The sequence below is a fragment of the Rhopalosiphum maidis genome, chromosome 3, assembly GCF_003676215.2.
Source record: "Rhopalosiphum maidis isolate BTI-1 chromosome 3, ASM367621v3, whole genome shotgun sequence".
NCBI lineage: Eukaryota > Metazoa > Arthropoda > Insecta > Hemiptera > Aphididae > Rhopalosiphum > Rhopalosiphum maidis.
Window position 1 is genome coordinate 46652281 of NC_040879.1, and position 101808 is coordinate 46754088.

At 26.0% G+C, this 101808-nt stretch overlaps 5 protein-coding genes and 1 pseudogene across 14 annotated transcripts; 5 read left to right on the forward strand and 1 right to left on the reverse strand.

The window, feature by feature from the left end:
• Window positions 1-269: 269 nt before the first annotated feature.
• Window positions 270-11539, forward strand: LOC113556122 (E3 ubiquitin-protein ligase COP1-like). 2 transcript variants are annotated; one of them, XM_026960887.2, is made up of 11 exons: window positions 372-1108; window positions 2454-2569; window positions 6488-6651; window positions 6718-6886; window positions 6988-7093; window positions 7317-7497; window positions 7566-7712; window positions 10528-10719; window positions 10802-10951; window positions 11135-11211; window positions 11292-11539. In XM_026960887.2, the coding sequence occupies exons 1-11, from the start codon at window positions 998-1000 to the stop codon at window positions 11442-11444; spliced, it is 1566 nt and encodes a 521-aa protein (XP_026816688.1). In that variant the 5' UTR covers window positions 372-997; the 3' UTR covers window positions 11445-11539. The 2 variants fall into 2 exon arrangements, with proteins under 2 accessions (XP_026816687.1, XP_026816688.1); XM_026960886.2 differs by lacking the exons at window positions 6488-6651; window positions 6718-6886; window positions 6988-7093; ... (4 more) ...; window positions 11135-11211; window positions 11292-11539 and adding an exon at window positions 4034-6333 and having other exon boundaries at window positions 270-1108.
• A 1536-nt stretch (window positions 11540-13075) lies between these two features.
• LOC113556737 lies at window positions 13076-20541 on the forward strand. The gene is made up of 3 exons (XM_026961863.1): window positions 13076-13513; window positions 16876-18258; window positions 19595-20541. The coding sequence occupies exons 2-3, from the start codon at window positions 17002-17004 to the stop codon at window positions 20429-20431; spliced, it is 2094 nt and encodes a 697-aa protein (XP_026817664.1). The 5' UTR covers window positions 13076-13513; window positions 16876-17001; the 3' UTR covers window positions 20432-20541.
• Window positions 20542-22398: 1857 nt separating this feature from the next.
• On the reverse strand, window positions 22399-24631 carry LOC113559243. The gene is made up of 4 exons (XM_026964900.2): window positions 24042-24631; window positions 23880-23979; window positions 22702-22834; window positions 22399-22635 (listed from the first exon to the last, which is right to left on the reverse strand). Exons 1-4 carry the CDS (start codon window positions 24063-24065, stop codon window positions 22503-22505), a joined length of 390 nt encoding a protein of 129 aa, XP_026820701.1. The 5' UTR covers window positions 24066-24631; the 3' UTR covers window positions 22399-22502.
• A 96-nt stretch (window positions 24632-24727) lies between these two features.
• LOC113559242 (CCR4-NOT transcription complex subunit 1-like) lies at window positions 24728-42100 on the forward strand. Its single transcript, XM_026964898.1, has 42 exons — window positions 24728-25323; window positions 27403-27618; window positions 27689-27863; window positions 27930-28034; window positions 28318-28478; window positions 28541-28840; window positions 28907-29092; window positions 29163-29290; window positions 29676-29916; window positions 30073-30183; window positions 30256-30414; window positions 30499-30614; window positions 30918-31183; window positions 31252-31467; window positions 31527-31705; window positions 31778-31902; window positions 31969-32161; window positions 33546-33764; window positions 33838-33981; window positions 34053-34232; window positions 34298-34525; window positions 34845-34979; window positions 35056-35212; window positions 35521-35777; window positions 36069-36209; window positions 36264-36419; window positions 36485-36625; window positions 36718-36933; window positions 37010-37207; window positions 37888-38039; window positions 38102-38377; window positions 38453-38558; window positions 39009-39137; window positions 39201-39437; window positions 39512-39658; window positions 39719-39853; window positions 39961-40200; window positions 40278-40433; window positions 40498-40750; window positions 41013-41145; window positions 41432-41566; window positions 41683-42100. Exons 1-42 carry the CDS (start codon window positions 25222-25224, stop codon window positions 41765-41767), a joined length of 7335 nt encoding a protein of 2444 aa, XP_026820699.1. The 5' UTR covers window positions 24728-25221; the 3' UTR covers window positions 41768-42100.
• Window positions 42101-67161: 25061 nt separating this feature from the next.
• On the forward strand, window positions 67162-94749 carry LOC113556039 (vanin-like protein 1). Of its 9 annotated transcripts, none has more exons than XM_026960743.2 (8): window positions 67162-67241; window positions 72292-72469; window positions 87490-87660; window positions 88287-88430; window positions 88540-88709; window positions 88798-89012; window positions 90282-90600; window positions 93237-94749. In XM_026960743.2, exons 2-8 carry the CDS (start codon window positions 72314-72316, stop codon window positions 93802-93804), a joined length of 1743 nt encoding a protein of 580 aa, XP_026816544.1. In that variant the 5' UTR covers window positions 67162-67241; window positions 72292-72313; the 3' UTR covers window positions 93805-94749. The 9 variants fall into 9 exon arrangements, with proteins under 9 accessions (XP_026816544.1, XP_026816545.1, XP_026816543.1 ...); XM_026960744.1 differs by lacking the exon at window positions 67162-67241 and adding an exon at window positions 68845-68863; XM_026960742.2 differs by lacking the exon at window positions 67162-67241 and adding an exon at window positions 69112-69443.
• A 1879-nt stretch (window positions 94750-96628) lies between these two features.
• Window positions 96629-99912, forward strand: LOC113555668 (annotated as a pseudogene).
• The last annotated feature ends 1896 nt before the right edge of the window (window positions 99913-101808 follow it).

Here is a 101808-nt window from a genome sequence, read left to right on the forward strand (position 1 = left end):
TTATTATTGTAAAGCAGTGCCTATTTAAGGCATTACGTTTTCGTCGTCGGGTCGCGGCCCGGTCGTCGGCCACGGTCGGTAACCGTCGCGATGCACTCGGGGCGGAGCTGAGGCTTACGGGGCTATCGACGAAAGGCTTACGGCTGACTACTATTCAAATAATAATAATAATAATAATAATATTACACCCGTCGTCGTGCCTCGTCTCGGCACGCCGTCGAAGGTCGCGCCAGATCGCCGCGGTGCCCACGACCTCAGGTACCATGCCCGTGATCTGTGAACGATCGCTTGCAGCAGCAGCAGCTCTATAGGGTATTGATATTGTTGTGAAACATCGCCGCCACTAAAACGTTGTTATCACCGACGTCGACGTCGCTGTGGTAGTTATCACGGTTATCACCATAGGTACCCGATACGGTTGGAAGATCTACGGTTATCACGATCGTCGATTTTTTTTTCACTCTCACTCGCTCGCTCTCTTTCTAACCCGTTTAGTGCACGAGCCGGACCACGGGCTCTTTTTGTACTTTTACTCGCCGCGCCGACTACGAAGTACGAAGAAATACGAAAATATTTCTGTGAAATCGTAACGTCCCCTCACGTGGGCCGCCACACAGGACGTGTCGTTGCGGACTTCCGACGGATAACGGTTTCCCTATCAACATAGGGGCTGAGCTAGAGCAGCCGAGTGGAAAGGGACAGAGATAGTGCCCTAGCGAATCGCTATCTCCGTCCGCGGCGGTTATCTTCGTTCCGTCGGCCGTTGATAGGTTTTTTATTATTATTTCGCCTATCTTGTCGTCGTCACGTTCTACACCGTTTCGACGTTCGCCGACAATCACTCGTTCCGCCGCCGCAGTTCTCTTGGACACGATCACCGACGTATCTAACTCGCTCACCGTTGCACGACCCATCCAGCTCCATTCCGGTTCCGTTCCAGCAGCATCCGGCCCATCCGAATGCGCTGTTCGAGTCTTCCAGCGACGTATTAACAACCATGTACTTACGTGCATCCGCGTCGCTCTCACGTATCACCGCCATCGCCAACCGTAGTTCGCCGGCGGTTGTCAGACGTAGAGATTACAGCGACAACGTCGACAGTGCAAAGGTGAGGTTTACTGATGGGTGTTCGAATTTAACCAATAGTCCTGTAATGTCTGTGTCGATGCCTAAGCCCCTACCGTGTTTCAATTGTCTGGTACACATCTTCATGTAGTAAGCACTAAGCGATCCTCGTCCCATTTATATTGTCAAACGTAGGAAGCAATGGACTAGCAGATTCAATGTTTTTTTCGGATACATTTTCCATTTTAAATATCTTTTTATATCTTAAAGATTGAATCCACAGGCGCAAATAAAGTGAGGCTTGGGGGGCCTAGCCCCCCCTAGAATTACTATAGCCCCCCAAAAAACTAATGATTTAATTATATAATACGTTCGAAATCCGGTCCAGCCTCCCCCCCCAAATTTCAAATACTATTTGCTCCAATGATTGAATTTAAATTACGATTTTTGTTTTTTACATTATATACCTATATGCATTGATACTTATTGACTATCGCGACTACCTAACCAAATAACTGTTCGGTATTAGACGAAAAACAACGGAATGTTTTTTAGTTGAAGATGAGACTGCGTCTACACTTGTACAAGCAATTAAAGACAATGTAAACCTAAGTACAACTATTTATTCTAATTGTTGACGTAGTTATAAAACAGATGAACCACATATGCTGGTTTTAATCAATTAACCGTCGGCCACACTTACAATTTTGTCGATCCCCAAACTAGTGCTCACTCACATAATTTCAAAAGGTTGTGCAGATTTTTTAAATAGTGCAACAAAAGAAGTACAGTTTGTCAACATATATACAGTTATTTGGTTGAATTCATGTGGTGTCAGAAACACGATAATCCATGTATAGGCATTTTAAATTGCATGGCTAAACATTTTCCTCCTCGAGTTGATTATTTTTATTCCTAGTTTTTATAATTGTTTTAATAACTTAATTAATTTCTTGACATTATGCGTAAAGAAAGGTAGTCGCAATATATATCTGTCTAACGCTTTAATGTTTTCAATATCAGTAGATAAATTTAAAAATGTATATCACTAAATTTATAAAGTACTCGGGTAAATGACCTTAACTAGGATTTTTTCCATCATATTTTATGAACAGTGGTAAGTGCTAATAACAATACAATAAAACATCTCACCAATATTATATCTTCAATTCTATTTAATTTTTTTTTTAATCTTCTATGATAAATGGTGTTAAACCCATATAGTTACATAAATATTGATAAAAGTCTTTTGACTTACTGATACATATAAATGTTGTCTTTCTAGTCAACAGGTGCTTATAAAGGAAAAAATATAATCTCGTTACCATTGAAGGTGTTTATTTTTCATTGAATTAACAAAAAATAATTTTAGTTGTTTAATTTTGCAGAGAGGACTTGTCGTTGGTGTTTACATTGACAATTCTGGAAATAACGTGAAACTTACACCAGCAGCTGAACAGATAAATCAAGAAAGTAATGGCACAATTTTAAAAGCATTAAAAATGTAAGTACCTATATGATGTTAAATTTATTTTAATAGTTTTAAGAGCGGTGAAAGTATTTTTTAATGTTTTAATCTATATTTTTCTGCAATTTATTTAACCATCCAAAATAAATTATGTTATTTTATTTTTAATATTTTTAAGTTACGATTTATATTAACATTATTTCATTATGCTACATTATTCCATCTAAATACATATCATTAGTTTTTAATTACACTATAAAATTAGTTATAATTATAGGTCAATTATAATTAAATTACCATTATACCAAACTTCTTATTTATCATTCTCATACCTACCTATAAATTGTAAAAAGTCAAAATAATAGTAAAACAAATTGTATACCTTAATAATCAATTCAGTAGTATAACTAGGAATTTACAATGTTCTTGTCAATATTATAAGTCAGTGGGCCTTGAATTTAACAAGCATGCTAATATGTTTTTTTTAAGCATTACAAAATATATAAAATATAATTAAATATATTTAATTTTAGTAACTCATTTTTAAAATTAAATTTATCTTTGAATCAATAAAATATTGACAAAATAACACTACTAAGCACCTACTGTCAATTTAAATACCTCAGCTCACAGAAATATAACTTGTATTTTATTTTTGATAACTTCATTAAAAATATATGTATATAAATCAGAATTATAGTTAATACTTTTTGTTTTTATTGTTTATCAAATGTCAATTTTATTTAAAAGTACTAAATTGAATGTATTTGTGTTCATATTCAAAATTTGTTAAAAATAAATAAACCTTAGTACTTATCTATTATTAATTATAGTTAAAGAAGTATTTTATCCCTTCTTAATACTGAATACAATTGAATATACTTATTATAAAATAAGTAATACAATTCAATCAGGATTAAATTATTATTTTAACTTCCTATATTTCTATATTTATGTAAGTATGTTACATATAGAAAAATAATTTAGGTACCTTATACGTACTTAGATTATTATTTTAACTGATAAATTTATATATTTATTTAGCAATTTGTTTTAAGTTTGCTCCTCGTAAACTGAAATGATAAGAGATGATTATGTACTTATTAATGTGTCATAAGTATTAGGCATGAATAATAAATCATATTATTTTTATTGCGGCTTTAAGGATATCCTAACCTTCCAGATAAGCTTTTTCTCCAAAAAAATATATTTTACAAATACTTCATTACTTTTCACTTTTGATTTGCTTTTTTTAGTTAATTTTTTTTTATATCGCTGAAGCCATATTTACAGATTCTTATTAAATACAAATTTGGTAGGTATTTTTCTTTCTTATTTTCTTTTATATATTTTTTATTAGTATTAAAAAATTGCTATTTTTAGCATTATATTAGTTTATTTTTTAAAGTAGTTTACAGTTAATTTCTCTTTAAGATTTTGAATTTATGCCTGTATGATATATTAATATTTAATAAAACATATTATTTCTTATTGTTTCAGTTTGCGACATACTAAAATGTATTAAAATAAAAATTAAAAACCATGTCTGAAATGACGGAGGAAGAGAACTCCGGATCACGTGCAATCAAACGTCAACATTTGGATTCCACTGACACTTCATTATCAAACTCTTCATCTGATTATTCTTGTCCTGTATGCTATGATATTATCCATGAAGCACATATCACAAAGTGTGGGCATTCATTTTGCTATAGTTGTGTTTCTAGAAGTCTAGAAACAAATTCTTCTTGTCCAAAATGTGGAAACTTATTATCAGGAGGCATTTGTGATATATTTCCAAATCTAGCACTTGATAAATTGGTAACCAAGTACAAACTAGTAAACCCTGGACGTAAATTAGAAAACTCTAGTAAACTAGGTTTAATTGCTGGATTACGAGGATTTGTCAATGCTGAATCTAAAAAATTAACCTTGTCTGACGTTGATGCAATGTTGGAACTTTTAACTCGACGTAAGCGTAAACTTGAAGCTGAGTCGGCTTTGGCTCAAAATCGGTTACTTTTTGAATTCCTTGAAAGGTTATTATGTGATAAAGAATCACAAATGCGCCGGATTGGAAGACAAGTAGAGTTAGTGAAAAAAGATGTAGCTTTTGTAAAAAAAATTTTAAAAGAATGGGAAGCCAAGAAACCAGTAGCTTCTGATATAGAACATAATAATATCAATGAAAAATTTGATAACACTCCTCCAATAAATAGTGTAAATAATTGTATCCCTGGTAATATTCAACGTAGACGTATGTGTTCCCATTTTGATGATTTTGTTGATTGTTATTTTTCATTAAGAGCAAAAGAATTAGTATTTGGTAATAGACACTCATCAGAAGAAGATGGAAATATTAAAGAAAAAGATCATGAAAAGGGATTGGACGAGTTTCGAGAAAATCTAGTGAAATTTTCTAAGTTTAATGCCCTTAGACCTATAGCTACCCTGAATTATGGCACTGATATATTCAATAACTCAACTATAGTGTCAAGTATTGAATTTGATAAAGATGATGAATATTTTGCAATAGCTGGTGTAACAAAACGCATTAAAGTATTTGAATATGATTGTGTATTACGTGACAGTGTTGATATTCATTATCCTTGTGTAGAAATGATATCTGCCTCTAAGATATCTTGTATTAGTTGGAATTCTTACAGAAAAAACACTGTTGCCAGTAGTGATTATGAAGGGGCTGTATGTGTGTGGGATGCAGGTACAGGTCAACGTACAAGGATATTTCGAGAACATGAAAAACGATGTTGGAGTGTTGATTTCAATAAAGCTGATGCTGGACTAATGGCTTCTGGATCAGATGATGCACGTGTTAAACTTTGGACACTTAATCAAGAACGGTCCGTTGCATGTCTTGAAGCAAAAGCCAATGTATGTTGTGTCAAATTCAATCCAATTGGTGCTTCTTACCTTGCATTTGGCTCTGCTGATCATTGCGTTCATTATTATGATTTACGACATGCAAAACGTGCTTTAGCTATATTTAAAGGCCACAAAAAAGCCGTGTCATATGTCAAGTTCTTAAATGGAAAGGAAATGGTTTCTGCATCAACTGATAGTCAGTTAAAATTATGGAATGTCAATGAAGCCCACGAAGGATGTGTTCGTTCTTTTGTTGGTCATGTGAACGAAAAAAATTTTGTTGGCTTAGCCACCGATGGTGATTACATAGCTTGTGGGTCTGAAAATAATTCACTTTATATTTACTATAAAGGATTACAAAGAAAATTATTTACATTTAAATTTGAAGCAAATAATGCAATTTTGAGTGCATCTGAAGAGGAAAAAGATAGACGGAGGGATGATGACGTTAATGAATTTGTTTCGGCTGTCTGCTGGCGTCAAACATCCAACATACTCATGGCTGCTAATAGTCAAGGAATAATTAAAGTTCTTGAACTTAAATAATTTTATGAATCATTTCATTATCACCATAAAATTGTACATTTTTAAATTAGTTAATGTTATTATTTATTTGTATGTAAACTTGTCTATTTATCTCATTTGTATGCAATATATTTTGGAATAGTGTGATATTATGTGTTTTATTATAAGAACACCATTGACAAAGTGTATAATTAAATATTATTATGTTGTATTGATAAATTTAGAAATACCAATATTAAGTATCCGTGAATTTGTGTGCTTCCATAAGCAGAATGTCCAATGTCCTATATAGTATTTATAATAGATAAATTTATATTTTTATTATTATTATTATCATTATTATTATTATTATTATTATTATTACTATTAGTTAATTATAAATGTGTTGAAAATATTTTATGTAGATGAACAGTTTAATGTGAATGCAAATTTACTAGAAATATATTTATATAATTATATATGATTATAGTGTTTCCTTATTTTTATTCCATTTTGAAACAATTTAGTCAAGTAATATAGTAATTTAGTAATATTATATTTTTCTAGAGGAAAAAAGTTTATGGAAAAAGGAAAATCTCGGTTATTTTTTAATACTAATCCTAAATATGGAACAATTGCTGTGGTTGGAATCGGTAAAGAAGAATTAGATGATAAAGAGTATTGTGATGGCATTGATGCTAAAAAAGAAAATATACGCATCGCAACAGCTAGTAATATAATGACATGATTTATTTGTTAGTTTTAATTTCGTGTTTACTGAATAAATTGTATTCTAGATGGTTGTCGCAGTCTTATAGATTGTGGTATCCAAGATATATTTGTATCTTCTATGGGTGATTCAGAAAGTGCTGCTGAAGGTTCTACCCTAGGAACTTGGAAATTCCAAGAATATAAAAACAAAAAAGACTTAATTCCAAAAATATCATTATTTGAAGATGCTCATAGGTTTGTATATTAATGATATAGGGAAATAAATACCATATTTTATTTTTATGCAACTAAATTTCAGTGAAAACTTATATCGGCCTTTTTTTTTAATGTTATAGTAGTGACGGGTGGAATCAGGGAATAATTAAATCCAATGCTCAAAATTGGTCAAGGAAGCTTACTGAATCTGCTCCTAATCATATGACTCCAATTATGTTCTCTAAAGTAATGTATTAACTTGATTATTAATTATATTAATAGTTTTCTACAATCGTATATGATTTATAATTGCTATAAGACGTCAAGTGTAAAACAAATGTCTATATAATTATTCTCATCCAGTAATTTGTTTTGTATAAAAATTTGATATTTATTTTTAATTTTTAAAACTTTATTTTATTTACTTGATGGTTATTTGGTTTGAAAAAAATGAAATATATTTTTTTAGGAAGTTCAAGAAGTACTTGGAAAACATGGTGTTAATGTAATAGTTCGAGACAAATGTTGGGCCGAAGAAAAAAAAATGGGAGGCCTGTTAAATGTGGCTAAAGGCAGTATACAACCTTTATCATTTTTGGAAATCAATTATTCAGGTGGACCCGTTAATGACAGACCTATAGTTTTAGTTGGTAAGCTAATATAAATACTGAAGTCGTGCAAAACAAAAAGTAATACACATTACTCTTATGTTTAACAGGAAAAGGAGTGACTTTTGATAGTGGAGGTATTTCAATCAAACCATCAGCAAGTATGGGTGAAATGCGAGCCGATATGATGGGTGCTGCAAATGTAGTAGCTGCCATCTCTGCAATAGCAGAGCTAAAACTTCCAGTTAATGTTATTGGTAAATAAAAAATATATAAGTATTAATTTATTAAAGCCAAATTAATTTTACATAGTCTGTTAATGTAAATTATTATGTTAGTTTTTAATGTTAAAATTTTTTAATCAATATCCTATCTCTAGTTATGACACTTCAAATGCTGAATTAGGCTTTAATAACTTTAACGTTTTTCACACAATTTGAGCACAATGACTAGTAGGTTCATGTAATTAGTGGTGACTATGTTAGTTTTAAATGGTATTGTATTAAAATAAAATTTGCACCAGTAAACAGTAAAATATGGGACAACTTTCATGTGCTTATATTCAAATATTTATAATTCGTATACCTATTTTCTATGGATTACTTTTGTCTACCATACCACCACCCACCTAAATTAGTTATTGCATCTTCAATATTTGTATGTACTAAGTTATTGGTGTCATTGCATGTAATACAAATGGAAATGTTACAATGTGAAAACATAAAAATTATTCATTAAAAATATATTCAAGTTAATAATGTTGATAAGGTTTATGTACTCCTCACCATAAATGTCAAATCATAATATATTTTAGGAGTATGTTATATTCCAATGTCTAGTATATTAACTCATACACAGAGTACATAAATACATTAGAAATATTGACATTAATATAATATCTGAGGACTAAACCAGACACTGAATTCTTTAACAATGACTTTTGGCTTGAATACAATGGTATTTAATTTAAAAAGGCCAATATGATATGTAACAATTTTTTTTGCTTAATTTATATTAAATGATTGATTCTATGAAATAATTTTATTCTACTTTTTATTTAATGTTTACTACAGACAAATATTTGATTGTTAATTCTATTAATCATAATGACAATTTAATACCTATTGATTGTTATAACCCAGATAAATTTGAATATTAAATAAAAAAATATTCATAATTGATTTTATCTACATTTCAATTTTAAACATACTAACTATGATGTCTTCAATAAATATCTAAACAATATTAATAATATTATGTATAAATTTAATTTAAAAAAAAATAATAAGTTCCTTAAACTTTATAAATTAACTAATAAACTAAATTATTATAGATCTAGTTATGAATTATTATCAAAATAATATTATACTTAATTTCTGAACAAGAATCAATAAACCTATAAATAAACCCAAAGACTTTTGGAAATTGTCTAAAGATAAATTACAATATAATATTTTACCAAATAACACGCATTTAAATAGCCATTGCTTTGACAATTTAGATACATTTACAAACAAATGTAGGTCTGTTTCTACTTCTATTTGTTTCTTGAGATCAGTTAATTTTATTACCACCTGTTAAACCAGTCACTGATGATATAGTTGATTTATCCTCCTGTTACTTATCAATATCAATAGTGTTTGAATGCATTTCTCAATTGAAACCCAATATAATGAGTGGATTATATTCAGTTCCATCTATACATATTTATAAATTTAGATGCACCTTACCAGGCCAATATATTTTTTATTTTCATTATTCTTATTTTTGGGCAATTTTCATTTGTGCTATACATTTTTCACACAATTTAATTATTGAAATCTGATAACAAAGATGATATTCAAAACTATCAATCCACCTTTAAATGAATTGTTTTATTAAAGTTATTTCAAAAACTTTTTAAACTTAAAATAATGTCTTTTCTTAATCAAACACTTATTAATATTCAGGTTTTTATAAAACTATATCATCAATTACAAACTTTTCAATTTTTAAACTGATTTGTTATGAATGAAAAGCAAGTAGATATCGAGTATACAGATCTAAAGAAAGTTTAATGTTTATAACACGTTAATCACAATATTGTAATTGGAATCTAACACATTTGGGAGTAACTGTTTGAATGTTATTATAGTTTAATTCATATTCCATGAGAAGTAAACAAGTGGAAACTAATAATCCCATATCTAGTTTAATCAAACTTTTTTTTTAAGTTTATCTGATATATAGTCATCTAAACTTATTGTTAATACGAAATGGACATTTTTAGCTTTTAGAAAACAGTTAACAATATAGAAAATAAAGAATTGTAAATAAATATAAAATAATAGGTAATTTACCATGTTTAAACCGGTGTATATATAAAAAAAAAAAGTATAAATAAAAGTTTACATTTTAATATTTATAAGTTAAGAATATAATTAGACTATACATTTATAATAGAAGGTCATGCAGGCATCTACGCTTGAGACAGTGGTATAAGTGGTGGGTTTTTTAATTTCTAAAATTTTGCACTGCTGGCAAAGTTAATGTGGTTGAAAAAATTGATTGTTGATTTTTTATGTACTATGATATTGTGGGTAGCTGGAAGTTATTATGAAATGCGGATTACAATAAATAAACTTTATAATACACATTAATTTGTTGTCCTTAAACATGAAGTCCTTGAAAATTTTATCATATTGCACAAATCAAAAAATACATTATCGATTTATTCATATGATGGGTTATAAAATAGGAAGGGTTGACACTTCATGTATTTATTAAAGAACTAGACCTTCAATTGTCAAAAGCTTTGATTTCTTTTTTGATCTACCAAAGAAGTTAAAATATTCTTAGTTTTGATTTTATATTATTATTGTATAAAGCACTAAAGTATTAGCTATACATTTATTACATAATTATTAAATAATATTTTTCTCATCTATTCTTCTGTTGTGTTTTCCCACATGTTTTGATGACTTGTAAAATATTTATTTGTTTTTTTAATTACTATACTTTTTGCTCATTTGGAGCGTTATCACTTATTGTTAATTTTATTATATAGTCATTATTTTATTATTCACACTTTAGGTTTGACTCCATTATGTGAAAATATGCCTAGCAGTAGTGCAGTAAAGCCTGGAGATGTTATTGTTGCCATGAACGGTAAATCTATACAAGTAGACAACACAGACGCTGAAGGTAGACTAATACTTGCAGATGCTCTATGTTATGCAGCTACATTTAAGCCAAAGATCACTATAGATCTTGCTACTTTAACAGGTAAATAAATAAAATTATTTAAAATTACATTTAGAGAATAATTATATTACAATAAGTACGAAGAAAATGTGGTGTTAAATAGGTGCTATGATGGTGGCCATCGGGGGAGCTGCTACAGGAGTATTTAGTTCCTCTGACATACCATGGGCTGCCGTGCAGTCAGCTGGCTACTACACAGGTGACAGAATGTGGCGATTTCCTTTGTGGAATTATTATTCTTCATTGTTAAAAGGTACTTACCACACAAATAAATTAAGTTAAGTTAAATTAAAATAACTAAAAAAAGTACTCTAATAGATACAATGTAACTGTTAGTTGATTGTATTTAGAAATCATCATACAACTAATAAGTTAGCTTATAATAATAAGCTTTATAATATGTTGACTATGTGTTTATTTATTATTGTCTCCACAGGTTATTCTGGTTTTGATTTAGACAATATTGGGAAAGGAAAAGGTGGTGGTGCCTGTACAGCTGCAGCATTTTTAAAGGTATATTTGTATATATACAAAAATTTTAATGTATCTAATAAAATAAGACCATATCTTTATGTATAATGTATATATTACAGGAATTTGCTCCTCCAGGCGATTGGATTCACATGGATATCGCTGGAGTAATGAAATCAGATGGAACTGATGGATTGTACATATCCAGTGGCATGTCTGGCAAACCTACAAGAGCATTAGTACAGTTCATTTCAAATTTGGCTGAAAAAAATTAACTTTGTACCATATGTATTGCTTAAGTTATTGCTATGAATATTGTAGTCCTTAGTTATTTTTTCTAATAAAATGAATTATTAAATTTCCTATTTAATTGTTATTTATTATGTATATAAATGTAACATAGTTTACATTAAACAAACAACCTATACTGATATAAATAATAAAAATAAGTTTTTACTATTAACTGTCTGAAAGTATTGAATGATAAAAATATTTATTTTATTGATTGTTTCTGAATAATTAAACTTTTGATTAACGTCAAATAGTAGAGCAACTAATGTATATAATATTCTACATAAGCTAAATTCAATTTTAATCAAGGTTTTTATCCCTATTTTACAGTACATTATAAAAATTATTTTATAATTAATAATAAAATGAATCAACCTTTAAAAGTTATGGAAGTTCATAAACTTCCGCATGGAACTGTACATGAGCTTATATATGATATCGTGTAATGGATTACTTATATTTTAATATAATATAAATAATTACACAAAAATTATTTGATTGAACTATTATATTTCAATGTAAGGTTTTCAACAAGTTAATAATAAAGAAAGTATAAAAATACGATGAACTTAATTCCACAAATAATTGCCATAACCATCTAAATTTTTGACAAAATTGGATAATCATACACAAAATAAAGTTTATTCATCAAACATTTTTTTTTTGTTGTTGTCGACTTAAAAACCATTAATTGTATCTAGATACTTGAAATTTTCATGACATTTTTATATTGACATTTTGCTATACATGGTATAATTTTTTAATTGTTCAACTTTCAGTTATTTATAAATATTTGATATTTTCAATATATTAAAAATTAATGAAATGTTTATGACTAAGTTTTGATACAAATTTCTCATAAACGGTTACTGGATGCAATAAATCTAAAAAAATATATCTAAGCACAATTTTTTTATACATATTTTAAAGTTCAAATTTTTATAAAATTAGGTATTAAAACAAAAAATAACAATTTTGTATTTTATTTTGCTATAATTCAAAAATATTTTTAAACGAGGATTCTTACTTATGTTAATTATATTATACTCAATAAACACAATATTACAATGACATTTTCAAAATATTTAAATTTATCTTTTTTATACTAGGTATTAATAATAATTTGTATATCCAAAACGACCCGAACCTCTATTCACAATTCACATTTTACACTATTTTACGGTAAGTCGGTATTGATTAATTTGACTCAAAAATATTGTGTTAAAAAGCGTTTCTATGTTGTATTTTTCGTAATAAATAACCATAAGTTATAAATTAAAATTCAATTCTTAAGTCGGAAGTCGAAGAGTTCTAGCATGTATAGGCTTCCAATAAATATTTGTTCTAAGCTTAGAAAATTATATATTCTATTATAAAAATCCATCGGAACAGATGAAATTTAGTAGTGAACACTAACTAACTACCTATATTATAGTGGCATTAATGGATTGTGGAACAAACTACATTTTTTTGAAAAAATAAGCATGTAATCGGACAAATTGATTTTGGAACAAAAAAGAGCGATCCTAAATTATTTAGTGATAAGGATAGATAATATATGATTATAAATTAAATAATAATGTTATCTATTTTCCACGGTACTTACTACTTACATACTTACTAGCTACTACTTATACAAACGGTTTTTAATTTTGATTTTTCAATTTGATTATTGTTTCTATAATTATTAGCTAAGTATCTGAAATTAGTCGGATGTCGATATAATACATTATTACATGAAAAGGTTGAATTGCCTTAATAATAAAATGTACCGATGTTACCTATAATAAAGCCAATAGCCAATAGATATGTCAAGTGCGAAAAATGCAAGACGACTGCACGAATGAAAGTTAACCAACTTCATATTATTTTTCAATTTTCTGTTTTATTATTTCTGTATTATAATCTGTAATGATACTTTTAAGTCATATAATTAACCTAATAAAGTAGTTACTTAACAATAAATAATATTCAAGTAATATGATAACTTCATCGACAAGGACTACCTACAAGACTTCATTAAGACCTAAAATACAATTTGCACATCACAAAGGTAATTATTAATTATTTAATAAAACACAACTTCAAATTCTATTGAAGTATAAATTAATGTATAGTGAATTTATTAATTTGGTATTCGGAAAAAAAAGCCCCGTACCAACTAAATACATTATTCGTTATTTTATTATGATTTACATAATTAAATATGATTATTACATTTATCTATGTAACGCTTTTTTAACATACCTAAAAGTATAGCTGCAGTCTCTACTTAACATAGTCATTAACATGCTATTTGTCATTTGTACTTACATAATTTAAAAAATGTTAAAGGATAAAAAATTAAAATAATTAAAAAATATAAAATAATTGTCATTTGTTTATAATTTAAATAATTTTTTAATTTTATAATACAATTAATAAACAATTATTTTAAATTTTTTTAAATTATGTGGATACAAATGACAATATTATCGACAATGTTAAATGTAAATTGCAGCAATGTAGCTATATACTTATATATATATCCTAAACAATTGTTATATAGATAAATACAAAGACTAATAATTATATTTAACTATGTAAATCATTATAAAATAACAAATAATAATGTATTTAGCTGGGCTTTTTTTTCCTAGCTTCATTAATTTATATATATAATAACATTAACACGTAAAATGTATTTGGAAGGCAAAATTAAAATTATTATAGACCTAAATGCCATGATGAATATATATGTAACTGAATGTTCACAATTGTTGAGTGCTGAAAATCACCTAGTAAATGTTGACATACACCTACTAAATTGGTGCATGTTGAAAAATTAAAATAATATAGACATGTACTAGTGGATGTTGACATTTACATTAGGATTTTGGTCAATGTTGACAATTGACATAAACAACACGGTTTTGGTTAATGTTGATATAGGTTACGTACTCGCACATAACATTATAGTATAGTACTATAGACTATAGACTATAAACAATAATATAAAATAGAAATTATATGTTTAGTTATAAATATTAACAATTACTTTTATTAATTATGATTATTATTATTTAATAATATTATACCTGTATTATTAATTTAAATTATGATTATTTTGCCATACAAAAATTATTATTTTAAAACAACTGCGAAAATTATTCTACTTATTGCAACATGACAAACTGTCCTGACATTTTAAACTGCATAAAATGTCAACATTTCTACAACCACACTTTTTTGTGGTGCACTTTGTTTTGCAATTACATCTTGTATAGGTAGGTACTAGAATTTTAGATAAGATCAGATTAATGGCGACATTAACCAGTGACTGTCAGCACTCACCAATTGCGGACATTCGCATTAACATATACGTTAAAAATAAAGATATTTCTATCTTGTACTTATTGTTAAAAATTGAAATAAATCATTTTAAAACCTTAGGTTTGAGTAAAATAGCCATTTATAAAAATTATGCATAATTAATTATTCAATGCATACATTGCTTAATAAAAGTATTATCTTCTCAAGTAAGATATATTATTGAATTTTAATATTGAATTATTGGTAAGTACTGGAAAATATATTATAAATAAATAACTCTTATGTGTTATATGATTATAAAAATAAAACCTATAGCAAGTCAATAAGTAAATTAGTTTAAGAAAAAATTGTAAGTTAGGTACATATTTTATTCAAATATTTTAATAGTAGGATTTAGGATGGTTTTGTCACTGTATTTTTCTGAATATTTTGTTGAATAAATAAAAAGATTGACAAGTAAGTAACGTTACTCTATTGTATAATGGTTGTATTGAGTGAGTCACTGTAATAAATGTGTTAAATTTAAATTCTATGATATACAATGTATACGAAAACATTGCATTTATTTTATTAATAATATTAAATAATTATTTTTATTAACTTTTGACTCAATATCAACTTAACGAAAACAGTGTGAATAGATTCATCATTGTGTAATGTAAAGTAAAATTCATAATATACAGTTTAATATCTCCAGAAACAATGTTTTTTAATTATAACAAAATAATAAACATCATTAAGTAACGTTAAACTCTATTGTATTTTTAGTTGTATTGAATGAGTCACTGTAATAAATGATGTTAAATTTAAATTCTATGATATAAATTTATACGAAAATATTGCATTTATTTTATTAATAATATCAAATAATTATTTATTAACTTTTGACTCAAATATCAAAACAAAAGTTTTGTGGATTACACTCAATTTCTTTTTCATTTCTATTCATCAATCTTATGGATGAATTTTATAACTATACTTTATTTTTAAAGTTTTACCGGAATAAAAGTTTTTTTTATCGATACTTAAAATAATAAAAACAAAAATTTTTATACTAAAACTAAATAAATAGCTCAAAAACTTTCAAATATTTTGAAAATCATACCATGTACACTTGGTGAAAATTTCAAATTTCTATGGTTATTCATTTTTAAATTATTACAGAATAACCAAATCAATTTTGTCAAAAATTATAGTATTCTATTTTTCTCAGTTATTAAGAAAAATATTGGAATATTTTAATCGTGATCTCCCAAAAGACCAACTAGATCCAATACTATTAGATATCTCTCCTAAAGTTGGGATTAATTTTTTTCAGCAGTTATACTGCCCAAATGATGATGACAGACACATAAAAAAACAAAACAAAGTTGAGTATAGTAATAAAATAACTGTTAAAAATAATTCAAATTGATTTTTAATTATATATTTTTGTATACCTATAATCTTTAATATGTATATGTAAACAAAATGCATTATTTTAAAATAATTCATAGAATTTAGTTATTGAAAAATTTTAATACCAAATTATATTGATTTTGTCTTGGTTATGTCTACCCATTAAATTACTTAATTAATTTGTGTTTTTTACATTATTTAGATTTTTAGATTTATTCACATAATATAATTGAATGTTAAGTTTAACATATAAAATAACTTGTTTTTACAAATCTACTTCTGAATACTCTTCTTTTAAGTTAAAGATTAGGTTAGCGATAAATGAACCATGATAATTTTTTTCATTAATAATAATGATAATGCTCTGCAAAATTACAAAAATACATAATTACTCTTTTTAATTAATAATACCTGAAATATCTAGAAAAAATTTAAAAAAAAATAACAAAAACAAAACTTAATTCAAGGTTATGGGTCATGTTAATGTATTAATATATAAGTTGAAGACTCCAAAATTATATTTTAGATATATAATGGCTATTCTCTTTAGAAATTAAAGAAAAAAATATGTACTCAATAGTTCATAAACTTAACTATTATGTATTTAAGTGTTATAAATTGCTTGTGATCTCAATTTAAATGTTTGACTGGCATTTTATTTTATTATTATACATTCTAAATTATTATTATACTTGTGTTTTTTAGGAAGACCAATGGTTAAATGCAGATCCAAATATACTGAGATTCATTTTACTTTATAATCAGGAATGGATTAAATTGAAGAATTGAATACTACACCTTAGGCCAGTACAAATAATATTTAATACTAAAATGGAACAAAATGCTATGGAGATAGTTAATGATAATGCATCAGATGAAAAAGCTGATGTTGAAATGGAACATCTAAATGACAAAGATAAACAAGAAAAACAAGAGTCACGTGTCAGTTTAAATGAATTAATAGAAAGTTGTAGTACTAAAAATGAACCACAAGAAATTAATGAAGATAATGACTTTGATAAAAGTAATACTAATATAATATTAGACAAAAAATTAAAAAACTTAAATGAATTTGTAAGCTGTGAGGATGTAATACAATTACAACAGTTAAAAAGTGGCCCATCATATGAAGATACAAGTGAAACTACAATTATACCAGAATTGAATAATTTTTTCGATCAAGAATTAGAACCTGAACAATATTTTAAATTAATATCCAAACAAACAGAGAATTTTGATTTAAGCTATGACGAAAACAATATAAATTTACCTAGCTTTTCTGATTCACATTGTACAGACAGTTTTTCTTGTTCACTTTATTCAAATAACATATCTAGTCCATCTAGTCCATCTTGTATTTCTTATATGTCTTCTTTGCCTGGAACCTCGAATGAACATTCAGAATATAGTTTAACTAAAGAAGATCTTTTATTTAGTTATTTTGAAAAAATTTCTCATGATAATCTTGATCCAATGTCAGAATCTAATGAAGTAATTGAAACAAAAGATGTTGACAATTATACTAACGATACATTAGAAAAAAAAAAATTAACAGAATTCGATCTTCTTCAATTTGTATTAGAAAATGTAAAATTAGAAGATAATAATGAAGTTCAAAAGAATTCTGAATGTTTTGTAGAAGACAGAATAATTATTAATCCAGATATAATGTACAATATTGAACTTAAATTACATCTTAAAAAAATGCAACTCTTAACAGAACAAATTTCAAAAACACCTGATGATTTAACGGTGTTAAATAAATGTAAGGAATTAATTTCAATCCCTAAAATGCAACACAAGCTACAAATAATTACTGAAGAATCTAAACCATTTCCTGAAGATATTTCTGAATCAAATTGTTCTAATATTCAACACAAGGACTGGAATAAAATAATAGTCAGCCAAGCAGCAGTGCTTACTGATGTTGGATTTGATTTTACTTCAAAAGATATTTTATATCTTCTAAGAGATGAATCAATCAATTACATAAAAAGATTAGCTGGTATTATGAAAAAAAATGTTGATGTTCAATCAAAAAGCTCTTCTCCAAGCAGTATTGATCCAATTCTGAATAGTCTTAAAGAGGTAATTTAATATATTATTTAATTAGACTTTACTAAGTTACAGATTTTTAATTCCTAAATCAATATTTATTTAATTAATAATTATCTATGATTTACAATTAATTTATCATAATTATTCTATTATTCCTTTAAGCTGCTTTATTTGTTGTTATTTAATTATTTTACTAAAACTATTTTAAAAATAACTACTTGTTTAAATTTTTACTATTATAGAAAATTATAGTCTTCATTCTATAATATTATTAGACTGAAGGCTAATAAATATATATAAATATATATAGTGAAAACTCTCTATAACAAATTTGAAGGGACCAGAAATTTCTTTCGTTAAAGATAGTTTTTGTAATATAGATAGGGTATAAAAAGTATAATAGGCTATAAATCAAACAAATCATTTTAATGTAATATTTATGTTGTATAGAGTTTTTTGTTGTAACAAGTTTTGGTTTAAAGAGTTTTCACGGTGTATATTTAATGTTATAATTTAAAATATAAAATAATGATTTTTTTATCTATAATGAAATGTTCTTTTTAAAAATCAATTAGTTCGAATTCAAGTTTCAAACATTAAAATGAATATGAACTAATTAAATTTATAGTTTTTTGTTTTTGGATGAATTAATTAATACTTAATAAATATAGTAATTTTTTTTTTGTATATTGTTACAATAGAATGGTTTAAATATATAGTATTTGTTTTTAAAAATGTAATTGTATTGTCAAAAACAAAATTTAAAATAGGTAGACACTTATTGAATATGCATTTTGTACAAGTATATAAATGCATATTTCAATTATTAAACACTAAATGATAAATGACAACATTTTCTTATTAAGAATACTAAATATAATTTTAAAGAAATACTTAACTATATACAAGTATTCATGTAATATATAACTATAGTCAACAATTTAAAACTCGATTCTTAAGCATATCGTTTTTTTTTAAATTTGTACTATTTGTAGTTCGAACTACAAATTAATAAAAGTATGTAAATAACACTCGCCATTTTGTTTTTCTATACCTTGTAAATAAATGTATGAAATAAAAATTTTCTTCTATAATATTTAATTAAAATATAAGTTCCTATTAATATAACTATGTTTTTTTGAAATTTTTCTTGTCAAAAAACAAACTAAAAACGTTTATAAAAAAAAAAATAATAATTTAAAAGATAATTACTTGAAAATTAATGTGATAATATCCAGCTCACACAAAATAAACACATTTTTTCAAATCGCTGATTTTTATAAATAATTATATATTCTTCAATAATAGCTAACTGTTTGATTTGAAATATTAGATTACTAATTTTTAAATTTTTGATTTGTTTCAGATAGGTGTGAAAGGTGGTGTGGAGGAATTGATCAAACATTATAAAAATAATGATGTATTTGATAGGCGTAATAAGTTATTAAAGGAATGTGAACACTTTCGATCAACTATTGATCAGTTTGTTAAACATTCATTATTAACCACTACAATTAAAAATAAAAATGACACTCAAGAATTTATTGTTGAAGAACAATCAACAAGTAAAACAAATGTTACAAAGATGAATATAGAAGAAAAAGCATCCACAAGTATTGAAATTAATCATTCTCAATCTAGCAATATTGATAACATAAATACAGCTCTAGGAAAATCTGAATGTATTAAAACTAATATAGATGATGTTTATAATAGAAAGATGTACTATACAAAATGTTCAAACACTGATGTACAAATTAACGATCTCTTAAAATGTTCACATATGATAACTATACCTTCAAACTGCAAATCTAATTCATTTACGAGTAAAAAATCATTTTTAAGCACTAATAATGTATGTAAACAGAATGAAAAAAGTACTAATTTTCTAAAAAATAAAAAACTTTTTGATATGCTCAAGTCGGATAATATTTTTGATGCCACTGAAAACAAAATAAATATTGATAAAGTAAAAATCCAATCTACCTCGACCTCTAATACAGTTACTCCTAATTCTGTTAAATCTATTGGATTAGATCATGCATCTTTCCAAAAAGTTGTTGAAGAATTTAATAAAAATTTCGATCATGAATCTATTTATGGAAACTGTTCATCAACGCAAAATAAACCTGTCTATAATGATGCAGATACCGACAATGCAATGAACGAAGAAAACTATGCAGACTATCCCAATCGAGAATGAGAATAATAAATTACAATTATAAATCAAATGCCAAAGAAATGTATTTATAAGGGATATTTTCTACAACAAATGTACTTAATATAAAAATGTTGTATTCAAAAGAACTAATTTTATATTGTTAAGATTAAAATTAATCAATTATATAATTTAAAATTCAGAACATTATCTGTGTTTATATCATATTTAACGAGTTACTATTATTTTTATATTGGAATATTTTACATTTTTACACACGCATTACTTGCTTAAAAAATATAATATAGTAGATTCTTCTTATTTCTATCTTTTTTTTTTTTATCTTGAACTATACTGAAATCGATAATTTTTCATTTTCTGTAACACACAATTATAACTTTTATGACGGTAAGAATAAAAAAATCATACAAAAAAAAAAAAAATAGTTAAATTATGTATTTTTAATTTTTAAAAAAACTCGAAATCTTGAGTTATTTTATATCTTGATTCTTGAACCTTAAACTTCTTTTTATTTCCCTCGAGAGTTGACATATTAACAAGAGCAATGTTTTGCAAAATACCTACTGCAGATACATAAATAGTATTTTTATAAATCTATGATACCAACCCACAAACACAAATAATGTTCTTATTTTTAATTTTGATAATATAATTTCAACTCTAATATTAATTATATTTTATATTTTTATTTATGTTTGTAATTGTAAGGCAAAAATAACTCTTGTGAGTGTGGTAATGGCAGCTACCTTTCAAAAATTGTAATATTGTTTTAAAAAAATTGGAAAATAGTGAAATACATAAAATGTATTATTGTAATAAAGATACTTTTGAAAAATTTCAATTCACTGTATATATTTAGTATTACCATTTAATTAGTTTTTAACTAAGATTAACTAAGAAAAGATATAAAGTTCTTTTAATTACTAGATAAAATAATTATAAAAATATGATATAATTATAATCACAATACAAGTATAATTTTTATTATTTATTTACTTTTTTGGGGTAACACGTTTATTTATGTTTGATGTGGAAAATCATAATTTGCATTTTATTTCTATTTAAAATAGTAAAATGTAATATATTTTTATACATAATTTCAAAGTTTCATCCAATTTATTTGATTTAAGAATTCATTAGTTAATATTATTTTAATTAAACAAATTAATTTAACCTATATTCTATATTATATTATTTTTTATTTAACCCTAGTGACCACTAGGGTTTACAAGCTTCTTTTTCTACTTATTATTTACATTTTCATATTTTTTATCTTGGTACATATCATATTACTCATATTAGTATATTATTTCATGTGTAATAAATGTGAATTTTACTGATTCATATATGAAAATACTGCCTTTAAGAAATAGAGCAATAGAACACTTGGCTAAAGTGGCTAGCAAGTAAATTTTTTAATGACATTAGTTAATTTACTTAAATTTTCGATATCTATTGTTATTTTATATTTATTATTCAATTTTATTCAAATCATTTTGAGAATATTAGAATATTTTATTTATACCATATTTATTAATAGTAATAATACCTTTAACTAATGAAGTAATAACATATTACTAAACCTTGGTTAATCAAAACAATTTAAAAATTGTCTATATCAACACATACTTTTTTTTAAATCATAACTTAATATTATAAATATTAAATATCAATAAATTGAGATTTTGTAATGAACCTTTTTCATGAAAATGATTAATATAGTGTAGTAAGCAATAAAACTAGGAAAATTCCTACAAGTTATTTAAGGTCTTCAAAATTAAATTGAGTTACCATCGGTGTTTTTATACAATCAAAGAAAAAACTTGTTTTTTTAAGTATTTAGATAATATTAATTCGACAAAATGACTTACTCAAAATAATCAATAATTACATACATGCAATACAAAAATAGATAAAAAATTTATTTTTATTTTTACATAAATGTAGGTCGGATATTATGTATATGAGTTACATAAAATAAATATCAAAAATACTGTTCACAATAACTGAATTTTAATCAATAATAATGCGAAATGGTATAATTAATTGTTTTATTTACAAAAATGTTATATTAACGAAAACATGTATCTTCATTTTATGTAGTTGTTGAACTTGTTTCTGATTCTTCTTTTTCTTCATTAACAGCTACATTTACTTGAGTCAAAGACGCTGGTACTGCTTTCGCTTTTGCTGTTTTATTGTTTTCTAGCCAAGCTATAAATGTAGCTCTATAAAATATATTACAGTTTATTAAAATGTTTATTAGTGTGATATAATTATATATATATACTTACTTGCAGTGCTTATAGGTGCAACTAACACTACAATATTCATTGTCCCACTCCGCATGTTGAATAGCTATATTATAGCAACCTTCTGCTATGCACATATCTTGTGTTTTAAGTTCAGGAGTTGTAGTACTGACTCCTATAAAAATAAAAAAAATAAATATATATAAGAATGTATAAAATTAATAAATACTATTTTTGTAAATGATAAAGAATATTTTTTTTGCTTATAATATGTTGTATAACTAATAGATAACAGTAATATGCTGTTATTTATTATGCACAAAACTTAAAAATGGAACGACCGATTGGGCTCATTTTTTTAAAAAAACTATTTTTAATATGAAATAAATAATAAAACAGAAAGAAAAATTGAAAAAGTCTGGAGAATAGAAAAATTAAAGTGCTTTTATTAGTAGAATTTTTGTATGAAATTGTGATCAATATATTTGCTGAAATTTGCAAATTTGATAACAATATTTTGAATCACTCTCAAAACGTTTTCCGGGTCAGCTAGTATGACATATTAATATATGTTATAAATTATTGAAATAATATAATAAATGTTTCTATAAAATTAAATCAACCTATCATAAAAATAAAATAATTTATTATCAAAAAAATATATTATCAAGAAGTATACTTAGGATATAATGAATTGTCTCCACTGACTCCAATCTAAATTGTTTTTCATAAGCAATAATATATTATTAAATTTAAATGTAGGATATTAATAACTAACACTCCACACTTACTGTGCAGTGTAGTGAGACCCATTTATCCTCCTTCCTTTTAAATTTATTTTTTATATTAATTGTTTGATTATATATTAAGTATACTCAAAAATGAAGAAAAATTATAGTATGTATCTATTTAACCCGAAACGATTGATTTGTCTATTGATTATTTAAATAAATTCAAATTGATTTTACAGCTTTAGTATATAAAATAATTCTAAAAGAAAATAACTAAAAAATAATGTTTTAACATTTTTAATAAAATACAATGTATAATAAATAACTTAATTGAATTAAAATGCAATCATTTTTACTAAGATAAAATATATAATTGATTTTAAGTAAATAGAAAATTATAAGAAAATATTTAAATTACTAAGGTAGCATAAAAATGATCTTGTACAGTCGTACCTATGTAACACATTTTTTATTAATTCAAACTATTACCCGTATTTACTGTTGTTGATTTACTCGTACTCGCATTGAATGCATCATCGTTTTCTTTGACATCGATGATGATTGTAGATTTACCAGCGAGTTTTTTTTGCTAAATTAAAAAATAAACAATTATGAATAACTCAAGTCTAGTGATACTAGATGAAACCTTACCTCCGCATTCACTTTGGAGGACATGGCGCGTCTAGTACTAGTGAACACAAGTAAACTACAGAATGAATATGTGTCGTTGCCCGGTGCTAGAGAATAAATTATAAAAGACTTAACGTCGAGGGTATGATTTGAAAGTAATAACTAACAGACGAACAGGCAATGATTACTTATAGAGATATGAAAAGTGATTTGATGTATACGATTTATTTTTTAGACATTACGTTGTTCGCAATACTTAGGTTTGCGTACAAGCTAAAAGGGTAGTAATGGAACAACTCAATGATGGCATTTGGTGCCCTGAATAATTAATAGTACCAGTAAGTAAATACTAAATATTAAAAAAGTTCTCGCGGGTCGCGATAAATCGATAATGCAACGCGGGACTTTAATCGTTATCACTTATCACAAATACGGACATGTTTTCAGACACATATACAAGGCGTATGTATTTTACTTTGTGGAGTAAGCAAACAGCTAATAAATTGACATTTATATATTATCTATGGAGTAAACAGTATCCATTTTTATTATTGTCGCCAACGCCGGTAGGACGCTAAGCTGGAGGTGCGCATGTCATGGACCGCGGTCGTTGTCTCGTCGACGGGGACGTTACCAGATAAGAAGAACGCCAAGCAGCTCTCCGCCGACCTACCGATCTCACACTCGCTCGTCGTCATTTTAGTCTGAGCATTCTCCCCGCCAAACAATACTGTTACTGTTTAAGAAAAATATACATTGATAACGGCATAACATTATATAATAATATATTATTACAAACGGCTGTAATGTTGTTACATACGAGTGCCTCGTATGATGTATAATATTATTATAATGTTTTATGTGCGTGAAATGTGAATTGTTTTTCTGAAACATAATTGTATCGTACACTTTTCGGGCAGGCGCAATGCGCACATCTACTCCTCCATCAACGCCGCGCCGCTGTCTCTCAGTCTCGTCGATCGACGCTTGAATTATACCATCCGTCACCGACGCCATATCGATATGTAAAACTCGCCGGTCGATTGGTCATTTGATCTTCATTCGCCATCGTATTTTCCGATCCCGTAGCGCATTTACGAGCGAAGTGCTCCCGTGCACCAGACAGTTGACACTGCGATCACCATTCCGTCGACAAAGAAAGCTTTAGAACATAAGCTTTCGGGTCGGTATTCATGGAATTATGAACCTGGATTCATTGTCATACGCGTTGGCCCAAATTAGTTATCTCGTCAGTAATTTGTCGAAGAAAAACTACAAGCCGAGCGTACAAGAAATATCTGACGTGAGTATAAAGCATGCCGCCGACTGTGTAGAGGGGTACCCACACAGTAACACGCCATTTTCTTCTAAAATTCTCGTTGGTCATGTTCGTACTTCTCGCAGTACGTATTCCATTCCACACAAACATTCACTCGAATGTAACTACTGATAGGTTAGATTTTTACCCGAATTTTCGTTTTCCACATTTTAATCTCTATTTTTCGATGTCGGCCATATTAATAATATCATTTCTCGTAAAAATCGTAATTTATGTATCGACATTTGAAATTACCTAAACAGTTTTAGTTTTATATATATGTTTTTATTTTAAATTAATAAAAATAATATAATATAATAACATAATATAATATAATAACATAATATAATAATAATAATAATATATTATGTTAAAATTTTTTAACTTAGATTATTGATGGATTTATAAATGTGTTGTCATCCAAATTTTACTTGGAAAATATATTAGTCAAGTATCGATAACTCTAATCTCAAGGGAAATATAAATAAATTTGAGTTTTATACATCAAATATAACTGAAAAACAATTCAAAGAACATGAAAAAAATTTGAGTCATGTGTTATTTTGTTATTGCTGTTTAAATGTTTTTAAGCTTTATAAAGCGTATACTGCTGGATAATATTAATTTAACGTATTTATGATTTTTTACGTATACAATGTACATTTCAATTAAGTAATATCTTTGTACTTCAACTATATTTTATATAGCAAATTAATATTGCACCTATATTTTTTTATGCTTAACACTAGGAACATAATTATTTATTACATTTTTTAATATTACTTGACAACTAGAGCATAATTAAATAATTTAATAGATAAAAAAAAATATTTATTATAAGATTTTTGTACAAGATATTACTTGTAAATTATCTACCAATTACATTTATTAATAAAGAAAATATATGCCAATACATATTCTATGATGAGCTATACTGTAATTAATTATTTTTCTTATTTACCTAAATTAGAAGAAAACAAGATACCTTAGCTTATAAATATAATTGTCTTTATGGCTAAATATATACCTTTGCAATTATACTCTTGGAAAATAAATATTAATAGATTTATTATTTTATGTTAGCTCTTTTAAAGTTGAACTTTTTTTTTCCTATCTTAAGTTATATAACTTAATAGGTATATAACATTTATTTCATTATTCAGTTAGTATGTTTGTTAGTTAAAACCTTTTTATGCTCACATTCTTATTAATAAATTGAGTTAATTTTTTTACCAGTAAATAAATGAGAATTTAATACTTTTTCAATGCCATCATAAAAATAAACTAATTCAGAACATTTTTAAAAGCATGGTATTGGTTCTTGATACTTTTAACTCTTTTATTGCTCCAAAATTAAGCGATCGCCTAACATTGATAGTCTTGAATCTAAAATCTCAATATGTCACGTATAGATAAATCTAGTTTATGATCTATTTATGAAGAAAGAGTAAATATTTCTTATAATACCTATTTTAAATTGAGCTTATTAAATATTAATCATTTTAGTATGTTTTCTGTCATTGCTTATTGTCTATGTAGTTTTAAATGTGTACCTATCTTATAAACATTATTAACTAATTAAATAAGTTAAATTATTAAAAAGGCTCATAGCATATATATATTAATAATATTACAATGATCACACACCAAAATATTAAATAAAAGCATTACATTTTTCAATATTTCTGTTAATGTACAAATATAAAATGTTAATTGTTAAGTGTAAAAAATGTATTATTATTACATACTTTTATTAGATATTTTTTTAAGGCTTATAAAGGATTTTTGAGTAACAAAGCAAGAAAAACAAGTACCAAATGGTTTTCAGTATGCTAAAAACCACGTATAGTATTTTATTTTGTGATTTATATTTTAATATAATTATGTTTCCCTTTAGTACATTTAAATAATTAAAAATAATTAAATTGTTTGATTTAATTTATATGTATATCCAAATTATAAATTTCATTTTATTTTAATTATAATGATAAAATGACAATGAATACTGTAGATGGTTTTTTTGTATTATGTATTATTTATATTTTATTGATTTATACTTTAAAGGTCATTCAATTGCAAGGATTTGAAGCTGATCGACATCTATTGCGTTGCCTGTTTTCCCATATCGATTTAAAGGACACCGAAGGACCAAGAAATACATCTCATAAGGATTACTATCAAGCTCAATTACTAGCACACCAGTGTACTACTCTCTTGAACAAACCTTCACTAACTTCAATATTGTGTTTTGCCCTTGATAATCCACTTTTTTCTCAAAAAGTATTTATACTATTGTTCTTTTAATATTTTTTAATAATTTGATAACTATTTAATTTTTTTTAATTAATAGGCACAAAAACCATCAATACAGCAATTTACACAGTTGAGTAGAATACTGCATTTAAGTCCTGTTCAAGAAGTTGTGTTTGGGCTTGTTTGCTTAGAGTCAACAAATTACTCTACTTACGCTTTACAATTTGTTAAACAGAAGTTACCACTTCTTATTAAAAATTATATCAATTCAGGTACACAAATAAGATTTATTAATTTATATAAACAATATTTAATAAAAAATTTATTTTAATTTATAGATACTAATTCTAATCAAGTCGTTGAAGGTGGTTTGCATGATTCTAGTCCTGAAGTTCTTCATCTGATTTTGAGCCACGTATTTAATGCTGATGATCAACTATTTGGTGTGTAAATAAATATTTAAAATGTGTTTATTTAAATTTATTATTTTTATTATTTGGCTATTTTATTCTACTAAATTAAAAATTACATTTGAAGTTCTATAAAAAAAAAATTAAGATTACAACGCTATTTTTAAAGGTCGAATAAAGATAATTAAACAACTAGATTATTTTTTTTTATAATAAAACTACTGTATTATCAATATCGTTTTTTTAAAAAAATAACAATATATTAAAATAAAATAAAAACAAATTTTAATCGATAACTATATTTTTTTTCTATCAGGGATAAGTAAAGAAGTAAAAAAAGTTTTACTACTGAATCTACGTCGTGATTTTCCACTTGAGGTTGCTCCAGTATTATTAGCACCGTTAATATATTCAGATAAGCCAGACCACCCAATGGATAAAATCAATTCAGATACATCTACTATTCCTAAAATAATGGTAATAACTGTTTTTTATTATTATTTTTTAGGACATTTAATGTAAATTTGTTGGTTTACTAGGAAACTCCATCATTACCCAATTTAATAATGGAAATGGGCTATTCTGTTTGTTCATCATTGGAAGAATGCCGGAGAAATTTATTATCTGTAACTAATGGATGTATTCCGTCAATAACTTTTGGTCCTGAATCTATTGCTAAAGTAATATCAATGATGATTCGTACACATACCGGGCTAGATTCTCAATTACCCTTACCTTATTGGATAGAAGATGATACTGACCACGATATAGACAAAAACATATCTTCAAATTCCATTACATGGAATATTGAAGTGTTTGTTAACACAATCAAAGAATTAGTAATGTTTATTATATTATAATTTCAATAATAAATTATTTTTGTAACATTATTTATTTTATTTTAGAATCCATCATTGTCTTGGATGGACTTAATAAAAGAGCTTGATCATGAACATTTTTATGTTAAGGATAGACAAGGTTTAGTCCTTCTGTTTTTAGCTTTAAGAATTGGTTTAAATTCTCCAGGATACCATATTGAAAACTTTCCTATAAATATGATTTATCGACGCTGGAAAAATTCTGATGCACAGGTTAATTTTTCTTCTGTTAAAATTTACTTTTATGTGCGTTTATAAAACTGATTCATACTTTGTTTTTTAGATGTCTCTTATTCAACATATATTACGAAGTTCTGATGTGTTTTGTTTTGCTGATTATCCTTATAGATCAGTATCTATAGATTCTTTAAAAACCATTCCAGATGCAGATAACAAGGACATCAACACTTGGTATAGTCTTAATATATAATTTAAAATAAATTAACTAATACATGCTTGAAAAAATGTCAGTTAGTTAAAATGTTGTATGATGTTCTTATATGAGTGCACAAGATTTAGCGAAAAATATAAATTGTATTATTTATAAGCTGGTTGATTCCTGTTATTATTTTTCTTGAATTTGGAATTCCAATCTGCTGTAGAACAACTTGTTTGCCATTTGTAATAAAATGTTTGTCTATTGAACATTTAAAAATATATTCATCATTTATAGGTTTTATAGGTTTTAGTTTGATGATGAAATAGTTCAAAAATAATTTTTATAATTTACCAATTATTGTATCTTAAAATAATTTTTAACCTATATTATAATTTTTCTTTACTTATCTTTTTTTAGGCGTTCAATTGAACTTGTTGACTTATTGCTCTATTTAGCTGAACGAGGTCTTTATTATGAAGTACAAGAATGTTTGAAGTTTCCTGCTCAAAAATGTCCTGATATCTTAGCACTTGCCTTGATAGAATCGAATGGCCCATTGAATATTATTAGACATGAAATAATTAGTAGTCTGATGCCAATATTTTTAGGAAATCACAGTAATTCAGCTATAATTTTACATCATGCATGGAATCATCAGGTATTTATCATAGTAAAATGTAATTATTAATTTTAAAACTAGTATTCGGGTTATTTTTTTTTATATATTAATTAAAATTTTTAAAATACAATGAATACAAAAATAAATAATTGTTGTAATTTGTATTAAACTAACATTGGTGTATACTTTTTTCAGAATGTTGGACTCAAACATACTTTGGCACAGGCAATGAGTGACTGGTATATGCGAAGTGATTATGATAATGTTAAACTATCTCGGATATTAGATATTGCTCAAGATTTAAAAGTAAGAAAAATTGTTTATTTTTTATGAGATTTAGCTAATTTTATTTATTTTTTATTGATTTATAAATTTCAGGCATTGTCGTTGTTGTTGAGTGTTCAGCAATTTCCATTTATTATAGATTTAGCCTGTTTGGCATCTCGACGAGAATATTTAAAATTGGATAAATGGCTGACTGATAAAATTCATGAACAAGGGGAAGGATTTGTATCAGCTTGTGTTAAATTTGTACAGGTGTGTTTTTCATAGTATACTATAATTATTGTATATTCAATAATTAAGTAATTAAAAACATTTAACCAATTTTATCATTACTAGAAACGTTATCCTCAACTATGTGGATCATCAGCTAAAGAAGAAAATACATCAAAATATACTCCTTTGTCATCAGAAACTCTACTTATAATTTTAAATTGCTTACATAACATAACTGGGTAAGTTAAAACTACACTCTTTAGATTCTTACAATCAAATTTAATTTAATTATAAATAATATTTCATATGTATATAAATTAATTGCAAATTGGAAAGATTCTTAGAGTTTTATTTAAATTGAAGTTTATAAGCTTAAATATATAGATTTATTCTATGTTTTATAAAAATATTATTATTTTGACTAGAAATGAAGTACAAAATATATATCTTAGTTTATATAACTTATTTAATTTAATTTTTGAGATTGTAATTATCTTATTTCTTAACTATTTGCTTGAACTAACACATTGTTTAAATTACAGAACAGTTTCACAAGAACTTACAGAAACAATTATTCAAATGGTTACAAATTATACCAATATTTACATGCCAAAAACACCATCAATTCGTGTAAACCCTGCTGCTCCACCCACTCCTATTTTTCGTCCTACACATCAAAGACCAATTGGTCAAATAGAAGGCCCAGCTCTTCAAGTTATGGTTGACCAGCTTACTGGGCTTGCCACTAGTTTGGCTAGCCTTGGACTGAATCCTACTACTCAAAATACTTCTACATTTACATTACCTGGTTATTATATATTATTTTTTAATTACAAATTTTACATTATTTTAAAACATTTTGTTATTAATATTCAGGGTCTTTGGGGCAATTGGTTCAAACGCCTGGGTCACCTTCTCGAAGTCTCGTTAGTAATGTATCTGGTCTAGGAGGTTTTTCCATTATGACACCTTCAACTATAAATGCTCCGGGTCCAAATATATCAAGTCAATTATCTGGTTCATCCAATATGTTGAGCCGTTTACCACAACAACAAGTTTTGCCATCAGTGATTGGCAAATCTAATCACATAAGTATTAAATATTTAATTAATTTTAATAATAACCATTTTATATATCAATTTTATTTTTAGTTGATAACAGTTTATTTATGGATGGTAATATGCCAGTTTCCGTTCCCAAAGATATTGAGGATGAAGCAAATAGTTATTTTCAGCGTATTTACAACTTGGCACCTCATAACTCGTTATCTATAGATGAAGTACTTGAAACTCTTAAAAGATTCCAAGAATCACCTGTTAAACGTGAAAGGGTTAGTATTCTTCCATTTAATACTGTGTATATTTTATTTTAAAATATAAATTGAAAACTTTTAAAATTATAGGAAGTATTTTGTTGCATGCTTCGAAATTTATTTGAAGAGTACAGATTTTTTCCGGCGTATCCTGAAAAAGAGCTCATTACAACAGCTCATCTATTTGGTGGTATTATCGAACACAATCTTGTTTCGTAAGTTATTAGAAATTTTTCTTTTTAATTTAAAAAATACACTAATTATATATATATTTTTTAAAGAAATTATAAAGCTTTGGGACTTGCACTTCGTTTCATTTTGGATGCTCTTAAGAAAAGCCCCAATTCCAAAATGTATAATTTTGGGATAACTGCGTTGGACCGTTTTAAGAATCGTTTAAAAGATTATCATCAATATTGTTCTCATATAACAGCAATTCCTCATTTTCATCAATTCCCTCAACATCTTATTGAAGTATGTTAAAATATAATTTAATAATATATTATAATAAAGTACATGTATTTATAAATAATAAGTAATAATCAAATATTTATAAAAAATTTTAATAGTAATTTTTTTTAATGGTTATTAAATATAAATAATTACAATAAATGTTTATTAATTCTTATAAAGACCTGAGATAAAAAAAAATCAATATATAATATGTATTGATATATAATATAATATAATATCCTAAATATTGATTAATATTATCTTTAAATATCATATTGTAATTTAATAATCTTAAAAATAAATTTAATTATACATAACATTTTTTGGATTTATTTCTAATATCAAATAATGAATGTTAAATTAGTTTATTATTATTATTATTTTGATTGAAAGAAATAATGACTTAATATTTTATTAATTATGAGAAAATGTATTCTTTTTAAGTTTTAAAACAAATTTCAATTTTTGATTTTATTAACCTTTGATATATTGTTGTTGTCATGTAAAAATTATCCTAGTAATAAATAAATCAACTAAAAACAATTTATAATTTAAATACTTAAATTAAATTAATAAATATTTTTTTAAGTTTAAAAAAAATAGGTTTAATAATTTTATAAATATCTTACCAACTATTTAGAAATTAAAATATTAAATTTATTTAGGTTTCTACCCATAAGTATATATGAGATTACTAAATTATTTTAAAACTATATTTAGAAGTAAAGTTTACTATTCAAAGTATCTATTGAAACTTAGAATTTGTTCTGAGTAAGTTTTCTTAACTTCATATTTATGTGAATATTTAAAAAAGAAGATATATACAATATTTAATACTTAAAATAATTTATGTATACAATAAAGGTGAAAATAATTGATTCAATCATAGCTTACAAGAATGTTGAAAATTATATTATCTAAAAATATAATAAAAATTATTAGTTTTTAAAAACTAGTTTATTAAACATTACATTTTTTAAATTTAAATTACCTTATCAATGTAATCATAGTACTACTTTACCTCTCTATTTTGATATTTGTGTAAAAATGCTTTAATATTAATACATTTTTCCTCAAAAATATGTTCAATAGATATAACTAAAATTGCTATAAAATTAATACCTTTAATAGTTGTTCTACATATGCAACCTATAGTCAATATCATCTATTATAACATATTTAGTAAAATGATACTCATTTAAAAATTCTTAAAAGTTCTCTATATTTACACGTGATAATTATAGCTTATATGATATTATATTATATTTCAGTTAAAATGTTTATAACAATATTTTTTTTAACTGGCCCTTTGCTTACCATTACATGTGATACTTATTGTAGTTGTAAAAAAAATAACTTATATGTTACATTTAGGAAATAATACATATATATTTTTTTATTGTAGTTTGTGGAGTATGGAAAAACTTCACTAGAGCCACCAGCCACTTCTCGAATCCCAGATTTAGTCGGAATTAGTAACAATACAATTCCACCAGGAACATTTATACCAAGCTTACATAATATATTTAAAGCTCAAAGTATTACTACTACTACTACGACTACTACTCCTATGACATGTACATCATCTAAACTTGTAACCACAAACTCTCTTTTAACATCTAGAGTAAGCTTACATAAAAATGTTTCACATAATACTGTTTTATTAAAAATTATTTTATTTTCTACTATATTTGCAGCCTTCAATTGCAAATACTACAAACATTGATACTTTATTAGTTGCAACTGAAAAAGATGATAAATTAATTGTACCACCAGAAAATCTACAAGACAAGATAGCTTTCATTTTTAATAATTTAAGCCAAATTAATCTCCAAACTAAGGTATAATTAAAGCTTCATGCATAATAAAACTATATAATATAATATGATGAATAATAATATTTGTATTACAGTGCGACGAAATTAGAGAAATCATCAACAATGATTATTTACAGTGGCTTTCTCAATATTTAGTCATGAAACGAGTTAGCATTGAGTTTAACTTCCATTCACTATACTCCAATTTCCTAGACTGTTTGAATAATGACAAATTAAATTATTTGATTAATTTGGAAACATTTAGAAATATCAGAGTTAGTATTTATAACATTATGTGTTCATAAATAATTTGTAATTTAATTTATTTTTTATGTTTTAGATATTATTAAAAAGTGACAAAGGAATGGACAATTTTTCTGATAGATCGTTATTAAAAAATTTAGGCCACTGGCTTGGTATGATAACTTTAGCTAAGAATAAACCTCTTATACTTGATGATATTGATCTTAAAATGCTATTGGTGGAGGCTTACAACAAAGGACATCAAGAATTACTTTTTACAGTACCATTTATTGCTAAAGTCCTTGAGTCTTGTGCTAAAAGTAGGGTATGTATCAAATGATGAACTTATTAATTATTATTTTTGTTTTTTAAATTTGAAAAAAAAATTTTCTCTATTAAATTTGATTTTTATAATATTATCATAATATATTATATGTTTAATATTCTTACTTGTGACGACTTATTGTATAAAAATCATCAAATCAGTTAATAAAAAAAAATGTTAAATTAAACTTTAGTGTATTTATCTTTATTATTTTTTCCAAATTTATTCAATAAATCAATTAGATTTCAATATTCCTTCCAATGTTTTATGACTCATTTCATAGTTTTAAACAAATTTTTTAAATAATGTTATTATATAGGTATTTAAACCAAGAAATCCATGGACAATGTCTCTAATGAATTGTTTAGCTGAACTTCATCAAGAGCCCGAATTGAAATTAACTTTAAAGTTTGAAGTTGAAGTATTATGTAAAGCGTTAAACATTGATATACAAGTAATTTCAATTTCAATAATTTAACATAATATTAAATGTTTGTTGAAATAAATTTAATTATTAATTTATATTTCAGGATTTAAAACCAGGATATGTACTTAAAAATCCTGAAATAGCGAAAAATTTAATACCACAGCTCTCCGATGAAGAAAATTCTAAACCACAAATTCATTGTGTTCTAGATCTACCTAAACCAGTAACAACTTCTCAGCAGCATACTTCTATTTATCAAAGTAATTATATTTTTATAAAGAAATTAATCTATGATCATTGAAAAATTAGTAGTTAAATATGATAAATGCATATATTTTAATTTGATAATAAACTTTGGTTTCTTTAGTTAATATTAAGTACAATTGTATATGTAAACAAGTTAAATCAAGTTATATACATATATTTTTAGCTCTCTTAATAAATTCATATATTCATATATTTTTATATTGTCTAACTTAAAGCATCGGGTTTCTAATTTTTATATTTATATTTTTATTGTTTTCAAACAAATTTTTAAATTGAACAATTTGATTTTTTTTTTTTTTAGCAATTTCTTCTCAACAACATAATATGATCTCAACAATTTCATCAATGAATTCTAATAGTCGGTTTAATGATGAACTAGTTGGTCATGTAGTATCAGCAGGTGGTGTTACGTCTATGTCGTCAAATGGATGTATTGGTATAAGTGGTATGACAGAAATGTCTCCTACTTTACCCTCATTCGAGCCTAAATACAATTATGTGACTTTCAATGCAGCAAATTCAGCACAAATAATGTCAATGATAGTCATAAATTCTCAAGTAAGTATTTTCTTCAAAAGTGTATATAAAACATTTATATCATATTATAATAATGATATTTTAGATTGTGCTTTGTTTTTGACATATTTCTATATGTGCTTAAAATGTTATTATTCTTAAAATATCTTAATTTTCTTGTCAACTTCTTGAAACTTCTTTTCTTGTTACTATTACATTCAATATTTTAAAAATACTTATTGAACATACTGCTCATTCCCATACAATTTTTATAGTAATTAGTTCAGTTATTACAAGTGGTGAAACTTTTTGTTTATAAATTGCATTGTTTAGATTCCATTATTTGTTAATCATCCAGCATTAAAGAACTATGTACAAGCTGTTATTGAACGTTCAATTCAAGATTGGTTAAATCCTGTTGTGGATAGATCAGTAAAAGTAGCAGCTACTACAACAGAAAATATTGTCAAAAAAGTATGTTCTTTTATTAATGTTATAACAAATAACTTAATATAAAATAATTTTTAGGATTTTGGTATGGACCCAGATGAATCTCATTTGCGAAAAGCAGCCCATTGTATGGTTAGAAATTTAACTTCTGGCTTAGCAATGATAACATGCAGAGAACAAGTTGTTCAATTATTAACATCCAACTTAAAACAACATTTTTTAAGTGTTTTAATGGTATGCTTAACAATAATGATTTAAACAATTTCAAATTTTTTAACTTTTTTTTATACCAAATTTAGACGCCTACCCCAAATCAAAAAGAAATGATTGATCAGGCTTGTACAATGTGTGCAAATGATAATTTGGAATTAGCTTGTGCATTTGTACAGAAAACTGCTACTGAAAAAGCAGTTATCGAAATTGATAAATATTTGAAAACTGTAAGTACTATTTATATTAATTTAAATTTAAGATAACTTATATTTTTAAAAGTAATAATAATTTAAATTTTTTATTTTTGTTAATTATATAGGAATTTGAAAGACGTAATGTATCGAGAATGGAAGGACGTCGTTATTGTGATCCAATGGTTATGAGCGGTCAAGCTGAATATCTTCCTGACTCTCTGCGTAACAAAATAGGATTGCCATTACCTCAAATGATTGGAATTTATGAAGAATTCGCTAGAAACATCCCTGGATTCTTACCGCTTGACAGAGAAGCCGTATCGTTATTTATGCCAAAAACTGTAACTTTTTTTTATTAAATTTACAGTTTTAAATCGATTGTATAATTTTAACATATTATGGTTTTGTTTTAATTAGACAATCCAACTTGACGAAATGACAGTTTTATATGAAAAAATTATAAATGATATTGAAGTGCTTCTACAATTATACATGAGCAATCAAAGACTGATGAGTAATACAACTCAACCAGCAAATCTTCATAGTGTATTAGAAGCTATGATTTCTTTAAGAAGGTCTCGTGATATTGTTAATGCAACAAATATTATCCACAAAGTAAAGTATAAAAATTACACATAGTATAAATATATTGTATAGTGAATTTTTGATTTATTAATACTATTTTTTTAAATTAAGTTAACAAAAATATTGAATATTTTAAAGTTATAAATTGGTTTTTTACACAACAATTATTAAATTTAGTTTCTGCCAAAATGTATAAATATAAATACATTTAATGAATCATTTCTTATTTAACAATTATTTTCTAAATATGAAGAATTTAATAAGTTGATTTTTTATTGCAACTCATAAATATTTGAATTCTAGTAAATAAATAAATCATTTTTGTAAGACTTAAAATTGTTTTGTAACTTAAATTTATTATTATGGTTGGTATTCTTTAATGATCTTTTTTGTATTGTAGTTAGGTAAGAAAAACTTCATTAATTTAGATTCTGGGTAAAATGTGGTAGATACTAAAAATCAAGTTTTTTTTAATAAAACTATAGTATATTATATGATTAATTAATACTAGAAGTTCAAAAATAATAATATTCTTAATTCATTTTTTTTTTTTTTTTTTTATTGTAAAATACTAGTTGAATCAGTATTGAAGTATTGAAAATCTGGCCCAGATATGAGATAGCAATTTTTTTTATATTGACTGAAACTCTTTATTTAACCTATAGTGTAACATTCTTAAAATTAATAGAACCTAATGTATTTTTTATTAGATTGTTGAAAGTTTCCTCGAAGGACTTTGTCCACCTGCTAACCAAGATTTGGATATGAGTATTAGATTCCGTGATGTGCATCTTAACATAATTAGAGCTTTCCAAGATCCACGTGCTTACAATATGCAATGGACTAATAAAATACTAACCAAGTATTTTAATTTAAAATATTAAAGTTTATGAATTTATTATAATTTGTTTATTTGTTTTTTAGGGCCGTTGTAGAGTCTAGAGAAGAAATACGTTTTAATATTGAAGCTATTGATATATTTATTCGTGCCGGAATGTTGAACATTGGCATATATGATATGCATTTAGCTATGTCAATGGATAATGGTACCAATTATGTATCCATAGTTTATGTAAAACAGTTTTTGCAGCATTATTTAATAGATAATAGATCTAATTCACCAATTAATGAAAGTCATTTTCAAGCCACAATTGAAGCATTAAATACTATTGTACTTAGTGGACGTCCTATTCCAGATGGGTATATTTTGATATTTTGTTATTTTGTTTTATTTCCGATTTGAAATTGTTTCTGAGTTTTAAATTTATCTTATAGTTTAACCGTTCTTTTGGAAATGATAAGACCATCACAGACAGATAATAGTCTTGTAAATCAATTGGTAGGCAGTACATCTACTAATACATCACATAGCTTATTACAAGTGAGTTTTTAATGACAAATAAAAATAAGATAAAATAATGAATTTAATAAGTATTTCTTCGTAGTCTATTACTAAAAGATTATTTAAGTTACCTAATATTTGAAATATATGCATTAAAATAATTGAACAGTAAATGTATTTATTCAAAACTCTTAAATTTGCTTTTGCTTTTACTAATTTATTATTAATACTTTTTGAAATAATTGTTTTCTCTAAATAAAAGTTGTTCAAGCAAAACATCATACAGTGGAAATTTTTTTAGTATCAATCTTATTTGATTTAAGTAAATTTAATAAATACTAATAATAGTAATAATATTTTTAACCAAGTCAAATCAACTAATATTTGATATTTTCCAAGTGATTTTTTGTGTTTTATAGTTTTTTAATTTTATATTTTATCAAACCTAATTGTTATTTTGAAGAATTAACATTATTAATTAATTTTTAGGGTAGAGACTATGATGATCCTCCAGGTTTGTTAGAAAAAACTGAATTTTTGTTGAAAGAATGGTTGACTATTTATAATACAGCTCCTAATAGAGATCCTAGCAAAACATTTAGCAGTTACATTCAACAAGTTTGTTAACTTTTAAAAATTATTTATTTAATATTTATTAATAATATTTTATAATTTTTGCAGATGAATGTTCAAGGAATTTTGAAATCTGATGACATTATAACTCGTTTTTTCCGCCTCAGTACCCAAATGATGGTAGAATTATGTTATAGACAAATACCTGATCAAACACAATCTCCTTCTACTATACGAGCTAAACTTTTTCATACTATTGATGCTTATGTTAAACTCATAGTGTTATTAATTAAACATTCGGGTGATGCAAATGCTGTTACTACAAAAACCAATCTTTTGAACAAGGTATAATAATTGTTTATGTATAAATGACATGATTATTATTTTATTTTTATTTTACTAATTAAAATAATTTACAGGTCCTAGGAATTGTGGTAGGTGTTTTACTTCAAGATCATGATGTTCAAGCAACAGATTTTCATCAATTACCATATCATAGAATTTTGATAACACTATTTCTTGACTTGAATGCTCCTGATCCGGTACTTGAATCAATCAACTATCCAGTAAGTTTAAAGATATGCTTAGAAAAATATTAAGTTAATAATAATTATGTTTATTACTAGATACTTGCTGTTTTTTGCCATACTTTTCATCTTCTCCGCCCAAGAAAAGTTCCAGGTTTCACATATGCATGGCTGGAGCTTATATCTCATCGTATATTTATTGGTCGCCTTTTAGGATTAAATTCTCAACAAAAAGTAAATTTAAATAAAAATAACAAAAAAATAAAATTAAAATTGAATAACTGTTTTATTTTTGTATATTGCTATACATATTATATGTAAGACTTATATTGTTATACTAGCGTTCATACGAACAAACATCAACTAATGATCTTCAAGGGTGGAATTTCTATGCTCAACTATTAGTTGACTTATTTAAATATTTGGCACCATTCTTACGTAATGCTGAACTTGCCAAACCTGTTCATTTGCTGTACAAAGGAACATTGAGAGTGCTTCTAATATTGCTACACGACTTTCCAGAATTCTTGTGCGAGTATCATTATGGTTTTTGTGATGTAATACCTCCTAATTGCATTCAAGTAGGTTACAATATATTAAATATTATAGAAGTTAATAACATATTATTAAATAACAATATATTTTTTCTTTTTTATAGATGAGAAATTTAATATTATCCGCTTTTCCGCGTAACATGCGTCTTCCAGACCCATTTACACCAAATTTGAAAGTTGATGTTCTTCAAGAAATATCTGTAGCGCCAAAAATTAGCCCAGACTTCCAGAGTTTTATTCAGCCTATTAGTTTTAAAAAAGTAATTGAATAAAAAAAAAAATGAAATTATCAATTTTTAATTAAAATATTTAATTTTTATTTAGGATTTAGATTTATATTTGAAAACTCGATCACCAGTGACATTTTTGTCTGAAATCCGAACTACTATGCAACAAAGTTGTTGTGAACCAGGCATGCGCTATGATCTATCACTTTTAAATGCCATTGTTTTGTATGTTGGAACTCAAGCCATACAGCAAATACGCAGCAAAGGCTTGGTACCAAATACTTCTACAATTACTCATTCCGCTCACATGGATATATTTCAAAATTTATCTGTTGATCTCGATACAGAAGGTTAATTTACTTTGATCACATATCTATTAATAAGCCCAGAGATGATAACAATTACTTATTTTAAAAGAATTTATTTGAAGCCTCAATAATAAAAAATTAATTAAGAAATATCTTGTTTGTCAAAACCCACACATTAAAAATTATTTTAAAAACATAAAGTTGTAAAGATTTTCAAAATGTTTTCTGAATTTAAAACGATAAACTAACATCTAAATCTGAACTTTAAATATCACACTAAAGTAATTTAAATAATTTTTTTTAGGTCGTTACTTGTTTTTGAATGCAATTGCTAATCAATTGCGTTACCCAAATAGCCATACACATTATTTTAGCTGTACTCTTCTATACCTATTTGCTGAAGCAAATAGTGAAGTCATTCAAGAACAAATAACAAGGTTAGTTATAGTATTCTATAGTTGTATAATATTTTTAGTACACATCATTTTATTGTATTCAACTAATTAGTTGAAAAATTCAATCCATTAGTTTTTTTTAATAACTATTTTATTAGTTTTATATGTATAATTAGAAATATGTTCTCTTCAAACATTATTTTTTTTGGAAATAGTTTGTATTTATCATATGTTTTATATTTATAAAGCCAAAAACTAATTTTATGAACATTTTGTATTATTAACTGTCAATAATATTTTATGATATTCTTTTAAAATCTACTTCTAGAGTTCTTTTGGAGAGATTAATCGTGAACCGGCCACATCCATGGGGTTTATTAATAACATTCATTGAATTGATTAAAAATCCAGCTTATAAGTTTTGGACTCATGAATTTGTACACTGTGCGCCTGAAATTGAGAAGTAAGCTATTACTTAATAATAAAAAAAAATCATGATAATTTATCTCGATTTCTTAAATACTTTTTTTTATTAAAATGTATCATAATATCATTAATACCTCTTATTTGATTTTTTAGACTTTTTGAGTCTGTGGCCCGTTCATGTATGGTTCCTAAACAACCTACTACTTCAATGGACGATGAAAACTTACCAAACATATGAACAGAAATCTTACATATACTGCAAAATATTTAGTATAAGTTAACTCTTAGTTTTATAAGATAATGTTGAACTAAAATTGAGATCTTTCAGTGTTTACAAAAAAGTAACAAAATTTTAGTGTGTGGTCCATAAATATATTTAATTTAATTATTGTTTATACATAATATATATTTATTGGCACTGATTCGGTTTCCTAATTTTAAGGTTTATATTAAGTGATTACTGATTACCAATAATATACTACTTTTATTGAGATAAAATATAATTATTGTGACAACTGATTAGTACAATAATAATTATACATTATTATAAGAAAGTAATAAGAACAAATATTAAACCCATTTCTTGTATAATTTTCTTCAGATAAATATTAGTTAACTACTTTAATGTTTACTAATATTTCTTGCATTTCTAAATTAATTTATTATCATTTTATCATAGTTTTTACATGTTTGTATTTAACTGGCTTTAATATATTATAATTTTAATAATGGAAATTATTAATATTTAATACAGAATGATATTCATTTAGTTTTATTTGGCTTTAAATTTTTCTATAATTGTTTTTAAATCATTTTTTTTATAACAACAATAAATATTACTCAAATACACACAAACTAAACATATAAATATTAACTAGTTAAATTATGGGTAATATTTGTTTTTAAATCACTTAGGTGAATTTTATTATTTGTGTTCTCAAAATAAAATTACCATATTAATTATTTTTTTTTTTTACTATTAGTGTTAAATACATTTATTTCATAGTTAAATATCATTTATTAGATTATTTTTTTTTTAGATTTTATATTTATTCATTATTGTGACATGTTAATTAAAAATAGATATATTAAATTCAATGATCATGCAGCATGTTCATTGATTTAAATTTATTTGTAGAACAATTTTACTATTAATATTATAATTGATGTGTATAATAAAAAAATAATAATTATAACATTTGTTGGTTTATATGATCTTCTAAGCTTTAAAATTATTGAAACATATTAATTTTATAATAGGATCCTAAATGGCTGACAAAATTGCACCTATTAATTATGTGCTTTAACTTATTTGATATAAGCACAATTTTTTTTTTTTTTAATTTAATTTAAATGAAATCTGTATTTTGATTTAATTTTTAAATATTGATTATTTATTTAATGGGGGCTTCTTTTAGAAAATTAAATGTTCAATCAAAAATTAATTTTGATAATGGCTGAGCTAAAATATTTTTACAAAAATATAATTTGAATTTTCTAGTTAATGTGTGTAATTTTATCATACTTTAAATTGGTTCAAATTAATAACTTTTATACTTCTTTTAAGAACATAATACTAATTTTAATAACCATTAAATGTAATGGTATGTGAATATGTATGGCAAGTGGGAATACACAAAAGTCCAGATACCAGTTTAGCAATCAACGACAGTATGTTACCACGTGTGTTAGTAAAATAGTGTTTATGAATTATGAAATATTCCATAGAAAAGTCATCCTTCCAATCTTTTAACTTCCATAATATAATTTTGAAAAAAGATAATGTTTTTATTTAGCTTTTAATTTATATCAATTGTTTATAATTAAACGACAAGATAAAATCCAGTAATATGTGTGGTAAAAATAAACTAGAAAATATTAACCATTAAATAATGAATACAATGTAAAAATTGTGACAGTTGGTAATATATAAATATTATATGCAAAAATAAAATTATCATATTACGTTTTTAGAAATTCATTACCTGCAAATTAAGTTGGTATATAGGTATTTTGTAGATCAATTATTAGATCAAACAACTTTCAGTAATTAGCTCACTACCCACTTAAATCACATATTGGGCAAGAGATAATTACTCAATAAAATATCATCAATAACGTATTGATATTATAAAAATATAGGCAAGTAAACATAATGTTTAATTCGACTGGTTTTATTACATAGGTAACTATAGTCTATAATTTTCGTAAATACAATAATATGGTAATGCGTACTTCAGTCTACAATTTATATCATGATAAAAATATGATAAATAAATTGCAATATTAATACAACTGTTCGCTTATAATATCCGAGGCGAATAGTTTTGTATCACCAATAGGTATTTGCTTCATACATCGAAATAGATAACAATTGTTATCCATCTCGATGGCTTCATACCTCGTGAACTATTGGGATTTTGATAATTTTTGTTTTCCAAAAGAATTTTATTCAGGTCTTAGGTATTAGAGTTATCGATTTTTATCTGGCTAAATAATGTTAGAAAAAACCATTTCACAATACTCGACAATTTATTTATTTAAAATAGTTATTTTTAATGCAATGTGCCAATGTCCATTGCGAGACTTGATAAAATCTGCATCTTTCAAATAAAAAAATAATTATCTCAATTCGACTTGATATTTCACGAAGAGTGAACTGTTTTCCCGTGAGGGCTATTATAGACCTATAGTAGTTGTACTAAAACCGCGTCTTGGTGGCTAACACCCTAAAATGGGTGCAAATGGAAATAATACAGAATAGGTTTATTAACAATGATTAAAATGATAGTTAATTATATTTTGAAGTTTTGATACCTAAATTCAAATCGCCGTAAAATGACAACCGTGTGACATTTTGGATAGACAACTAAAAGTGCACCATGGCCTTGGGTTGTTCTAACGGAATCTCAAATCAATAATATAAATATTATATACATATATTTATTTTTCATTAAAGTGATTGCAAACGGTCAGTTATTTTAATCAAAATAATTGAATAAATTATAATATAATAATATACATAAATATTGTATATCCTAAAGAATAACGTTTTTGATATAATAACAAAATAATGAATATCGTTATTCATAGTTTAAATATGTAATTTCGTCCAAATTAAACTTATACCTAATATGAAAAATAAAAAAATAATTTAATTTAATTCTATTACATTTCAAGTCTTAGCCATAAAAATTGCATATTTTATAAATTTTCAACTGCAAAACAATTTGCAAATTTTCAAGATTTTGACAATTTTTTTCAAAACTTAAACTTCATATGCGTAAGATAAAAAATTGTGCCTGTGTATTTTAAATATATTTACATATCTATTATAATAACTTATGTGGGGCTAGTATTAATATATATTCAAGCTTTTAAACTGAGTGAACAAATTTCTATCAACACTTTTTGAAATAAAACTACAAAAGTTTAAAACTTTCTATTGATTAAACTCAAAATATATTAAAAATTAAAAAAAAAATAATCATATTATAAACATTTTATAAAAATTTCAAGTATCTACAGTTATCCGTTTTTGAGTTACATAAAAAAAACTAGATTTGCATAAAATAGCTGTTTTATCTGAACTTTTTTTTTCCTGGTTATTTAAAAAAAATATATTGTCTACACTTCTAAAATTAAAACCACCTTCAAAACTTAAAATTGTTTATAGATACAAAAATAATGCACATTATAGAAAATTCAAATAATTCAATACACTCATCGCCCTGCTCAGAACCTAAATAAAAAATATAAAATATCTTTAAATTGTACAAAAAGGGCCAAAATGTTTATATTATATTATCTAGTAAATACTAAAAAAAATATGTAATTAAAATTTCAAGTTTCTTCAGTTATTTGTTTTTTTCGTAATACAACAAAACTGATTCTGCATAAATATTCCGATTTATCCGTATTTTTTTCTCGGGTGAGGTTTTTTTTTGATTTCTTTAAAATTTAAATTATATTAAATTATCTACCAGAAACAACTCAAAGTCCAAGATCGAAGAATTTTTTTCTATTTGTAGGTATACCGACAGAAAAAAATGTTTAAAAAAATACAAATGGTTGGTGTCTAAAATAAAAATTACTGTTTGCACAATAACGCCTATAATAAAATCGTCACAGATTTCTAAGAGCGTCTATTAATCACTTAGGGGATTAACTATATACCTAATACTTACATTTATTATGGTTTATTATAACTCACCATCAAAATGTTTGACTGTTAATAATGGGAACCGTTAAGTATGATAGTTACCTATACTTAAATTCGATGCATATGTCGCAATATAAATAAAAAAACATGCAATATGTGTTTATATTCTTACCAAGCTCTAATAATTATCCTATAAAAATAACTAGCAGATATTTCACAACTATTATAAATTTATAGATAGAATTTTTTTTCCATAGATAAAATTGCGTACCTACCTATGTTGTGCGCTTAAAAGCATCAAGTAAATTATCAATAATATATAGTGTTCATAATAATAGTTTCTAATGGGATGACTGGATGAACTGATCGACCATCGGTGCAGTTCGTCGGAATTGTGATTCAAGGCTATAAAAATATAATATCTGGAAACATAAGGTCGCCGGTAAGCTTTTATTAATTATACTAATAATAGCATAGATTTAACATAATTTAATACTCTTTGTTTAATATCATGCATACCTACGCAACTTTTTGTTGACGCTATTTTTTTTTTTTTATTATTACACAATAGGTATACGCAATCGTAGCGATTGGATAGTCAAATAGTGGAGATGTAATGGAATGAAAATAATTAGAGAGTAGAGCTAGCTAATAAAGGGATAACTTCCTCGAAAAAATGTGCTATTTGTTATCGAAAAATTGTTTAATGACCACAACAACTTTTAACAGTAGTCAATTGTTCGGGCTGTTCGGAGGTACAATTTACTTTTTTAGTATTTCTTAAAGAAGTCTCAAAATTATAAATGTAAATTGTAGATAATTTCTGAAAACGTGCCTGTACGACGAAAAATATTATTGATTGCATTCACTCACGCTAGTATCCGAAATTAATGACTGTATTGCAATTGGATGTTGGAATAGACAATAGCGATACTACGTTTGATCAGGTCTTTGATTTAGGCCGGAGACATAATATAGAGTTTCAGAGCAGTTGAAATTACACGATTCAACGGATCGGCCATATTTTTACACGCTTTGTTATTTTGAATATTATTAAAATAATTATTTTACTTAGTATTTAAAATATATGATTTAATATTTTATAAAAAAAGGCTTATTATTTTGAGTTGTGAAAACGCTAATACAGTAGGTATGTTTAGTCAGTTAAAATATAACGAAATATTACAAGATGTCAAACAGTTAAAAAGTGAATCAAAGATTCAAAGTTAAAAGTTTAAAACCAAATGACTACAAATTATTAAAGTATACTATTATATAATCACTGGAATTAATTTTGAAAAATGTATTATACCGGTAACTGAATAAACAAATACTATTAAGTATTATATAATTCAAAGATATTATAAAAAAATTCATGACGTACATTCGAAAACTGGTTACGGTGGTAAAAAAACAATAATTGAACATGAATTGAACGCTGAACGCTGAACGCAAGATGCCAAGATATTAAAACATTACTATTACTTTAGGGAATGTTTAATGATATATTTAAATCTGTGTGAATTACGAGAAATGTAATGTATGTTGAAGAAAATGTAAGACTTGGGAAAAAAGAATTGGTTATTAAACCTACATTTTAGAAGTCATTGTGTCTAATAATTTTAATTAAAAGTTTTATTTTATTCATGTTATAACTTATAACACTTAACTATGATTTTTTTAGTAAAAATAATAATTATTATAAAATGTATTCTACTGAACTACTGAAGGCAAACTTCAACAACTTTATACAAGAAACCAATAGAAATATACAAACAGTCGTTTGTCCAGATTGAAGCAGTGCCAATCACATCTCTGATTTTAAGAAAAGCTGAAGAAAATTTTCAAACATTGAAGGTCAAGGATATGGTAGGTGTAACTGGGTAAGCAACAAAGTTAAACAGATAATGATGCCAATAATTTAGGGCTGCAGGAAAATTATGCATATCTAAATCATAAATAGCGAAAAAAACATTAAAAAATACAAAAAAGTTTTTACTTACCTACACATTATTACCTACAGCACTACAGTGTTTCCCAACCTTTTTTTACTCAACACTCCTTTTTGATTTTAAAAATTTTATACCGCCCCCTCCCATAAATTTTTTTAAAAGATTAATGTTTTATTTTTTAATAAGCTATTTAATTAAAGAAAAAGTATAATTTTAAATTTTAACGCTAGAATTTAGTTAATTTTAAATTTAAATATCTACTAAGTAGGAATACTAGGAATAAAAAAAAAAACTAATATAATAATATAATATTAAAATGAATTATATAATTTAATTTCGAATTTACTAATATAAAATAATAACACAAAAAATACTTATCTGACTGCTCTAAGGTTGACGGTTTCCTGCTAAAGAAATGATATCTGGCTCAATAGATGTCAGCATTAGTGCGATAAGTCCGATAAGACAATAATAACGTCAAGTATCTACCTAGTGCCTAGATTCTATAGTCTGATAAGATAATTATTTTGATATTATTTACGTGTCTATAAATATTATATATATACATAATTCTGTATATTACATTTGGTATTTTAAATTAGTTTTTATTCTACCCAGTTATACATTTCATTGCTATCAGTTATAAACAATAAAAATGCAAATGAAAGATAGGCGCCCCCTTTTGCGCTAGTGTACTACGATGTTCGTTTTACATGTTGATCATATAACAATAATATATAAATGCGAATACTTTCTCTTGAAAAGCAGTAAACATACGCTCAAAGGATAAACTGAAGAATTCGCTGTGCTATTTCTATGTATAGAATATGTATCGAGTGTGTATATGAACTTCAAGTAGATCATTGTAATTTGTTAAATTTAAATTTTACATTAATTCGTATTGATGATATTTTGTTCCATTACTATTATACCTATTCATAATTCAGTTTAAAAACTTAAAAATACAAAGTATGTTTAGCATTTAATGCCTACATATAATCATACCATTGCCCATTGTGGCGTAATATCCTGGCTAATGATGGGAAAAAATCGTTTATCGGGTATTATTCACTATACTAGGTCTACTAGGTTCTAGGTCACTTTGAACAGTTGAATATTAAAAATGCGAAACGCAGACACTGTACGGTTGGGTAAAAATTAATAATTCAAAATATGGATACTTTGTACAGTCGGATACAAATTTTCAAGGCTGGACATTAACGAGTTAAAAGTTAAAATTTTAAGTTAATTAACTCGTTACATTTTTTCAAATTAACTTTTAACTTAATAAGTTACTTTTTTTTTAGATTAACGTGTTAACTTCAAGTTAATTTTATTCAAAAGTATCTAAATTAAGTTAATTTTTGTCAATAGAATAATGCAAGAATAATTCAACATTTTAGGGTCTATTTTAAAAAAACACAGTTTTTGATAGCTAATCGGTACTAAGATGTATCATTTTAAATTTTCCTGATAATTTTCTCGAGCGCAAAGAAAAAATATCTAATTAATAAGATTATGTGTCTGGAATTTATTATTTTTGCAAATTAGAAAATTTTAACTTTAAACTTAGTTAAGTTACATTTTTTAAAAAAGTTAACTTTTAACGAGTTAACGAAAAAAATATGAGTAACTTTTAACTTAATTTAACTTGATTCTTTTTAAATTAACTTAACTTAATGAGTTAAAAAAAAATCGTTAACTTGCCCAGCCTTGCAAATTTTAGAACCAATGTGAGACACTAGGAAACTGTACTATTATATAATCAAGTATTTTAAGTTGTGAAAATTATATATTAACGTTTTATAGTTTTTTCAAATGTCAACTAATAATATTAAATTGGGACCAAAACTCACAAACATAATTTAACATTTAACATTTTTTTTTTATTATGATTCATGACTTATATAATAAAAATTAAAAACATTTTTATTTGAATATTTTATTTATATTAACATTTTAGATTTGTACAGCTGGAGAACAGTTATTTATGTTTCCTCTTAATTGACAAATTGTATATTTGTAATATAATTTGTCACCACTTGTATATATTCTATATATACTTTAAATGTATACTGTGCATGCCTATAAAATGGTTTATATGTATGTAATTTATCAATATAGTATAAAGTGTTCTATTATTGCTAAAAGATTCTTTATCCGTATTTAGGTAGGTAGGTAGGTATATATTATTATCATTTAGCCAAAAATCGCTAAGAAGTGTATAGCTATCTTAGGTTAGGTTAGGTTTTGGGTTTCATCGTTGAATGATATATCGTTTAAATATAATGAATTAATCATTAATCATTAGTGTATCTATACTTCATTCATTTAAACCATTTACCTGTAATTCAAGAATAATTATGACGCGTTAGCCGGCTATTGGTTTCCCCAAATTCTGTTTAAATTATAATATTATACTTGAACAAATTCTAAAGCGCGTCATAATATCCAAAAATATAATCGAATAAAGAATAGGTACTTAATGTGTCTTATGACTTTATACAACAATAGGTATATACAGATTATTATGCATAAAAAGATTAAAAACGAGTCTCATTCGCCTTGACTTTATTCAGTACACATTTATTTAAACCCGTTGGCAAAGTCGGTTCAACGACACGAACCATTATTTATAGGCTAGTAGTGGTCTTTAATGCGTCAATACATTTTGTATGACGTAAGTAAAGAATATATTTTTACCACGATTAACAATTTATATAGATGCCCGATAGGTATATCTGTCACCCAAATGGTGTTAACCTTCATTAATGGTATGACGTATGAACTACATAATATTATCATAAGTATGTATATTAAATAATATATATTATAAATATTATATAAATCATCTAAACATTTAAATAACGAAACGCGTAGGTTAAATATATTATATATAAATCTATTACCATATTTCTGATTAACTCGTCATACGCGTTGATATGTAAACCAAAATAGCTATTTATATGACCATTAAGGCATAATGTATCATTATATATATTTTAGATTCCAACCAAATGGTTTTAGTTGGTAAAGGTACTTTAGGTAGTCAAAAGTTAAATTCTTAGTACTTTTAAAAATAATCGGAAAAAACATGAATTGTTATACGCAATAAATTTTTTTTAAAAAGGTGGTACCGCTCTACTGTACAGCAGGTTATAAGTGGGTTACTGTAATAGAAGGTATTAAATTTGAATTTAATGATTTAATATCATTGTATTATTTGTACTTATACATAAAACAATTCTGATCGAAGATCAGCCTTTTCTATAAGTACTAAGGTCCTAAATAGCAATTAGTAAATATCTATAATTATGTATATTATGGACTTCAGTTCCGTACTTAAAAAAACTATAATAAAAATGTTTTTTGCTAAAAACATTAATTTATAAAATAGGTATATGTTAATCAGGTGTCATAAATTATAAAAATAGTCGTAATATCAATGTACAGAATCACATAACCAGGGTTATAATCCTTATACTCTTAACCAAAAATTCAATGGGCACTAGCATATAATAGCATAATATATAAGCGAGTCCTTAACGAGGTTTTAGAATTCGCTAATTAGGTATTGCAGTAAAAACTCATTTTCACACCAGTCGTCATAATAATTTGTTATTTTGGCCTTTATAATTTTCTAAGTTGTATACCTAGTATTCATAAAGATTTGGCAACAACAGATGTGATGTTAAACAAAGACCTTTTAATGAAAACTATAAATATCGACATAGATATATATGAATTCAAAATCAAGAATACTACACGAAAAATACTTTAAATACTGATGGAAATCTTTCAAAAATGAAATGAATGGCACCAGAAGCTCTATTAAACGGAAATCAGAATGTACACAAACCTGTACGACGTGTAAGTAAAAATTAAGTTTAGAAAAAAATAACCATAGATAAATCGTTTTCTTATATTATAACGCATATTATAATATTATATCTTATACTATAACTACAACGCCAATATAAAAAAAAAAACAATAATAATTATTATCTAATTAATTGTACCTTGTTTGTCACACGTATTTGTCGTATTTATTACGCACCGTTTAATTTATTTTTGTAATCCTGTTTTCGTTTCGTATTTAAATATATGAAAAATGTACTGCGTAAAACTATCGCCATTGTCAACCTTGTTTATTTACATAATTTGTGAATCTTTAACTGCAAAATGTAACTGTAAATTAATGTATGTTATACAATTACAACAGCCGTTTATTCAACTTGTCACGCTATTGCTATCATGAGCAACAAACAATCATTAACCACGAGAAAATGATACCACGTTTCCTAACATATTGCCGAATGGGAAAAGTAAAAAAGGTAGAAAATAGGTAGTTACCCTAGCTGCTGTATAATAGGTTTCGAATGAATCTTGCCATTGAAGTTCAAGTCACTGTAATATAATTAATGTTGAATTTGAATTAATTGATATCTCATTGCAAATTCTGAGCTAAGACGATCTATCAGCTTAATTTTATGATATATTTAAAAAAAAAATTTTTTTTAGTTTATATACAATCTGTAAATTAGTTTTTTACAATAAGAATATGAGCTGGAATATTATTAAGTATGACATGAATGGCATGATAAAACGAGTAATCCAACGGCTACACTTTACATTATGATATATGTATACATATATACATATATTGTTATTAAAGTAATTTATTTTACTATTAAAAAGACGAGTGGTGGGTTGAATTAATTTTTTATAAAAATATTACATTTTAAAATTGCATTGCATGTAATAATATCCGTTAAGCTGTTAAAGATATTATCATTTAAGATATTTAATGGCTAGTAGTTACGGATAATAAAGGATCGGGGGTATTGAAATATGAAATTTACCCACGTGTTTCAAGCTGCTTAATGTTTATGTAAAATATTTCATCGATGCAGGTTGAATTACGTGAAGTAGAAATTGCGAGATCATTACTTAATTCTAATCCTAACTCGGTACACATAAATTCAATAAATTCCGTTCAGTGCGGTTATCGTAAATCCAAATTCAAGTCAGAGTAACGCTCTCCATGTCGCACAAATTTATAGATTGACCCCAGCCGAATAAAATTGTAAAAAAAAAATTAATTTGGTTATAAATGGCTCAAAATATCAAGAAAAATAAACCATGTGTAGGAAATTATGATACAAACAGTTAATGAAAATTTCAAATATCTGTGATAATTCGTTTTGAGTAACTCCGAAGAAACAAAATTTAGTTTAATACTTGTTTGCATAAAAAAATACCGATTTTCTTATTTTTTATTTATTTTTCTATTTATTTTGAAATGTACTTAATATATTTTATTTAAAAAGATTAAAAATACATAGGAACAATTTCGTTTTTTATAAATATATATATTTAAAATTTGAACAAAATTAGATAATTAAATAAAAAATAACGATTTAAATTATTATGTTATAATACGCTATTACAATAATTTAATATTAATAATATTTTTAATAAAGTTCAATGTTTTTGTCAATAATTAATTAAAATTATCATACCTATTATAGCTAATAATAAAAATAATTACTTTATAAGCATTATAAATATATCATAAAATCTTCGTTTATAATTATTTTTTAAATGTAATGATTTATAATTGAATTAAAATTTAACACGTATATTTTAATGAGTTACTTAATAACGAAGTACATTCGGCACCTACTGTATTACAGCAAAGTGGTTATACATATGTTTTTCTTCCTTTTTAAAATTAGCTTTACGTTTTTATTAGTTAGAAATTAATGCATTTTATTAACCACGACTGTTAACACGGTTATGTTTAACCGATTCGTTTAAAAACATTTAATGATTCGTTGGTATTTTATAATATTAGTTAACTATATGTCTATATATATTAATAATTATATATATAACTGTTATCATAGATATATATAGTATCATGTATATATATATATTACTTATATAAGTTCTTTGTCTATCGGCAAATGCTGGATGGTTAATTATACTTAAATTATTTTCAGTTAAAATTATTATGATTACGTCTTGAATAAGTACATCATTTTTATATTTAACACGTATATTAGGTACTCTAAACGTATCGACGTTTGATAACTAATATATCTTTACTACGCAAATTTTTTTGTAATTTTCGGTTCATCCCATACTACTGGTACTAATCTTTTACCGATCCTCTCACCCGCCACGTAATGTTATTGGTTTTATTCGCCGTTCTGAACATTCCATAAGATAAGAAATAATATGCTACGGCGTCAAAAAGCTATTTTTGCCGACTGATATAACGGTAGTAGAACATTTTTGTAACTGACACGTTACAAAAAATAGTTTAATAAATCCGTATTATGTTCGTTATCCGAATCGGCATAGAAATTGATATTCGAACAACTCAATTACAATATTTAGTGATCGAACTACGGAGTGATAAACATCGTTTATTTTTTTCGCCTATTCGTTATTTTATCGTCGGTAAGCGTTAGTATACTGTTTAACGTCTCTATGTTACTGGTATAAAATTAGATCTAGTAATAATAGATGGTATTTTTAAAATGTCAAAAATGAAAATTATCTATATTTTCAAAATGTTTGAGAAAAAAAAAATAAGGTTTTACTTATAAATATTGCTTATTTTCACCAAATGTTTTTAATAGCATTTTCTATAATACATCGTATAATTTTCAAAATATTTTTACTCTTGTCATCAGGGCTATATGTATGTCCTCCATACTTCACGACAAGAGATGGGCTTGTCGGTGACCACCGATTTGGTCACCGCGTATTGCAATGAACAAGACCAAATCATTATAATTAATATTAAAATCGCGGATGACTCTCTGTATCATTTCCATGTTTCTGCAGGTTTTGCTGTCGATAAAATAGATCGTTATTCGTTGTAATATCCTTAGTTAAATGTTCAACTTTAATTAAACATTGACTCCAACATGAACAACTTTCTGCAAAACATATGAAACACAATAAGTATAATATTATGACACTATACACTGTACTCTATATACACAATACACTTACGATAATCGTGGTACTGTGGTAGATTCCAATGTTTAATTTTGATTTTGATAAAACAGTTATCTATGCGAATATAAATGTAATATATAAATACGTATTTTATCTATATACCTAATTAATTGCACGCGTCCGTTTAATCTGATCTATTCTCACGTGTGTAGAACAACCAATTAACCGATGAAAAAGATGATGATAATTACTATTTACTTAAAAATACTTTAATGATAAAACAATAGATTTAACACTTTTACGTTACATTAGAAAAGAAACAAAAGCAAACTGATTCAGGGTTTAATGTAATAATGGAGTAGAAAATAAACAACTTATGATTATTAAATATGACTGTAATAACGCAAAAATAAAACAAATAAAATTAAATGGATATAAGTAGTAGTTTTGGTGTATAAATTGGTGGTAATGTGCACTTTAACGTGAGCGTGTATAGTAAATCTAAAGTAACAAATACAAAGGCTGACCGTCCGTTTTCGCTCTAAATCATTTTTCAAATCCAATAACATTACAATAACTTTTTCAAGTACACTGGACTTCTACTCTATTGGTACCCGCGACTACTATCAATGATAGTACTCGTGATTACAAAAGTCAGATTTTCGGGAATATTAACTTCTATATTTTTTATTGTTTTTTTTAAAAAATTTAAGATATTTTTAAGTATTCATTTTGACCGAGATACATATAGAAATTTATGGTAGAAATTCAACAATGCTATTAACTTTATGAGCGGTACCTACTTTACTTTTTTTTAAGATTGAACATTATAAGATTATTTAGTTTTGAATATGTGACTTACTGACTTATACGTATATATGTTAATATTTTAAGCCATAAATTTTATACGTGTACAAATTCAACCACTAGAAGTCTTGTAGCTTTATGTCCTCTAGTATAATTTTTTTTGTAAATAAATAATATTTTATTTAATACATCGATTTAGAAAAAAAAATATTATAATTTTAACTTAATGCATTAATAATATTTATAAATAAAATATTATATTATTAAAAATTTTAAAATCTAAAACAGCAAGTGGACTGTGTGGTGTCAATGTGTGGCTAAATTATCTACGATTTATTTTTATAAGGGTAGAGCATTGAGCGAGTTTGTGTGTAGACGTGTAGTACTGTTATTTTTAAAAATTATAAATTAAAAATTAAAACAATAAAATACTCGAGGAACTATCTAAGATCCAAAATAATATATATGTAAAATTAGCACCTGCAGTAGGTCAAAAACTGTGGATTAGCATATCTTACGTTATTTAAATTCATTTATAGATATAACTCGACTAATAATATCTGCCCACTACATCAATTATAATTTTTCTACCTACAGTTTCAGTTATCTATAAAATTGACTTAATATTTTTTTTCAGTATACAAACCTCAAATACATGTTGACTCTTATATATGAGCTTATATATTGTATTAAATATTACTAAATTGTATGTTTATGTAGAATACTACTATTGAGACATAAATTACGAAATGTACTACAATACTGAAAATTATATCAAATCATAATAATTAATAAGACGTATTTTATTATCTGTCACATCCCTAAATATATGTAAAAGAATAAAAGTATTCGTGGGCCGAAAAAAATTCACGCGCGAACCCCTTATAGCAACTTATGGAGGTCGAAACTATAAACCCTCCCAAAATCTCAAGGAATCTATTGATAAAACTTCTATTGAAAACGGTTCAGTAGTTTTTAAGTCTACAGCGGACAAAGAAAGAAATATTTAATACATATTTTTTAGGCACAAGTATACATATACATATTTACATTATATTTACATTTCTGATCAAATTCCTTAAAAACACGAAAAACTGGAAATTAATTCTATAAAAACTTGAAGCTTATAGATGGCCGAATATTTGTATTAGAATTTCATATATTTCATATATAGTCATATAGACATGATATTACTTTCAATAAATACATTTTTGATTGATACTGAATTTTATTCTGTCATTATTTTACCAAAATATCTGACCAACGAAAATAATTACTTAATGCAGATTTTAAACGATTCAATTTCTATTTATAGTTAAAGGTAGTTTAAAAATAAATAATTGAAAAGATTTTACATTTTAATCAAATACTATTAAAAGTAACTTGCAGTTATTTCAATTTTATATACGCATTGCTGAACAGTTGTTACCGCGTGAAATTAAAATTTGTTTTTGAATAATTATTGAAAAAATTAATTTATGAAATTTGATGATAAAAAAAAATATCAAAATAAACAAGGACCATGAAAGTTTTTTTAAGTAAGCCATGTATTTTGTTTATCAAAAATAAAAATTATGCGTAGTTAGAGTGAATATCTTAGTAATCGTAAAGTGAAAATATATATATAGGTAAAAAGCGCCCAGACCAACATAATATTATATTACGCGATTCGGGCGCTGCCCAAACTCGATCATTTCCAAGACTCAGTACTAAAGATTTGAAACGCATCCACACAAACACTTTTATAGTCTTATAATAACAAACTAATAAATAATAAATTATTTACATCTCACGCAAACACACTTATAACACACTTAAAACGTCAAATTGCCTATACATGACCCCTTACAAGTCAGAATTCACCATGAGACTGGTTTTTCAGGTTTTTGTTTATACTTTAGTTCAAAACAACGTTTTGTTAGCATTTAAATATTCCGTTTATAAGATATAAGTACATTTTTTTTTAAATTTAAAAAATATTCATGTTTTGGCCATATTTTATAGGAAAAACTTTTTTCGATAAATTCTAGATCATCTTATGTGTATCTAATATCGGAATAGATTTTCAAAACAAAATTTAAGTCTAATTTATATATTATGCCTGTTTAATAATAAATTAATAATCTAATAAAAAAAAATAGTTCATTATTAATAATAATAATCTATTATTGTACAAAATATAACATTTTCCGCATTCCGTACGAATGTTTCTCAACTAAGCAAATAAAAATACGATCACAGTTACGGTGGTCCGAAAGTGATGATGCTTCCGATTTCCGAAGGTCGAGTAGTATACAGGTAGTATACCTATTATCTGCCTAGATACGTTTCACTCGAATTTTAGACAACGTTGACCAGTGCGTCCGCACTATAATATTTAAGTATACCAGTATTATACGCGTACCCACCGTAATACGACCCAGTCCCACGTTTTATATTAAACGTAATTTTTAAGTTTAATTACTTCCACGTTATGAGCGTATAAATTCAATTAAGAATTTAAATTTGCTATTATTTTCTATGCTATTAATTATACTTTAATACTTATTATTATCATATTATATTTTCGTGTTTATACCAGCGGTATGGGCGGTACACGTGCGTCGTGCGTTTTGGCACGTATACAGAAAACAACACTACTGCTGTACTTATGTCTGATACTTGAGACTAAATTATGATTTGCGAACGTTAAGTTAATAGATTGCTTGTAAGTTAGATAAGATGATTCTGATGATTATAATATGAGCGTTAAGTTAAAAATTATGCATACTATTATGATATCTATGTTATTATACATCACTATACATTATATTATATGTTATCTACTAATTTATATACCTATAATACTATATTCACTAAAGATGTTAACTGAGATAAATTTTCGTATACTATACACACAAATGGTAATAAAACAAAAGCGAGATAATTTGTACTAGTTTTTACGATTTTAAGCTCATGATTTCTTAAAAACATAGATTTCACATGTATATATTTTAATATGACAATAATAATAATTAAAATAAATTAAACTAAATGTTTAACAAGCCATTACATAATCTGTAGGTATTGAGTTATTATTAATATAATTTGCCAATGTTTTAAAAGTTTGTATACAATATTATTATACTTTATTGTATTAAATTAGAAAACATCAGTAATTTCATGATTTGAATATACTTGGACGTATACTAGAACTAAATTATTATTGAATGAACGTATATTTACTATATATTTTTATTTACGTTAGTTATGGTAACTTGTATACTCTCATTAATATAATGGTTACGCAAATAAATTATTATTTTCCTATATTTTTTTCTTAAGCATTATAAATTTTAATGCGCATAATATATGTAATAATTCTGTAAACAAAAAAAAAATATTGATCAGTAATAACATTATATTTTTCAAAACAAATAATACGTATATAATTATATATTTTTATGCATTCATGTTAAAGAAAAAAATTGTACTACAAATTATACAATTTAATCATCACACCTGATGTATTAATTTTACAATTTTTTTAGTACTTTTTTCTGTCTATCATTAGTCATCCTCATCACCTTTTAGAGTAGTATTGCTACTATTGTCAACTTCAATATCTTTTCTGATAAGAAATTGAAATAATTTGGTACTTTGTAAATAAAAAGTAAAAGATGTTTAATTAACAATTGAGAAAAACAAAAATAAAAATAGGGAAAAAAGGAAATTTTTTAACCAAGTCAATTTTTGACATAATCGATTTTGCTATTTTGTTGTAATATAAAAACGAAAAATCATACTTACTTGAAATTTTTATCATTTATATTTTTAGCATTCTCTATACATGGTATAATTTAAAAAGATTTAATATTTAGACTTTTTTTTTTTACCATTTATGAACATTAGACATACGAAATTATTTTCTTTAATTATCAATAAAAAAGTTTTGGCACGTTCAAAAACATTAAAAATTTTACACAAGGTTACTCAAAGATTTTAAAAAGTATAACATTTGAGTATGAGTTCACATAATTTTCTTATGATTATTTGATGCATTTCCGTATGAAATGATTAAAATCACAAAATAATTCAAATTATGTTTTATTTAAAAACTAGTTTTAATATTTAATTTAACATGTTCTTTGGCACTTAATATTCAAAGTTTTGGATATTGTTTTTTATGTGTTTATAAAAATTATATACCTTAAAAAGATTTGAAAGTTTAATTCAATATCCGGTATAAATTGTTCTCTAAGCAATTTAAAAATATTAAAATACAGATACGTTTTTTTTAATATTTATAATATATTTCAAATTTTGACATTTGATTCGTCAAAATTATGAAAATTATGGAATTATCTTGTGGTTAAAAATGTATAGTGTTTAATTTATGTATAATTAAAACTTAAAAAATTGATGCAAAATGTCTCATAACCATGAGTATTTAAATAGTTCTTATACTGAAACATAAATATTAAAAAAAAAATACTAAAACATTTTTTTATTAGAATTCTAAGATAGTTTTTATTGAAATTAAAATTTGTGATTTTAGGTATTTTTTTTGTTATTAAAATAATATTAAAAATATCCTCGAGGACTTGAAAACTGTATATAATATATTACTATATTTTACTATATGCAATGACATTTTCAAAATATTTAGATTTTTTTCACGATATTTCTTATTTATACCGCACTCTTACCTAATCGTAAAATAAATTATTACAATGAAAATATAAATATATTATAAAATAATAGAAAAATACACTTAATACTATAGCTAGGAAGAAAGACCGCCTCTGCTTAGAATCGTTTTTCGTATTCAATGACTTATCATTAAGTTGAGATTTATCACACCCATTACATTAATCTACTCAATGACGAGGTACAATCGATATCTACTGTACAGCAGAGTGGTTACCTACTTTTTATTTTATTGTATAGAGACATATTTTTTTTATAAAAATCAAGGATAGTTTTGTGACACTATCATGAATTCATACTACTGAATCGGAATTTATGGCTTAAAAATAACGTTAGCTTTTTTATCAGATTATTTTATTAATTATCAATTTTGCAAGTCATAAAATTGGTGCACCCAAGTTGAGTATTAAGTTGGGTAAAAATCCTTTTTAAGGGGCCGCTTTACCAGCATATTTTGTTTTCTCTGTCTATCTCTCACATAATATAGGTACAAAGATACTCTGTATTTCCACAATTACGACTTTCTGGTTCAATTTAAGGCAAAAACACCTATTATATATTTTATGGAGGAAAGTATTTCCTGTGCATTGACCGGATAGATTTTTAATATTTAAAATTTTGAACAAATTATTAATGGTTAAAAATAATCGAAATTATTTTAAACTAAAACATGCTTTTATATTTATAATATAAATATTAAAAATCTATCCAGTCAATGCCCAAGAAGTACTCTTTTTTTATAAAATATATAATAGGTACTTTTGCCCTAAACTGAACCAGAGAGTCGTAATTGTGGAAATACGGAGCATCTTTGTTCCTATATTATGTGGGAGATAGACAGAGAAAACAAATGCTGGTGTAGCGGTCCCTTAATGTAATTTTTAAATTAAACATACAATAATAATTATATAAATTATTTAAATACTTGCATATTATGACATCTAATCAAAAGAAACAGACAATTACAGTTCATGAAACAATTATACACGATAGAATTTCTTGTGAATAGTATTTTTGATTTATTACAAAATATTAAAGTTTTTATTGTCAGTTTAAATATCTAATTTTGTCAAAATTTGTACTTCACACATCGTGTTTATATATTTTGGTTTTTTAAATTTTTTGGGTGGTCACAGTTCTCATTTTTTTGTCGCACTGCCGCACTGGTGTATATTACACTCCACTTAATTGTTGTAATCTCGTTTTCTTTTCGTATCTGAATATGCCAAACTAAATTTACTACGTAAAAATAGCTTACGTTAACCTCGTTTAATTATATAATTTTTGAATACGTAAGTGCATCTAACTACGTCTCTTCTTTACAAAATATAAATGCAAATTATTACGCGTTATAAAATAATAAGTCCTACCATTTATTCAATATAGTCGTCGTACAAACACTGCTATGAGTAGCGACATACGACCTTTGCCCACGAGATAATTATGTTGTAGTCTCCAATACATCGTTAAAATAGTAAAATAATAATAACACTGTTAATAAAAGAAGTATTATAACTATACAGGCAGCTCGCCTAAAAAACCCTACTACAAAAAATATTTCAATTAATGATTCCGGTTCGAGGTTCGAGCTATTCACTCAAAAATGACAATGCGAATAATTATACAGATGATAATTGAACAGAACAGAGCGGTTAAAAAAAAACCTTTCATTTTACTCTGAACTATCCTGATTCTGTTTTAAATAAAAATTAAGAACTATTTGTCACTTGAAATTGTTTTTAAGTGTCGATATAAACTAAATCTATCTGCACAGATCTTTACTAAACTTAAGTCACTCGTTAATCCGTTGATTGCTCTCCTAAATCAAATAAGTTTCTTGAGTTTCTTCACAAAATCAACGAATAATAAATTCATACACATATAATTCATTATAAATTATACTCTTTAATATAAACTATCTAAAAAAAAAACACGTTAATGAACTATAGAGTATGTTATCTGATAAAAATATACCCAGCTATAACTTTAATTTTTGAAACATATTTTATTAAAATTACTTAAAAATGAATTTCTAACATTTTAAATAGGATAAAATTGTTCGAATACTTTAAAAATTTTGTTTTATGTAGTAAATAATAATTTAAGCAATAGAAATGGTTTTTATCAAGGGCGCACCCAAGGGGGTGGCTAACGGGCTTTACCTCTCCCCCCCAATGGCTAGCCCCAAACTTTTTGATAATTTGATTAAGTATATAGACTTTAAATTATTATATAAAAAATTATCAACTAACGAAATTGAAACACATTAGGTATAACATAATATTATATATTTATACCTGTCATTCCGGGTCCCGGGAGAGACCTCTGTTTATATTATTATAAATACTATTAATATTTAAAAATGATTTGAATTTAACCCCCCCCCCCCTCCAAAAAAAAAATATCCTAGGGGCGCCCCTAGTTTTTATTATACTTGATAATTTTTGAATAAACTACATTAAAAAAAAAAAAAAAAAAACAAGAATTTAGTTGTTTCACCATTATTAAGTTTTTATAAATAACTAAAAAAGAGTAGAAATATTTTTAAATTTGTACCATGTAAAGTAAATTTTAATAAAAATATTAAGTACAAATATCGTCTACTGTAATTCATTTAACAAAAAAATAAAAAGTTAAGTAAACTGATTTTTTGTACAAATTCACGTTTTCCTTATTTTGTATTTTTTATTTTTTTTTCCCCGTTATTAAATAAGTTGGAAATTTTTATTTTTGATTCCCTTAAGTACCAAATAAATTCTCTGATTTCTTTGCCTATCGAAAAATATATTGAAGTTAGTTTTTACTTTTTAGTATTAAAAATAAACACACATGTTGACATATTGTTGTAAAATAAATAAATTAATTGCATAAAAATAAAAAAAAATATAAATAATTAAAAAAATATTTACAACAATTTTTAGAAATAGCTAGGTTTAACTTTTTTACAAGGTTTTTAACATTTAATTAATTTATTAACCGATTATATAACACGTAAAATACCTTTTTTATTGTTACAAGACGATTAAAAAAATGAAAATACAACGTGCTGATTAATATTTGTAAAAATAAAAGTAAAAATAAGTCGTAATAAAATATAAGTTTTATACAGAATAACCTTATTTGACCAACATGGAGAATTTATTAAATATCTAGTTAAATTAGATATTTTATGAAAAACACCATTTCATATACTTTAACGCTAACATATTATAATACATAGATATTGTATTATATTATTGTATCTATAGATTCTAGGGTTCAATCGAATTCAATGCCAACATAGTGTATTATACACGCACATGATCTATCTGCTTTATTATATCTATCTAAATCTTTTATTTATCTTTAATATACGCATTTATTTTTTACTTTCAAAATTAAATAAAATAAAATTATTGTAATATATTATCATCGTATTGTGTGAAATGAACCAAGTTTTATAACGGGTTACCTTTATATTTAAAATCTAAGCTTATGAGTTATGACTAAACCTAAAATTAAATTTGGCAATATTGTTAACTTGTGGTAGGAGGTACGATGTCGTACGTTTATCGTTTTGTATCCACTCCTTTAAAACCTCATCAATAACTATAATATGGTATTTACAATGCCCCGGCGCTGTTTATCCTTAAAGTTATCAAACGATTACAAGACAATTTTAACAGAATTTATGGTCAGAAGCACTTTTGTTTCATATTAATATAGTATTATATGTCACTGAGGTCTGTATGATAACCGTCCACCCTTACACACACACACACACACACACTTACCGAACTCTGTGACAGCAGCATGACACATTGCTAGTTATGCTACAGTACCGTTGAAAAACTACATATTATATTAACTTAGTAAATTTTTACATCTACTCGTATGTTTGTTAACTTACATGCTAAAATGTATATAATATTATATTTATATATATTATAATATTGTCCCTTTGTTCCTACGGTATATCGTATATGACATTATCCAACAAAATATTTGAATGCACAACAAATAAAACAACTACTATTGTTTATTAGTATTGAGTAATAATTTCATTAGTCATATATTTCTATGCGTCATGACTATCGTGAGTATTCGAGACTATATATTAGGCTTAGGAGCTACGATTGTATGTCTTTAATAGGTACATGTTTAATAATAGTCTCATATACATTAAGAGTTTACATATTTTTATGTTTCAAACAACATAATATATTATATACCATATGAGTTATGTATAAATGTGCTTCTTTATACCACAGTTTAACCATGTTTCACTTATTGTGTCTTTTGTTAAAATTCGTCAAAATCAAGAAAATTTTAAATTATTTTATACTTATGGTTTGAAAATTTAATACAAAGTTTTATATAAGTATTTTCTCCTTACAAGAATTATAAAAAAAAGTTGAGTGTATTTCACACGTAAAATTCCGTTTGAAATTGTAGTACAAGACTCCACATACATTTTTCTTTTAATACTTATAATATACACATTTTGTATAATAGGATTTTAAATTATTAAATATTTACAAGATTCGTCAATACTACGAAAAATTTTAAAATTTTACAAATTTAATAGAAGGTACCATTTAAACAGTTCATACTGAAACCCAAAAATCTAAAAATATTATTTTTTTAGATTTTTTTTTTTTGTATAGATAATCGAAATTCAAATTTTGATTAAATTGGATAATTAAATTAAAAACCATTTTAACTTAATGTATTATAATTATTATTGTTATTTTTTTCTTTTGTTTAAGAAAATTAGATTTATAACTGTGAAATAAAATTTAATATGTAAAAAATAATGATTAATTCACACCATTAATCATTTTTTCAGCAGGATAAGTAAATTACAACAGATAAAACGATACATCATAAAATCAAATAATATTAATTCTTATACAAAATTAATTTTCTTAAAACCAAGTAGGTATTTATAGTTTACAAGGTTTCTATTAAATAATTAAATATAATTATATTTAATTTATAAATAACTGATTTTTTTATTTAAATTATTTGAAAAATTATTTTTTAGATTTTATATATTTAATTAAATATAGATGGACTTGAATAATCTATGAAATGTTTACCAATATATTTTTTTGTGTAACAGGCACATATACGCTCTACATTTATGCGCACAAAAATCTGATTAGAAGTACCTTCATTAAATTCTATATAATTTTTTTGAATATTGGAAATATTAAACCACAATGAAAAATAGTTTTGTACAACGTTTGATAATTAGTGCGCATAATTATTTCTATATGTAAAATTGAACTTAACTTGTACATCTTAAATCAAAAATCTTAAATACATAGCTAAATTATCTATTAAACCTAAGTACTTAACTCAATTTATTCTTATTATTTTCTGACAATTATAACAATTTGTAACAATTATTGTTGCATGAATAAATTATTATTTCATTATTAATTTATTTATTCGGAAACCGTTACGGGTTTTTTTTTTAAAAGTGATCCAAAGATACTATATTATATTTTGGTCTAAGAGTTAAGACCAAGTTGATTTTTAGAAAAAATTTTATTTCTTTCTAAAAATTATATAATAAGTCTAGTTTTAAATATTTTAAAAATTATAAAATAAGAAATTAAGCTTTAGCTTATTAGCACTTTTTCTATGTTACCTGATTTAAACAATTAAATAATAACAGCGAATAGAATTAAATTTTTCAAGAAAAGTACATTGTGTTATGCGAAAATGTAGCTTATAAATTACAAATTAACTCTCAATAATAAGAATGAATATATACTTTAAAAGTCTCACGGATATCGAAGCCTGCAGTGGTTTTCATCATTGAATTTCTATATACATATAACATATTATGTTTAGTATTTATGAGTTTGTAATTTATTTCAAATGAAGTATGATTTTTAACTTCTACGTACATCATACATTATTTTTTATTATTAAAATTCAATATAATTGTTATAATTCAGATATGCATACAAAATAAAAATAAATTGTCTAAATCAATTAAATTTTAAATAATATCTAATCATAATTAAAATAGGTACTTAGGAAAATTGCGATCAGAATATATTAATTAGACTGATCGTGATCACCAAACGTACACTGTACACACTTGGCTTGTTTAATTTTTTCGTAATATAAGTATACATAATTTATATATTTTTTAAACAGAAATATACCTATATAATATTTGAAAATCGAGTAATTCAATCGTCAAATTTTGAGCTGAAACTGAATGACAGTTGGTAATTTGGTATATAATTTGGGCTTTCGTGGATTTCTGGTTATATTGTCAAGTGCGCAATTAATGATGTAAGATAATTATATAGATGATGCGCATATACGACACAAAACCCAGAAATCGATTAAAAAACTGTCAAAATTATAAGTTATAACAATAGTGATGCACAAAGACGTACGGCCTAAGTGCCAATTTTCTTTGGGGAATATTTGTTATTAATGTGTGACGTTATTATATATTGATCAATGATATTTTGATATTACAATGACACAATAATATCATTATAAATTATAATTATGTAATATATAGTTTTCATTTAAATAATTACGGTAAGTCGTACGTGCTATTATAATTATATATTGTGTATTTGTATACCTACGTCATATTATATGTGTTTATATGTGTGTATATACTTACAAGTACAATCGCGTTTCGCGTAAAACGCAAAAATATATACAACGTTACAAAAAATGAATATTATCATTATGGTTGTATATACATAATTTAACACAGATTATTGCAACATGTTTATAGTTCATTTTAATAATTACAATATATATTTTTTGAAACTTCTCGAACAATGATTTGAAATAATAATAGGTAGGTAGTAACGATCGGTTAATATTATTACCGATATGTGTTAGTGAAATTATTTTCATGAGATCGAATCAGACAGAAAAAAAAATACTGTGCAGCACCCAGTAAAGATTACATAACATGACACAATTTGTTATTGAAGTAGCAAAAGAAAACCAACTTAATATTATACTACATATTTAGTGATGAATGCACGTACCAAAATCGCATTTCAACATTAACAAGCGGTTTATTGATTTTATCAATTTTATCCGGTGACACAATTGTACAAAAATTAAACTGTACACTCAAATGGCGGTTGACGGTACGTATTCAATTATTTAGCGAAAAATATTAGGCATAAAATAATGTACCTATACAGAGTGTATCTATATGCAAAAGCGCTTTCACTAAAAAAAATACCCTATGCTGTTTCATACATAAATAACACATAGTTTATTTAAATCATTATTATCTTCAGTAAAATATTGTAAATCTATTCACTCTGGATATAAAATTGATTATCCACTAAGCTATATTAAGTAATATAAAAACAAAAACATTAATGTATGGACCATACAAACATAATTTATAAACTAAAATTATATGACAATTGGTGAGTACCTATTCCCTCTACTAAGGAACAGTAAACAAAGTGAAGTTAACTTTGAAGGGTTATACAACTATACTCATAAAAAAGAAGAATAAAAAAAATAAAAGATTAGATTTTTAACAATTAAAAATGTCTATGGAAATAGTCTATCATTCTTTTTTTTATGATTTAAACAATGTCCACAATGCTATTTATTTTAACACTGAAAAATAATTGCAGCTAAATATTATTTTTTAATTATTTTTTTGTGACTAATATAAAAACTTATTTTATACCAGAACATTTGCTTAAAAATTAAGAATAAACAAATATTACTTAAGTTATTTCTGACTAAAATTATAATTATGTTTAGAGATTAAAAATATTATAATACTTGTATTATATACTAATTTTTATATTCATTAAATTGTAATTTGTTTATTGCATTATTTAAAGAATTGTTAATCCAAATAGTTATTTGTTCAAATGGCGAAACAAAAGATTATCGTTATTGTTATTGTTTTTTTTACGAGCTATTGTGATAGCTAATGTTGTTTTTATTGTTCATAATATTGTAATTAATTGTGACATTTATTAATGAGGCAGTTTCTTGGTTATTAATTCTGATAAGTGATAATTAAAAAAAATAATACCAAAAGTATTCTTGACTATTATTTTTTATTAACTATTGTGATAATGAAAGTTGTGATCTACCTACATATCGTTTCAAACTTTCAAATAAAAACAAATTTTTATAAATTATATTATTAATAACACAGAAAACTATTATAGTTTTTAATATTTTTCAAAGTTCTATTTACTTGTATTTTAGGAATTATAAGAAAAAATAGTCGTCGATATGTCTTCTAAAAACCTATTAAATAATAATAAAAATTTTAAACTTATTATAGATGACAAAAACATAATAATTACTTAAATAAAGAAAATCAAAAAAAAAATATCTAACTAATCTGAATCTACAAAATGTTTTTTTTTCCAAGTAAATTTTACTATTTTGCAATGGACGTAACCTTTGCAGTTTAAACAAACGATGTTTACGCTACGACGATCCATGTACATTTTTATAATACAATTGAGCCTTTTTTTCTACACTATAGTCTATAATTACTGATAGCTGATAAGTAATGATATAGGTACATACCTAAATCATAAGCATATATTTATAATATGTAGTTACCGAATATCAATATTTTTTATAGAATAAACTCTAATCATTTTTCTTCGTGAAATATAATACATATATTATTCGGTTTGATTTTTTTTTTTTACTTTCTTCTACTTTTACATTAAATTTATACTGCGCTTTAATGGATCAGTACGTGCCAGCTGTATATGTGAGTAATATTGAATATGGTAATTTAAATAAAAATAAATAACAGGAAGGAATACCAGTTTTTAACTATGTCTGTTTTCCTTTTGTTTGTATCTCACTTGTCCTATCTCGTGTTCTCGTGTACTTACCAAGGTCATTGGCACATTGGCGACTACGATTAGGTTAGTCGCGTTCGAGCTACCAGCCTGTTATTCCGATTGTCCGTTCTCAACGTAAATAATATTATAATACATAATATTAAATTATTAAATATTATATTATAATGTTGTATGTAAAAAAAAAAATATATATCGTTTCTCTTGACATTGACGAAGTTCTATAACAATCGTCGTTTTTAGTCTGGCATTAGTATAAAGTTTTAAATTAATTCGGACTATGTATGTTAACAACAATAATGATCTCAGTACAATGTACAAATCTAGTATAAATATTTATAGTAAAATGTGTGTAAAATATTAATTTGTTAAGTATTAAAAATACAAGTTAAAATCGTGTGTGCTTAATGAATAGTTTAAAATATTTTGGTTCGATTACCCATACGAGTAAATTATTTAAACACGATTTTTGAGGTGACTGAATGGGTAAGTAATAATTATTATTACCTAACCTGTTAGGAACTTAGGGACAGTTTATACATTCATATTCATAACACGATTAAAGTTTAACGATAATTTTGATTATGATTGTTGTAATAACTTATACATAGGAAAAAGAAAAACATATATTTATTAGCTATACTGGATTGTTCTTTAGTATAAAAATAACTGTTTATATACTACCTATATGGCTACACTTAATTGTACACAGAAACTGCGCACAAGTTGTGTTTGATTATTCGAATTATGAACTTGTATTTGTAATTTATATTATATTTCTATATCACTTTTAAAATGTATCTATTTTTAACCTAACTAAGTAAAATTTTATAAACTAATAGTTCACACATTTAATTTTCCACATGATAAGTTAGTTATAAAATGAATTGAATGTTGATAAATATTAAGCATTAATAATTTTAACATACAACAATATAGTATTATTAATCAGTAATCACTGACAAATATTAGTTGGGTACCTCATAATATAGGTAAACAAACGTGTTTGGTGACAAAATTTATCATTACAACGATAAACATAAATGTGTTTACATTTGATAATAATATTAATACATTATTTTACGAATAGTGAAATTGATCCCGAGATAACAATTATTATTAAAACGTGTACCTAATACCTACACGTAAATCAAATCAAATTTGAATTAATCAATGTATTAATTATTTGTTATAATTAAGATTCTAAACGCTCTTATTTATAATCTGTAAAAAAATTTATCCATATTTTCAATAATACGTAAATAAAGCTATTTATTATTTAAATTTTATAATTTATTTATGTATAATAATATCATAGAAACTAGATAATACAGAAAACAAAATAGTAATTTCGATGTAATTGTGGATTTTTAATATTATGTACAGATTAAACTAATCTAGATATAGGTAATTATAAATAATTATAGCTATTTAATACATGTCGTCATGTATAAATTATTCATAATTATTAAGCAGATTTAAAATTATTAAAATTATTTCCGGATGATATTATATTTCCGGTAAATACAGCAAATAACATACATACACTGCATGCAATACAATAAATAACGATTAGAGCCATATCAAATAATTCTAAATTCTATGTATCTACCATACCTATATGTCTATACCATTCACACTTGTTTACTTATTAGCATTGACCATGATTTTACTGGTTTCGGTAACTTTATAAAGTTTAAAAATTTAAAACATATCAACTTAGACCTTGAATACAACTCTAAGTACATTGCATTTTCATATTTCCGGACTTTTTTTATACCACAATATTGCATATTTAATAAACATGACAGTCACGAACACATTTCTCATTTCGTTTTCAGTACAATTTTTTTTTCAAAATATCAATGAAGTACATTAATTAATTGTTATAACCAATCATGTAATCAATAATTGTTACGTAAAAAAGTAGACACTGAAATTCAATAAATATTTATATTAAAAACTAAAAATTGTACATTATGTATATTGTCTATAGTTGAATTATATAATTTTAGATTTTGAGCGAAGTGATAAATATATTGATTTTACAATGCGTTTTGTTGTTTGTACTTTATTGAGCAGTAAAATGCTTCCATTTTCAACTCTGAAAGTGATTTCTAGTTAAAAATGAAAAAATACCAATTCTATTCAAAATAACTAAGGAAATTAGATAAAAATAAGAATTTTCACGCATAACTAGTACCTAGTCAACAAAATCGATTTTATTTTTTTGTTTTAATTCAAAAACAAATAACTATAAATACCTTATTGAAATTTTCATATTATCTAACACATTGTATAATTTTCTAAATATTATAACTCTTTTTAATTATTTTCTATAAATTTTGATATCATTTTCGCTGAGTCAAAATGTTTGAAAATTTAACAAAAGGTGCCTCTTACGTTATTATTAAAGCTGTTTAAAAATATTAAATATATAGATATGTATGAATGTATGACTTCTTTTATAATTATTTAAAATTCAAATATTGACTAAATTCATCGAAATCTCGAAAATTTGCAATTCATGTTGTAGTTCAAAATGTATACATTTTTCGATAAAAATTAACTTAAGGTTCAAAATTCTATATAAGGTTTTTCATAAGTAGTTTATACTGAAGTCAAAAAAACTAAGAAATACAAAATCGTCATATGAATGAATACATTTTAGTAATTTTTTTTTTTTTTTAATAAAAAAATAATGTCCACGAGGTACTTGAAACTTTTAACGTATTTATTTAAATTTTATAATCGCAACAGTGATATTTTTAAATGCAATGGTTTTGACATCAATTAATACAACCTACTGTACTACTAATAGCAACATACATCGTTAAATATAGTTGGTAGTATAAAATAAGACTGCTTAAAATTGTTTTTTGTATGGAATGATTTATTAATAAATTCAAATTTAACACATATACATAGAGTGACCTAAGCATCAATAAAAAGGTACAGTAGGTATCATCGACATCTATACTACTATATAGCAAAACGGTTACTTATTGCTTCTCCCCCTCCTAAATTAACCGGGAATTTTTACTTTTGACCACTCGAAAGTTCTAATTACATCAATTTTTCAAACCGAGTAAGAAAAAACACCCACATCATTGTATGTAAACCAATATATTAATCGCTCGGTTCAAAATCTAAAATAAAACATTTTAGTGACCTTCGTTTTATGTTTATTCGTAGTCATTAATTATATACTGAATATTCAATATTTGAATGTGTTTATTAACAATTAATATAAAACAAACAATACACAATGTTTTCTTAAGTTTAATAAGTAGTTTATACATTTTTTCATAAGACTTATATTTTTTACATTTAGCTAGCTGTATGACAGTAAATTGATGCGCTACTGGTTGGTGATGCCAGTCAAAAAAGTTATCCATTTCCTGAATAGCACACGTGATTCGAGACTGTTGAAGATGGTATCCACCTCCATTTCTTTAGATAGGAGATCGTATTCTGAAATAAAAATACCGAAGACACAAGTAATAAATGAGGTAAGACACAGGAAGTTTGAACCAATTTAACGTTTTATTTCTACTTAAAACATGCTAAACTGGATTTAGTGCAAAAATGATCGAACCTTGGACGGTTCCAATGATTCATACGATAAACCAGTTCACATTAAATGTATCTATAAACTAATAAACCCTGCTATTTGCCTATTATAATATATATATATTGTTTAACTGCTTTAAATATATGATTTATTTTATATTTAGTATCATTAATAGTTATTAATTACTAATTAATATTACTAAATATCCGATACGTATGGTTATATTGACGTCGTGAAATGTTATATGAAAACAATTTTTAATTATATTACTTACACATCTTATACTTTATAATTTATAATAATTATAATTTACAATCTTTTTTGAAAAAATAGAAAATTTTATGCAAAACTAGTTTTTAACAAAATCAATTAATTTTTTTCTTTTTTTTTTTTGTAGTTCAAAAATCAAAAATAATTCATTATAGAGACTTCGTACATTTTTATTTGATACTCATATAAACATTTAATAAATATGACATGGTTTTAAAAATATTCTGGCTCTTTTTGTACTAATTTATAAATATTGTAAAGTTTTCTTGCTATACTTTAAATTTTCAAATTTACTTTTTCTTTATTTTATACGAGTATATACAAATATATTCAAATGTTTGTTTTTAGATACAACTCGAAAATTGAATACAAAGTTATTCGTGAGTTGTATTTACTAAAATTAAAAATATCGAAAATACATACCTAATCACAATTTTTATGAATGTTAGAAGTTTAACTTTTAACAAAACTAAATATATTTAAACGAAGAATAACAACTAGTTGTTTAGTGGTAATTCAAAAATAATATTCATAGGTACATAAACTTTTACACATCATATTTTACTATACACAATGACATTTTCAATATATTAAGATTTTTTTTTAAATATTACCTACGAACCCTAGGTATGGTATGTATTCACTATTCACGCCATTCATTATTTATATAATATGGTATAATAAATAAATAATATTATAATAATTGACAATACAATTAATGCAGTTAATACTATGATTATTATGTATGAGTCAAAATTAATTCAGCCCAAGGAATAACCTATTAGTAATAATAAAATGAATTATTTCAATGGTAATATACTAATATCGAAAACCATATAGTAACATTTTACTATTGAATTCAAATTTAACATATTCACTATAGTGACTTACTCAATGACGAGGTACAATTGGTATATACAGTAGAGAAGTTACCTATTTGCTCACTTTGTTTATTTATTTCTCTTGATAATTTTGAAAAAAACCGAGTATATTAATTTAACATCCTAATAAAAGTACTAACTATATCCAATTTTTTACTAAAAACAGATCTGTATAGATTTTGATATTTTCACAAAATGTTTATATTAATATATTATATATAATCATTATACACTAAATAAACCTTTATAGGTATTTTCAATTTTGACTTTTTGAGATATTTCTAGACATTTTTAATTAAATTTTTTTTTATAAATGTCTATGAAAAATTCCGCTGAGTTAAAAAGCTTATAGAAATTTAATTTAAAGTTTCTCGTAAGTTGTTTTTTAGCCAATAGAAAAATATTTAAAAAAATGTAATTCAAGATGTTTTTTAAGTTTTTTTCAATCGTTCATAGTTAGAATTTTGACGAAATACGTCTAAATCACAATAGTTTTTTGAAATAATAAATATTTTTTATCGATGCGATGGATCACTCCGTATAAACGCTAACTGCTATAAGTATTATTCTCTTGATTTCCGGGGTGAATAACAACAGTGTGGTCTGTAACTGAATTAATAAAATCCAAGAAATTCACAACAACAAAAACAACTTTAGCTATAGCCGGTAATCAATAATCAGAAGCGTGAACATAATAATATAGAAAAACACACCTACGCATATATCAATTATATACATAATAATTTCAATTGTCAGATAGGGACACATTGCCTATAAGTAACAACAACAATAACAATACAAATAGACGTAAACAGTACAGTATATAGTGTTACAATATATATATATATATATATATACTACAGCCATACACATATATTATACGGAAATAAGGAATTTAATCAAATTAAAGTCGAAGTAGTATCACACTAATATGTAGGACTGAGCAAGTTTTCAATACATTTTAATTAGATATAAACTACTAGTTCCTCTAATATAATAATTCTATACAAGGTACTTCAAAAAATTGTGATCAAATACGAAATATGAGTTACGTAATAAAAGATATGAATTCTACCAAATATTCTTTTAAAAAAAATTATTTTATTATTTAAATCACAAAATAATTTAAAAATTACAAATTATAAAAAAATAGGGTTTATAAAATAGTTAATTTATATGTAACAGTTGTATTCATGTACAATTTGGTTGGTGATTTAAAAAAAAAATGATGAAATTTAACTGTAGTCTATAGATAATAGACATGGTGTATCAAATTTGACAGACTGAATTTCTTTTTATAAATACACGTTTTTCAAAATGATCATCAAATAAAACATCAATGATGCAGGTGACATATTATTATGTGCACACAAATTTTTAAGTTCATATTAAAATAATATTCATAATATTAAAGTTTCTCGTAACCGTCGCAAGTTACTCCGCGAAAAAGTAACTAAAATACAAGATACGATTACACGTGGTATTGGAATTACTGCCCAGCCCTGCTGTAGTATGATATTATACCACACTATTACAATACTATAACAGTATGGTAATTCTGTATAATGCATTATGCTGCAATGATGTTATGTGTATCGAGATGCGATACGATTTTACGTGCGCAAGGAACAACGGATCGTCGCTTAGGATACTAACTATTATACCAAGTATAATATTACAGGTAGGTGTGTGTTTATCGATCCGACGATCCGACGTCTACGTGCGGTATACCAAATCGAAACCAACGACGAGTGCACAGTATAACAATAATATTATTATCGGCAGCTAACGCGATGCGCGGTTTTCGCAACACCGTTTCGTAGCGTCTCAATCGCGGCACAATAATAATAATAATATAATGGCTGTTTAATAATAATACGTGTGCGAAGTCCGTGACTGTAGGCGATTTTCCCGCACAACTATACTGCGGCGGTAAGTAATAAGCATTACAATAATGCGCGCACATAGTAGCCGAACGCTCGCCCGCGTGTGTATGTGTGTAAATCGGAAATGATACGCTAGAAAACACGTGACGCGAAGGTTAAACGGAATCGCCTGAAACGCGGGCGGTTTGTATAATAAACGCACGGCGATGATGATGTTATTACTATTATAATATTACGCGGCGTCCGCAGTGGGTCATCGTCATGATGACGATGCACACAACACCATTACAATATCATAATATTCTTAGGCTCGTGTGTGCAAGTGCAACTGACGAAATCAGCGCCTAATTGCAGACAGATGGAACTCATATAGGCATAGATCGCGCGTTATACATTATACACGTAGGCGTAGGTATATCCGTGTAATATTATGATTTAATAATTCGTTTTATTATTTTATTGCTGTTTAGTGTGTGTGTGTGTGTGTGTGTGCGTACAGCGTTGGTGTACATTATTATTTATTATAATATATACTATAGAGATATATAGTATGTATTATATTATATACGAGCGCAAACCGTCTCGTTCCAATCCGCTCGCGCGACAATTTCCTGGTTTGATCAACAATCAAGGTGAACGACTCAATAATAATACCGAGATAGACTCTTGTTTTTTTTTTTTCCCCATTATTTCTTCTTACATTTTCTTTTGGACATTCTGACGATTGACCCGCGCACACGCCAGACACGCCAGTACGATCCGGAGTGCGTTTAACGACAATCATCGGTCATACTTACTGTACACTACTCGACCGCGATAGTGCCTATAAAAAATCAAAATCAAAAAATAATAATAACAATACAATACTATAATAATATATAAGATAACTAGCCGGCGAAAAGGTAAGCGAACGTTTTGTATCATTTCCTGGTTGACGATTAAAATTTTTTTTTAACTATAATTTATACCGAGTTGCTTTTAACGAATTTTCAAAGAAAACCGAATACACAGTCTAAAATGTCTAAATACTTTTAAAGAATACATTTTTTTTTAGACCTTTATAATACATTTTTTTTTTAATTATACTATAGTATAGATATTAAAAATTCAAAAAATGATATTTGTATTTTTCAGTGATTTTTTTTGAACAAATACCAAATCAACTGTTTAAATAATATCTGTACTATTTAAGTTCCACGCAAATAATAATTTACGTAATGTGTAGTATACGCATACGTCAAAGCATGGTTAATAATTACTGTATAATATTATACTAAATAGTAAATGTTATGAGTGACCATTATGACTTATACCCACGATATCAAAAATGGTTGTTATCTATTCTATACTCTTATCTTGCTTATAAAGACGTACTCTAAACGATGATTTATAACCGACTTAAAACATGACCAGCAGAATAATTTGTGAATAAATTTCGTATAGTGAACATACTTTGTCATTGTGACAGATGTATTGAATTTAGAGGTTGAACTATTTTTTAACAATAATATTGTAATGAATTATTTTATTAATAAATATTACTAATAATATTTCAGAATCATTAATATACATTAAGAATTTCAACAAAGCACTTTCTGACCCAATCTCTAAGTAGGTACACTTATTTTAGGTTGGGCGAGTCTCGATATTACTATAAATATATATACAAAAAAAGAGAAACAATAATAACGACTAACAAGTAAACTATATATTACTGAATTTTTCTGCTATTTATGTATAGGGAATTAATTGAACATTTTTTTGTACATCTAAAATGTTGAGAATGAATCAATATTAATATTCTTAATACGCGAACAAATTAGTACCAGCATTTAAGTGTAACATCATACGAATTTTTGTTATTTTTGTTTATTAATTATTGTTACGTATAGGCAAATTTACATTACTTTTGTCGTTTAATCAAGTGCTGAAATTGTATACCAGTTTATTAATAAAATGTTTATATTTATATAATAATAAAAGTAAACAATTTCTATGAAGTATTTCTAAATTATTAACATTAAACATTTTATATATTACGATAGTTGGAGTGAAATATGGCTTATTATATATTTTATTGAGGATTAAATAGTGGTGTTTAATGATGTAAGGTTAGTTTTAAAAATACCTCCCCATATACCTACTTATACCATATGAAATAATATAATTTAAAGTGAGAAATAAACATATACTGTTCTTAAAACGTTAGCATCTGATATTATACCAACTAACTATCTAACTTTCTAAGTGTTTTAATTATGTTAAAACATTTCCTTACTAAGCTGGTTAAATACTCAATATGGTATTTACAATTTAATTTATTATCATAGACCAGTCCTAGGTTATTTATTTTTAATAATTCTTTTATTTCAACGCAATTGCAATCATTCATTTGTTTACAATTATCATTATGAATAAAATATAACTTATAATTTTTAATACTATTAATATTATTTTTGTAAATATTAAATTTTAGAAAATTAGATTTTTTTAAACTTATTGCCATCATGTAATTATTATCAAACCATGATAACCATAATAGAATATATTATTATAAATTATGTTAATATATTCGTGGTATACTGGTATAAATAGCATTAATTCCATAAGGTATACAAAATGATAGTATAAGTTATAGTATGTTTTAGTATGTTTCAAATTTTTACGATTAATATTTTTTGCACAATAATAAAATAACATAAATCGCTCGAGAAATCAAATATAAAAATTGTTTGTCAAATTTTTAATTTCAAACATTCATAAAAGTTTTGTGGCTTAACACTAAACATTTTTTTTTAATTCTACAAAATAAATATTTTGTGAAGAATCTTGTATTACATTTTCAAGTCCTATTGGTTTTAAAATAACAAATTGTATACATTATAAAAAAAAACATTTTGCAAATATTCGTAATTTTCACGATTTTGTTAAAAATTAAATTTAAAAACCTTTGTAAATTTATTCTTGATCTTTTTTACGAGTAAATTGTTGCAAGAACAACTCATGTGGGACGTTTTATTAAATATTCAAGGTTTTTGATTATACTTAAATCAAAATAAAACTTAAAAAAAAGAAAATTTCAAATGTCAAAAAAAGCACAAAATCAGGTAAAATGTTTTTTAATAATATCATGTATACTTAGATAATGCATACATAAATACTGGGTTTATCTGTTTATCTATGTTTCTTTTCTTTCAAGTTTTTACGGTTATTATTTATTAATTTTTGAATTGCTATAAAATACAAAATCGATTTAGTTGAATTTTGGTTTTGAGTAAATAGGTATTCCGGTTTTTCTGTAAATTGTGTCTTCCCGATTGTTTAAAGAAATTGGAATTCAAACTTTTGACTTCCCAAAGTACCAACTAAATCTGATCAGTTTTCAGAAACCATCACACCCAAAGTTGAAAATTGAAACTTTTTTACTGATACAAAAGGTGATAACAAATACAAAAACTAATATAATTGAAAAATCGATATATTTAATTGAATCTAAATTACGAAATATTTAACAAAATGTGTACTTTTAAGTTATATTGTTAAAATATTTACAAAAATACATTTATTTCAAACTATATACGATTTATATCATTCAAGGCGTTATAAAACATGTTAATTTTTAATCAGAAATCTGTATTCAATAAATGCCTACGTTTAAATAAAAATTCACGCCATTACTAATATTGTACATATTTACCTACTGCCTAGTATAGTTGAAATTAATAATTGATAAAAGTATTTTTATTTTTATATTTTTTATTAATATAAGTATTTATTGGTACAATGATACTAAAAAAATAAATCAAATATACTTAATGTTTTTGATACTTTTCAGTGGATGAGATATGTAAATTCTAAATTTCATGGTCGATATTAAACTAACTTCCTACCTAATAGTCAGGCGCGGATTTAGAAATTGAATAAATGAAAAAATTATCTTCAAGCACTAAACAATATTGTGTCTAATTGGCAACTCACGTAATGAGTAATAAGTATTAATGCTTAATAATATTGTATTTAATAAAGCTGTTTATAATGATTATACTATTAAACTACTTATAAAATAATGAAACAAAAAAATTAAAGTATAATAATAATAGGTTACCCAATCAGTCATAATAAAACATAATACAATTCAATTAAAAATTAATTCACATATTATGGATATATGCTATATGCTATATATATATAGTAGCTCACTTCGTTTACATATCGTATTAAATTTATTTTGATATATTATATAACACGTGTTAAAAGAATACTAATATATTAAATTTAAATAATGCATTTTATACATTCATATAACACCCATTTTTCTATATTAAACGTTGTGTAATATTTAAATTTTTAATTTTCTGTCGCAGTTTAAAAGTAATTTTATATAGGTATATATATTTCATAAATATACTAGCAGTAAAAAACAATATAAGTTGCTAATAAGTACATCATAACTGGTTTCTAAAAAATTATTCAAATTATTATTATTTCCTTTTGTAGGTAGGTACTACTGTTTAGAACAATAATTATATATTTTTACATCATGTACTTAAATTATTAAAATACATTTATGTACTTACATAGATTAATTTCCTAAAAATGTTCATCTCTATTTTTCCTTTTGCAGTGATTTAGATTTAAAATCTTACAATTTTAAGATTTATTTAAGAATCATATTTTTAAATACGAGTTTAGACTGTTTCCACCATTCACTAATTGTGTGCGGTGAAAACTTATTTTTTCCAAATAAAAACCAACCTATTTTACTTTCTATAAATCGTTAGGCAGATATTTTTTTTAAATCAATAATGTTTATATGAATCGAAATTTGAATGATTAATTTCTTATGTTATTGAGTTATCGATTATTAAAATGTATAACATACTAACTATCCTTAAAAATAATTTTATAAAACTATAGATTAAAAGTATTATTAAATAGTACGCAGACAATTTGACAATTTTTATAATTATAAAATGTTACATAATTAATTTCTATTATTATTTGAATCATAGCCCTTACATCTTTCAAAAATTCTATCATGAACCTATTATCTTTAGTATACAAACTTAAAGAACTTAGAAATTTATCCTTCGAATTTTAACTTCATTACATCAGAATTGTCAAAATAATCATGTGCTTGAAAAAGAGTTAATCTCGTTGGAAAAAATAGTTAGTATTATCGCAGAACACTCCTTAAATGGTACAAAAAAAAAATTATTTAAAAAAATGTTACAGCATGCTTAAAAATTCCGAAAATCAAAATTTGAATAAATTATTAGAATAAAAAATAGAGGAGCATAGTAAATCATAAGTGTAAAAATCATTAACACGAATAAAATAATCAGCAAACTTCGAAAATACTAGTCAGTAGATGTGATTGATTATAAGTTATCATTTTAAATTCGTAAAACCCGTTGATTCGTAATTGTTTATTAGATATTTAGCTGTACAGAATTTAATATAATTCATTATTAATTTTTATAATTAAAATTAACGATTTTCACTTAATATGAACCTAAGCTTAATTTTAAGATAAAATTATATTTTTGAACTAGAATTTATTGTACTCACATTTTTAAACAATAAATAATTCGTCAGCTATTTTTACTTTCAAGGTTATTTATCATACATTTTAAAACATTAACATTAATATCAAAATACAATTTCTTTAATAATTCGTACATCTAGGCATATTTAGTTTTACTGTCAACTTGTATTTTAGAGCAAATAATTATTATTTATATTATATAGGTAATACTTTAGTATAATATATCTTTTTAAGAGTTTGTAGTTTTATTTTAGGAAGTAATTTATCGAAGGCCATTTTTGTGCCAAGTAACGAAATAATATATTCTAGGTCTAGGTATGGGTTTTTTACTTATCATCTCCAAATTATCTTTATTGTTACGCTATGATGTTAACGTTTTTGTATTTTATATGCTAGTTTGTAGTTACAATATATAGTGTCACACATAGCCATGTATGATGTAGTAGTAAAAGTACCGAATTTCGTTCTGAAATACTTAACTTTTTTCTAAGGTAACTTAATTTAACATAAAACAACGAATATCAATACTACAATAATATAATAAAAATTGATAATAGTTATTAATATTTTATAAAATTTTGCTATGTAGTTTACTATACTTAATTTTATTAACACAAATTTTGTAATATAACATGTAATATAAAGTATAAGTAATGGCTATAGATTAAATATTCAATGTCAACAAAGTTAAATATCATACATTCACCATTATGCGCCTATATATAATTTTCTGGTTACATCAAATTTTCATTTTTTTTAATAAACTTTTATGATTTTACGTTGAGGACGCCAAGGTTTACTCTGTTTATCTTCCGCAAGTGAAACATGTTATGTTGACTCCACTCACACTTCTCACTACTTCTAGTTTTTTTTCATTAGCATATTTCATTCACCACAACACGTAATATTATTTAGAACGATAGCTCTCCCACTACAATAAATTACATATAAATATACAACTTTAAATAAACAATAACAGTCTTATTAGTGGTTAATTTATTTTTATTGAACTGTGATTATAGCTAGTTGTATAAAGTATAATATGAGCTAAGTATTAAATTTCTATAAGCGTTAGTATCAACTTGAATCAAGGAGAGAAATATGTTAGGTTAGGTTAACATTATTTATAATTTATAATTAACATATGCCTCATATATATTTCAAAGATCTGTCTGCTCTTGTTGACAAAACACCGATCAATTTCCACACTTCTAAAATCTAGTTATACTTAACAACTGAGGTAAGATTATCACAGTAATAATGTTATTTATATCAAATTAAAATATTTCAATGAATTCAAATAACGTATTTTAGATTTTTAACCAGTATAAAAAAAATAATTGTTTAATAATGACATAATTTTAAAACCCGTTTAGATTCATCGATCTCTCCTTCTTTTTCATAATGTTGATAACTTCATATTTTTTGGATAAGAAAAGCTTGGAAATATAAGAAACAGTTTCTCAAAAGTAGTTTTAATTTAAAAATATCAAAAATGCATAATAAGTGTGTTAATTTTCTTACATAATTTGTCAAAGGAACGAAAATATTCATTTTTTTTTAAATTTAAAAGTATAACATTTAATGATGATGGCTACCTAACGCTTTTCAATTTATTAAGGTTCTTAAGTCAACATTCTTGAAAACTTAATACATTGTTATAGACAATTTAAGTTCAAATTTTAATGAAATTAGATATTATTTAAACGAAAAATAACAAACTTTTCTCTAACGATTTTATTAATTTTTTTTATTAAAAGAAAATATATGTTTATTGGACGTAATTTATGTAACTTACATATCATTTTCTACGTACATTTTTGATGGGTCGTAACCGAATCGGGACCTAAGCAAGACTAATTGTGAATCATCATAATTTTTGGTGGCAGTGTGAATCATATTTACACAAAAACGTATACCGGGCTCCTGCAACCTGCAACCAGCCGTCACAACGGGTGCGTTACGATCCGTAGCATAATGGGGCCCTATTAACATTATATCGTTTTGGGGTAACCATAAACCGACCGAAAATCGTTAATAAAAGTAATAATAATATAAAATAACCGTGAAAAAAATATTAGAATAGGACTTTTTTAGATTTTGTGTGTTTTCATTCTTCTTTTGCCTGCAGAAAACGATTTTTATAGTAGGAAAAATACATCAATCTTCAATTTGAAGGTTTCTAGTATTAAATTGGATCTAGTTTATACTTTGTACTTTAGGAGGTCAAATGTAAATAATTCTCATTAATTTTCTTAATAATTGGGAAAAACATTCTTAACGCATCCTTCGCCGCGATTCAATACTCAATGACGAGGTAATCTACAGCAGAGCAAGTTCATAGCAAGTTTTTTTTTAAGTTTTAAAATGTCCATACGTACTTTATTCTGACTCAATTATCTAAGAATATGTAACTCATGCACTTATTATTTTTTTTATTTTATTACGGTTTTAATATTTTTATTAAAAATATTCATTATCAACTCAGTAGATTCTACTGTAACAAGGTACATCATAACTAAATGTAACTTTACACTTTAATCAATTTTTTTTTCGTTTCAATTTGAACATAATTTAAGGTTAACTTTTGGGATTAAGATGCATGTACCTACTTCCAATTTCTAGGTATTTCAACTTGTATACATTACATTTCAATGTAAAATTGTTTTTAATTACAAATGTCAGATAGCAACAAAACACGTGTAATGTCCTGCCTATCTGTAAACAAGTTGTTTATTATATTTTGGACTGCATATGTGTGCAGTATTAAATCATCTTATAGATAAACATAAGCTGCAGCTGCCTTTTTCTCGTGTCGTAGATAAACGTATTTGCGATCTAATATATTATTTAGCATTTGAATATTATTGACAATAATTTTATTTGTTTACTTTGAGTTATTACAAAAAAAATATATCACATATTATACACAGTTACACATAATCGCATAATCCTATAGGTGTCTATGTAGCCATATGTAGGTGTTTAAGTAATAAGTAGGTACATACCTATGTACATAAGTATATAACTATTTTTATCAGTTATCGGTTATTTTAAGTATAAGAAACGTACATAACACAAAGTTCAACTTAAATTATAATCATTACGCATATAAAATAATATTCATTTGGATACCTGTTTGTAATATTATAATTTATTTATTACTTTAAACATGTTTACAGAGTCATGGTAGTAACTTTTTTTTATAAATTACATTAATTTGTGTTTCTATATGTTTTAAAATTGAAATGTAATTATGTACCTAATTCATCGTTGATGTGCAAATACTATTTAATACTAGGAAATTGATCTAAAAAAAACGGTACAATTATTTTAAATAAATATTAATTAATAGTATTCATTTTATAAATACGATTATGTTAAGCAGTCATCGAATTTATTTAAACGTTTTATTTATATATTATAATAAAATATATTTTATAAAAAAAAATAAACTAAATTAATTATAATTTCTTTGATTTAACATTTTAAGCAAACTGTGATCAGCATCTGATAAAACTATAATTTATTTGTTTGTCTTAAACATATAGTAAATTACATAAATTATAGATTATGATATCACCTAACGATTAGATGAATATAATATGATATTTAAAATACAATGTCTTATTTTGCAGCTTGTAAAATAAAATAAAATTCAATTTGTAGAACAATATATTGTTTAATTATTTCTTGTATTAAGGTACATTATAAATTTATGTACATAATGATTAAAAGTGTTGTAAATATATTTTAAACCATACTTAAATTTTATAAGTCTAACTATATGCTTTTTGAGTACCTATACGTAAACACAACAAATGCGAAATTAAAAAAGTATTACCATTGACCGTATTATGTACACAGCTATTGTTTTTAATTATCTATAATTTGTATTGATATTAGTAAGTAGGTTTAATATAAATTGATAAGTATTAAAGATGAACTGTTAAACATAATATAAAAATAACATATTGATAAAAAGATTAATTATAGATGTATTGATTATCTAATCTCAAGTTTTACCAAACATTATAATTTATGGTTTGATTAATTATTTCTTACATTCAATCAATAACTCACACTTAATAATTTAGGTATAAATAAAATATAGTTTTGACGATGAAGAATAATATTAACTTGAAATTAATTTTTTTTAGACTCAAAAATATAATTATCAAATTATTATCCAACTACATTATGATTTTGACTTTACTATTCATTACATTAATAAGCGTGGTAAGTGTATAGTATTTAGTACTCATGCATAATTCACATCATTAATTCAAATTACCTACTCATATTTTTCTTTGTCAAGGTATTTAAATTTTTGGTTGAGAAAAGTTTTATTTTAGATTTTGAACGGAATGATTAATGTATTTTTTTTTATAATAATGTGCGTTTTTATGTATACGAGTATATATATATATATGCGATAAGTAGTTGAAAAAATTTCTTCAGTTTTCAATATTGGGAGCGATTTCAGCTAATTTAAAATGTAATATTCTAAACTCAAAATTAAAGATTTCCAGTATATTCCAAAATAACAAATAAAAACGAAAATAAATTACAGAAAACTGAGCATTTTTACGCAAATCAGTTTTTGAAAAAAAACTATTTTGATGTTAAGATATAACTCGAAAACAAATAATCGTACACACTAGACACTGAAACTTTGGAAATTTATAAAAATGTTATTTATTATTATTTCTTTTATTTTTTCTTAAGCATTAATGTTCAAGTTTTGATAAAATTCGAACAAAATTGTTTTGCAGTTCAAAATGTATAATTCAATTTCTATAGATAGTTAAAGCTTAAAAATGTAATGAAAAATTTCTTATACGTAACTAATAAACAATTCATACTAAAACCAAAAAAATTATAAGTATATTTATTTTTTTATAGACATTTTATGCTAAAATTTAAACGAAATTGCATATTTTAACTATCAATAATTGTATCCTTTGTTTTGTTAAAGTTCAATAATATCATTCTAGGGGCAGATATTTTTACGTATGTTATTTTATTTTATACGCACAGTGACATTTTCAAATGTAATGTTTTCGACAAAAATTAATTTAATCTACAGAATTTTTTTTCATGTTCAATATTATATTATAATATTTGAATTAAAATTTAACACATCCATCAAAGTGATCCACTCGATATCTATTGTACAGCAGAGTGAAGTACCCAATTGTCCATCTTACTTAACGATGTACACTTTATAAAATAAGTATTTCAATTTTTATTAATCAAAACAAAAATATATTTAAAATTACTGTAAAAATTATAACCAGTCGCATTTTAAAATTACCAAGAATTTACGTAACTAATTACAAGTTATATATGGGACTTAGTTACATAAATTTGATACATGTAACTGATAACTGCCAAACCCTGAGATATATAATATACATATATATGCATTATACCACCAATTAATATAATCGCCGTTGAGACAGTATTGATAACATGACCTAACCTGCAGCCTCCATTCCTCGCATGTAAATGTATCGCAATGATCTCCTCGAATAATTAAATAAGTTAAAATATTTTTCTGTTATCAACAAATACATGTCTTTACAAATCAAATTTTTTTTCTTCTTAAAGATCTTTTGACTTTTGATGAAATATTAAGATTGATGATGCGACGATATTTATTTTTCAGTTATTCATAAATCTTAATGCTAATGCTGCTTTTACATATACTAAGATGTTGATTATGTATTAATGCATTTTTAATGTCGACTTATTTCTTTGATAATTTACGCAGTGTTCGTTTAGAAAATGTGTTAATGATGTTTGAGAACCGCTTCACGTTGCCCGTTTTTAACAAATATCCATCATAATAACGTTCCAAAATGTCTATTGTTTCGCTAAATTTTAAACTATCATTATAGGTACATTCTCGTTTCTCACTAGTTTTTATCTCTACTTATTCGTAAACACACACGCTGAATTTTGGTACCCGTTCATCTGGTAGTAAAAAAATGATCATAATTGGCAGAGTATGGTCCTTTCGAATGCAGAGAAATCATAAATTATAACTACTATAATTTAACATAATATAGACTTGTATATTGTAAAGATTATATTTCTTTATTAGGTAGGTATCAAATTCACCTGCTACTTGTTAAATGTGCACGTGTATTTTATACACAGTGTCTCAACTTCAAATTAATCAAAACAAACAAATAAATAAATATAAAATATAGACGAAATAAATATTTTGTACCTATTAAATATTTGATAGCTTTATACAGGAAAATCAAGAAAATAATTTTGTGATTATAATAAGCAATATTATATGCCCCATAACATATTTTTTAATTGTACTTATTTGTAATAATTTTTATGTTAATTTTTAAAGCTGACACTAATGGTTAGCGGAAATGAAACGACTAAAAGCAAAGGATATGACAGCCCATATTACATTGCGGCTGTCGTCGAGTACTACCCCAACTTGGGTTCCAATCCTTTACAGTCAATGCAAAACAATTTACCAATTTATGAGGATATTATTCATCATGCTAGTCAATATGTAAGTAAAACATTAAGTGTATGTAGAAAATAAAATAAAAGCTAATCATTAATAATATGATCAAAGTGGCAATAATTTTAAATTTAAATTCAAAATATGTTATAATATTTTCTAAAATCATAAACATTTTTATTTTAATAATTATTTGAATAAGCGTTTATACAAAAATTTTTCAATTATGATTAAGGTATTTGAATAATCGTATTTTAAAATTAATAATTAATTTGTAAAAAAAAAACATTTGAATAAAATTGTATTCATATGTATTACTAATATTTATTTATTTATTTATTTACTGTGGAGCGTTAAATTAATGTATTGTATTTAATGTACTTTAATTGGTACTTTTATAATATCATGCATAAAAAAAACGTAAAAAACGTTATTGTATAACGATAATAAAACAAAATTTATTTACATATCTTTATGCATAGAATACTTAGGTAAGTTATTTATTTAGACCAAAATACATCTCATATATTATACAAAATTTACCGACTATTCCATTGAATTATAATCATTTGACAAAACATATAATCTACCATAAATTATAGTTATGATTATTATTTATAATTATTTTAATTATAATGATTTTATAGAATTATAATTATTGTATTATGATACAGGATGTTGATATATTGGTTTTTCCGGAAGCTGGTTTAACTGGAGTTACTTTACCCGACGATCGAAAAGAAATCAGAAAATTTTTAACAGAGATTCCTTCTCCGGAAAGTAACACCATTCCATGTTTCACTCAATATTGCAGCACGGTAAGTATCTTTAGGTAGTAATATATTGTAGCCATACAAGTACAAAAAAAAACACTCATTGTTGATATAATTTATATAATTATACGCTTTATAATACATTTATTCGTAGGTGTTGAATAAACTATCATGTGCGGCTAGACTCCATCATATGTATGTGGTAGTAAATTTACCAGAAATAGAATATTGCAAAATAGAAGAAGACGGTTCGTGTCCTGAAGATTTAGCCAATTATTATAATACAAATGTGGTATTTAATAGAGAAGGAAAAATCGTAGCTAGGTAATAAATATTACAATATTATGTAATTTTTACTATAATTTAATGTAACTTTAATTTTTATTGGGTAATTTTTTGTTTTTTTTTTCAGATATAGAAAATTTAACTTATTTGGAGAATTAGGATTTAATCATACTCGCTCATCAGAATTATGTACGTTCGACACCGATTTCGGAGTGAGATTTGGAATGTTCATATGTTTTGATATATTATTTCAAGATCCTGCAGCTCGCCTTATTCGTGAAACAGGCGTTAAAGATATTATATTTTCAACAGCTTGGTTTTCAGAAATTCCTCTACTTACAGGTTAGAATATATAATTGGTGGTTATATTATACTGTTACAGTATTACCATATCCTGTTTTTTATTAAAAAATACAATACAAACAATGTATTATGACAATACTAAGCGATACACTTACTGAATACCTAGATAGGTAGAATTATAGTTATTCATATTTTATTTCATTTTTACATAATTGTCTCACAATATATCATAATATGTTTTAAAACCTATGAATTAAAATTATTCAATAATAGTTTTCAATAGTATTGTGCTTATTTTCTTTGTAATATGTTTATAATACAAAATACTTCTGAATTGTCATTAGCATACATATTTTTCATTTTAGTAACTGAATCTAGTAAGATAAGTATCTAAGCTCAATAATATGAAAACATAAATTTCCTATTTCTTTTTTTAAAACAAAATTCATTTATAACATTTTCAATGAATTCAGTCTGTTTATTTTCATCTGTCCCCTATAAACGATTATCATGCATAGTCCATTAAGCCTTCCATCATTCATTGTTGACCTTAAACATGTCTTAACTCTGTACGAAGTACTAAATGACCTTATTTATACAGTGTAAGTTATTCGTGTCGATGCAATTTATAATATATTGTATATGTTAGTATAAACAATATTGGGTTTTAGGGAAAAAGTCATATTTTTTAAAATAATTTTATATATACTAAACTCTAAAGTCTTGTATTATGTCATCAGTGTAAGTTTTTGATTTTAATTGTCAATAACCATATTAAATTAAGCTATTCATTTTTAAATTTTTATCTTAAAATTATTTTCAATATTTCGAAGTATTATTAATAAGATTATTATCACATTTTTACGATTTTTTTTTTACTTTTTACTGGACAGTTGTGATCATTAACTCGTTACACTGTTGTCTTGAGCAATCACAAGTATGAAATAATTAACGATCTAGTGTTTATACTAAATTTCAAATACTTAAGTAAAAATACTGAAAAATATAACATTATCCATTTTTGATTCTAATTTTTAAAACAATAATAAAAAAAACAGACAATTGAAAAATGTTAATATGCTTATTTTTATTTTCATATTTTATTATTTTTCAATGGGTTTTATCCTACCCTTGGGCCCAAAGGGGCAGCCAAATTCACTTCATTATGCGGGGTACAAATTTTCTAAAAATAATAACAAATAGTTATAAATACGTCTTATAACTTATAATTACAATAAAATATTGTTTTAAGTAAGTAAGTGCCTATATTCATAATTTCATAATATTAGACGATTTATAATGTTTTAGCCGATTCAGTGCAAGCTGGCTGGGCATATACCAATGATGTGAATCTCATAGCAGCTAGTTATAACGCTCCATCAATGGGCGGAGGAGGTAGCGGTATTTACGCTGGTCGAGAGGGACCTTTAGTCATGTTCATGCCTGACCGACCTGGCACTCACATAATACTGTCAAGGGTGTTGAAAAGACAGTACAACAACTGTGAAATACAATCGAAGAAATGTTCGATTGATAGTAACTATCAGACATTTTTGTCGGATAACCTAGTCTTACCTTATGGTAAAGAAAAATCCCCATCAAATAAAAATCGGCCCAGTGATTTCAGGTCAGTTTGATTACACACATCTATAAAATAAAATATGTTTATACTTCGAAAACAATACGTATTTCAGTCAATATGGCGTGTGTCGGGACTTGTTTGGGAAATTAGGGAAACCAAAAATAATTAATATCATTCCCTATATTATATTATATACACATATATTTTTTTTTATAAAAATATATTAAATATGCATAATAAATTATAAAAATTTAGTTAAATATATGTAGTGAAATAAATACATATTTGTTTTCTATTTATGAGGAAATCACACATTAGTTTCTTAAGGGGTTTAATATAGGCAACTTTAATGCAATATTGAAAAAATTATTTAAATTTACAACTTAAAATATGTTTAAATATTAATTCAAATCTTAATACAGTTTTTGGTTGTAGAATAATTAAGAGATTATATAAAAATAAAACGGTTTCCCACAAGATAAAATTCAAATTTATACACAATACAGTAGACAATTTATTTTTCTGTCGCAGTGTTTTTAAATTTTTTTGTTATACTTTAAGGTTATAAAAAAAATTTATAAAAACAATTTAAACTTTACGATTAAGAAAATATTATGAAAATTAAAAATTTCATGAACTGGTTATTTATCGACTGTAAGTTAAGTGGTTATTTTTCGGGTGAAACGGTTTTTACAAAATATATAGGTGTATGATCTTAAATACAATTTATTGATTAGACAATTTGGATTAAAATCTATTTATTAAATATTAAAACGTACTCATCTACAATATTGTTTATATTGTAGCCTGTATAAATGTAAATAATAAAAATGCGTTATGCACAATATAATCCAAATTTTGAAGAGATAACCACTGATAGGTATATAGAAATAATACAATACTTAAGTCCATGTTATTCGATATTAAACTAGCTTCTATTAAGGGTGTTGGAGTTAACCCGTTCTAGTATACAACAACTGTCATACTATTTTTTTTTTTAAATAATATTTTTATTTGAAATACAAAAACTTTATACAAGTTGCATAATGTCAGATTTTAAAATCATAATTTTCAGAAATTATAGTAACTAAATAATCACGAAATATGTTTAAATATTATAAAATATATTTTTTTACTGTTATCATCTTAAGTTAACATTTAAAACTCAAATTCCAGTGCAACTTAAATAAATTTGTTCTTTCACCAATACAAAAAAATTCTCAAGACTCGACTATTCTATGATTAAATGTGATTATTTTTCCTATAAATTCGTTTTTTTATTAAATTTTTAATACTGAAACGCCAACAATATTATAGTACTATACTTGAAATCGCCTGATTTTTCGATTCTCGACAAAGCCAGATCCGACACCCTTAACGATACCCATTACCCACACACGCTATGAATGAAAATTGATGATATATAAATATATAATACCGTATGAAATGAATTCATAATTAATAGTGTGTCGGTCGACCGCGACCAACACAGATCATATTATTTACATGGATAGGACACGCATTGTATTTAAGTGTGGTCAAAGAGCATACTAGTTACCAAAGTGGTTATATGTTATTTCAATTATGGTATCCTCGACATTGGTGATATCATATAATAATATACTACGATCATAATATACAAAAAAAAACAATAGGTTACAATAATATTTCGAAAATTAATTGAATTCAGTTTTATCGAATGTAGAATTTTAATGCCAGCGGGAATTGATTATTGATATTAATTAATTAGTTTAATATTTTTGAACTCCCAACCGCATATAACCATTATAATATAATATGGTAACTACATAAAGGTACTATTCCACCGATTTTATACCTCGTCCATCGTTGAAGGTCGAGTTCAGCTCAATTCTGGAAATTTTCTGGTATGTCGTGGTTTATGAATCACATCGCGATGACAACTGCCAAACGAAATCCGGTTAGTAAAAGCGGCCACACGGCACACACACGACATATTAATCATATTATACCAGTGAACCCGACTTTTAACGCCGTCGCCGTATTCGCCGAGCGTATTAAAGATCGTGAACGATATCGTTAATTTTCAGAATTTTCTCATGTTATTCGTTAAATGAAATAGTATCGTTTAGAAAAAACGATTTCACTAATCATTAACGACCACCTATTGACAACCTATCTCGCGGTGGAGTAAAGTTGAATATTTTTCGATTATATTTCGGTTTACTCGGTGTGTGAACACGAAGACGACGCGTAAAGCCGAGTTCATCTGTCGTCCTGTCGAAGCGCTTTTCTCGTATTTTCGAATTGGCCGTCATCGCGATCGTCGTGTCGGTCCCACTAACCGGCGTCTACCCGGAGATTTCGTGCACAGTGCTAAGCTTTTAGAGACGACAGACGACGTACCTGCGTGTAAGTGCTATCCCGACTTGAGTAGTGGCTCTTCGACCACACATAGGTACGGGTATATACCGCTTGTATACTGTGCGGCGTAACCGTTTTCGACCAAAACCGTACCGTTCCCTTTTCGGCCAAACCAAAAGGTTGGATGTGTGTTGTGTGCGTTATTACACGTACAGACATGTCGAACGGTGGAAGGGTACGATTATGGTTGAAGGGGAAAAGTGTAGACGGATGTCCTGTCCGTGTACGTTATATTATGTTATTATCACCCATGTCAACCAACGCCGCCCACTGAACAGGTATTTCGCGGACAGCAGCTTCAAGTACTTCCACGTGGCGACCATGCGGTCCGCGGACCCGGACGCCGAGCAACGGGACGACACGCTGTCCACGTCATTCGAGTACGAGCACGACGGGTTCGAGTGCGCGATGACGGTGCGCTGGCGGAACGAGAACAACAACGACACGACGGACTACAACTTGTTCGCGTACTCCGGCACCCGGACGTTCAGCGGCTACGTGGACGCGCACATCGAGACGTGCGGGCTGACCACGTACAAGCCGGGCAACGGGGCCGCTGCCCAATACGGCGGCGCCGTCGTGTACTACGACCCGCCCAAGGACCTGGTGACCATCACCGGCATCACGATCGCCGCCCGGTCGCCGGACCTCGGCACGCTGCCCATACCCAGCACGCTGGACACGAACAGCTACCCGCTGACCAACGACTACTACACGTTCAGCAAGCGGACGGTGACGGTGGGCAAGCGGAAAATGTTGGAGATCAACATGGAGCTGTCCAAGCCGGTCGCCAACCTGGTCACGTTCGGCATATACAAGCTACCGCGGGCGGTGCACCGCGGCTGACCGCCCGGACATCGTGATAGCATTATACATAGATCTTATGAGTTATGACGTCGGTAAAACCATTTGAACTAAAATTCGCGACCAATAAGTTATAATATATTATACGCATCGTTTGTTCGGCTTTTGAAATAATACGGTAACGCGGCTGTAACAATAATTTTAAAATTATACAAGGTAAATCTAAAAATTAAAAAAATAAATTATGTTTTATAAGATCACGTGTCTTATAACACGTGAGAACTCAGAACTAGTGATAAAAATTCCTCATTTATATTTCCACGTAAATGTTTGCGTCCTCGTGGTAACAATTTCAGCTGATAAACTGATAGTTTATAAATAAATAATAATATATTGTATAATACTGTACTGTATTAGTATTCAGTGTATGTTAATTATAATGGTAATGACGTACACTGTTTTAGTCAAGTTCGGTATTAACGAACGTTTAAATGTATTTTATGTACGTACAATCGTAATATAGTTTTGTTCTTTATATTTTTTTATTTGTATAACAGTGCCGTAGTCAGGAATTCTATTTGGGATTGGTATTCATTATATTTTCATCTCGTTTACATTACAATCTATGAAGTTTTCATTGTACGTGATTTGATTTGATTTTATTTATTTTATGTTTATTCGAGATAAAATCATTAGGTATATAATGTAAATGGGAATTAAAATTTATTTATTACTCGCCATTACAAATGCATATTTTTTTTGTTTATGTTATTTTATGCGTGTACCTTCAATTCGATGTAAATCTAGATACTCGTTAGTTCCGTGTACCCCCCTTAATTAAGGATTATTAGCACCTTCTCCTAGCTACGACACTGATTTGTAATATTAGAGCTCACTACAAATAACTGAATGTTATAATTTATAAACAATCGTCAAAATGTATTTATTTATTTATTTCAAAAATAAAAATGTTATTTAACAATTTAATTATTACTTTATTTGATTAACAAAAACTATTTATAAAATATAGCCAATATAGGTAACTCTTTCCGATGTGTTTGTACTCGGTATATCATAAGCATATATTAATAAATATACTTCGCGTTATACATACCCTTCTACAGGTTGCCTGCGAGAGTCAATATATAATTGTTAGAAAAGATAATATAGTCCATACTTGTGTATATGATGATGGTATTTATATTTTAAAGTAAATTCTACCTTTTTCTACAAATATCGTTATCTTTATTTTCAAACTTATTTCCTTCTTTCTCTATTAATGGGTATATATAATATTTATATGGTCTTAAGGGGATGGAACGTAGCATACTATAAGGAGTAATATTTAGGCAATTTATATGACATGTACATTTGGGCTGTAACATATTATGCGAATAGTAAATGGATATTAGTGTGTGTAATCTGTTTCGATTTTGATAAAGTGAAACTTTTGCACACGTACGCATATTTTAATACGTTGCAGAAAATGAAAATATTTTTGTTTTCATGACTATAAAGCTACTGAAAGTAGTAGAAAATTAAACATACTACCTGAAATGTGTTAATATAATTTTTTAGACTTGTATTTAAGAAACTTGTTCTATTTAAAATTTGATGATGTCCAAAATAAATATAAATTTCTGTAAGCCGTACAGAACACATTGACAAATTGTAGCCTTGTTTAATTTTGAAAAGGACGTTTGAAGTCCAAACAATGAGTATTTTCTATCATTCCCTGTATAATGTTCAATATATCGTTTAGAAATGGCGAAAATGTGAAAATTTTTAAATAACCTTTAACTTCTGAAAATTTTAATTTTTTAAAAAAACTCATCGTCTTGCCATCCAAAATATTATTATCTTTTAGTTTTATAATAGGTATATTTACTCTAAAACCAAAATCAAATGAGTTCTACTCAGACTGTGTAAACGCGTTTTGTCTATGTCGTATACGTGAGTAAGACGGAGGCAACACGTACGAGTTCGACGTCCTCTTAAATGTAACTGAAAACATGAAATATGGATTTTATCAAATCATAATTTTAACTAAACTAAACTAAACATTAAAACTTTATGCGTACCTATGTATACTTTGGATGATTGTTAAAAACTCCAAAGTTATTTAAATCGTTTTGTTGAGTTCAATTCTTTAGTCGCTAAACATTTCTAAATGTAGAGTTATAACTTACAAAGATATGATCCGATCGCCAGACGCCAATTATATATTCTTATCATCTTTTATGTACAAGACTTCTACAGTAGATTGTAGAATATTATATAATAATAATAATTGATGTTGGTTTTTAAGCTCAGAAATTCTTTAGAACATAAGTGCTCAACCTTCAATGTTATGCGATATGCTGCAAAAGTTAACAGATTAAAAGTTCTTTGGTTTATGAAATTGATTAAATAATTAACCATAAAAAAAAATCTATAAAATGTTGTTTTGTGCTCTTCTTCAAACAATTTTTAATTACACCTCAACAATTTGGAACCCACTATACTGCCAATGTTTTTTTTCAGCTCGAGAAAGTCCGGTGTAGGTACATCTTTGTTCTATAAAAGTTTTATTTTTGTGATCTCGTGTCCTCCTTATGATCGCGCTCCTGTTGTAAATCTACAGATGGCCGTTATAAAATGTAAAATTAATCAACTACCCAACACCGTAGAATGTATTGTTTATTATTCACTTTATACAGTTTAAAACTAATTCATACCATATTCGAGATTCGTTTGACCGTTGCATTTACTTCTAATAGGTATACATACCAATAAATAATTCAAAGAAAAAACCAAAACACGTTTAAAGTATTTAAATGATTGTGACTTGCAAACTAGAATGGTTTTCATTTTTATGCGGTAAGAAATGTAATTAAATGTTGCGCTCATAATAATAAATCATCGCTTAAATAAAATAAGTACAGGAAACTTAGTAGGGGAACTTAAGTGACGAGTTTTTAAGCTTGTATGCAAAAGCCAAAGGGTCTAAATATAGTTTAAATCTAATACCTATATTCTATAATATATATATATACGCGTTGACATAATATTTGTTCAATTAGCCGTTATACCCGGTATTTAGGTCGTCGTGCCACTTGTATCCCATCATTTCTTCGTCTGTGGATAAGGAACATGACTAGCTGCGCGTGTGAAATGCAAATTATACGATTTTTTAATTGTCCGTAACACGCGTATGGCGGTGTCTAAGCTGTGCAAACGCGTTTGGAATCGGTTCGTTGCTATAGGAACGTACATAAAATATTACACGGATTAATCTTCGAAATCGCATGATATTATACAACAAAATATGTAACACGCTCTTGTTCCTTCTACGAGTTTGGTCTTTTTCCCTCACAACGATCGTCACGCCAGCACAGAACTCGGGGCCGCGGTCACGGCACACACACCGCCACCGAGCACTGAGTGCATCGTACTGCACCGACGCGCCACGGCAGACCGGAAGTGCGATGACGTATCAGACGTTTTTGATAACGGCCCGCGGCCAGGTAATGATGGCACTCATGGTCGGCGTCTATCTGGTCACGGCTACCCGAACCCACTCCAATCAGATGGTGATTAACGTCACCGGCAATCGCGACATATATTCCGCGATGAACGTTATCTACCAATTCGCGTACTTGGTCATCCAGCTGCCGACCGGCTGTTCGCGGACCGCTTAAACCCGGTCACCTCGCTGGCCGTTATCTTGGCCGGGCTGGCCATCACGTCGGCCGTCTCGCCGTTCGCGCTCATCGGCCTCTCGTCGTGGTCGTGGACACCGTGGCCGTCGGCCATCCCCATCCTGGTGACCGGCGCCGTGTACGCTGTCAACGGCGCACTGGCCGGTTCGTGGTGGCCGTTCATGAACGTCATGCTGTCCAACTGGGCACCGCCCGATGAATTGGCGTACATGTACTCCACCATCAGTACGGGCGTGCCCGGCGGCATAGTGGTCGGAAACTTGTTCACCGGCTTCTTTTACGCCTTGCACGGTTGCGATTTCGGTTACAGCTTTTTCGTCATGTCCGTTAGTATACATCACGATGCATATCTACATTATTCATAGAAATACAAAACAGCTTTTAGGTCATCAAAACCTCCCGCCTCCGCCGAGAAAAAAACAATTTTTTTCGTATAATGTTTACACATTTGCTTACATTCATTACCTACAATGGCTATATTATGTATGTACAAAAAATGTTTTTCGAACGGACGTTTGATTTAATTGTACAATAAGTAGTACCTATTTAAACGTGAATTATAATTATTTCGATTTGGTACCACTTTTATTTGTCGAACTGCCCGGCACCGGAATTCGTTTACTTTTGCCGCGATATTCTTATGACCGGACGTTACTCTATATGATGTAGGGCTTATGCCTGGCGTGGAGCATCGCCTGGTTTTTGACGTGCCACCATCATCCGGCCAACGACCCGGGCGTCCGACCATCCGAGCTCGAACGGATTATCACCAGCCGCCAACCCAAGGCTCAACTGCCGGTGCCGTGGATGAAAATCGTCGCTTCGTTGCCCGTGTGGTCAGTGATGTTGGCCAATTTCGGTTCGACCGTGTTCTACACTATTCTCATCATGTACATGCCCGTATATCTCAAGTACACGATGCATGTGGACATTGTGGAAAACGGTCTAATGTCCACGTTGCCATCGCTCGGCCAAATAGCCGTCATGTTCACGGCCGGTAGGTGTGCGTCGTTAGTCCAGGCCAAAGATTGGTTGGACGTCACAGCCATCAGAAAAGTAACACTAGTCCCCACGATCGTTTAATCACACTTCGCATTAGGGGGCATATACAAAGGGGGTAAGCGTCAGATCCCCCCATGGACCTTTTTTTAAATGTCATAAAATAGTGTTCCTAGTGTTAAAGAGCGTTACAAGAAATGGCTATGATTGTAGAAAATTTTTATTTCGTCACGGCCAAAAGAGGGTACACTATTAAACTAATATTACTAATCTGTAATCAGTAATCTCATAGTATTATATTAGTATAATATGCAAAAAAAAATGCATATTGTAGAATCATTATTTTTTATTATTACGATAGGAAACTACTATATAATATACATATTGCAATACGTGTAACTGGAAGAAAATATATCCATAAGCGTGCGCATACTTGAATTTCGGGGGGTGCTTACAATTATTTCGGGCCCTCCCTTAACAATACATGTACATATTTTAATAAATTATACCTAATGCACGAATAAACATTACTTACATTATATCACATATTAACCAGTGGTATTGCTAGTACCAAATTATATAATATTTCATTAGATAGTTGAATCTAAAATCTATTTTCAAGATAATTGCAGTATTTATTATTTTTACTTCTGTGGTCAATAACATCTAGCTGTTATAATCATAATAAGTTGTATCACGCAAATTTAAAATATTTTACGTTGTATTATTATTTTTATTCCGAAACATAATTTTTTTTTATCACATATTTTAGAAAAAAAACCATTTTTGTTCTAATAACATTAGTTAAAATACGGATCCATATATATGCTATAGGACTTCAATTTTAGGGTCCCAGTTACATGTCAGGAAGTGCTCAGGCACGCCCGGAACCCCCGGTGCGCACGCCTATGAATATATCGTATTATTCTAGTGCCCGACCACCATGACGTATAATATCCTAAAATTTTAAAATCACAACTTTTCTAATATTATTTATCGACAAAATAAATTGTTGAATGATCGATATTGTCAATTTTCTCTCTAGGTTTTTAGTTGTATCGGCATGGCGATACCAGCGATCCTTGTTTCGGTCGCGACGGTCATACCGAATACTTATATCTTCTACAGTTTTCTAGTAATATCGTACAGCGTCTCTGGTTCGGTGTTCTCCGGTTTCCGAGTTAGTCAAATGGAAATGGCTCCGAATTTCGTGGCCGTGATCACGGCTATTTGTGATATTTTCGGCAGCCTCGCGATGAACCTTACTCACGTAGCGTTTCTCGTAACTTTTGGACAGTCTTCCGATCAGGTGGCGTGGAACGAAATCTGTTGGTGTCTGAGCATAATACTTATTATGTTTCTTGTTCCGTTCGTCTTGTTCGGGAATAGCAAAATACAATCGTGGAATACACTCAAAACAACATCAATAAGTGAACCAATTGCAATATAATGCCATGTGTAGTGATAGTAACTATATATCGATATATCCTCAATTTTTACAATGATAAAACCATTTCATTGCATCGAAGCTTTCGATATGTTTAATTTAAACAATTATACAACAATAAATATTATTATTTTACTTTGTATTTGTACTCTATCAGAAAATCAAACCGTTTCATTTGCACCACACTCCACATCACCAATCTTGCAGGTTATACACGTAAGTAAGTGACCGTTTCTCAACAATTATTACATAAAATAATAATATATTGGATTTAGCTATTATGCAATGTGCCAATTTTGAGTTTTAACTACAAAATAATTCTAAAATGTTTGTGATTTTATAACAAATTTGGTCACAATTTAGGTTTTTCAATTGTAAGAATAACTTATAAAAAAACTGATAACTGTGTTAAATGTTCAAGTTTTTTCTTATTTTTTTTTGCTCTCCGATAACAATTTTTTCAAAAGAAATAATATTATAAATATATTAAAAATTTGCATAAAAAAATGTCAAGTCTACATTTATTCATTTTTTAATTACACCAAAACAAAATAGTAAACTGATTTTATGTTAATATTTACAATTTATCATTGATCCTACCAGAAATGTCTTTCGAAATTAATGGTTAGTGCATATTTTTTACTATAAAATGTGTCTTCACAAAAAAATACTTAAAAAAACAACTGTCATGGTAAAACCAATTCACATATTACTCGACTTCTATCTAAAAATATGTCGATATTTTGTATAACCGTATAATTGATGATATTTTATCTACTCTTTGACCAAACTATTGAAACCATTGCTTCTGGTGTAAATCGCAACTAAGCAATTGACCGATGTCTATTTAAACACATTATCAGTGAATATATTTATCACCAATATTGCAAAAAAAAAAAAAACAATAATAATTTATATCACGAACTAAGATATATCTTATGCACAAGGCTCGGGATTTAAAGCATTTGCTTATTTTTATGGATTGACTTAATGACTTAAAACGTTTGTTTAAGTTGTTTGTGTTCAAAATATTAATAATGGTATTAATACCGAATTTCCTTTTAAAAATTTGATATCGATATCCAAATCTATTATTTTGAATGCTAAGTTCTAGAAATAACTATTAAAAACAATAAGTAACTATATGAAAATTAGTTGAATACTAGATATAGAACTCTTATTAAATATTTTAGAAACCAAAACAGATATTTTGAATGTACCTATATGAATGATATCTTTCCATGGTATATTGGCATATGATATAGTTGCGCCAAAGGATAAAATTATATATCAAGAGGGGAAAAATAGTTATTAAATGTATCTTCTAATAAGAGTACTTCTTTTTTTCTTGACTAAAAAATTGTTAAGCAATATGTTTTATAATTTAAGATAATATTAATTCTTGAATAAGAATAAGATAATTATCAAAAAAAAATAGTATTATAATGAAATTATATTATATTATACTTAAATATAATATTCAATAAATAAGAAATGAAAAATTGAATTAATTGGTATACAAATTAATTCTACCAGATTTTTTTAAAATGAAAATTTTTCATTTGGTGCACAAAAATATATTAAAAATAAAAATGCATTTATTACACTTAATAAAATATATTATAAAAAAGTAATATAAAATAATGTATTTTAAAATATGACATTAGTCATCACTCATTGGATACATATTTTGCAAATTTTATAAATGTTTAAAGCACATAACCATTTACATAATTAAAATAATTGTTTAACAAAACCTAAATCTTAAAATTGAAAAAAGTTTTTAATATATTTTTATAGTTTTATATACTTATTAATATGATAAAATAATAGAGAACAAAAAACTACTAATACTGGAAAAATGAAAATAATAAAATCTAACAGAAAAAAGAAAATTGA

What these genes read in the sequence shown, in the direction of transcription:
- LOC113556737 (XM_026961863.1), top strand. Translation starts at nt 17,002, where the DNA reads ATGGAACAAAATGCTATGGAGATAGTTAATGATAATGCATCAGATGAA. An exon ending in TTCTGAATAGTCTTAAAGAG is followed by an intron (nt 18,259 to 19,594) that starts GTAATTTAATAT and finishes GATTTGTTTCAG; the next exon opens with ATAGGTGTGAAAGGTGGTGT.
- LOC113556039 (XM_026960743.2), top strand. Translation starts at nt 72,314, where the DNA reads ATGCGCTACTGGTTGGTGATGCCAGTCAAAAAAGTTATCCATTTCCTG. An exon ending in GAAGGAAAAATCGTAGCTAG is followed by an intron (nt 88,710 to 88,797) that starts GTAATAAATATT and finishes TTTTTTTTTCAG; the next exon opens with ATATAGAAAATTTAACTTAT. An exon ending in AGAAATTCCTCTACTTACAG is followed by an intron (nt 89,013 to 90,281) that starts GTTAGAATATAT and finishes ATAATGTTTTAG; the next exon opens with CCGATTCAGTGCAAGCTGGC.
- LOC113559243 (XM_026964900.2), bottom strand. Translation starts at nt 24,065, where the DNA reads ATGTCCTCCAAAGTGAATGCGGAG. An exon ending in CCTCCAAAGTGAATGCGGAG is followed by an intron (nt 23,980 to 24,041) that starts GTAAGGTTTCAT and finishes TTTTTAATTTAG; the next exon opens with CAAAAAAAACTCGCTGGTAA. An exon ending in TGCACCTATAAGCACTGCAA is followed by an intron (nt 22,636 to 22,701) that starts GTAAGTATATAT and finishes TATATTTTATAG; the next exon opens with AGCTACATTTATAGCTTGGC.
- LOC113559242 (XM_026964898.1), top strand. Translation starts at nt 25,222, where the DNA reads ATGAACCTGGATTCATTGTCATACGCGTTGGCCCAAATTAGTTATCTC. An exon ending in CAACAAATATTATCCACAAA is followed by an intron (nt 37,208 to 37,887) that starts GTAAAGTATAAA and finishes ATTTTTTATTAG; the next exon opens with ATTGTTGAAAGTTTCCTCGA. An exon ending in TTAGCAGTTACATTCAACAA is followed by an intron (nt 39,138 to 39,200) that starts GTTTGTTAACTT and finishes TAATTTTTGCAG; the next exon opens with ATGAATGTTCAAGGAATTTT.
- LOC113556122 (XM_026960886.2), top strand. Translation starts at nt 4,076, where the DNA reads ATGTCTGAAATGACGGAGGAAGAGAACTCCGGATCACGTGCAATCAAA.